Source organism: Macaca mulatta, chromosome 2 (assembly GCF_049350105.2).
Source record: "Macaca mulatta isolate MMU2019108-1 chromosome 2, T2T-MMU8v2.0, whole genome shotgun sequence".
NCBI lineage: Eukaryota > Metazoa > Chordata > Mammalia > Primates > Cercopithecidae > Macaca > Macaca mulatta.
The window spans coordinates 96647330-96789578 of NC_133407.1; the positions used below are offsets into that span (position 1 = coordinate 96647330).

Here is a 142249-nt window from a genome sequence, read left to right on the forward strand (position 1 = left end):
TCGTGATCCACCCGCCTCGGCCTTCCAAAATGCTGGAATTACAAGCGTGAGCCAGCGTGTCTGGCCTTAAATTCCTTTAAAGTGAAGTTATTGGCTGGGCACGGTGGCTCACACCTGTAATCCCAGCACTTTGGGAGGCCGAGGTGGGTGGATCATCTGAGGTCAGGAGTTTGAGACCAGCCTGGCCAACATGGTGAAACCCCGTCTCTATTAAAACTACAAAAATTAGCCGGGTATGGTGGTGGGTGCCTGTAATCCCAGCTACTCGGGAGGCTGAGGCTGGAGAATCGCTTGAACCTGGGAGGCAGAGGTTGTGGTGAACCCAGATCTCACCACTGCACTCCAGCCTGGGTGATGCAGCAAGACTCCATCTCAAAAATAAATAAATACATAAAAATGAATTATTATTATTATTTTGGAAGGGCTCCAAAAATCATAACAAATACAATTGATGGAAATCATGCTGGAGTGGTCATACTCCCATATGCAGGGTATGAAGGTTAATTTTATGTGTCAACTTGTATAGGCTCTGGCACCCAATTGTTTGGTGAAACATCAGTCTAGATGTTGCTGTAAAGGTATTTTTGGGGTACAATTAACATTTAAATCAGTAGATTTTGAGTAAGCCTATTATCTTCTATAATGTGTCTGGGTCTCGTGCAGTCAGTTGAAGGCCTTAGAGAATAGATTAGGTCTCCTAAGGAAGAAGGGATTCTGCCTCCAGACTGCCTTCAGACTCAAGACTGCAACATCACCCTTCACTGTTCTCCCACCCACTGGCCTGCCCTGCAGATTTTAGACTTGCCAGCCCCAACAATCGCATGAGATGGTTCCTTAAAATCCCTATTAACTCCCAACAATTGCATGAGCCTGCCCCTTAAAATCCCTATTATCTCTCTACTCATCCATTCATCTATCTACACATCCTATTGGTTTTGTTTCTCTGAAAAACCCTAATACATTGGGCAAGGTCCAGATGTGCAGACAAAAATTCTCCCCCCAACAAGCACAAGTGAATATGTGCAGGACTAACCTCTGTACCTGACTCCCAACTTTTCCTCTAGTCTTCTGCAACTCTAATTCCTCTTTATCAGTTCAGACCTAGAATCAGATAACACGCATTTACATTTGTTGTCCGAGGGATTACACTATAGCAGGTGATTTTCAGCCAGTGTATGATGTCATTAACATTATAAGCATCTTGTTTCCAAGTTGAAGAAGGAAGGATTCTCTAAGAAAGAATGTTCCACGAACAGGTAGAGGGATGTGTTTATCATAAAGCATCCTGAAGTACATCTGTGGTAAGCCTCCAGGGTGAGGGCAGAGCCAGGCTTTGTGGGGCCTAATGCTTATACAATTTAGAGGACTCTCTTTAGGAAAAAATAATACACAAAAATAGTACATTTGCAAATTTTCAGTGATAGGTGACCATGCGAACACCTTGCTAAAGCCTCTTCCAGGGCCTTGGGCAGGACGAGTAAGGTGAAGGGCCTTGAAGCTTAAACTTAATTAGTTCCGGTATATCTGACTCTGCTTCGGGGCTTTTTGGGGTGGGGACAGAAAGACAGATGCTGGCCTCTCCCTGGGTTGGTTCTTCCACCTCTGGGGAGGAAAGTTGGGGCTGGCCTGGTTCCAGCTGCTTGAGAGACACATTTCTCTTCCTGTAAGATGCAGTCTTCCCTCCCATCCAAGCCCTGCCGGTGTGAGTTGCCAGATTCCTGGCTCCTTCTTTATCCCTTTCCTTTCTCCCCTTCTCTAATATTAACCCCTTGTCCCAGAATCTCAAAGGCCTGTTTTCTGTGCTCTTGTACACTGCTTCTTTAGAATGCATCCAATTGTCTTGTCTCTCTTTTCTTTTTTTCTCTTCTCTTCTATCTTCTCTCCTCTCCTCTCCTCTTCTTTCCCTTCCCATCCCTTCCCTTCTTCCTTCCTTCCTTCCTTCCTTCCTTCCTTCCTTCCTTCCTCTCTCTCTCTCTCTCTTTCTTTTTTTTTTTTTTTGAGTCAGGGTCTCACTCTGTCACCCAGGCTGGAGTGTAGTGGCATGATTATGGCTCACTGCAGCCTCTACCTCCCAAGCTCAAGCGATCCTCTCACCTCAGCCTTCTGAGTAGCTGGGACCACAGGTCTGTGCCACCGCACTTGGCTATTTTGTGTGTGTGTGTGTGTTTTTAGAGACAGGGTTTTGCCATATTGTGCAGGCTGGTCTCAAACTCCTGACCCCAAGTGATCTGCCCACCTCTGCCTCCCAAAGTGCTGGGATTATAGGCCTGAGCCACTGCACCTGGTCCACACTGCTTCTTTAGAGTGCATCCAATGATATTTTCAAATAACAGTGTGCAGCCTGTCTTGTCTGCCATCCCGCAAACCTCTCTGTGCTTCTTGAAGCTTCTCATGGTCTGAGGAGAGCATTCCTGGCTGCACACAGGATGTCGTAATTGCAGCAGCTTCATCATGGGGACTTTTCTCTATGGTCCTTTCTCCACATCTGTGACCAGCCATCTCTTTTCTTTTTGCCTCTTCAGATTTCTAAATGCTGGGTGTGTCCATCTCACTTAAGCTGACTCATACTATTAGAAGCAATGGCTTTCTAACTGTACCCAGAGATATGTAATTTTATATAATTTGCTTTCATATATTTCACCGAATATGTGAATTTATTAGCACCTCATCCTGAGAGAAGACCAATGATTGGTTGAAAATATTCCTGCACATTCCAGGGTACTGACACCCTCAGATTCTCTCTCAGCTCTGAGTTCCTGTGTCTTCAGAACCACTGAGATCACTTGCACCCCATTTCATGGCAGTTCTTTCACCCCGTTCTTTTCCTACCAATTGAGATCTGGGCTCTTTCTCTGGCTTCCCCTCTGAATCACTCACATGAAACGTGTACACATGTAATAGACTTTACTGAATGAGTTGGAACAACAGAGTTGTTTTGTATCACAGAAAAACACAAACAATTTAACATTATATTTAAATCACCTTCATTTTTGACAAGCATCTTTGGAATTCCTCCCTGGCCTCCTTTCTCCCTAGTCTTGACCCCCTGCTAAATTGATTGCCAACCACACACCCCCAAATGCCCAACCTTCTCATTCCTTCCTCTCTCATAAGGCAGAAGTGGCCTCATTTAGTTTAGGTTTAAAAAACAAAAAATGGCCAGGTGCGGTGGCTCATGCCTGTAATCCCAGCACTTTGGGAGGCCGAGGTGGGCGGATCGCCTGAGGTCAGGAGTTTGAGACCAGCCTGGCCAAGGTGTTGAAACCCTGTCTCTACTAAAAATGCAAAAATTAGCCGGGCGTGGTGGCAGGCGCCTGTAGTCCCAGCTACTCGGGAGGCTGAGGCAGGAGAATTGCTTGAACCCAGGAGATGGAGGTTGCAGTGAGCGGAGACTGAGCCATTGCACTCCAGCCTGGGGGACGGAGTGAGACTCCATCTCAAAAACAAATAAACAAACACAACAAAAAACACAAAAGTTCCTCATACTGCCATACTGAGAGTGAATAAAAAACAGAGAAATTAAGAAAACAGAAGACTTCTCCATTATGGAAAAACGGAGCTCCTCTCTTTCACACATTGAGACTTCATTTGCAGGCATCCCCGTGCATACAGTAGTCCTGCACCACCTAAGATATACAGTGTCCACGAGCCCTCTTTCCTCTCCGTCTACTTCCTCAATTCATTTCCTCCTCTTGGATCCTGAAAACTGTCAGAAAAAAGCACTACTGTTCTCATTTCATGTAGTGCTTGGCCAGAATAATGATACAGAAAAGAAACAGACCTGGAGAGAAGAGAGTGATGGATGAGAAGTTGCCTCAGGAACTAGCAGGTTTATTTGGGAATAAGGAAGATGGCTACTGAGATGGAAACCAGCCTGTGAATTCCAGGACATTTCCATGCTATGCATGCCATGGGTGCCCTTGAAACTCTCCTTACAAAAGGCATAGAACAAGGACAGTTTCTGTAGCTAGACGCTTCCATCCAGCAGCACGGCCTCTGCCCTGAGCTTCTCAAACTCTTCGCTACTGGAATTGGTGAGGCACGGCTGGTACCTGGGCCCTGGGAACGCTGTCCAGGAGGAGCAGTGACGGTGCTAGAGGCTGCAGAGGCCATAAACAGCAACCAGCACGGCAGCCCCCAAGCCCAGGTGTCAGGAGAAGAGAGTGAGGAAGGCAAGGTCCGTGGGGTTCTCCACTTGCAGGGCTGTCCGGAGGGAGGCACAAACATCAGCACACACAGCTGCAGCATCCAGTTGCTGAGCACCAGCCCCGTCCAGGTCTTGAGCACCCAGAGTTGGGGCTGGACAGGGACCTAGACCTTGAAGGTGAGCACCAGGGAGACCAGGAAGGTGGGCACGCTGAAGAGCTCGTACACATGGATCTCCAGGGTGCCCTTGTTCTCAATGTGGGCTGCCATCAGTAGTGCCAGCACATAGGAGCCCAGGGCCTCGGCTGCTTGCTCCAGCTTCATATTCTGCCACACCTGACATGACTGGCTTACGAAGTCCACCACGCCACTGAGCATAAAGAACCCATACATGGTGATGTGCTGCTGGCTGTCCTTGAACACAAATGCCCACCGCGGATCCTCCCAGTCTACCATCATCAGCTGATTTACTCCAGACGGGTAGAATAACATGGGTAAGATGCCAGCCAGGGTGATGACCACCTTCACCACACCTTCTAGTGGCACCAGTTGCCACCATCTGTGTCCTAACTTCTCCCTGGGGGGCAGAGGGAGTTTGAGGAGCCTCTGTTTCCATAGCAGGGCCAGAGACACCAGCACCAAATAGTAGAATGAGTAGAGGAGGAAGAACATTGCTGGCAGCAGGTGTCCCTCGAGAGTGCCCATGGCTTTAGTGTGTGTGTCGGGGCCAACAGGGCGAAGGCTGGCAGATAAGCAGCAACCTCACACGCACACGACCAGCATCCTCACAGGCGGGAGTGGCCGCCTCTGAACCACAGAGAGATCATGCTGTTGAGCCCTACCCCTGCCTACCACACACAGAAAGGGATAGGTCTCGTTGCAGACACCTGAGCCATGCCCCAGGGTGGGACCGCTTTAAGAGGGCCCCCCAGGGTGGGACCGCTGCAGCCACCTTGCTCTGCTCCTTACTTAAATTGGCTAGGCCCAGCATTTCAATCTCTGCACCTCACTGCGGACATCAGTTTCACAGATGCTGATTCAGCGTTTCTTTCACCAGCCCCTCTGCCGCAGCACCCTACCCTTACAGAGAGGAGGCGAAGAGAGTGAAGGAGCTCCAGCAAAGAGGAATGGGGCTGACTCTGTCAGGCTGACTTTTCTCTCGGTGCTTGACACAGTACTACTTTTCTCTCATTTGAATTCCTCAACAACTCTATGAGGAGGTGTTATTAGGTGAAATTTTACAGGTGAAATGAAGGTTCAGAGCAGTGTGGGGACATGCACAAAGTGGTGCATCTGCCAGCTGGCACTGCAGAGCCAGGACGTGGACCCGGGTCTGCTCATCCGACAAAGCCTGAAGTTTATGCAAAACTACTGACATTCACCTCCAACCCCATAATCATGACTGTGGGGAATTTACTTCATCTTCTTGAGTCTCGGCTTCCTGATCTGTAGAATGGGAATAACAATTACTTCATAGATTTGTTACGAGAATTAAATGGAATAATAAATATAAAGTGTCTGATACATAGTGAACAATGATGGTGATTATGAATAATTTTCCTATTGTTATTACTAGCAGTCCTTGCTAAATGTCTATGATCCTGAAGTTGTTTAAGTATTTCTTTGAATGACACCAAAGCAAGAGTCATAAAGAAAAACAGTAACATATTTAATTACATTAAAAATTTTAAGTGGTTTTTTAATAAAAATTAAACATGTATTTATTAAAATTACAGTTTAAAAATTTCAAAAGAAAAACAAACTAAAAGTGCGCCCCATATGTAAGAAAGTGTCAGTCTCCTTACAACATAGAAAGCACTTACAAAGAAAAAAAGTAAAAAATATGGCCAGATGCCATGGCTCACACCTGTAACCCCAGCACTTTGGGAGGCCGAGGTGGGCACATTAAGAGATCAGGCGTTCGAGACCAGCATGGCCAAAACAGGGAAACCCCATCTTTACTAAAAATACAAAAATTAGCCAAGCATGGTGGTGCATGCCTGTAATCCCAGCTACTTGGGAGGCTGAGGCAGGAGAATTGCTTGAACCCAGGAGGCAGAGGTTGCAATGAGCAGAGATTGCACTCCTGCACTCCAGCCTGGGTGACAGAGCAAGACTCTGTCTCAGAAAAAAATAATAAATAAATAAACACCTCAAGAGAAAAATGGACAAAGGACAGAAAGTGGCTATTCACACCAAGGGAACTATAGATGGCTCATAAACATAAAAGTCAAACAATTTTGTGGGCCGTAGGATTCTTGGTTGACAAGTTTTCTTTTTTCTTTTAGAACTTTGAATATATCAGCCCCCTGCCTTCTGGTCTCCAAAGTTTCTGATGATAAATCTGCTAGTAATCTTATTGAGGATCCCTTGTATATGACAAAGTGCTTTTCTCTTGCTGCTTTCAAGAGTCTCACTTTGACTTTGGCTTTTGATGGTTTGATTATAATGTACTTTAACATGGATCTCTGAGTTCATCCTACTTGTTGAACTTCTTGGATATTTATATTCATGTCTATTATCAAATTTGGGATGTTTTCAGCTATTTCTTTAAACACTCTCTCTGCCCTTCTCTCTCTCTTCACTGGCTGCGGCAAGTGGTTTTCATTGACACAGGGACATAGAATTGCTGCTACAGAGGTGGTAAAGAGGTGTGGCCGAAATCCAGAGGAGACAGAGAGGTGTGACTGAAATCCAGAGGCGGTAGAGAGGTGTGACTGAAATCCAGAGGAGGCAGAGAGGTGTGGCTGAAATCCAGAGGAGGTAGAGAGGTGTGGCTGAAATCCAGAGGAGGTGGAGAGGTGTGGCTGAAATCCAGAGGAGGTAGAGAGGTGTGGCTGAAATCCAGAGGAGGTAGAGAGGTGTGGCTGTAATCCAGAGGAGGTAGAGAGGTGTGGCTGAAATCCAGAGGAGGTAGAGAGGTGTGGCTGAAATCCAGAGGAGGCAGAGAGGTGTGTAGGTACAGAGGTGGCAGAGAGGTGTGGCTGAAATCCAGAGGAGGCAGAGAGGTGTGTAGGTACAGAGGTGGTAGAGAGGTGTGGCTGAAATCCAGAGGAGGCAGAGAGGTGTGGCTGAAATCCAGAGGAGACAGAGAGGTGTGTAGGTACAGAGGTGGTAGAGAGGTGTGGCTGAAATCCAGAGGAGGTAGAGAGGTGTGGCTGAAATCCAGAGGAGGCAGAGAGGTGTGACTGAAATCCAGAGGAGACAGAGAGGTGTGGCTGAAATCCAGAGGAGACAGAGAGGTGTGTAGGTACAGAGGTGGTAGAGAGGTGTGGCTGAAATCCAGAGGAGGTAGAGAGGTGTGGCTGAAATCCAGAGGAGGCAGAGAGGTGTGTAAGTATAGAGGTGGTAGAGAGGTGTGGCTGAAATCCAGAGGAGGCAGAGAGGTGTGGCTGAAATCCAGAGGAGACAGAGAGGTGTGTAGGTACAGAGGTGGTAGAGAGGTGTGGCTGAAATCCAGAGGAGGTAGAGAGGTGTGGCTGAAATCCAGAGGAGGTAGAGAGGTGTGGCTGAAATCCAGAGGAGGCAGAGAGGTGTGGCTGAAATCCAGAGGAGGCAGAGAGGTGTGGCTGAAATCCAGAGGAGGCAGAGAGGTGTGGCTGAAATCCAGAGGAGGTAGAGAGGTGTGGCTGAAATCCAGAGGAGGTGGAGAGGTGTGGCTGAAATCCAGAGGAGGTGGAGAGGTGTGGCTGAAATCCAGAGGAGGTAGAGAGGTGTGGCTGAAATCCAGAGGAGGTAGAGAGGTGTGGCTGAAATCCAGAGGAGGTAGAGAGGTGTGGCTGAAATCCAGAGGAGGCAGAGAGGTGTGTAGGTACAGAGGTGGCAGAGAGGTGTGGCTGAAATCCAGAGGAGGCAGAGAGGTGTGTAGGTACAGAGGTGGTAGAGAGGTGTGGCTGAAATCCAGAGGAGGCAGAGAGGTGTGGCTGAAATCCAGAGGAGACAGAGAGGTGTGTAGGTACAGAGGTGGTAGAGAGGTGTGGCTGAAATCCAGAGGAGGTAGAGAGGTGTGGCTGAAATCCAGAGGAGGCAGAGAGGTGTGACTGAAATCCAGAGGAGGCAGAGAGGTGTGGCTGAAATCCAGAGGAGACAGAGAGGTGTGTAGGTACAGAGGTGGTAGAGAGGTGTGGCTGAAATCCAGAGGAGGTAGAGAGGTGTGGCTGAAATCCAGAGGAGGCAGAGAGGTGTGTAAGTATAGAGGTGGTAGAGAGGTGTGGCTGAAATCCAGAGGAGGCAGAGAGGTGTGGCTGAAATCCAGAGGAGACAGAGAGGTGTGTAGGTACAGAGGTGGTAGAGAGGTGTGGCTGAAATCCAGAGGAGGTAGAGAGGTGTGGCTGAAATCCAGAGGAGGTAGAGAGGTGTGGCTGAAATCCAGAGGAGGCAGAGAGGTGTGACTGAAATCCAGAGGAGGCAGAGAGGTGTGACTGAAATCCAGAGGCAGTAGAGAGGTCTGACTGAAATCCAGAGGAGGTAGAGAGGTGTGGCTGAAATCCAGAGGAGGCAGAGAGGTGTGGCTGAAATCCAGAGGAGGTAGAGAGGTGTGGCTGAAATCCAGAGGAGGTAGAGAGGTGTGGCTGAAATCCAGAGGAGGTGGAGAGGTGTGGCTGAAATCCAGAGGAGGTAGAGAGGTGTGGCTGAAATCCAGAGGAGGTAGAGAGGTGTGGCTGAAATCCAGAGGAGGCAGAGAGGTGTGTAGGTACAGAGGGGGTAGAGAGGTGTGGCTGAAATCCAGAGGAGGCAGAGAGGTGTGGCTGAAATCCAGAGGAGACAGAGAGGTGTGACTGAAATCCAGAGGAGACAGAGAGGTGTGTAGGTACAGAGGTGGTAGAGAGGTGTGGCTGAAATCCAGAGGAGGCAGAGAGGTGTGGCTGAAATCCAGAGGAGACAGAGAGGTGTGTAGGTACAGAGGTGGTAGAGAGGTGTGGCTGAAATCCAGAGGAGGCAGAGAGGTGTGGCTGAAATCCAGAGGAGGCAGAGAGGTGTGGCTGAAATCCAGAGGAGACAGAGAGGTGTGACTGAAATCCAGAGGAGACAGAGAGGTGTGGCTGAAATCCAGAGGAGGCAGAGAGGTGTGGCTGAAATCCAGAGGAGGTAGAGAGGTGTGGCTGAAATCCAGAGGAGGCAGAGAGGTGTGTAAGTATAGAGGTGGTAGAGAGGTGTGGCTGAAATCCAGAGGAGGCAGAGAGGTGTGGCTGAAATCCAGAGGAGACAGAGAGGTGTGTAGGTACAGAGGTGGTAGAGAGGTGTGGCTGAAATCCAGAGGAGGTAGAGAGGTGTGGCTGAAATCCAGAGGAGGTAGAGAGGTGTGACTGAAATCCAGAGGAGGTGGAGAGGTGTGACTGAAATCCAGAGGAGGTAGAGAGGTGTGTAGGTACAGAGGAGGTAGAGAGGTGTGACTGAAATCCAGAGGCGGTAGAGAGGTGTGACTGAAATCCAGAGGAGACAGAGAGGTGTGTAGGTACAGAGGAGGTAAAGAGGTGTGACTGAAATCCAGAGGCGGTAGAGAGGTGTGTCTGAAATTCAGAGGAGGTAGAGATGTGTGGCGGAAATCCAGGGGAGGTAGAGAGGTGTGACTGAAATCCAGAGGCGATAGAGAGGTGTGGCTGAAATCCAGAGGAGGCAGAGAGGTGTGGCTGAAATCCAGAGGAGGTAGAGAGGTGTGACTGAAATCCGGAGGAGGTAGAGAGGTGTGTAGGTACAGAGGAGGTAGAGAGGTGTGACTGAAATCCAGAGGAGGTAGAGAGGTGTGACTGAAATCCAGAGGAGGTAAAGAGGTGTGACTGAAATCCAGAGGAGGTAGAGAGGTGTGGCTGAAATCCAGAGGAGGTAGAGAGGTGTGGCTGAAATCCAGAGGAGGCAGAGAGGTGTGTAGGTACAGAGGTGGCAGAGAGGTGTGGCTGAAATCCAGAGGAGGCAGAGAGGTGTGTAGGTACAGAGGTGGTAGAGAGGTGTGGCTGAAATCCAGAGGAGGCAGAGAGGTGTGGCTGAAATCCAGAGGAGACAGAGAGGTGTGTAGGTACAGAGGTGGTAGAGAGGTGTGGCTGAAATCCAGAGGAGGTAGAGAGGTGTGGCTGAAATCCAGAGGAGGCAGAGAGGTGTGACTGAAATCCAGAGGAGACAGAGAGGTGTGGCTGAAATCCAGAGGAGACAGAGAGGTGTGTAGGTACAGAGGTGGTAGAGAGGTGTGGCTGAAATCCAGAGGAGGTAGAGAGGTGTGGCTGAAATCCAGAGGAGGCAGAGAGGTGTGTAAGTATAGAGGTGGTAGAGAGGTGTGGCTGAAATCCAGAGGAGGCAGAGAGGTGTGGCTGAAATCCAGAGGAGACAGAGAGGTGTGTAGGTACAGAGGTGGTAGAGAGGTGTGGCTGAAATCCAGAGGAGGTAGAGAGGTGTGGCTGAAATCCAGAGGAGGTAGAGAGGTGTGGCTGAAATCCAGAGGAGGCAGAGAGGTGTGGCTGAAATCCAGAGGAGGCAGAGAGGTGTGGCTGAAATCCAGAGGAGGCAGAGAGGTGTGGCTGAAATCCAGAGGAGGTAGAGAGGTGTGGCTGAAATCCAGAGGAGGTGGAGAGGTGTGGCTGAAATCCAGAGGAGGTGGAGAGGTGTGGCTGAAATCCAGAGGAGGTAGAGAGGTGTGGCTGTAATCCAGAGGAGGTAGAGAGGTGTGGCTGAAATCCAGAGGAGGTAGAGAGGTATGGCTGAAATCCAGAGGAGGCAGAGAGGTGTGTAGGTACAGAGGTGGCAGAGAGGTGTGGCTGAAATCCAGAGGAGGCAGAGAGGTGTGTAGGTACAGAGGTGGTAGAGAGGTGTGGCTGAAATCCAGAGGAGGCAGAGAGGTGTGGCTGAAATCCAGAGGAGACAGAGAGGTGTGTAGGTACAGAGGTGGTAGAGAGGTGTGGCTGAAATCCAGAGGAGGTAGAGAGGTGTGGCTGAAATCCAGAGGAGGCAGAGAGGTGTGACTGAAATCCAGAGGAGGCAGAGAGGTGTGGCTGAAATCCAGAGGAGACAGAGAGGTGTGTAGGTACAGAGGTGGTAGAGAGGTGTGGCTGAAATCCAGAGGAGGTAGAGAGGTGTGGCTGAAATCCAGAGGAGGCAGAGAGGTGTGTAAGTATAGAGGTGGTAGAGAGGTGTGGCTGAAATCCAGAGGAGGCAGAGAGGTGTGGCTGAAATCCAGAGGAGACAGAGAGGTGTGTAGGTACAGAGGTGGTAGAGAGGTGTGGCTGAAATCCAGAGGAGGTAGAGAGGTGTGGCTGAAATCCAGAGGAGGTAGAGAGGTGTGGCTGAAATCCAGAGGAGGCAGAGAGGTGTGACTGAAATCCAGAGGAGGCAGAGAGGTGTGACTGAAATCCAGAGGCAGTAGAGAGGTCTGACTGAAATCCAGAGGAGGTAGAGAGGTGTGGCTGAAATCCAGAGGAGGCAGAGAGGTGTGGCTGAAATCCAGAGGAGGTAGAGAGGTGTGGCTGAAATCCAGAGGAGGTAGAGAGGTGTGGCTGAAATCCAGAGGAGGTGGAGAGGTGTGGCTGAAATCCAGAGGAGGTAGAGAGGTGTGGCTGAAATCCAGAGGAGGTAGAGAGGTGTGGCTGAAATCCAGAGGAGGCAGAGAGGTGTGTAGGTACAGAGGGGGTAGAGAGGTGTGGCTGAAATCCAGAGGAGGCAGAGAGGTGTGGCTGAAATCCAGAGGAGACAGAGAGGTGTGACTGAAATCCAGAGGAGACAGAGAGGTGTGTAGGTACAGAGGTGGTAGAGAGGTGTGGCTGAAATCCAGAGGAGGCAGAGAGGTGTGGCTGAAATCCAGAGGAGACAGAGAGGTGTGTAGGTACAGAGGTGGTAGAGAGGTGTGGCTGAAATCCAGAGGAGGTAGAGAGGTGTGGCTGAAATCCAGAGGAGGCAGAGAGGTGTGGCTGAAATCCAGAGGAGACAGAGAGGTGTGACTGAAATCCAGAGGAGACAGAGAGGTGTGGCTGAAATCCAGAGGAGGCAGAGAGGTGTGGCTGAAATCCAGAGGAGGTAGAGAGGTGTGGCTGAAATCCAGAGGAGGCAGAGAGGTGTGTAAGTATAGAGGTGGTAGAGAGGTGTGGCTGAAATCCAGAGGAGGCAGAGAGGTGTGGCTGAAATCCAGAGGAGACAGAGAGGTGTGTAGGTACAGAGGTGGTAGAGAGGTGTGGCTGAAATCCAGAGGAGGTAGAGAGGTGTGGCTGAAATCCAGAGGAGGTAGAGAGGTGTGACTGAAATCCAGAGGAGGTGGAGAGGTGTGACTGAAATCCAGAGGAGGTAGAGAGGTGTGTAGGTACAGAGGAGGTAGAGAGGTGTGACTGAAATCCAGAGGCGGTAGAGAGGTGTGACTGAAATCCAGAGGAGACAGAGAGGTGTGTAGGTACAGAGGAGGTAAAGAGGTGTGACTGAAATCCAGAGGCGGTAGAGAGGTGTGTCTGAAATTCAGAGGAGGTAGAGATGTGTGGCGGAAATCCAGGGGAGGTAGAGAGGTGTGACTGAAATCCAGAGGCGATAGAGAGGTGTGGCTGAAATCCAGAGGAGGCAGAGAGGTGTGGCTGAAATCCAGAGGAGGTAGAGAGGTGTGACTGAAATCCGGAGGAGGTAGAGAGGTGTGTAGGTACAGAGGAGGTAGAGAGGTGTGACTGAAATCCAGAGGAGGTAGAGAGGTGTGACTGAAATCCAGAGGAGGTAGAGAGGTGTGACTGAAATCCAGAGGAGGTAGAGAGGTGTGGCTGAAATCCAGAGGAGGTAGAGAGGTGTGACTGAAATCCAGAGGAGGTAGAGAGGTGTGGCTGAAATCCAGAGGAGGTAGAGAGGTGTGTAGGTACAGAGGAGGTAGAGAGGTGTGGCTGAAATCCAGAGGAGGTAGAGAGGTGTGACTGAAATCCAGAGGAGGTAGAGAGGTGTGACTGAAATCCAGAGGAGGCAGAGAGGTGTGGCTGAAATCCAGAGGAGGTAGAGAGGTGTGGCTGAAATCCAGAGGAGGTAGAGAGGTGTGGCTGAAATCCAGAGGAGGCAGAGAGGTGTGACTGAAATCCAGAGGAGGCAGAGAGGTGTGACTGAAATCCAGAGGAGGCAGAGAGGTGTGGCTGAAATCCAGAGGAGGTAGAGAGGTGTGGCTGAAATCCAGAGGAGGCAGAGAGGTGTGACTGAAATCCAGAGGAGGCAGAGAGCTGTGGCTGAAATCCAGAGGAGGTAGAGAGGTGTGTAGGTACAGAGGTGGTAGAGAGGTGTGGCTGAAATCCAGAGGAGGCAGAGAGGTGTGTAGGTACAGAGGGGGTAGAGAGGTGTGGCTGATATCCAGAGGAGGCAGAGAGGTGTGTAGGTACAGAGGTGGTAGAGAGGTGTGGCTGAAATCCAGAGGAGGCAGAGAGGTGTGTAGGTACAGAGGGGGTAGAGAGGTGTGGCTGATATCCAGAGGAGGCAGAGAGGTGTGGCTGAAATCCACAGGAGACAGAGAGGTGTGACTGAAATCCAGAGGCGATAGAGAGGTGTGGCTGAAATCCAGAGGAGGCAGAGAGGTGTGACTGAAATCCAGAGGAAGCAGAGAGGTGTGGCTGAAATCCAGAGGCGGTAGAGAGGTGTGTCTGAAATTCAGAGGAGGTAGAGATGTGAGGCGGAAATCCAGAGGCGGTAGAGAGGTGTGTCTGAAATTCAGAGGAGGTAGAGATGTGTGGCGGAAATCCAGGGGAGGTAGAGCGGTGTGACTGAAATCCAGAGGCGATAGAGAGGTGTGGCTGAAATCCAGAGGAGGCAGAGAGGTGTGACTGAAATCCAGAGGAAGCGGAGAGGTGTGGCTGAAATCCAGAGGAGGCGGAGAGGTGTGGCTGAAATCCGCCTGTTTCACCAGGTTGTTTTCTTAGGCTCGTGTCCGGTGGTAGTTAAAGAAAGACACTTCCATAATCCTAAGTAATCATGATTACTAAAGGATATTTGATTTATTTATTCATTCAATAAAAAAACTTCCAAATTCCAGACATTTTTCTAGGCCACAAGGATACAATAATGAAAAGGACAGGGAAGAAACAAATAAATACACAATTAAAAAAGAAAAATAATAGAGAATGATAAATAATAATGGCAAACTCCCTCCTCCCTGCCAAAAAAACACTTAAATTAAGGTTATTGAAATAGTGAGTAGCTCTTTCAGATTGAATTATCAGAGAAGATGTCTAAGAAAGTGACATTTAATCCAAGATTAAATTCGCATTAGGGATCAGTCATGCAATATCTGACTGAATGTGTGAGTCACTCCATTGCATAAAAAACAAAGGAGGAGCTCAATAAAAGCAAAGACCCTGATAACCTCCATTGATGGCATGTGTTATTTTTTAATATTTTCAGTGTTTTGTTCTGTTTTGTGCTGCTATAACAGAATGCCTGAGACTGGGTAATTTATAAAGAACGGGAATTTATTTCTTACAGTTCTTTGGGCTGGGAAGTCCAAGATCAAGGCACTGCCATGTGATGCAGGCAGAAGGTGGAGGGACAAAAGGGAAGAAACCTCATGTCCCCACATGGTGGAAAAGCAGAAGTGCAAGAGATAACCAGGTTCGTCTGTCAAGCACCTTTATAAGGATTCTTAATCCCATTCACAAGGAGTGTCATGGTCTAGTCACCTCTTAAAGGCCTCATCTCTTAATACTATCACATTGGCAACAGCTGAATTTTGGAGGGGACACATTCAAATCATAACATTCGGTAATTGTCTTCCTAGCCAGAATCTGATTTTGTTTTTTGCCATGATGAACTGTAGTGGGGCATTCCAGGTAGTAAGGCAATGGGGTCACGTATCTTTCCTTATCCATCTTTTTCTGCATTTTGCAATGAATAAGTATTACTTTTGTAATTGTCAGAGACTATGTGAAAACTTGAAATCAATGACATGATTATTTAATGCATGGAGAAAAAACTGGGGTATGAAGACAACAAAATGTGGTGATTTCTGTCTCCACTTTTTTTTTTTTTTTTTTTGCTTTTCTGGTCATTATTTTTTATTGCCATTTTACTACTATTTAATATAATTTTTTGTATGTACAAAACTTTCATAATAGAAAAATTTTAAAGATATCTGTCTCCACTTTTTTGTATTTTTCAAATGTTCTAAAACTTTATTAATTTTATTTTATGGTAAAATTATTAACATGAAACTCTTTGTAAGAGCCCTTCTCAGTCATCGAAGTATTTCTTTACTTTTGCTTTTTTTTTTTTTTTTTGAGACAGGATCTTACTTTGTCACCCAGGCTGGAATGCAGTGGCCCAATCATGGCTCACTGCAGCCTCGACCTCCTGGGCTCAAGCGATCCTCCCACTTCAGCCTCTGGAGTAGCTGGGACCACAGGCATGTGCCATCACACACTACAGACTTTTGTATATTTTGTAGAGATGGGGCTTTACCATGTTGCTCAAGCTGGTCTCAAACTCCTGGGCTAAAACAATCTGCCTGCCTCAGCCTTCCAAAGTGCTGAGATTACAGGCATGAGCCACAGTACCTGGCCAAAGTATTTATTTATACATGTATATTTGTGTGTATAATTATTTATATACCTATATATATAATACTGACAACTTTTAAATATACCAAAAAGCACAAAGACAAGTAAAAAGAGTAAATATAACACAACAAATGCCAACTCAGAGTGAACAAGTGTTAATATTTTGTCCTGCTTGTTTCCAGGGTTTTAAAAAACTAAGTAAATAAAACATTCAAATTCTTCTGATCCCATTCCCATACCTCCCTTCCTCCACTGGGAGAACCAATTATCCTGATTTGGTGTAGATCTTTCTTATCATTTTGTCATTTTGTATACATTTGTCTGTCTCTTTATCTGTTTATCTACCTACCTATCTACCTACCTATCTATCTACCTATCATCTATCTATCTGATCATTCTCTATATATTTCTAATTCTGCAGAAACAAGGAACAGAAGGAGCTCTTGCTTGAGTAAGGCACTGGTCATGCCTCAATTAGAACCCATGTAAGTGAAGTTCCTTTGTAATGAAGTCAGTGCAGTTAAATGAAAAAAGTGGGGGGGGTGGGCGGAATTCAAGAATCATGCAAAAATACAGTTGATGGGAACCATATGTCTGAGTGGCCACATTCCAATGAACAAGGCAAATCCACAGATGTCTTGGTCGTAAATTCCTCCCAACTCCTATTTTGTCCACAAGGTTACTAAAGGTAAACAGGACTAACCTTTATCACCACTCCCAAAAAAGCGGCCATGGGTCCCAGTGTGTCTGTCTCTCCCCATCTCCCAAATCAGCAGTCATTTACCATCTGCTATTCTGAGCCCTCCCAGTTTCCAGAAGGAGACAGTGTCTGATAATAATCACTTACCCTTGTTGACTGGTAGATTAATCTTTAGCAGATGAGTTTCAGTCGCTGTGATACCCGAATAAGTCATTTTAAGCCTCTCGTCTCCAGTTGAAGAAGGAGAACCCTTAGCTTTACCCACAGCTAAAGGAATCTGGGGAATCAGCCAGCAGGTGCTTAGGTGTGTTTGTCATAGGGGAGGGGTTCTTGAATGCAAATCTGATTTAGATCTTCCAACCCACGGGTGCCCATTAGAATCACCGAGGAGCTTTTAAAAATAACAACAATTATTTGGGCTCCTCCCCCAGAAATTCTGATTTAATTAGCTTGGGGTTGGGCTTGGGCATTCATGCTTTTAAAACTTCCCCTGCAGACACTAAAGGACAAATACTGTATTATCCCATTTATATAGGGTACCCAGAGTAGTCAAATTCATAGAGAAATAAAACAGAATGGTGGTTGCCAGGGGGCTGAGTAGAAGGGAATGAATTGTGGCCTAATGTACAGAGTTTCAGTCTGGGAAGATGGAAGAGCTCCAAAGACGGACAGTGGTGATGATTGCACAGCAATGGCGATGTATTTAATGCCAATGAACTGTATACCTAACAGTGGTAAAAGTGGTCAATTTTATGTCATGTATATTTCACCACACTAAACAAAGTGAAATATGAAATCTCCTGTGGTGATTCTACTGGGCAATCTTGTCCGGAACCGCCTTATACTTACCTGCCGTGACTGTTGAAAGGGTGGGTCCTCTTGACAAGTTGGCGTCCTGCTTCCCCCGGGAGGCTCAGCTGGGTGCCCTTCTGATTTCAGCTATTGCTGCTACTGGAGGGCAAAGGAGTTCACTTTTCTTTTAAGATTTGGTCTGTCACCTGCCCAGGACTGGTCCTGGAAACCCTCTCGATGCCCCCTGTAGCACCTCTGCATCTAGTAGCAACTTTTCAGAATAAAGAGTAGCATGGCAATCTCTTACCAGAAGGGATTTTTTTTTTATTTTCTGGTCTCTTCTGATATCTCTGGCTGGAGCCTCCTCCCTTTCCTCTCTTTTTCCAGACTTACGCATGCTTCGTTTGATTCAGTCACATAATCTGACTCATGCAGGTATAAATCATGCAGGAATAACCAGCCAGTTAATGTCAAATAGGGACGACCATATGTCCATGGGGATGACTAGTTCTTTGTATATTTTCCAGTGAAATGTGCTTATCTAGTTTGTAATTCCGATATTACTGGAAGTCACCCTATCTTTTGAAAGTACATGGAGTTGACTCAGCCCCTGTCCTACATTCTGAGGGGAAGTTCAATGCTCTGCCCAAGGTTTCCCCTCCCATCTGGCCTGGAGTGTCTGAATCTGCTCAAGCGGTGCCTTACTTGCAAACACATTCTGCAGAAGCTCCCTTTGCTCGGTTTCTGCCCTGACCCAGAGGGGACACTTGGCTCCTTTCTGCGGATTGTCACCTCTAACGTCTGGAAAACAAAACAAAACAAACACATGCAAAAGACATTTGCTTGCTCAACAGGCTTTACTATGTGTGTGAGGATGATGATCAGTTATTATATCATCCCAAAGCAAAGTTGTCAATATTGAGCATTTGATATTTCTGTTCTTAAAAGTCCTTCAGTCGTATCAGATGATTCTATTTCCATAAAGTTCCAAACTGGCAGAAGAAACCTAAGGTATTAGAAGTCAGGTGAGTGGTTAGCATAATGGGGGAGAGACTGGGTGGGAGCATTAGGGGGCTTCTGGTGTTCTAGCAAAGTTCGATTTCTTGATTAGATGCCAGTTACACTTGTGATTTTGGAAAAGCCACTGAACTCATGATTTGTGCACTTCTCTATATTTATGTTATGCTTCCATAAAAAAGTTTATATTAAAAACTCAAGAAAAGATAAGAAGCCTTCAGCCACCTCATGTGCAGGCGGGTCACTCAACTCCACAGAGAGGAGCAGAAGGGTCTTCTACCCACCCAGCATCTGTACCCAGAAGTCAGACGTGGCTGTGGTGGCTTTTGGGTTTTGCCCTGTTAGCAATGTTTTCAAAAAGAACCAAAAGAATGCAGGCATACAAGCACGTTATGGATGGTGGGCCCTGTGCAGACTTGGCCCATCACAAACCCTGCTTCATACACATCCTTGTAGCAATCACAGCAGTGAGAACTGGGAAGACTCGCCCAGGTGCCCGCTCCCCCTGGCCTGCCCTTACTCCCTCCACCTCTCCACAGCAGCTCATCCTTTGGACCACCCAAACCTGTCAAAAGAGTGTCTCTGTCTCCATTTTTGACTTTCCAGAGAGGTCTGAAGCCACCTCCACACAGTGAGGTGACAGACTCGTGGACAGGTCCTGAAGTCATACCAGGAGCTGACCAGTCCCAGAAAACAAGGACATGGTTGCAGGGACAGAAAGTCAAAGTGTGGGTCAAGGGCACTTCAGCCTGTCCATCTGGAGGCATGCTCAAAGGTCTATGGTGGGGCCAAAAAGAAAGGTGCAGGCTAAGGACAGAAGGACAACTCGGCCTGAACAGCCACATCCTGCAGCCCACCCCAGCCCTGAGCCTCTGGAACTCTCCATCACTGCATCCTGGGGCACCTACTCCCCAAGCCCCCTACTCCAGGAAGACTATCTGTGCTGCCAGAGGCTGCAGACGGTGCCAGCAGAAGGTGGTGAGGAAGCTTGGGGCCTTTGGTGGGTGGAACGCATCATCACACACACCCACTGCAGCTGGGAGTGGATGAACAGGCCAACCGTGCCTCGAACACCTATATCAACGGCCAAGGCCTTGACTGCCCTGCCCAGCTCCATGCACTGCTAGTCACCTTGGTGAATCACAGCCACTCCACACTCCACAGGAAGAATCCCAGACTCAGTGACCGGCTGCTCCAGCATGCCGAGTAAGATCAGTTCCTTAGGGTCCTCCCTGTTCTTCCTCACCATCTGTTTTGTGAGGATGAGAGAACTTAGCAAGGATCATATTAAAGAGACAACTGCTTTCTCTGTCTCTTCCACAGGTACCTGCTGCTGGTACCTCTGCCCTTGGTAAGACACAATTCCAGCAGGGCAGGACCACTTGCCCTGAGGAGAAGAGCCCAGGGACCCATCACAGGCAGGGAACCACTGCCCTTCTATTCTGCCCGGGGCATAATGGCGATCCAATGGGTAGACAGGTGGACTCACCAGTCAGGTAAGTGCTTCCAGGGGCAGGAGGAGGTGCCTCAATAATGGCATTTTGCCCTTGTGCCTTCAGTCACACCCCTCTGCTCTGCTCAGGCATAAAGCTGACACTTGGGAGCAGTGTGTACCATGGTGCCGGCACACCAGGACTCCGCGGCCTGAAACTACAAGTCCAGTCTGATTCACAGGAGCATGCACATTTTAATGCCTCTTAGCCCCCACCTGATCACAGAGGCTCTTAGGGTCTTGCAGAGTCTCCCTTCAGCACCTACACTGAGGGAGACTCTGGAATCTCACTGGCCCAAGAATCAGTCCTCGCGGCTGCTCTGGCAGTGGGTTGCTGGTCAGGTGCAAAGGTATTGCTCATGCTGACAGCTTGGCACTTATCCCATGCCTGCTGCCCTCCACAGCTCCCAGAGAAGCTGCAGCTGGCTGGGTGGAGCCCTCTTGCCCTCAGGTGGCCTGGAGCATCGCCATCGCCATGGGGGCCCCTCCTACTGCTGGCTGAGCTGGGTCTCTGAGCCTGGGTCTCTACAGACAGCGGCCTCCACGGCTGTTCCTGCACAGTTTCAGATCTCTGCCAGTCTCCACAGGGAAAGATGCTTATGCTAAGAGGGAGGGAAGCAGCTCTTTTACCCCTGGAGGGTGGTGGGGGGTACACAGGAAGTTTCTTTGAGCTCTGCAGGTTTCTACCTTTCTCCTATGCCCTCCACCCAGACGATCGTCTTCCCAAAGCACATTCCTGCTGCTGTGGTAGGCCGGGTTGAGGATCAGCCTCCCAGAGTTTCTGAAATCCCGAAGTCACTTAGGCCCTAAGAGTGGGAAGATGAATGTGGATTGTAGCAGGAGATACCTTTGTCCAGTAAAGTAAGTGTTCTCTTTGGTGCCACATTATTTCTTCTTACAATGGCTTTTATCAGAGACGCCTGGGGTATCAGTTATCTCTGAACTGTGACTATTAACCAAGTTCAAGTTCTTGTTTATCCAAACAGTCCCCACATAGTTCAGCGGGTACAGACATGTATGGGAGAGGAGGGGCGTAGGGGACATAGTTATTCTGTTTGGCTGCTCAGCATCTGAGCCTTGTTCCTCCATCTAAGGAATTCCCCATCTCATGAGCAGGTAGGAGACAGAGCTCAGTTCTGCATAATACTCCATCATGGGCACCTTGCTACATTTTACCACTCCATTCTCCCCGCAGTGGGCACTCAGGTGACCTTGAACTCCCTGCCACCATAAAAAACAAGCAGTGGTAACATCTTTATATGTGCTCCCTGTGGGTCTGCATGAGAACTTCCCTGGGGTATTATGCAGAGACTAGACGCCTTGAGTTAGATGTCACACCGCAACGTAGCTGGATGATAAAAATATAAAAAGGAGGAAACAGAATAAGACCTATCACACGGTACCTTTCAAACAGATTTTTTTTAATGTATGCACATAAATCAACAGTACACATTTGCAAGAATACATTCAAATAAAGTTGCCCATTAACATGGTAAAATAGCTACCTGTGGAGGAAGGGGAATGAGAATAGGGACTAGAGATAAAAGAGAAGTCAGTCAATACAATAATGAAATGGCTTTGTGCAACCCAAGAATAATTATATGCCGTGGGTACAGAAATTGGAATAATTCAAACCCCTTCCACCCAGGCAAACAAATGAAACAAACCTCTTCAACCCAGGCAAACAAAACGAAACAAAAAACAACTACCATCTCAAAAGGAAAGACATGATATGTACATAACATCTCGATTCTATATGGTGGAGTGGGAAAAATGGCCACGTGAGACAAGGCAGGGAGAGACCCTGTCTGTCACAGGAGAATCAGATTAGGCTTAACAAAGAGGCATCATGTTTGAGTTAATGTAATGACCTAAGAACAGGCCTTTTCCAGGTGGCTCACATCAGAGAGGTCTACTCAAAGAGGAATCTGTCCACCCACTTATAGAGACCTTGGGACCAAATCCATATCTGATTACCACTGGGAAGCCCAGCGCTCACCAGAGATGCCTGCGTACATGAGTGGATGGTCATGGACGCAGGAAGATGGCCTCGAAGCTGGGCCCAGTGGCATGGGCTAGGTCATAGGCCATACGTAGTTGCTGGTTATAAATTGCTCTCTGTATTATAATGCATTATTTAGTCCCCTTATAAAACCCAACTGTGGGTGAATAAAAGGAAGGATCTAAGTTCAGCCAGGAAAGAATGGTACCAAGGGGCATTAGAGATTCCCTGCCAACTGTTTCCAGTAATGGTAGACTAAGGGATAAATCACCATTACTTCTAAAGGCAGCTACAAAAGTTAGAGGAGAATCAAACTATCTTCTTAATAACATTGAAGGTCTCATTAATAGAGCAGAACAGGGAGGGGTAAGAGCCTAAACTGGTTACCTGGGATGTGTTCACTTCCTGGGAGAAGGCAGCTGACACACCAAGGTCCTTGGGTGAGTGTGAGGGGTCATATTGCATTACATAGTGTCCTGGAGATGTGCAAGTCACTTGTACCCCACTGATATGATTACCCTGGGCTGTCTGCCAATCCTCAGAACCATATGAGGTGAACAAGGTGAGCAGTACTTTTGGGGGACTCCCTAGAGCTGGAGGAACAGTTGGTGTCTACTGTTAGTAAAGGAGGAAACTTAGTATAAGCCCACTATGTGCTCTGAGCAGTGGCCCCAAAGGGCTGCATCTGGAAATAGGGGTGGGTACTGGCCCTGTGGACATATAGAACAGCCTCAAGCTTTGTTCCTGGACTGCTAGTTCCCTCAGGTGTTGGAAAAAAGGAAAAAAAAAAGATCCTCTTTGGAAGAAGATCCTAGATTTCAAATTAACTCTCAAAAGAGCCATTTCAAATAAATTGTCCAGAAAGCACAGAGGCACACGACCTACATGAGACAAAACAATGCAAGTCAGAATCAATAGAAACTGTGGACCATAGAAACAGACCTGCCAGATCCCAGATATTAGAATAACTAGATACAACCCGTAATGAAACCATGCTTACTGTGTTCATGGAGATAAACATTGAATTTAAAATTTTATGTAAGGATATAAAAATTTTGAAAGCAACGTTGAAGATTTTAAAAAGAACCATTTGGGCTGGGCACGGTGGTTCAAGCCTGTAATCCCAGCACTTTGGGAGGCCGAGACGGGCGGATCACGAGGTCAGGAGATCGAGACCATCCTGGTGAACACGATGAAACCCCGTCTCTACTAAAAAAATACAAAAAAACTAGCCGGGCGAGGTGGCGGGCGCCTGTAATCCCAGCTACTCGGGAGGCTGAGGCAGGAGAAGGGCGTAAACCCGGAAGGCGGAGCTTGTAGTGAGCTGAGATCCGGCCACTGCACTCCAGCCTGGGCAACAGAGCGAGACTCCGTCTCAAAAAAAAAAAAAAAAAAAGAACCATTTGATATTATAGAACTGAAAAGTAGGGTAACTCAATAAAAACTCTGTAGAAGAGTTAATAGCAAATAATTGGTGGAAAGGAAGATAAGTCAGAAGAAACTATCCAGAATGAAGTCCGGAGAGGCATAAAGATGGAAAATACAGGTGAGAAGATAAATAAAATAGAAGACACAGGGAGAGAATCCAATATACGTTTAATTGGAGTTCCAGAAGAGAGGAGAGAGAGAATGGAGCAGAGGTAATATTTGAAGAGATAATGCTGAGAATTTTCCAAAATTGATGAAATAACACAATCCACTAATTCAAGAAACTAGAAGAGAGATTCCTACAGGAATTAGGAAGCTTCAGGAACCAGGCATTGGTTAGAGCATAAATGTCTCCTGTGGAGGTTCTCTTTTCATGACAAGGGAAGAATGCACTTGAGGGAGCCGGTGGGTTTCTTTGCAGAAGAGTTTTTGGTTTTGTTGTTTGCTTGTTTTTGAAGATAGGAGAGATTTGATCTTGTTGAAAAGCTGAGAGAATAAACCAATTGAGAGTGAGAGGCTGAAGCCACAGGAGAGAGGAGGGGTAATGCATGAAGCATGAAGAAGTTTTTAGAGGGCACAGGGACCGAAACTATGAAAATAATAACAGCTATCGCTTACTGAGCATTGCATGTCAGAGCTCTCTCAGGAATCTGGTCACACATTGATACTAATTCTTATAATCCTTAACAATGAGTATTTCTATTCAAATATCCTTATGTTAATTGATCTAAAGAGAGAGAGAGAGAAAATCTTGCCTTATAGCTAATAAGTGGTGGCATTGGGATCAAAATCAGCTGCTTCCAGAACTCCAGCTGGCCTCCTCTTTGTCTGAGACAGGATGGAAGGAAGAGAGGATGAGTGTGGAATTGGAGATGTTTGGAGATATTGTAGAATACAGGAAGTTGAAGTAATTCAGGCTGGAGGCTTGGTCATTCCCGGGAAAATGAAAGGGATTCTACCTGCAGAGTTCGAAGGATGTGGGAATTCAACAGAAAAGAAACTACCAAGGAAGAGCCCACGAGGGGAGAGGGAGAGGAAGGTAGCCGAGGTTGAGGTGAGCCAAGTGCCCAAACCATCAATGCCAGCATGTAGCGGTGCTCCAGAGGCAGAGAGAGGAGATCGAGAAATGTGAGGATGAGGGGGAGGGGAAAGGGGAGGAGGGAGGGGAGGAGTTTGAGAAGAAACAGAAGATGTCACCGTCTCAGAGCATCTCCCCCAAATATTTAATTACAAAGGGGAAACTAGTCATTTTATAGTGGGGAAATCAGCAGACATCACTATAACAAAGTGATCTCAAATATTGTTTTATTAAAAGAGAATGACACGAAGCTCCTGGCAAGGAATAAGTGACTAAACCATGGCTGTTCCTGTGGTCTTTGCAGTAATAACAATATCCTCAATGACCTGAAGCCAAAAGATCTCCCCACCTCATCCCACCGCAGTGCCAGGTCCATCTGTGCTAACGTGTCGCGGAGTCCTAAAGGATGACTGAGTAGTCCTTGGGTAACACGTGGTTAACGCGTGTGCATTTGACAGGAGTCTTCTGTAATAACGGAGTGATTCTCATGGGTAGGCGGGATTCAGGCATGGCGGCAGCAATGGGAGAAGTGCTTTGAGCTGGGGTAAGAGGAGTCTGGGGTCTCCATGAGTATCAGGTGCCTCCGCTGTCCTCCATGGTAGGGCTCTTGCGTGAGGCTGCAGATCCCGGACGGCGCTTCGGCGGGGCTGGCCTCCCACAGGCACTCGGGTCTCCAGAGGCGGGTGTGCGCGTTGGGGACGCTTCGTCCTGCAGTTGAGCGCCCTGAAGTGGGAGAATCGGCGGCCTCCCCTATCCTGGCTGCGCTGTAGGGTCTGTGAGCTCCTGGAGGGCAGCGCCCAGCCTCCTTCGCCAGCAGCCCCCGCCCCCTGCGCAGAACCAGTCTACGCGGACGCCGGAGTCCCCCGGGGAGGCTGGAGAGCCCGAAAGCAACCGGGGCCGTGTCTTCTGGGAAAGGCGCCAATGCCCTCTAGTGGGCAAACTTTGAACTTCCCTGAGACCCTACGCTGACCTGAGCGGGGGAATTAAATCCCGGGAGCCTCACCCGTGTCTTGCCGAGAGTTGGGCGCAGTGTAGCCCTGGAAGTACGGAGAGAGTGAGGATGGTACACACCCGAACCAGCTGGATCGAGTCAGCCCCCGCCCAGGAGGGCGGCGTGGTCTTCTCCTGCCTCATCGCCCCTCTCCCTGTCCTTCACTCCTTCCAGCTAGAATTGGCACCATCCACTCTTCATTCTCCTTGAGCGAAAAGAAGGGAGATTTGAACACATCTATGCGCCAGGCAGCTTCGCTTCTTCATCTGGAAGCTATTTCTAAAAAGGATTTGAAGTGATCACAAAGGCTTACAAGGGGACTAAAAAAAGATGGGGAAGGAAAGACGCACAGGCTAGCACTGAAAATGTCTTAAGACCCTGAACACTAGACCTGGAGTAGAGATAGGACGTTAAGCTTCCAAACCCTTAGAGCGCTACGAAAGAAGAGACCGGGGAAACTCCAACAGTCCTTCAGGAATCAGGAACAAAAGACCAAGGCAAGGGGAAGCAAAAGAGGAAGGGGCAGGGAAGGTATGGTAACTAAAAAATAGGAAAGGAAGAAAAAAAAGAGAAACCACGGATCAGAGCAAAATTACTGCAGATGGATTAAACTCCCCTATTAAAAAACAAAAACAAAAACAAAAAACAAAACAAAACAAAAAACAGTAAAAAGCCTACAACAACCTATCTACCTAGTTTCTAAGATACGTAGCTGTAACAAAGTGACATTTAGAGTTTCAAAATAAAGAGGTCGGTGAAGATATACCAGGAAAGGGCTAACATTTGTGCATCCCTCCCGCTGGGGGTCTAGCTCCAAAACACAGCTCACTTCCACCCATGTGTCTTCTTCGCCCCGCTGCCACTTCCTAAGGCACACCACGGTGAGTTCCCCCCTGTCCCATAGCTATCGCTTTATAATTGGCGTCCTTAGCCCCCCTTGCCTTCCTCCCTACAAAGCACATATAATATTCTTTTAAAAACATAAATATGAAGTTGAGCGTGGTGGCTCACGCCTGTACTTTGGGAGGCCAAGGTGGGTGGATCACCTGAGGTCAGGAGTTCGAGACCAGCCTGGTCAACATGGTGAAACCCCATCTCTACCAAAAAATACAAAAATTAGCCAGGTGTGGTGGCAGGCATCTGTAATCCCAGCAACTCAGGAGGCTGATGCAGGAGAATCGCTTGAACCTGGGACGTAGAGGTTGCAGTGAGCCGAGATCGCGCCACTGCACTCCAGCCTCGGTGACAGAGCGAGACTCCATCTCAAAAAAAAAAAAAAAAAAAAAAAGAAAGAAAGAAAGAAAAGAAAAGAAAAGAAAGAAAAGCATAAATCCGACTATGTCTTATGGCATTTAGAGTCAAGTTCAACCTTTTTACTCTGTCCTACAGCCCCCACCCCACCTTCTGTCACACCACCCCCTTCCCTTCTAGTTGCTGTCCCAGTGGCCTTCTTGGTGTTTTTCAGACGCACCCTGGCACACACTGTTCCCTCTGGCTGGAATGCCGTTTTTGGAGCTCTTCCTCTCCTTGCCTGGGTCCTAGCTTCAGGATCTCCCCTGGGGTAAACCCTCTCCTGGCCACTCTGTCTGGAGTGAGGCCCTTTGCCTAGCTACTCTTGATCACTGCTCTGTTTATTTCTTGCAGAGTACTTTTTACAGTCTGTGAATATCTTGTTTATTTATTTGCTTATTTATGTCTTCTCTAGTAGAATTTTTACTACAGTCTTTTGGGTTCTTCTACATGTATAATCATATTATCTGCAGGTAAAGATAATTTTTTCTGCTGTTAGAATTCGTTCTTATACTTTCTTTTTTCCCCAATAATGCAATTGAGCCTTTAAAACATGTTGAATAATAGTGATCATGGTAGGCATCCTTTCTTTGTACTTTCCTAATTTAATGGAAATAGTTTGAGGGTTTAATGGTTTTAGTAATAACGATATTAGCCATTGACTTCCGGTAAATATTTTTCATCATATTTCAGAAATGTCTTTCTATTTCTACATTACTTTCACTTTTCCAGTTTCTTCCTGGGTAACTGATCTATTTAAATTTTCAATCTTTTTTTGATATCAGTTTATGTTTTTCTAGGAATTCAACAATTTCTCTAGATTTTCAAGTTGGTTGCCATAGGGTTCTATGTAATATTGTCTTATAATTATTTTTCTCTCTTTTTGTATCTGGCGTTATATCATCCTCTTAATTTCTAATATTGTTGCATTTGATTTCTCTCATTTGCTCCTAATGGTCGGCATGGGATATCTATTTTTCTTACAAAATTTAGATTTGTCGTAAAACTACTGTATGATCCAGAAATTCTGCTCCTATGTATATATGCAAGAGAATTGAAAACAGGAACTTCAACAGATATTTGTACACTCATGTTCACAGCAGCATTATTCACAGTAGTCAAAAGGCAAAAGTAACCTATGAGTTCATCAGCAGATGAATAGATAAATCAAAAGTGGTATATACGGAGATAGAACATTACTCAGCTATAAAAAGAAATGAAATTTTGATATACGCTGTAACATGAATATATCTTTTTTTTTTTTTTTTTTTGAGACAGAGTCTCACTCTGTCGCCAGGCTGGAGTGCAGTGGCACAGGCTGGAGTGCAGTGGTGCGATCTCAGCTCACTGCAACCTCCACCTCCCAGGTTCAAGCGATTCTCCTGCCTCAGCCTTTTGAGTAGCTGGGACTACAGGCGTGCACCACCATGCCCAGCTAATTTTTGAATTTTTAGTAGAGATGGGGTTTCACCATGTTGGCGAAGATGGTGTAACATTAATATGTCTTAAACATTATGCTACACACAATTAACCAGACACAGAAGAACAAATATTGTATCACTGTAGAAAGTAAAATAGAGGTTACCATGAGTGGGCAGAGGGAGGAAGGGTGAGTTATTGTTTTAATGCATACAGAGTTTTTATTGAGAATCATAAAAAAGTTTTGGGTATAGATAGTGGTGATGGTTATAAAACATTCTGAATGTATTTAATGCCACTTAACTGTACATCTATGAATGGTTAAAATGACAAATGTTATATTATATATATTTTACCACCATAAAAAGTTAGATTTGGGATTTAAAATTCATTCTTTCCATTTATTTTTGACTCTTTTATTAATTTTGGCATTTACTTTTACTAATTACCATGACTGAATTATTTGTTCCATTTTTAATTTTCTAAAATGAGTTCCATATTCCTCTAATTTCAGTTTTCTTTAAGAATGAAGGCATTTAAGACTGTGATTTTTCCTTTGAATATGAGTTTAACATACCAAAAAATAGAATTCATTGCTTTCTAGATAGTTTTTATTCCAATTTTGATTTATGTATTGATCCAGGGTTTTTTTTATTCTAAGCAGTTAATAGTTTAGTGATCATCTTTTTATTATTATTCTCTTGTATTCTGAAATATTGATCAGAAAATACCCTGCAAAATCTTCACTTTTTTAAATTTTTCAAGCTTTGTTTGTGGCCAAGTGCATGACTGATGTCTATCTGTCCATCCGTCTATCATATCTATCCATCTATATCTATCATCTATCAGTGTTACTTACATAAGAAAAAAGCATCTTCTATATTTGTAGGTTTCAAAGTTCTATACACACCTATTAAATTGAGCTGGTTGATTGTAATACTCAGAACTTCTATATCCTGGCTACTTTTTATCTTCTAGATATGTCAGATTTTGAAAGATGTAGATTAGAATCTTCCACCACAGTTTATGTGTGCATTTTTTAAAATCACATTCTCCATGTTTCTGATAGTTTTTGCCTTATAGATTTGACTGCCATGATGTTTAGTGTTTAGAGATTTATGTTTAACATCTTCTTAAAGTGTGCCTTTTATCATTACATATTATCTCTGTCTCATTTAATACTTTTAACCTTCAGTTTCATGTTGTCATTTTAGCTTTTTCTTTGTATTTGCCTGGTATTTCTTTTTTTCTTTCAGAAAATATTTGCTTTATTCATTTGTTAAATTCTTATGGATTGTCATTCATAAGGCACATAGATCTAGGTATTGTGGACACCAACATATGTTGACTTTACAATATTCTGGGGAAACAAAGAAATAAATCAATAATTACAATGTCCTGAGACGTGGATGTGACAATTTAGTAAAAATGCTAGACCACATAGAAAGGGCATCTTAACCAGGCAGAGGGGCTCAAAGAAAGCTTCCCAGAGGAGGGCAACTTTGAGCTAAGACAAGATTAATGTGGAAAAGGACTTTCTTCCTAAATGGTTCTGTTTTATGATGGAAAACTTTCTTTAAAAAATTTTATGAAGATTCATAAATGACCGCAGAGCATTTTCTTATGGAACTACTATAGATAAGATAGATATTGTAGCATATTATCTATATTAATCTATATTATCTATGGTGGTTCCACAGGCAAATGCCGAGGTCATTCATCAGACATGCCAATATATGTATGCCTGGTATTTCTTTAACCATCGCTTTATTTTAGATGTGCTTCCTGCAAAAATTATACATTTGAATTTGGTTTTTCAGTCCAACCTGAGAGTCTCTATCTTTTCTATGAATATTCAGCTCATTCACACTTAGTGCAACAGTCGATATATTTGATTTTATTCTTTCCATCTTGTTTTATTTTTACTATTTGTCTTAATTTTTATCTTTTCCCTCTTTTCTAACGTATTCTCATTACTATTCATTTCTTTCTCCTCCTTTGTTAAATTAGAAGCACTCCTGGGCTTTCCTAATCAAAACTAGATTTATTTACAGTTGTATCAAAACACGGCAACAACCTGCTCTCACACCACGGGGTGTTCACTGCTTGGGCGCCCTCCTCCCAGTGAGATAAAACCTCTAAAACACTTTTGCTTCCTCACTCTTCCCACATATTCTCAACTCCTTGTTTTATTTTTTCTAAGACGGTTCAGTGTTCCTGACTTATAACTAATATTAAGTTTTTCCCTTATGATAAAACAGTTCTTACTTAACACTCATATTACAAATTTTCGCACTATTCTCATCCATTTAAATCTAACAATATATAATGCAAACATCATTTCTCAGTAACTGTCTCCCTTTCTTTCCATATTTCCTTTTGTTGAAGTCTCTAGATTCATTCCTTATTTGGTTATTCTTGGCATCTTTCTTTTACTTGACAGGTAAGTGGTCTTTTACCTGTGTGTAAGATTCATAGGTCACTGTCCTTTCTCTTAATATCTGTAGTTATTATTCCATCATCCCTTAGATCCTAGGGTTGTGGCAAAACAAAACAAAACAAAACAAAAACAAACAAAAACCTCCCAGCAAGCTAGTAATATAAGGAAACTTCCTTAACATAGTGAAGTTACCTGCAAAAAAACTTATCGCAAAAGTCATAATTAATGGTACAATACTGAAACTGTTCACCTTTAGGTCAGGAATGAGGCAAGGATGCTCAATTTCACCACTTCCACTTAACATATTATTGTATGTCGAAGCCAGTGAAAGAAGGCAAGACAAAGACATAAAAAATTATATTATTTAGGCCGGGCGCGGTGGCTCATGCCTGTAATCCCAGCACTTTGGGAGGCTGAGGAGGGCGGATCACGAGGTCAGGAGATCGAGACCATTCTGGCTAACACGGTGAAACCCCGTCTCCACTAAAAATACAAAAAATTAGCTGGGTGTGGTGGCGGGCGCCTGTAGTGCCAGCTACTCCGGAGGCTGAGGAAGGAGAATGACGTGAACCCAGGAGGCGGAGCTTGCTGTGAGCTGAGATCACACCACTGCACTCCAGCCTGGGGAACAGAGTGGGACTCCATCTTAAAAATATATATATATAAAATAAAATAAAAATTGTATTTTTTAAAAGAAGGAAATAAAACTATCATTAGCTGTAGGCAGTGTGACTGTGTATGTAAACTTTAGAGTATTCTAGAATACTCTAAAGATAAGATGTTTAATTTAATAAGTGGATTTAACAAGAATGCTGGATCCAAGGTTGATATATCAAATATAGCTCTGATTTGTAGCTCACTATTATTGCCACATGTAACAACAGGAAATAATCCCACAAACATAATACAGAGTGAAAGGAGCAAAGGATTAAAATAAATACAGCACCATCTCATTTTTTTTTTTTTTTTTTTTTTTTGAGACGGATCTCACTCTGTTGCCCAGGCTGGAGTGCAGTGGTGCAATCTTAGCTCACTGAAGTCTCTGCCTCCCGGGTTCAAGTGATTCTCATGCCTCAGCCTCCCAAGTAGCTGGGACTACAAGTGTGCACCACCATGCCTGGCTAATTTTTGTATTTTTAGTAGACACAGGGTTTCACCATGTTGGCCAGGCTGGTCTCGAACTCCTGACCTCAGGTGATCTGCTCGCCTTGGCCTCCCAAAGTGTGGGATTACAGATGTGAGCCACCGCGCCTGGCCTCATTCTATTTGAATAATTTAAAAAAAAAAACAACTATGCTATATTGTTTAGGGATATACATACGCTGTTTATCACAGAAATCAGATATTTCAGAAATTAGAAATCCCTCCCTGGTGGGGAGGGAGAAGATTATGATTTATAAGGGGCACAATGGGGGCAGGAGGAGCAATTCTAAGGTGTTAATATTCTATTTCTCTACCTGGGTTGTAGTTACACAGGTGTTCACTTTATATTTATCATAAGCCGTGTGTGTGTGTGTGTGTATATATATGTGTATGTATAAAATCCCCATTTTCTATATGGAGATACATACCATGTTTATCAATAGGAAGACTCAACATAAAGTTGTCTACTTTCCCAAATTAGTCTATGAAGTTACTGGTTTTTTGGTTTGTTTGTTTTTGAGATAGCATCTCACCCTATCTCCCAGACTGGAGTACAGTGGTGTGATCATGGCTCACTGCAGCCTTAAACTCCTGGGCTCAAGTCATCCTCCCACCTCAGCCTCTGGAGCAGCTGGGACTACAGGTGAACGCCACCCAGCCAGGCTAAGTTTTTTAAAATTTTTGTAGAGATGGGGCCTCGCTATGTTGCACAGACTGGCCTTGAACTCCTGGCCTCCCAAAGTGCTGGGATTATAGGTGTGAGCCACTGTGCCTGGCCCTGAAGTTACTGGGTTTTTTTTTTTTTCTTTTTTATAATTGTTTTTAACCACTTATCCTCAAGTTCTACAAAGTTACTGTTTTAATCAAAATTCCCATCAAAGATTTTTATAGAGCTGGTATGCTAGCTTTAAAAAAATGTACATTTCACCATAAAAATGCATGTAAAGTACTACAATAAAAGATTAAACAATTTTAAAAATAGAACTCTTGGAGTGGGGAAAGCCTTTCTAAGTAAAGGACAAAACTCAGAAGCCAAAAGAGGAAAAATAGAACATGTGCAAATACATTAAAGCAAAATTCTGTAAGGAAAACAAACAAACAAACAAAAAACACGTAAAAAATAAATGAAAAGTTAGAAAAAATATGGCAACTTATACGTTATATAAATAGCTAATTTCCTCAATATATAGTGAGTTCTTACTATCAACATAGGAATAAATCCAGCCCAAAAGAAAATCAGCATAGAGCAAGAAAAGATGTATAAATGACTTAAAGACATATAAAAAGATGGGTTCTATTTCATCCATAATTAAGAAAATGCATATTAAAGCAAAAATAAATTTTTCATTTTAAAATTTGATAATATAAAGTGTTAGCGTGAATGAGGGCAATGCAGATAGGCAATTCTCATGCGTTTGTTGGAACTGTAAATTGTTGCAATCTTTTTAGAGAGCAATTTGGCAGTCTATAAAAATTACACATGCATTTATTCTCTGCCCATTCCTATAGCGATGCTCCCATTGTTGTAAAGCTGTATGTGTAAGAATGATGATTGCAGTGTTGTTTGTTATTGCAAAAGACTGGACACAAGTTAACAGGGAATTGGAAAATGAACTGTGTAGTTATTTTTTAAATGAGCTAGACTTTATGCACTAACAAGGAAAGATTACAATGGGAAAAGCAAAGTGCCGAGCTGTATGTATTTTATACTTTCATTGGTGTCAAAAAAAATGGATGGGATAGATTTGGAGAGAATATAATCATATGCATAATTGTAGGAGACCAATATTTCTGGAAGGCTACACAAGAACCTGTAAGCAGCAGAAGCCTGCTAGTGGGGAAGCCGAGAACCTGAGGTGGGCAGGTGGGCAGCTGAGTTCCATTTGTACGCTTTGTACTTTTTCTTTTTTTTTTTTTAAGAGACGGGGTCTTGCTGTGTTACCCAGGCTGGAGTGCAGTAGCTATTCACAGGTGCCATGATGGTGCAATACAGCCTCAAAGTCCTGGGCTTAAGTGATCCTCCTACCGCAGCCTCCCTACTAATGGGACTACAGATGTACACCACTGTGCTCATGTCATTGTCCATTTTTTAAATAAATCTATTGCCCTATATTCTCTGTCTCTCTACCTCCATTTCTATTTGTCTCTCTATTACACACACATAAACTTTGTAAATTCTTAAGTGCATAAAAATTCGGCCGGGCGCGGTGGCTCAAGCCTGTAATCCCAGCACTTTGGGAGGCCGAGACGGGCAGATCACAAGGTCAGGAGATTGAGACCATCCTGGCTAACCCGGTGAAACCCCGTCTCTACTAAAAAAATACAAAAAACTAGCCGGGCGAGGTGGCGAGCGCCTGTAGTCCCAGCTACTTGGGAGGCTGAGGCCGGAGAATGGCGTGAACCCGGGAGGCGGAGCTTGCAGTGAGCAGAGATCCGGCCACTGCACTCCAGCCTGGGCGACAGAGCGAGACTCCGTCTCAAAAAAAAAAAAAAAAAAAAAAAAAAAAAAAATTCTCCTGCCTTCTTCCTTTCTCCAAAGGTTCTAACACTTTTTGTCTATAGAGGAAGCCATCTTCCCATGACCCCAATCTGCGTGTTGACATGAATCATTAAATACTTTTAAGGATTGTAACTGAAAAGGTTTACAATTAAAACCATACGTAAAGGTGTGTTTTTCCAATTATGAAAGTCAATCCTGGAGACTGCTGAAGTTTTACAGAAATAAAGTATCTAGAAATAAATGTAACAAAAGATATTAGATATATATATATATGAAAAACTTTATTGAAGGATTTTGAAGAAGACCTAAATAAATGAGACATATTCCATGATTATCAATAGGAAGACTCAATATTCATAGGTTTCCCTAAATTAACCTATGAAGTCATTGTTTAAATCAAAATCCCAACAAAATTTTTGTAGAACTGACAAGCTAATTCTAAAATGTATATGAAAATCAGAGAACTCCAAATAGTTGAGATAGTCTTGAAAAAAAATGTATGAATACATGCTCATCCAGAAATCAAAACTTATTATCAAGTTGTAAGTGAGAGTGCAGTATTGCTAGAGGACAGAACGATGTAACAAAATAAGGAAACCAGAAATAGATCACCACGTACTGGGAAAATTGATTTATGGCAAAGCCAGCATCGCAGATGACTGGAAAAGGATGAGCTGTCCAATAAATGCTTTGACAATTATTATCCAATGAGAAAGATGATCTCTCCACTACACCTTCACAAAGAATCAAATCCAGGTAGATGTAAGACCAAATATAAAACAACAAAATTTAAAAACTTTTAGAAGAAAGTGTGGGGAAACTTATGATCTTGGAACAGGAAAAGGTACTTTCACCATGTCAACCAAAGTACAAACTTTAAAGAAAGAGGTAAACTAGAAAATGTGCAGATGTAAATTTTCTGTGTCTTGAAAGACACCACAAAAAGTTACAAGACAAGCCATGGAGTGAATGACAATATTTGCAGCTCATCCATCTGATGAAAGATTAAGATACAAAATATATAAAGAATTCTTAAAAAGCAACAAGAAAATGACAACAACCAATAGAAAAATAGGAAAAGGTTATGATCAAGACTTTACAGTATAAAAAATACCAATAAATATATGAACACATGCCTGACCTCTAACCCCATAGTAATGAGGGAAATGCAAATTTAAACCATGAGAAGTAACCCTCCACACGCATTACACTGGAAAAGAACTGACCTGATGAGAGGCAGTGTTGAGGGCTGGGAGTATTACTACAATGACTCATCTGCTGCTGGCAAGATCACTTTGGAGAACGACTGGGCAGTAATTTGTAGCACTGAAATTAGGCATCCCTTGCAACGCCTGTGGCCAATGCTAGGTGCACTCCATAGAAACTCACACGTGTGCACAAGAAGACACAGACCAGAATGTTCATCGTGGCACTGTTTGTAATAAGAACAAAATGGCAGGAGAATGGATCAGTACATTTAGTATGATATTAGCAACAGTCTACTATATTGCAGTGAAAATGATTTTTTTTTATTTCTTAAAAAACAACAAACCTATGTAGTGCCATGTGCCAGGCTCTGCTCTATGTTTTTGATAAATATTAAGTCATATTTACTCAATGAACCAGAGCCAGATTCATCAACACGAGTTGGCATGGATGAATCCCCAGAGCACCAAGTTGGCTTAAAAAAGCAAGTCAAAGGAGTGTGCATAGTACTTTACCATATATGTCAAGTTTGAAATACTTATGTAATGTTTAGGAATCCACTCATATGTAATAAAGATAGTGAGAGGTCACCGTGAGGAGGGGGGTGAAGAGGGTCCCTAAGAGGCTTCAGCAGTGAGGGTGCTCCATTTCCCGTGATTATTGATGGGTAAGTTCTTCTTTATACCTTGATATATATCTGAAATAGTTCATAAAAAAGTTTTTTCAAAAGAAAAAAAAGAGCACCCATTCCTATTTAAAATGTATTTCTTCCAGTCTTTCCACTATGCTTAGTTTATATGCTTGTGATGATCTTGGTATACAAACTCACCTTGTGCCTTTTACATAATAAAAAAATTTCCTTATATACTTAAAAACTTTTCAGAAATGTTATCAATGACAGAATGATATCACAACTGTGGATACACCATAATATATTTATCAGTGCCCAACTAGTGATTTCAATTTTAGACAATTTTTCCCTCATTTTTCAGTGCAAAGAATGTCTGTGTCCAAAAAAGCTTTGGGGGAATATTTGGGATTATTTATTTTGATGCATGTCCACCACTAGAATCACACTATCAAACAGTGTGAGCACTCAAAGACTCTAACTCTGTATTATTACATTTTGCAAAAGAGCTAGACCAGTTCGCCCCCTGTCCCTGACGGTGCCCGGGTGACTCCATTTCCTCTGCAGCTCTGTCGGCACTAAACAGTCTCCTTTTAAAAAGCCTTTACTATTTTGATCGGTGACAATGGAAGCTTATTTGTATCGTTTTGAGAACACTCCCCACAAATGCACATAAAACCTCTATAAAGGGAGAACCACCTTGCTGCTGAGGGCGCGGTGGGGCCCGTCGCACGGCCAGCTACTGCGGCAGGTGACCCCAGAGGGTCCCGCCGGTGATCCTCAGGGACTGAGCGCCCACCGCCCTTCCCACGCGCTCAGATCCGCCGAGCCCAGCGCCCGCGGGAGCCCAGCGGGCCCTCGGGGTCAGAGTGGTCACGTCACCTTCATTCTTTGCTGCCCGACTAGTCGCTCCGGGCTCCCGGGGACCCGGGGCCGAGCCGCCGCCCCGATTCCCGCTTCACCCGCCCTCAGCGTGGCGCCCCGCGCTCCATTCGCGCTCCCCTGCAGCGGGCAGATGGCCCCACCCCACCGCGGGCCACACACAGCCAGGGTGGGACCCCTGCCGCTTTCTCTTTCCCAGGGAGAGGACTGGAATTTGGGGCGGAGGTGGGAATTGAGGAAGTCGGGAAGGGAGGAGTAGAGAGGTGGGTGAGAAGGGGGAGAATGCTTCTAGAAGGCGGGTGGGGGAGCGGGGGAGGCCAGGAAGGGGAGGAAGGGGTAGGAGGTGCAGGCGGGCCTAACCGGGAGACTCCGGGGGCAATCAGGGGATATTCGCAGGGAGCTGGGCGCGAGCATCAACGGGATGAAAGGCAGGTCAGGGCTTGCGCGTCAGGTCTGGACTGCGCCCTGGAGGGGCTCCCAGTGGAGCCTGCACAGGAGTGCCGGGAGCGCGCAGCCCAGGCCTCCCGCCAGGTGGAGCAAGAGGAGGGCGGAGGTGGACAACGCATCTCGCCCGTGGAGGACCGGCAAGGACGCCGCCTGCCCAACTGTTGGAGTCTCCTGGGCACAGAGCGGGAGGGTCTGAAGAGCCCAGAGATCCCAGAGGCACCAGCTTCTTGTTACAGGGAAAATCCTTACCACCGAGAGATGCAATGAGTGAATCATGGTGTAGCCCTATTATGGGAAACTCTGTGGCCATTAAAAACGATGTTGTGAAGCCATGCTCCGCAAAGTGTGTGGGGCATAGGAATCCTCTAGGGGCCTTACTAAAATGCAGATTCTGATTCGGGCCTGAGATTCTGCTCTTCTCACAAGCCCCCTGGCGCCTTCTATTGATGTAGAGCTAGCTTTAGATTATATGGTAAAGGGAAAAACAGTAGGTGTGGGATGAGCCCATTTGGTTCTTTGAAAAATGTGTGTTTTACACAGACATGCATACACATATACAGAAAATAAGATGCAAAAAAACAAGAAAACACCAACTATGTTTTTCCCTAAGAGATGGGATTCTAGTCAATCTTAATTTTCTACTTTTTGCTTATCTCTATTTTCTGAATTTTCTTCAATAAACATATATTCCTACTGTAAGAAAAAAGATTCTCACAAAACCATAGAAGTTACTTATTTCAAGGAGAGTGTAGGAGTCCAGGGAAAGCCCCCTCTGAAAGTCTGCTAAAAATCACTGACAAAAGACAGATTAACGGGAAAAAAAAGGCATACAAATTTATTTGATCATAGTTTATATGACATGGGAGCCTTCAGAATGACAACCAAAGATACAAGGGAAGTTGGTTTTTTTGTGTTTGTGTGTTTTCTTTTTTTGGTTTGTTGTTGTTGTTGTTCTGTTTTGTCTTGTTTTTTTTTGTTTTGTTTTGTTTTGTTTTGTTTTTGTTTTGTTTTGTTTTGTTTTTTTTGAGACGGAGTCTCTCTCTGTCACCCAGGCTGGAGTACAGTGGCGCCATCTTGGCTCACTGCAACCTCTGCATCCCAGGTACAAGCGATTCTCCTGCCTCAGCCTCCTGAGTAGCAGGGACTACAGGTGCCCACCACAAAGCCCAGCTGATTTATTTTTGTATTTTTTAGTAGAGATGGGGTTTCACCATATTGGTCAGGCTGGTCTCAAACTCCTGACCTTGTTATCCGCCTGCCTCAGCTTCCCAAAGTGCTGGGATTACAGGTGTGAGCCACCACGCCCAGCCTAAGCTGTTCATTTTTATGCTTAGGTTTGACATAGAATGGGCAGCCATGTTGAAATATGACTGGACAAAAGGGATATGTTCTAATGCTATTATAATAGATTGAATGGGGAAACACAGCAAGGCCTGTTTGGGTTCTTCTTGGCCTTTCTATGCAGCTTTCCTTTCTTCTGGGGATGGGGCACAACACCTCTTTGGAATGGGGTCCTATGAACTACAATCAAACAAAGTAGGCTGGGCATGGTGGCTCACACCTGTAATCCCACCCCAGCACTTTGGAAGGCTGAGGAGGGTGGATCACTTGAGGTCGGGAGTTCAAGACCAGTCTGACCAATATAGTGAAACTCTGTCTCTACTAAAAATACAAAATTAGCCAGGTGTGGTGGCACATGCCTGTAATCCCAGCTGCTCAGGAGGCTGAGGCAAGATAATTACTTGAACCCAGGAGGCGGAGGTTGCAGTGAGCTAAGATCGCGCCATTGCACTCCAGCCCGGGCAACAAGAGCAAAACTCATGTCTCAACAAAACAAAACAAACAAACAAGAAAAAAAAAGTAGGTTAGATAATTTCTTTTTGTTTTATCTTTTGAGGTGGAGTCTCGCTCCGTTGCCCAGCCTGGAGTGCAGTGTTGCCATCTCGGCTCATTGCAACCTCCGCCTCCCAGGTTCAAGCAATCCTCCTGCCTCAGCCTCCCGAGTAGCTGGGATTACAGGCACCCAACACCACGCCTGGCTCATTTTTTGTTTCTTTAGTACAGATGGGGTTTCACCATGTTAGCCAGGCTGGTCTCGAACTCCTGACCTCAGGTGATCCACCTGCCTCGGCCTCCCAAAGTGCTGGGATGACAGGCGTGAGCCACCGCACCTGGCCATATCTCTGATTTCTATGATCTGTCTTGGGGAAGAAGGATTCTAGTTTCTAGGACTAGCTGCAAGGGAGAATGAGGGGCCAGAGACAGGAGGATGGGAGAAGGTCAGGGAAAAACTTTTGCATCTGAGGCCTTCATTTAGGCTCATATTGTTTTCTGAGCCTCAGTGAGAGAAATCAGGCAGACGTTTCCAGATTTCCCTCAGTTGGAATTAATTGCTCCTCCTGTGCCCTATACTCCTAGAGCATCAGTTACACATGGCATGGGGAGAGGCCATGGCATGGGGTTTTGCTATGTTGGCCAGGCTGGTCTCAAACTCCTAACCTCAGGTGATCCACCTGCTTCGGCCTCCCAAAGTGCTAGGATTACAGGCATGAGCCACTGCGCCAGGCCTCTAGCACCTAATTTCTTAACTTAGAAACTTAACTTTCTTATTCTCAATAAAAGGCTAGCTTCAAATTCAGAAGCCCACTCTTCCATTTCCACATCGCTGAAACTGTTTTCTCATGTGTGAGCCTGGGGTGGTGGAATCTCTCTTGTACAGCTCAGGCTCCAGTGACGGGAGAGATGGCTTCTCTGTGAGTGAAGCCAGGCGCATGGGGCGGGTGATGGTGAGGATGGTGATGGGGATGTAATGATGCTGATGATGACCATTTTTGTTTCAAAGAAGGGCTGATAATGTGGATAAGAAATCTAGAACCTGATTCCTGGGAATTAACTGGTTATCCCTGAAATGGCCTTTTTCTTCTCTGGACATCTCTATACAGTACAAAATACTTTTGGCCGGGTGTGGAGGCTCATGCCTGTAATCCCAGCACTTTGGTAGATTGAGGTGGATAGATTGCTTGAGCCCAGGAACTTGAGACCAGCCTGGGAAAAATGGCAAAACCCTGTCTCTACAACAGATACAAAAATTGGCCGGGCATGGTGGCACGTGCCTGTAGTCCCAGCTATTCAGGAGGCTGAGGCGGAAGGATGGCTTGAGTCTGGGAGGTGAAGACTGCAGTGAGGTGTGATCACACCAGCGCACTCCAGCCTGGGTGACAGAGCAAGACCCTGTCTGGAAAAAAGAAAGAAAGAAAGAAAGAAAGAAAGAAAGAAAGAAAGAAAGAAAGAAAGAAAGAAAGGAAGGAAGGAAGGAAGAAAGAAAGAAAGAAAACACTTTTATTAAGGTCTCCCTCTGTCTTTGAAAAGTTTTAGTCTATCAGGCAAGCAGCATTTTTTAACTCATGATTTTTCATATTTTTATTAATCAAGGTCATTTGTAACTACCAGAGCTTTTAATCAACCTGAAATGCAAATATAACCACACTGAACAGGTGCAATTCTATGCAAAAGAAAATTGGCATTTTAGTTGACCTGTGCAGCTTTATAAGAGGTAATTCTTTCATTGTTGTAAAGGCTTTTAAAATGGTGGAAAAGGCCCATGGATTCCCTAAGAATCTATCCTTAAAGAAACTATGTGCTTTGCAGAAGATAAAATGTATTTACAAAGATGTTTGCTGCATTATTTATTATGACTTAAACAGTAGACACACACTAAATATTCATCTGTAAATAAATTAGGGCTTATTTGCATATTTGCACAATGGCGTGCTTTGCAGCCATTAAAAGTTATGTTCAGTCTTAGGGTGGAGAAAGATTTCCTATGTGGGGCACCAACCCCAGAAGCCATTAAGGAAAAGCTGACAGATTTGATACCATAAATATTAAAAAGGCTTGTCCTTGAAAGACATCATAAACAAAGTAAAAATACAAGTGCCAAACTGAGATAAAATATGCAAGAGGAACAATATTAAATCCACGTATTTTTATTTTCCCTGTAAATCACACTCTTTCAGCTTCTCCTCCCCAAGGCTGAGCCATGAAGCTCATTGCCCAGGGAAAGAAGGGCAGGTACTGCCTGGGACAGAGGCACCCTTGAGAGACTTTCCTTAACTTTCCTTAACCCATTTAGCAAGACAAGAGGCTCAAATGAAAGCCTTTGTGGAAAAACAAAAGGAATGATTTTGACTTTATTCTGAAGCTCATCCTCTAATAGATCAAGGCTCAACCTTGTGGCCTTTTTTTTTTTTTTTTTTTTTTTTGAGATGGAGTCTCACTCTGTCGCCCAGCCTGGAGTGCAATGGAATGATCTCGGCTCACTGCAACTTCTGCCACCTGTGTTCAAGCAATTCTCATGCCTCAGCCTCCAGAGTAGCTGGGATTACAGGCATGCACCATCACGCCCGGCTAATTTTTATTTTAGTAGAGATGGGGTTTTGCTATGTTGGCCAGGCTGGTCTCGAACTCCTGACCTCAGGTGATCCACCCGCCTCAGTCTCCCAAAGTGCTGGGATTACAGGCGTGAGCCCCTACACCTGGCCAACCTCGGTAGATTTAATCATGAAAGTCCACATGGGAGATGCGCTATCAAGAGGAAGTGGAAAAATGCCACCCTTCCCTGGGAGGGTTGTTGGGGGAGGAGGAAGATGGAGGTAGGAGAAGCAGTTGTTAGAGATGTGTCCTGACAGCCCCAATTATAGACAGGCAAATTGAAGGAAACACCGAAAGCAGAAGAGAGGCCTCTGACTCTGTTTCAATTTGGGCTTCTGGGAAGAGAAGCCTCACCAGGTACCTTCCCTGTATCAATCTGTCTGCCTATTAGGCAGACACAAGACTTAGATGCCCATTCATTGGCATGAAAAATGTCCAGAATTTCCTGGATACTCTTACAGAGGAAGAGCTTATGTGAGGAGAGGTGACCCTATAGTTGAGAGCTGGGTGGTCACTCAGGCTGGGAGCCTAATGGAAGTTCCCTGAGGGGGATCTAGCACAGTAGGACCGAAGTGGAGAAAAATCAATGGAAAGGACCCCCGGACTTGGAGGAGCTAGGAAAGAGTTTCTCAGCTATTAATGTAAGCAACAGATGCCAGCGAGATTCATGTCCTCTGATGGGGTCAACAAGAAATTGGCTACAGAAATCGGAGGTGGTATAGAGCAGCACATGTATCTGTTCCAGGAACTGAGGTCCCTTCTTCACCTTCACCACCAGACCAGTTAAGACCCACCTCCCACACCCCAAATGCCATCTCAGAGAATAAGCAGCAGGAGGAGGATGAGCTGAGATCATGGGTAGCATAGCTGCAACAAAAAGATCTTGAAGATGGTGGCTTAAAAAATAGAAGGTTTCTCTCTCAGATAAAAGTGCGGGTGGGCTGGGCACAGTAGCTCACGATTGTAATCCCAGAACTTTGGGAGGCCAAGGCAGGCAGATCACTTGAGGTCAGGGGTTCAAGACCAGCCTGGCCAACAGGGCAAAACCCCCTCTCTACTAAACATACAAAGATTAGCCAGGTGTGGTGGCGCATGCCTGTAATCCTGGCTACTTGGGAGGCTGAGGCATGAGAATCACTTGAACCCGGGAGGTGGAGTTTGCAGTGAGCTGAGATCACAGCACTGCACTCCAGCCTGGATGACAGAGTGAGACTCTGTCTCAAAAAACAAACAAACAAACAAACAAACAAACAAAAAAACAGGCCAGGTGGTGGGCAATGCAGACTGGGCATCTGGGGATGGCAGCTGGATGGGGTGAGGGACTGAAGCTCTATGTGCTTTTTGCAATGTAGGACTTCTAGCTAGTGGGAAGAAGGAAAACAATAAATCAAGACAAATTCCTCCTTATTCCCTTTAAGAGCATGACCTGGAAGTCACACACATCACATATGCTCCCATTCCATTGTCTAGAACTAGGTAACTTTGCTACCAGCTGGAAGGGAGGTGTCCATCTGTCCGACCTACAGAACACACTTGCTCCTCCCCGAGGAACAGGTCTACAGTGATGGCATCAGTGCAAAGGGCAGACTCTCTGGGTCCTCTCCCAAAGGTCCACATGTGACTCTATCTCTGCCGACCTATAAACCAAAAGAAAAGTCACTTCTCTTGCTTCTCATGACACATAAACACAGTATGCACTGGGGTAGAAGGAACAGGATAACTAATAAAAACTTTCAGAAAAGGGAAGAACAGAAAACACGCATTAGTCACTGGTCCGTAGCGATAACGAGATCCTACAAAGACTCCCTTCCCTTGCATGGAGTCACCATTGGCGTCGCTGTCTGGGAGCAAACCCCTTGTCCACTGGCCCCAGAGAGGACAGGCTTGTTTTCTGGGAGGTTATTCTCTGTCAGTTGTTTTTTCTGGCCACATCCCAAGTGGGCACTGGAGACTACATCCTTCGTGGGAGGGGGAGCTCATAGGTCTCATAAGCTCTTTCTGCCCGTGCTATCTGGGGACCCTAGAGTTACTTTAGGAGTCAAAACCAACCCAGGCTGTTGTAGACCATATCTGTGGTTTCTTTTTTTCTTTTTTCTTTTCTTTTTTTTTTTTTTTAATGTAGTTTTGCTTTTGTTGCCCAGGCTGCAGTGCAATGGCGTGATCTCGGCTCACTGAAAACTCTGCCTCCCAGGTTCAAGTCATTCTCCTGCCTCAGCCTCCCAAGTAGCTGGGATTACAGAGGATGGGACAGAATAAAAGGCATACGAAGGAATAATGACCAAATTTTCCCAACATTTAGTGAAAACATCAACCTACTGATGCAAGAAGTTCAGTGAACTCCCAGGATTAAAAAAAAGAAAAAGAAAAAAAAACTATAGTTAGGCTCATTACAGTCAAACTGCTGAAAATCAAATATAAAGAAAAATTCTTGATCTGGCGCAGTGGCTCACAGCTATAATCCCAGCACTTTGGGAGGCCGAGGCTGGAGGATCACAAGGTCAGGAGTTTGAGACCAGCCTGGCCAACATGAGGAAACCCCATCTCTACTAAAAACATAAAAATTAGCCAGATGTGGTGGCGGGCACCTGTAGTCCCAGCTACTCGGGAGGCTGATGCAGGAGAATGTGGCGTGAACCCAGGAGGCAGAGCTTGCAGTGAGGCTGAGCTTGCAGTGAGCCGAGATGTCACCACTGCACTCCAGCCTGGGCAAGAGTGCGAGACTCCATCTCAAAAAAAAAAAAAAAAAAAAAAAGCAAGGGAGGCCACAAGACAATAGGAGAATAGCTTCAAATTGCTGACAGGAAAAACTAAAAACCCATGGTTTTATATTCTGTGAAAAGATCCCTCAAACATGAGGTTAAAAGAAAGACATTTTGGCTAAGTGCAGTGGCTCCTGCCTATAACTCCAGCACTTTGGGAGGCCGAGGTGGGAAGATGGCTTGAGTCAGGAGTTTGAGACCAGTCCGGGCAACATAGGAAGACAAAACTGAAGGGAGAAATAGACAAATCCACAATTATAGTTGGAAATTTTAACATCTCTCTGTCAATAATTGATAAAATAACTAGACCAAAAAAATCATTAAGAATATAGATTTGAACAATACTACCAACACGACCTAACTGGCATTTATAGGACAATAAACCCAACAACTGCATATTCTTCTCAAGTGCATATAGATTGTTCTCAGGACAGGCCATATGCTGGAGGATAATATGTCTCAATGTATTTCAGAAGACTGAAATTTCACAGTGCATGTTTTCTGACTACAATAAAATTAAATTAGAAATCAGGCCAGGAGCGGTGGCTCATGCCTGCAATCCCAGCACTTTGGGAGGCTGAGGCAGGTGGATCACCTGAGGTCAGAAGTTTGAGACCAGCCTGGCCAACATGGTGAAACCCCATCTCTACTAAAAATACAAAAATTAGCCAGGTGTGGTGGCACGTACCTGTAATCCCAGGTACTCAGGAGGCTGAGGGGCAGGAGAATCACTTCAGCCCAGGAGGCAGAGGTTGCCATGAGCCAAGATCACGCCACTGCACTCCAGCCTGGGTGACAGAGTGAGACTCTGTCTCAAAAAAAAAAAAAAAAGAATAGTTGTACATGAATATTTGTGATACCTTCCTCACAACAGTTAAAACCAGAAATAACCTAAATATCTATCAACAGGAGAATGGACGAATTGTGGCATATTTATGCAATGAAATACAATTTAGCCATTAAAATGAATAAACGACTGATAGGTGTGACATGTGTGAATCTCAAAGATACTATGCTGAGTGACACAAATGAGTACATAATGTATTATCGCATTCATATGATGTTCAAGAAGGGGCGAAACTAATTTGTGGTGATAGAAATTGGAATGATGGTTACCTGTAAGCATTGGGCATAAGGGAAATTTCTAGGGTAATGAAAATACTCCACATTTTGACTTGTGTGTTGGTTTCACAGGTGTAATTCATCAAAACTTTTTGTGTCATACACAAAGATCTTTGTGTTTCGCTCACGGCACATAAGTGTTCCTCAATGAAAAAGAAGGGAAGAACAAATATTGAGGGGCTAACTCACAGTTTCTGGTATATCATTAAACATTCTTTAGTTTTCACTTAATATTAACAAATTCCTTTGTGCAGTACTCAGTGTTTGTTGCTGTAATTGATGAATCCCTAAACCCACTGCCTTAGCACAAAAACGTTTCTCATTCACATGAGGCCCCAATGGGTGCTCGTGATCCATAGGGAGTTCTCCTCCAAGTGTTGATTTAAGAATCTATAGTGGGCTGGGTGCAGTAACTCAGGCCTGTAATCCCAGCGCTTTGGGAGGCCGAGGCACGTGGATCACCTGAGGCCAGGAGTTCAAGACCAGCCTGGTCAACATGGGGAGACCCTGTCTTTACTAAACATACAAAAATTAGCTAAGCGTGGTGGCAGGTGCCTATAATCCCAGCTATTTGGGAGGCTGAGATAGGAGAATCGCTTGAATCTGGAAGGCGGAGGTTGCAGTGAGCCAAGATCGCACCATTGCACTCCAGCCTGGGTGACAAGAGTGAAACCCCATCTCAAAAAAGAAAAAAAAAAAAAAGAATCTATCATGGCCTCCACCATCTCCACAACATGGCTTCCAAAGTCATTGCGTTTGTCTACATTAAACAAGAAGGGAGGTTGAAGCTTAGAGCTTGTGCATGGAAGGTTTTTATGGGCCAGGCCTGATGGGCTCACATCACTTCCACTCTCATCCTGTGGCCTTGAGTTTAGTCACGTGGTTACACCTAACTGAAAGAGAGGCTGGGAACCGTAGTCTAACTAGGAGCTCTAGAAGAAAACATGATTTGATAATGTTAGCAGCCTCTGCCACATTGTTATTAAAATATCACAAAAGCTAACTTGTATTAAATACTCCTTACCTGCAACTGTTCTAAGAACTTTACATTTCATCTTCAACAACTCTTTGAGGTACGTACTAGTTTAATCTCTGTTTTACAAGTGAGGAAACTGAGGCATAGAGAAATCAAGGGAGGTGACCAAGGCACAGTGTTGGTAAGACGAAGCCTGGCTTTGAACTCAGACAGGCTAACGCGAGAGCAGGTGTTTGTAGCCACTACTCCACGCTGCAGCCATTTAAGGATTGTACAATTTTTCAAATTTTTGGGTGAGCCAAATTTTATTTAACCCTTTTCATATCATTAGAGATGTAGATTACGTCTTGATTGGGGCTCTGCAAATAATACATTGCTAATATCTTTTTTTTTTTTTTTTTGAGACAGAGTCTTACTTTCTCCCCAAGCTGGAGTACAGTGGCACAATCTCGGCTTACTTGCAACCTCCACCTCCTGGGTTCAAGCAATTCTCCTGCCTCAGCCTCCTAAGTAGCTGGGATTACAGGGGTGCACCACTATGCCCAGCTAATTTTTGTATTTTTAATAGAGGTGGGGCTTCACCATGTTGTCCAGGCTGGTCTCAAACTCCTGACCTCGAGTGATCTGCCTGCCTTGGCCTCCCAAAGTGCTGGGATTACGGGTGTGAGCCACCGCACCCAGGCCATAGCTAACATCTTAAAGTTTATTTTTCCCTATGTCATGAATTGATTCCTTAGAATTAATTTTTTGGTTTTTAAAGTTCACAAAATTAGGCTGAAAAAGTCTATTTCCTCTCTGAATTATGTACTGCATACAAATGACCTCATTATTGACAAGACATTCATCACTAGATATTAAATATTTTGGTTCATCTATCTCAGTTTGCAAACGATTTTGTATAAAATATTAATCTGCTTTTGTTGATGTTTGAACTCTAATGATATTTGAGTAGACAGACATGAGTTCCTCATCTTAGGCAAGAGAGAAACAGAATTTTTCACTGGAAAAAGATCTCACGGCTTATCTGGTCCAATTCCTTAGCCACTGGAGAAAGATAGTCCTAAAAACAGCTGAACGAAAATAGAAATTTTATAAATTGAATCACATTTATTTTTACTTATGTAGCGCGCTTGCTCTCAAAGAGAGCCTATGATAAATGCTTCAGTAAGTGAAAATTTAGCTTGTGAACAATTAGCAGCCATTAAAGCTGAGATGCAGAAAAGAATGAAAACTGCAAGCTGACAAATTGGGCCTCAGCTTCTGAAGTGATTTGGCTGTTTCTAAATCATAGTTAACATTTACTGAGTGCTTAACTGCGCATCAGACACCGTGCTCAGCACTTTACAGACTTCCTGTCATTGAGTCCTTGCAGCCCATCTAGGGGGTGCGTATTGCTAATATCTCTATTGTACAAAGGAGGAAATGAGCTTAGGGAGGTTAAATGAGGATGTATGACTTTTAAAAGCAGAAAACTCCCTGATGAAATAGTTCATGCAATCCATTAACATCATTTATAGCTTAGATTCTTTGACAAGGTTGGAGATAGCGTGGGGGATTCCACTCAGGTAAATAATTCCCAAATTCTAAAATTATTAGTTTCTCAGGTTAAAAAAAAGGATAATGTAGAAAGTTAACAGGTATGGTGAAAACCTAGATTTTCCTGAAATCTGAGGACGGAAGGGACATTTGATGGACTGATTGATTGATTGATTGATTGATGAGCCTTCGAGAAGAGGCCCCCCAGCGAGTCTATTGTAGAGTTTCATTCTCTGCCACTTGTCTGTTCTCTATTTCAAAGCCCTCCCACCAAGTGTCGGGATCCCACCCTCCTTCCTTTTCTTTCTCCCCTCTTCCCACACGCTCTCCCAGAGCCTCTTCCCAGGCCCAGCCTTCCCAGCCTACCTCAGTCCTTCCCTGCCACTCAAGCCACAACCCTGTGGAACCTCCTTGAACTCAGAAAGGAGAGGCTGACTTCCGATGAGTTCCACCTAATTAATGAGCAGTTCCTCCCCAGAACCCAACCCTTATCCCAGGAGCACAGCACTCGTGCCTCTCGTGGAGCAGAAGTGTGCCCCATGAGTGGTTGATTCGCCTGATGACTGTCCTTCAGGCACCACCGGAGGCTGAATTCTCACTGGGAGGTGGTCACAGGTGCAGGCAGGCTCCAGGGATTAGGAGCTGTGGTGTCTTTCCAATGCTCCTGTGTATACTTGGTGGAGCTGAGAACAGCCAGACACTGGGTGAGAGCTTGGCTTTAGGATAACATCCTACATTTGGGGCCCCATGGCCTCTGGTGTCCCCACCTGGATTGTGGTAGCCTACTCTGGGACAGGGGAGGAGATTCCAGGGAAAACAGGGCCAAAGACTGTGCAGTGAGGTGGAGGTGGTGTGGAAGGGGGCCTTGGTTCCATCCACATGAGCCTCTCTCCACTTGTCACTGAGGAGTCATTGGAACCTTAGCTCTTGTCTCTGGGAGGTTGGCAGCAGGCATCACAGACTACCTCCCTCAGGGAGCTCACAGTCCCCATAGAAAGGAAAGACGTGCAGGTGCATGCCGGCTCACACACACACACACACAGCACATCCACACACGCAGCGCATAATGAGAACTGACAACTGGCCCGCAAACTTGAGAGCTGTGGTGGCTCCAGCAGTGCCACTGCTGCTTGTAGGTGGGGGATGTGGGGGCATGCATGCGCTGATTTCGCAGGTGGCTTTGGAGCAGTGGTTCAGGCAAAGGAGTTACAGCCCAGGTGGAATCATTGTCTTGTTGGGTGACGTTAGCCAAACTAGGAGTCTTAATGCTACCTTACAGGTTTTGTGTTTTGTTTAGAGTTAAAAGAGGCAGGGCCTGGCACGGTGGCTCACGCCTGTAATCCTAGCACTTTGGGAGGCCGAGGCGGGAGGATCACCTGAGGTCGGGAGTTTGAGATGAGCCTGATCAACATGGAGAAATCCTGTCTCTACTAAAAATACAAAATTAGCTGGGTGTGGTGGAGCATGCCTGTAATCCCAGCTACTCAGGAGGCTGAGGCAGGAGAATCGCTTGAACCTGAGAGGTGAAGGTTGCTGTGAGCCGATACTGTGCCATTGCACTCCAGCCTGGGCAACAAGAGTGAAACTCTGTCTCAGAAAAGAAAAGAAAAAGTGGCAATATCTGTGTAAGAGCCTACCATAGAGAAGTGTTCATGGCATCACTTGAACCTGAACCTGGCACATCCTGGGAGGCCTGTGGTCGCAGGGGAACCGCCTGGCCCAGCAGAGCTCGCTGTTTGATATGAACACAGATCACACATGACAACTGGTAACAGCAGTGGCCTCCTGGAAGGGGAAAGGATTACCAGGGGCAAGACAAGGAGGGACATTTATTTTTTAAAATTTTGTACACAATACATCTACTTCTTGTTTCAAAAGTATGTCAACCATTTTCCACCTTGGCCTGCACGCAGTGGTGTGCTGTGAACATTCAACAAGGGGCTCTGGGGCAGCCTGGTACCAGCAGGCTCCAGTGCTCCCACTGATTGCACAGGTGTGTTAAGGCCAAAGCTTAAGGACTGATGACTAAGCTTTGCTGTTCTCCCTCACTGGGATGGAAACCAAGGCACAGAGAAAGCCGAGGCTCTCTCTTAGGACCAAAAATCCAGTGGTGGTGAAATTGAGTCTGAATCCAAGTCATTTGACTGGGAAGGGCCTGGATTCAGGTCCAGCCTCTCTGTCCAACTGTGACCCGAAACAAGTTGGCTAACGTGTCTGAGCCTGTATTTTCTTGAAAAAGAAAATTTCTCAAAGACTGTTTTGCAGCTTCACTACCAAAAAAAAAAAAAGTCTACCTGAGGGTGCTTTGAAAACCTTAAAACCCTGGCCAGGCATGGTAACTCACACCTGTAATCCCAGCACTTTGGGAGGCTGAGACAGGCCAATCACCTGAGGTCAGGAGTTCGAGCCCAGCCTGGCCAACATGGTGAAACCCTGTCTCACTAAAACTACAAAATTAGCCGGGCGTGGTGGCAGGCGCCTGTAATCCCAGCTACTTGAGAGGCTGAGGCAGGAAAATCGCTTGAACCCAGGAGGCAGAGGTTGCAGTGAGCCGAGATTGCGCCATTGCACTCTAGCCTGGGCAAAAAGAGTGAAAGTCCATCTCCAAAAAAAAAGAAAAAAAAAGAAAGAAAGGAAGGAAGAAAACCTTAAAACCCTAATACAATATAATGTGTTTTTAAACAAAAAAGAAAATAGAAATCACCTTTTCCTCTAGCCCCTCAGTTCAGCATTAGTCAAGCTCTTTAACCTACTCTTGAATGTACCAAGAGCCTTCTTCACTTGGCCCACCCTGGGTAGAAGTGGATTCTCTCTTCCTCTCTCCCCAGTTCCTGAAGTTTCCATGGCTCTATACTCTCTGTAACAAGCAAAGGGGAAACAGGCCATCCTCCCTCCGCTGGAGCTTCTCCACAGGTGAGTCCTTTGCTGCCAAAGGCTGTACCTGTTCCGCCATCTCCCCCTGGTGGTGACTCTCATGAGGCGCTCTGGCTTCGCTGGCATCTGGGCAGGTTGGAATTTAAGAGAAGTATCTAGATGCACCTAGATGGGGCTTGGTGAGGAGGAATCAAGCTGCTGGGCCTCGAGTAACATCCATCTCTGCACCGTGGCCACTGTGCCCATCATGCCGGCAGTGGGCTGTGCAATAACAAAGGAGGGCTGTTGGAGGTTGACCAAGTCATTTTGTCTAGTTGGTTGTTCAGTGCCTATCTGCATTGGATGCTCTCTGGCAGCTGTTAATATGTGCTACAAAAACCTTCACGCTTGGGCCCACTCCCTAATGTCCAGACACGTCCTCCAGCTCAGACCTGCTGCTCCTCAGCTTCCAGCCTTTTTCCTTCAGGTCCCAGCCTCTGACCAGCCAAGCCATCAGCCCTGCCCATGAGTTGTACATGTACTTCTCTTTCCACACAAAGGGGACAATTAGATGCACCATCTGAAACTTGCCTATTTATTGGAGGATTTTCTCCAATAATTTTGGAGAAATAATTTCCAAAATTATTGGGAAATTATTCCAAAATAATTTCAAAATTATTGGAAATTCCAAAATAACTTCCAATATTTTTTTTCAAGGCCACCCCTGAGTGAGGCTGCCATCATTTTTAGTTTGCACATACATATGGAGTTGTACCCCAAGTTCAGGCTTTTCCTCCCACTTTGGCTGGTTGGACAGGAACCCATAGAATCATGGGCTCGAGCTGGGGTGGGGGCCCTGCGGCTTGCGGTCTACTCACTTCAATCCTGGAGGATGCATCTCCATCTTACAATGGGCTGCTGCTGGACCTGCTTGGCCTTATGGCTTGGGAGGACTGACAAGACCCAGCTCACAATGGGCAGTTCTGGCTGCACGGTCACTTGGTGCCCCATGGCAGTTTCTTATTTTATTTTTTTTGTTTTTTGGCATGTAGTTCTCACTGCAGATGGCATGGCCTTGCTAGAGAATCTCAGAGGGCTCACTGTGAGTCTCCCACTGGAGCCTGCACAAACACCATAGGCGTCCTTCCCCACCATTGATCTTTCAGCACCATAATGTCTGCTGGGCCAGAGGCTTCAGGCAACAGGCTGCATCTGTAGGTGACACAAGGCTACTTGGAGTCATTAGGGTAGGGCAGTCTGAGCAGGGGATGCTGTTTCCTTCTCAGGGGAAGCTCTTGTGAATGCAAACAGAGCATATTAAGTCCTGGAAGGAGAGACAGAGAGAGAGAGGGAGAGAGACAGAGGTGTGTGTGTGTGTGTGTGTGTGTGTGTGTGTGTGTGTGTGAGAGAGAGAGAGAGAGAGAGAGAGAGAGCAGGGGAGAGAGAGAGAGAGATGGGGGAGTGGGGAGAGAAAGAGAGAAGGAGATGGGGGAGAGAGAGAGACAGAGAGAGAGAGGTGGGAGAGAGAGAAGGGAAGGAAGGAAGGACGGAAGGAAGGAAGGAAGGAAGGAAGGAAGGAAGGAAGGAAGGAAGGAAGGAAAGAAGGGAGGGAGGGAGGGAGAAAAAGAAAGGGAGAAGAGAAAGAAAGGGGAGGAAGAAAGAAAATGAAGTTGCTCTTTGCTGTATGCTCTGTGTCATTTAGGGTCTTTTTCTATATACAACACCCCAACTAACTGTGAGTTCCTTAGGGGCAGAGTTAGAACCCCAGCTCCTCCGCCTACTGGCTATGTGATCCTGGGCAAGCCACTTCACTTCTCTGAGCCTTGGTGTCCTCCTCTGTAAAATGGGGATTTTTTTTTTAAGATGGAGTCTCGCTCTGTCACCCAGTCTGGAGTGCAGTGGTATGATCTCAGCTCACTGTAACCTCCGACTCCGGGGTTCAAGCGATTCTCCTGCCTCAGCCTCCCAAGAAGCTGGGATTACAGACATGCACCACCACACCTGGCTAATTTTTGTATTTTTAGTAGAAACGGGTTTTTGCCACGTTGGTCAGGCTGGTCTTGAACTCCTGACCTCGTGATCTGCCCGCCTTGGCCTCCCAAAGTGCTGGAATTACTAAGCCACGGTGCCCAGCCCCGAATGGGAATAATATTTTAATATTTTAGCTCACAGCACAGTGTCTGCACCCAATCAGCACTCCTTAAAGCCTGGCTAGCATTCTCCTCCCCTGTGGCCCTCTGACAGAAGATTCCCCACCCCAACCTCAGCGCTCAGCAAATCTGTGCTAATGTGTGAGTGGGTATCGATGAGTTCATATAACCCTTGGGTAGCATGTGGTTAACATGTGTGCATTTTAATAGGGCTATTTTACAGCGACTCTAATGATGTGTGGATTGTCTGGGGGCCGTGGGGGTTGTTCTCTCAAGCTATAAACTCACCAATGCTCTACTCCACATTCTCCTCAGAGTCTCTAACCTACCTCCTCTTTGGCCCTGGGTCTGCCCAAGCTGGCCCCTCGCAGGTGCCCAGGGCTGCAGGGTGTGTGTATGTGACTTGTGTGGTGTGTGCGTGTGTGTGTGTGTTGTTTGTGTGGTGTGAGTGTGGGTGTTGCTCATATGATGTGTGTTGTCTACTTGGTGTATGTATGTGTTGTGTGGTTGTACGTATGCGTGTGTCCTATAATTAAAGTCCCCAGAAACAGGAAAAAGCCACACCCTGCCTGGTTACCACCTTCTCACCCCTCTCCACGGGCTCTGAGCCCTCCCCCGACGTGGCAGTGGGCAGCACCTGTGCCCTGATCTTTGCATCTCAGCATCTCGCCCAGGGCTTTGTGCTAAACGGGTGCTCAATACGGTAGTACTTTGCTAATTGGAAAAAAGCCGTCGCGGGATGTTCTTTCCAGGGCAGTGCTGCAGTGCCCTCTGGTGGATTTTCTCTGAACTTCTCTAGGTTTGCGGTTCCGCTCGTCCTTGACAGGTGAGTCGGTCCTGGGAACCCAACCGCCTGGCCTTCTTCGCTCTGGGTCACCCCTCCACCTTGCAGAGAGTGGGGCTCAGTGGGAGCTGAGGCTGTGTGAGGGTGAGGCTGGGGTCAGGCTGGGGAGGAGACTGATGTTGGGAGTCCGGAGGTACAGTTATTCTTGTACCTCTAGGAATAAGAACTGTGAGGTGGAAATGCCCATTTCAGTGATGGTGGAGAGAAACCAATGGAACCTGAACATAGGCAGCGATCCCTTAGGAAGCATCTCCTCCTCCTCCCCCTCGTCCCCCTCCTCCTCCCCCTCATCCCCCTCCTCCTCCTTTCCTCCTCCTCCGCTTTCTCTTCTTTTCAGACAGAAGTGCCTCCACAGATTCCCTTATTATCCACGTAGAAAAGGAAGGAAGACATGAAAGCTTGTATGTCAGATATGTTATCAGTAATCTGTTTAAAAGGGGAAAAGAAAATAGGGGAAGAGATAAGAAACAAGACAATAAATCTAGAAAATCAGGAATGTGAATAAAGATAACAACCAGAAAAGCAACAACACAGAGGTAGAAATCAAAACTAAAGTCATCTCAGTAATCATGAATAGATTAAATTATCCATCCTCTGAATATGAAAATATGAATAGTTTAAATTTAGCTATATCTTGTTAATAAAGATGACACATAAAGGCCAAGATTCTCTTACACTAGGCAAATACTCACACATGCACATCCAATCCATCAGCAAGTCTTGCTGGCTCTGCACCCAAAACACATCCCAAATCCATCTTCCCTGCTGGCGCCACTGCCCAAGCCACCATCATCTCTTGTTTGAATGATGCCAGGAGCTTCCCAACCCATCTGCTGGGTTCTTTCTGCTACTCCCCTGTAATCCAGATTCCACACAGTAACACAGTGTTGTTGTTGTTGTTGTTGTTGTTGTTGTTGTTGTTTCCTTTCCTTTTTTCTTTTTTGAGACAGAGTTTTGCTCTTGTTGCCCAGGCTGAAGTGCAATGGTGCAATCTCAGCTCACTGCAACCTCAGCCTCCTGGGTTCAAGCGATTCTCCTGCCTCAGTCTCCCAAGTAGCTGGGATTACAGGTGCCCACCACCACGCCCAGCTAATTTTTGTGTTTTTAGTCGAGATGGGGTTAGACCATGTTGGCCAGGCTGGTCTCGAACACCAGACCTCAGGTGATCTGCCTGCCTCAGCCTCCCAAAGTGCTGGGATTACAGGCATGAGCCACCGCACCTGGCCCACAGCGTTCTTTTGAAATCAGAAATCAAATCACGTTGCCACCCCTGCCCCCTGGTTTAACAATACATCATTTGCCCCCCATTTCACTTGACATAAAATCCAAAGTCATTTCTGCAGCCTATGCAACCCTGTGAGTGGGATGAAGAAATGATGCCACTCCAGAGGGCAGAATCAGGGCCAAATGACAGGAGTTGCAGAGCACGAACCTTGACCCAAGGAAGGGGGAATTTTCTAATCATCAGAGCTGTCCAAGCTGACTGTGCGGTGCGGAATAAGGTCCCCACTACAGAGAGTACGGAGCTGCAGCTGAGAGGATTTCCGTACAGGGTTGGCTGGTGGCCGAAGTAGATTTCCCTGTTGCCTTCTTGCAAGAGACTCTGTGCCTCTAGGAATAAGAACTATGAGGTGGAAATGCTCACTTTGGTGATGGTGGAGAGAAACAAATAGAATCTGAACATAGGCAGTAGTCCCTTAGGAAGCATCAGCTTCTGCTTCTTCTTGATTACTTCCTCCAGTGGGGAGCTCAATACGTGGCGGGCAGCCCTTCCTTTCAGTCAACACTTCACGTATTGGGCAGGCCAAGTCTGTCTGCCTCCCCGAAACTTCCTCATCTCAGTCTCAGCTTCTCTCTCTTGCAGAGTTCTAAGCACTCTTCCAAAAGTGTGCCAGAAATTGTGCTGCATGTTGGAGACATAAAGATGAAAGATGTGAACTCTGCTGTCAAGAAGTGCACAGACTAGAGGCAGCTGGCTCATTCACAGCAGGAGTGCCACAAGGATGATGGGGTATTGCAAAGGGCAGGGCATGCAGGAACTGCAGTGCAGGAGAGCTCAACCCTGGCTGGGCATCACCATTATCCAGGGAGCTCTGAAAACTCCCACACTCACAGGGTCAGAGCATCCAGAGATTGTGAGGCCTGGAGTGCAGTGGCACAATCTTGGCTCACTGCAAGCTCCACCTCCCAGGTTCACACCATTCTCCTGCCTCAGCCTCTTGAGTAGCTGAGACCACAGGCGCCCGCCACCACACCCAGCTAATTTTTTGCATTTTTAGTAGAGATGGGTTTCACCGTGTTAGCCAGCATGGTCTCGATCTCCTGACCTCGTGATCCACCTGCCGTGGCCTCCCAAAGTGCTGGGATTACAGGCGTGAGCCACCACACCCAGTGGCTTTGGTGTTTCTTAAAGATCCCCAGGTAGTTGTAAGGTGACTAAAGTCATGGGCCCCTGGCTTAGTTGGGAAGTGCTTCATCTCTGAGACACCTGGATTCGAATCCCAGTTTTGCCACTTAACAGCTTAGTGGCCATGGATCTGCCTCTCTAGTCCTGTGAATGAGCAGGAGAAAAAAACAAGAAGGAGGGAGGGAGAGAGAGGGAAACAAGGAGAAATAGCTTGAGCAGTGCACCTGGCCATAGAACACCAGGGCGGGGCTGGGGGTGTCTTTGCAAATGGTCACATCACACCAGGCCTAGCTGCACCCCAGTACACCAGGCCGCCAGTACAGCTGTGGCACCCGCTCAGTCGTCTTCCTTTGTGGAACACCTGCTGTCAGGGTTTATTGCAGAAGGAGCCAAGATCACAACTTTATGTAGGCAACAAAATAAACCCTTACAAAACATGAAAGGATTTTTACAGCCACCCTATGACATGAGAACTGAGTACCCCCATTACAGAGAAGGAAACGGTTACATAGTCTGTCTAAGGCCATGTGAAGTGAAGGGCTGGACTGGAACTAGAATGTAGACCTATCTCATACAACACCCTGGAATGAGTCATGCCCAAGTGAAAAAGGAAACTACTGGCCGGGTGCGATGGCTCACGCCTGTAATCCCAGCACTCTGGGAGGCCGAGGCGGGCAGATCACCTGAGGTCAGGAGTTCAAGACCAGCCTGGCCATGGTGAAACTCTGTCTCTACTAAAAATACAAAAAATTATCCGGGTGTGGTGGTGCATACCTGTAATCCCAGCTACTCGGAAGGCTGAGGCAGGAGAATCGCTTGAACCTGGGAGGCAGAGATTGCAGTGAACTGAGATCGCGCTATTGCAATCCAGCCTGGGCAACAAGAGTGAAACCCCGTCTCAAAAAAAAAAAAAAAAAAAAAAAGGAAAAAGGAAGAGGAAACTATTAGAGTGTAGCTGTCTGTATTCCCTCCTGATCCTCTCACCTCTCTCCCCTCCAACCACTGTCCTGAATTTGTGTTGATCATTTTCACCCGTCTATATGCCTTTGCCATATGTGAAAGATTCCATACCCAGTACATTGCATCCGATTGCATGTTTTTCTGCCTTGTATAGACAGCATCATAGGAAAGAAATCCTCCTCTTGCATCTTGCTTTTGTCTACTAAAATTGTCTGTGACATTTATCCATTTGAATACATATATCTCTAATTTGTGTATTGTTACTGCTTTTCAAAATCCATGACTCTGCTGATGAAGTTTCAGGTTGCTTCCCGTTTTTTACTGTTACAGATAATGCTGCTACAACCATTTTTGTTCTGGTATACTGCACGTGCGTGAGACTTTCCCAAGCATGTACACCTGGGGAGGTTACTGGGCTTGGAGTACGGTGCTTTTCCCGTCTGTCGTGCAGGTTACCTTCATGCCAGCGTGAGCCAGTTTCTGTTGCTCTGTGCCCTCACTCACACTTGGTATCACCACATTTCACACATACAAGCCTACATTCTTCTTTTCTTCTTTTTTTTTTTTTTTAGACAGAGTCTCCCTCTGTCTCCCAGGCTGGAGTGCAGCGGCACAGTCTCAGCTCACTGCAACCTCTGTCTCCCAGGTTCAAATGATTCTCCTGCCTCAGCCTCCTGAGTAGCTGGGACTACAGGTGCTCGCCACCATGCCCTGCTAATTTTTGTATATATATTTTTTATTTTAGTAAAAACAGGGTTTCACCATGTTGGCCAGGCTAGTCTTGAACTCCTGACCTTAGGTGATTCACCCGCCTTGGCTTCCCAAAGTGCTGGGACCACAGGCGTGAGCCACCGCTCTCGGCCACAAGCCTATATTCTTTATACCGTCCCTAACAACCTTTTGGGAGAATAGTTGCACAGAGAACTGCAGCTAGACCATGTTCTTGGCTATGACATCCTTGGCAAAGCCCGGACGGAGGTCACTGAGGCAAGCTGTGCCAACATTGATTCAGAACATCCTGTTGCAAAACATGGAGTGAAAGACATGAAGCAAAAGAGGGCTTTGGAAACGTTTCTTGGCCATCTCCACCAACAATTTGCTTCAAGGTATCATTCTTTCGTCTTGACCTTTTTTTTTGAGGGACTAAGTAGGGAGCCCAAACTCCTATATTTACCCAGGGTAGTCCCAATTCAGGCCAGTTGTCCCAGTGTAATTATTAATAGTACCACCTTTGACTCTTCAAGGTGTTCAGACTTGAAAGATAATTTATATGGTCACCTTCTGTAGGAGGGTGGCAATTCACAGCAATTTCCTATCCACAGGTACTCTGCTGTGGCCAATGTGGGGATGACTGAATGATGGAGAGCCTGTGTTATACAAACCACAGGGGAACATTTGCCATTGTTTCTGCTATCGTCCCGCAATTGTTTAAGATGGAAGCACGAGCCCTTGGAAGCTTTCAGAGAAGAAGCTAGCCAGAAACTCACAAGCCCTTTCCTTGTGAAGATCTGGCCCGTGGAGTGCTGGCCATGCTCCCTGGTCACTGCCCATGGGATGGTCAGCTCCCGGGGCAGGTGGTGCTGAGCAGGTTGGCGGGTGTTACCCCTCCCAGTCTCCTCAAGATTAGAATCTGTTCCAGGCCACCAGACAGAGCTCTCTGCCAGCGCTCTCACTAGAACAGTTCCTGGACGTGCTTCGAGAGCTGTGGCCAAGCTCTTGTGACAACACCTCCTGGAATAACAAAGGGATCCTTTGTGGGCAATCGGCTCCAGCTAACAGCTTGTGGATGGCTGGACTCCCTCTGGCATTTTCTTTTCAAGACAGCCGCCCCCCCATTCCCATCCATTCAGCTCAAGACAATCTGGGATCGTACATAGATAATTGGATCATTTGTTCAACCTGAAGAGGTAGGTCAGGGCGGCCTTCCAACATCGAAACTTCCGGAGGAAATGATGGACACAATGGGAGGTCTGTGGGGGTGACAGCTCAGGGCATCCGCATTCGATGGTTCCCTTCCAGTAAGTATTGTGCCACCTCTGAGAGAAGCCCTTCAGCTGGCAGTGTGCTCGTGTGACAAGGGCTTATTCTTAGCAATAGGTCCACAAAGGATTTCCCACTGAGCAGCTTTGGAAACCTAGGCTGTTACTTGGAAGGGCAGGCCCATTGAGGATTGCTCTTGCCAATGGAGCTTCAAGACTCCTCTGGGGCCACCAACTCCATGAAGTCTTTGTGGAGCCACCGCCTCCTAGATGTTCGCCCAGATGAGAGTTGCACACTCTTGCTTTTGTGCCCCCTGTGTTATCCCTGTGAGTGTGTGCATATGTGTATCTGCCTCCATGCACATGTCCATATGTCTGTCACAGCACAATCACTCCCCCAGGGACAGCGACACTACCTTACTCTTCTGTGTTCTCCTTCCTGCACTGGGAACTCAGTAAAAGCTTGTGAAATGAAGAACAGAGTCAGTCTTTCACCTGGAGGTGGTTGGGCCCAGAAGCAGACTGCATGGAGTTATTCAGATGATATCGTCTCATCTCCTTTTGCCTCCTGAATTCTTCTCTGTTTCTTTTCTTTTCTGTTACTGTAGATGAATGTTCTCCATGTTGGGGGAGATGGCCACCAGCACCCCCAACTGGCAACATTGCAGCTCTGGAAATGAGGGCAGCTCCATGGTCTCTCCCCCGTCCCTTGATCACCCCTGTGGCCACAGGGTGGGGTGCAGTGACTAGCGGGTCCACTAGAATGCCATGATTGGATTGGGGTATAGCAGTTCCCCAAAGTGGGGCGATTGAGGTGGCCCTGAGAGACAAAAACAACAGACATCCAGGAGAAAAGCACTGAGCTTGAGGGACCTCTAGGAGGACAGATTCTGACCTGGAGACCTGGAGGGCTCCTGTGAGAGGAAAGACTGAAATCTCCAACCACCACAGGCTGAGGAGCTTGGGCTGGGCAGGTTTACAAAGACCACCCCCTCAGAAAGGACCGCGAGTGGTTGATCTGCAGGCTTTGAGCATGAGGCAGCAGCAAATGGACCCTCACCGGGACACCCAGCGGCCAGGTCCTGTGCAGGACCGGAAGTCAGCGGCCAACCCCTGCTCATCTGCTGGGGGACCGTGGTCCGCTAAGTGGCCCCACAGAGGCCCTCCTCCCATCAGGCTGGCTCCGGGATGACCGGGTGGTGGCCCTCACAGCAGTAGTTAACATTCTGGGAACCAGGCTCCCCGGGCACTGCCCCATTGCCTCCTGCCACATGTGCTATCTTGTAGATGTTAGGATTTAGAATCAGAAACAGGCCCTAAATTAAGCAGAGAAAGAGAGAGAGGGTGGGAGGGAAAGAGAAGAAGAGAGACTGAGGAGAGAAAGGGAGGCAGAGAGAGAAAATGTTGGAAGGACACGGGATAGTTGAAGGAAAAGATGAACAGCCGCTTTCGGGATAAACGGGCGCAGGACCGAGGCCTGCTGCTCTGCCGACCCAGGGCCAACTCCCTTCAGTCCCTGTGACTGCCCCGGGAGTCCAGTTCCCAGGACTAACACGGGCCGGTTCCTGCCCCTGGAATCAGGGATCAGGTTCTGTGATTGACCACCCCACCATGCGGACTTGAGGGGCCGCTCACTCAAAGGAAGGGTGAGAAGGAGGGAAGTTTATTGTGGACAGACAAAACCAGCAGCTCTCAGGCCCCACTAGCTCCATTTTCCAGGTAAGGAGACAGGCTTGGGCAGGGGGCAGGACTTGTCAACATCACGGTGACAGTGAGTGACAGTACTTAACCCAACTAGCTTGACTGCAGCACTACATTCTTAATCACGGTGTTTGCTCCCCATCCAACCAGGGATGGCTGCCTGGTGAGGACACCTCATTTGATCACAAATTGTAATTTAACAGAATAATATAGTGGTTAAGAGTTTGGGGACCTGTTAGAAAGTCACTACAGTTAAACAGGCAAGAGAGGAAAGGACTAGCCTGTCCCAAGGAAGTAGCTAGGATGACAGGAGGACATGAATCAGTAGATGCCAGAGAGTGTGAGAAGAAATCTGTCACGACTGAGAACTCATAGGACTGGGAAGGGAGGAAGGAGTGGGGTCTACATTGGCCTCAGGCTTCTGGTTTGGGCACTGGGTAGATGGAACTGCCCTTCACTGAGGTGCAAAGCCCAGGAGGAGGAAGCGGTGGCAGTGGAGGTGGGAGAGAGAGGAGTTTCATTTTGGAAATGTTGGGTTTGAGGTGCCTGCAGGACACCCAAGTGGAAATGCCTAGGGTTCAGTGGGTCCATGGGGTGTGGAGCATGAGAAAGAGCCATAGGTGGAGCTGGTATCCCCCAACGGCATGGTATAGTGTGAGGCTGGCAAAGGCCTGAGGACAGAGCCTGGGCATCATGGCATTTAGGGGCAGGGAAGCCTTCTCAGGTGAGAAAGCATCAGTAGCTCATTCTTTCCTTGCATGAGTGTGATTCTGTCAGCCTCTTCCTTCCCTGTCCACTCCCCCAACTTTGCCTTGCCCAGGTAAGCCTTTTTTTTGGACAGAGTTTCGCTCTTGTCACCCAGGCTGGAGTACAATGGCTCAATCTCGGCTCACTGCAAACTTTGCCTGCCTAGTTCAAGCGATTCTTCTGTCTCAGCCTCTCAAGTAGCAGAGATTACAGGTGCCCAGCACCATGCCCAGCTAATTTCTGTATTTTTAGTAGAGATGGGGTTTCACCATGTTGGCCAGGCTGGTCTCCAACTCCTGACCTCAGGTGATCCATCCACCTTGGCCTCCCAAAATGCTGGGATTACAGGCGTGAGCCACTGTGCCCGGCCAGGGTAAGTCATTCTTAACATTTCAGCCTCCACAGTCGTTCCTCGGCACAGCCTTGCCTGGCCTCCCAAGCATGCTTTCATAGGCTCCCATGCTTTTCCAGCATAGGACTTCTTACCTTGCAATAACCAAATCATGTCCGTGACGATCGCCCCTGCTGGACTGTAAGCTCCCTGAAAACAGGGGCCATGCCTACCATGCTCACTGTTGTATCCCTGACGGAGGTGGAGAAACTCCCCCTCTCACTCTCTTCCCGTGCCCCACCTTTTCCAGGGATGCGGATTGACTGGGTGAGTTTCCAAGACGCAGACGGGGACAGAATCACAATCAGTGTATGAAACTGACCCACATTTCTGTGGTCCTTCTTCAGCTTCCTTCATCAGGCCCACTGGGTCAGGAAGACAGCCTGGACTCTCTTGCAAGCTGGCATCTTCTCTCTCTTGTCTTCCCACAGAGTGCCTGGGTACTTGGCAGTGCTCCTCGTTTGGGCTGCAGCCCTTGGTAAGGCCCAATCTGGGCTGTGAGGCTGAAGCACATGGCCCACCCCATGCCAAAAGCAGCCTGTCTTGGGGAATCACACAGTCACCCAAACTTGTAACAAAGGGGCACTTTGGTCTCTCGTTTATTTTCATCCTCACAGCCTTGGGAACCTTATGGAAAGAGGGATCACTGGAGGCCAAGATTTGGCCATTCCCAGGTCCTCTGGTGAAATCCCATTGAATAGACCCTTTCCCTTGTTTAACCCCTGTTCAGTGAATGAAGGAAAGAAGGATGAAAGGGATGCACAGAGCAGAGCTTCAACTCTAGAGTCATGATCATTTATGAGTGTCTGTCTCTGGGGAGATCTGGTCCTAGACCATTCAGATACCATATGGATCCAGGGCTTTGCTCCCATGGTACTGCGTGGCAGACAATGGGCCCTGTTACAGCAGTTCCCACAAGCATTTGGAAGGCTCCTCTGTCAATCTGCCAGCCAGACAGTGGTATAAACCTCTGCAACCTAAGCACAGGTTGGGCTGGGCGCAGTGGCTCACACCTGTAATCCTAGCACTTTGCAAGGCTGAGGCGGGGGGACCACTTGAGGTCAGGAGTTCGAGACCAGCCTGGCCAACATGGTGAAATCCCGTCTCTACTAAAAATACAAAAATGATCCGGGTGTGGTGCCGGGTGCCTGTAACCCCAGCTACTTGGGAGGCTGAGGCACAAGAATCGCTTGAAACTGGGAGGCTGAGGTTGCAGTGATCCAAGATCATGCCACTATACTCCAGCCTGGGTGACAGAGTGAGACTCAGTCTCAAAAAATAAAAATAAAAACCAAGCGCAGGTTGGAACGTCTGCCGGGTCTGTTAGATATTCAGCATTTTCTTGGCCCATGAGTAGCCTCCAGATCTAATAAAATGTCTTTAAAACTATCTGAAACTGGCCAGGTGCGGTGGCTCACATCTGTAGTCCCAGCACTTTGGGAGGCCGAGGCGGGCGGATCATGAGATCAGGAGATCGAGACCATCCTGGCTGACGGGGTGAAACCCCATCTCTACTAAAAATACAAAAAATTGGCCAGGAGTGATGGCAGGCACCTGTAGTGCCAGCTACTTGGGAGGCCGAGGCAGGAGAATGACATGAACCTGGGAGGCAGAGCTTGCAGTGAGCCAAGATCGTGCCACTGCACTCCAGCCTGGGTGACAGGGCGAGACTCCGTCTCAACAAAAAAAAAGTCTCTGAAACTGCCTGCATGCTGGAATTCACATCAGTCCTATAAGCTAGGTGGCACATCTTGTTTTACAAAAGGGGATACAAGCTCAAAGAAATCCTATCATTGGCAGAATACCCAGCACGAGTAACAATAATTAACAGTAATGAATGATAGTAAATGGTGCTACCATTGACTGAAGACCTACTATGTGCTAGGTACTCCATTCAGGCTTCTACATGTTTCTGTCACTCATTCTTCGCAGTTGTCCAAAGAGGTTGATGCCATTATTTTACAAATGAGGAAACCGAGAATGGGAGAGATAGGTGACTTGCTAGAGTTCACAAAGTTAATGGGAAATGGGGTCAAGGACTCGAACCCAAGTCCGTCTCTAAGGCCTTCTTCCTTTTACTGTGCTGTTCTCCTTCCAGCTGGTGGCAGGAGGTGCAGCGAGGATTCTGTGGGTAGCAGGAGGGACCCAGACAGGCCCGACAAAACAGATTCTGAAGGAAAAGGCTGTTAGGCCTGGTCCAGGAGTGGCAGCTTCAGAAACCAGGGTAAAGGAATTGCCTCATTTGTATTGCATGCTGGGCCAGGTCATGTGCCAGCCACTTCCCAGGGGGTGGCTGGGCATAGTGGTTCATGCCTGGAATCCCAGCACTTTGGGAGGCCAAGGCAGGGGGATCACCTGAGGTCAGGAGTTTGAGATCAGCCTGGCCAACATAGTGAAGCCCCGTCTCTACTAAAAATACAAAAATTAGCAGGGTGTGGTGACGGGCGCCTGTAGTCCCAGTTTCTCGGGAGGCAGAAGCGGGAGAATCACTTGAATCTGGGAGGCAGAGGTTGCAGTGAGCCGAGATTGCACCACTGCATTCCAGCCTGGGCGACAAGAGCAAAACTCTGTCTCAAAAAACAAAACAAAAAAAGAAAAAACCCAAGAAAATAGAAACCCAGGGGGAAACTGGCCAGACCTGGGACCTGGGCAGAGTGGGGACAAAAGGCGAGAAAAGACCTGACATTCAGATGGCCATTCCCCACCGGAAGCAGATGCAAAGGACTCGTGCTGCCCAGAGACACAGGGCAGGGCCTGGCAAAGGCCTTAGCTCTGCAGAGGAAAGGAGAAGCCCTGAGAAGGCCTCCTTTGGGAAGGAGATGGGCCAGGAGACCTTGAAGGTCCAGTTGGCCCTGGTGGCCCCGAGTGAACCTCTCTCCAGGGATCCTTCTACATCAGCAGTGGGAGAGGGAGGGAGAAGAAAGAGGTAACTGAGATTCTTCTAAAAGCTTTTGTTTTATAAAGCATTGTGACTGACTGAGGCTTCTGCTTGAAACATTAAAACCCATCTAGGAGTTCGTGTCTCTCTCAGGCTGAACTGGAAACTCCTAACACAGCTAACAAAGCCCTGTGTGCTGTGGCCGCTGCTGACCCCACCTGACTGTCCGTGTCTCCAACACATATCTCATGATGCAGTGGTTCTCAAAACTTCCCTTCCCCTTCTCCCTAGCATGAGAACCCCCTGGGGGCTTTAGAAACGCACCCATGCCCAGGCCCTAAGGCAGACCAGTATCTCTGGGGGTGGCATCCTTCTTCCTAAAAGCCTTCCCAGGTGATTCCGTGTGTGTCTAGGGCTGAGAACCCTGCCACTCAGCCTTCTCCGTCATCCTCTCCTGCCCAAATCCTCCTATTCTCCAGGCCTCAGCCAAGTCTCTGTGCGGGGTCTGTTCCAGAGGAAGCCCTCCCCGACCCCTCTCCCAGAGTTGTATTTGGCACAACGGGTTGGGTGGCCCATCTGCGCCTGTGTTCCCATGGCACCTTGTGATTGTCCGGAACTGCTTGACACTCACCTTTCTCCCTGTGACTGTGATCTCCCTGAGGACAGGGGCCTTGTCTGGTGGTTCACAGTTGCATTCCTGCACCTGACATATGATGACTGTTCAATAAATGGGCTGAAATATTAAATATCAAGTTAAAAATCTGTCTTCCTAAAAATTTCCCTTAGTCCCTGATGTTCCCACCTTCCTAATTAAACGTGAAAACCCACTTCTTTTCCATTTTTTAACTTTCCCCAAATGTCTATGGATATTGGCCCTTAATTAGCGCTTTTGAATCCCGCTGGGTCCTCCCTGTCCTCCTGAGCAGGGAGCTGGCTTTCTGTTCCTGCAAACATTAGTGTTTCCCCAAATAGCTCCTAGAAAAGGAAGCACAGCTTCTCCACAAGAAAAGACAGTTTGCAAACAAGAGCTCCGCACAGGCAGGCTCAAAGGCAACTGAAGCGGTTCCCTCTCTGGGAGATGTTTAAAGCACCTTCATTTAGGATCACAGAGAAGTTTAGTCAATACTCACCCATTTCCTCCTCCACCCTTCCTAAGAGGAAGCCAGAACGGAGCTCTTGTCAGAGAGGGTACCGGCCGCAGAACAGCTTCAGGAGAGTAGAGGGGATGACACATGTTGGAGCGGAAGAAGATGAAGGTGAGAAGCTGCCAACAGGGCATTAATTGGCTTTGGAACAGCTAAGAGCCTCACCCTGGCCCAAAAACCCCGAGGCAATTTCCGAAAGCAACTGTGGAGGAAGAGGCTGCCCCTTTCTCACCTCCTCTGAATGGGCAGCTTGGAAGTGGGAAAGAGGGCCAGGAATCCATGGGGCATCCTTCTCCCGCCAACTGCCTGGGGCCTGGAGGGAGGCCAGGCGCTCACCTCCTGGGGTTTGGGATTGTGCCTGGATATAAGGAGCTGCAGCCCCCATCTCCCCATTACTGAGAGGAGGTGTTGAGAGCTGCCCCGGCAGAGCTGGGGCACAGGGATGGCTGCTGCTAAAGTGTTGGGTGTGGACAAGTGGTCTTTGCTGAGTTTCTGGCTCCACTGACGTTTCTTCTTAGCTCAGTTTCCTTATCTGAAAATGAAGGGATTTTTGGACCAGATATCAAAGGTCTCTTCAGCATTGCTTCCTGGGGCTGGTGAGAAAACAGGGAAGCAGGAGGGGAAAGCCCAGGAGTGGTTGTAACTCAAAGACCGGCACTGAGCCCCTGTCTGGGGGATTGGGCATGTCCTCACAGTGGTATCCAGGCTCTAGACTGGGGGCTCAGATATAAAAGGGGTGGCAGGTCTACCCCTACATCTTGTATGAGTCATTACATGAAGGAATCGGGCCCAAAGAGCTTTAAAAGACTCACACAAGGTCACACAAGTAGTGAGCATGGAAGCTTTCTCTACTACATGGATGGCAGGTAGATTTACCTTCATGCCCAACTCTGATAGATTGGCAAGGGCTGTTGGGAGCATCATGTGGAGGAAAGAGTCTGTGTTCTATTAGCAATGTCTGCCACACGCTTGGAAAGAGGAAATGGCAACAAGACCACCACATGTTTACCGTAATTACTAATTATTTACTAAATTGTTATTGAGAGGCTGCTTCATGTAGGGCACTGGTCCTTATACTGGAGATTCAGTGATAAACAAGAGCAGCTCCTGCCCGTAGGAAGTTTCCATTCTAGAAGGGGAGACAAACAATATATATGTGAACAAATGACTAAATAATATCATCTCAGCTAGTGCTAAGAAGTATAAGGAAGATAAAATAGTGCAATGGGATAGGCAGTGGTGGTGTGGGAGAGGAGGGAGGAGATCAAGGCAGCCAGCAGGCAACATTTAGGCTGAGACCTAGATACTGAGAAGGAGGCCTCCTTGTGAGGAGCTGGAGGAAGAGCATCCCGGCAGAGGGAACAGCCAATGCAAAGACTCTCCAAGAGACAGAAAGACCAGAGTTGAGGCTGCTTAGAGGGCAAGCAAGGGGGCCAGTGGAGGGGATGGGAGCAGCGAGAAAGCCAGCTGCCTGCTCAGTGTGACCATTCGGATGTCTGACAGGCCCCCCCAATTTAGCCAGTCCAGCACGACACTCTCAGTCTGCTTCCCCATCACCCCTGCTTCACACACAACAAAACCTGCTCCTCCCCAGGTCTTTCCCTTCCCTTCCCAGCAAATGACATCTTTGCCCACCCTGTTGCTTGGTCCACTGTGCTACAACCCTGGCCATGCCACCATCAACTCTCTCCTGCAGCCTCCCCGTAATCCTCTACAAAAGCCCCCAAAGCACTCATCAAACCAATCCCCTCATTGCTTACTGCCCAAGGCTCTCTTCCTCCCAGTTTTGTCTTTTTTGCAGCTATCCCTAACCCATGAACCCACGAACCCAGGAACAGATACTTTATCATCTTTTTAAAAAGAGAATCTGAAGTTGGTTATAGCCATAAGAGCACTAAGCACCAATTCAATCCACACATATTCCTCTAGTTGCCCCCAAACAAACAGTGTTTCCAGAGTGGATATGAGGACTGGGTATTAATGATCACAGGACCATTTATCAGGCCCCTGCAGTGCTCCTGGCTCCCTGGCCAGAGCATCACAATAGCCCTGCAGGGACGGCATGATTTTCATCCCACTTTCATTCATGCAGAGATTTAGACTCAGAAAGGTTCAGCTTCTTATCAGAAGTCCCAGAGCTGGTAAATGGCTGAGCCAGGATTTGGACTTAGGTCTCTCTGATGCCAAAGCCCAAGCTCTTACTTCTGCATCAAGTTTCCTCCTAGACTCAGATGGGCAAAGAATGATGGGCTCAGAAAGAGACACCTCAACCTCAGTCCAGATGTTTCCCTTTTATACCAAAATCAAAGGTCAGAACCTGCTCCCTGGGTTCCTTGGGACCGCCTCAGCCTGGAAACAGGAGGGGTAGGACCTTCTGCCCACCTAACCCCAACAAAATGAGGCATCCCAGCTCTCCTTATCTTCCTAGCTTTCAGTCTTCATCCTTCCATCTGCACCTTCCCAAGTCCTTCTTTTGCCAGGTGGTCACCTTCTTGCCCTGGGCTGTTATAGCCAGTACCCCAGTTTTCTCCAGGAAGCATTCCCGTGGGAACCACAGTGCCAACATCCGGTGAGGACAGGCCCTCCGTTACCTGCTGGCCCTGCTGCCTCTGCTATCAGAACCAAGAACAAAGGAGCTTGGTGCCTGCCGCCTGGCTGGCTGTGTTTGTCCAGGGTGAGGCCTTGCCTGGCACAGATGCTGAGCAAACAGAAGTGCGGCTTCACAGATCCGCCTTACAATGAGTGAGACTTTAGGGGATGTGTTGCTGCCAGGCCACCTGCCGAAATATCACTGTGCCCAACCCCAGCCAGCACTCCAGGGCATGGAGGACTGCAGGGCAAGGGGACCCATCTCTGAGCCTTAGGCTTTTCGGCTCTACAATGGGAGAGTCGTACCAGATGATCTCCAAGAGCCCTTCTGTGGTCTGGAGCCCTGAGAGATGTTTCTGAAAGCCCCTAGGGCTTGAGAACAGATCTTGGTGGCAAAATGCTGAGGGTGGTGTGGGGTTGGAAGCCAGGCTTCTGACTCATGGCAGTCCAGGCCCCAGCCCCATGTACCCACACATGCCTCTGTCTCTGACCAGCAGGACTGACCTCTTTCAGAGAAATGTCCTTCAGCACTGGATTTATGACCTCATTCACTCTCATGGAACTTCCAGGACTAGAGCTAGGGCACTTCACAGTCAGAGGACTAAGTGTGCCTGTGTTGCTTCTGAGGTCATTCAGAATCTAACTTCTCACTCTCTGCCTGCAGAAATCAGGGTAGCTGGGGAAGGCTCTGAGGGACTGTGGAGGGAGGTTTCTCCAGTTAGGACAGGAGAGCTGCATGATGATGGTGATTCTCAGAATGTAGGTGCATCAGAACCACCTGCTTGTTAAAAATACAGAATCTTGGACCCCAAACTCCAGAGGTTCTGAGTCCCAAGATTTGAGGTAGGAAAGGATAGCTTAGAATTCTGAGTTTTAAACAAGCACCTAGGTCCTCTGTAGGTTTATGATGAAATGTATTTAAAAGCTATAAAGTCCTGGGTTCAAATCCCACCTCTGCCACTTTTTAGCTATGTGACTTGAGAAAGTCACTGAGCCTTTCTGGATGTCCGTTTTGTCTGTAAAATGAGGCTGTATAAAATAACTTGCAATAAGTTCGAGTTATTGTTTCAGAGTGTTGATTGCACTTTGTAAATGTTTGTGGAGTGAATGGGACAGAAGTCTATTTGCCCAAACCAGAAACCTACTGTTCTCCTTGACTTCCTCACCTACCACATCTCTCCACCAACCAATCACAAATTCCTGTGAACTCTATCTGCTACATACACTTCACACCTGCCAGCTTCTCTCCATCCTCAGGGCCATGACGCTAGCCAAAGCCACCATCTTCCCCTGCCTGCGCACCGCACAGCACCCTCACTGGTCTCCCTGCTGCCACCATGGCCTCTGCCCATTCATGCTCCCCAGAGCAGCCATGCTCATCCAAGATCATGCCCCTACTTCAAACCTTAACTCTCAGGAAGGCCTTATCATGAGTCCAGAACAATTCCTCCTTCTCCCAACACCTACTTCTAAGAACTCCTTTCAGTCCCTCTTACACTCAAGCTATTCTGAACTTCTTTCGGATTCCTCCAGTGAATCACAGTTTCTCTTGCCCCTAGGTCTTCATACAAAGAGTATTTGCTCCCCTCCCCAATCCTCCGGAACACACATCTGTCACTCACTACTCATCCTTCCTATTTCAGCTTGAATGCCAGTTCTTCAGGGCCGGACACTGGCCGTCGCCCTCACGTACGCTCGGGAACTCTTCCTCCTCGGCAATAAAGCTCCTTACACTCTACAGCGATGACTTAATCTCACATCCTCCACTGTCTTGTCCATTGCAGTAGCACCCGCAGGTACTAGAGTCTGACACATTGTGGGCGCTTACAAAGATGTGCTGAATGAATGACTAAATACTCAGCCCAATGAAAGAATGAAGAAACGATAAAGTAGTCCCTGGTCACAGGATACATCGCGGTGGGGGTCCCCCCAGGTAGGGCTAAGCTACAGCCACATGAGGGCGTTGCAGGGCAGGCGCGGGCCACATGGGGGCGCCCCCGGTCCATCTTAGCTGGTTGGCACCTCCTCGGACTGAGGTTCAGTTACCAATCGCCAATGGGCGCCAGGGAGCGGGGTTTTCTCTCTGATGGACAGCATCGCTCCGCCCAATCTAATTCATCTTTTCCTTAGTCCCGCCCACTCCGAGCCCCTGAGACCCCGAGGGTGGGCCTGGCGGAGACACCGCCAACTGAACTCCAGCTGAGTGCTCTCGAGGCCGAACCAGCGGGCCTGGCGGTCTGTGAGTGGGTGGCCAGCCGCTAGGGGCGGGGCCTTAGCGTTGACGGGCAGGCAGGCCGTCCCGCCCCTCTCACCCAGAGCGGCCGCGCCAGCGCTGGGGACAGCAGAAGTGAGTACGTGAGCGGCGCAGCAAGATCCCAGCTCGGACCCCGGACGGCGCGCGCCCCCGAAGCCCGGGATCCCAGTCGGGCCCGCAGCGGACCGCCAGATTACTGTGCACCCCGAATCACGACCACCTGCACCCTCCCGCCCCGGCCCGCCCCCCGAGTCCTCCTGCACCGAGCTCCCCGGCGCCCCGGATCCTCCTGGACCGGTCCGTCCAGATTCCCGCGGGACCGACCTGTCCGCATCCCCAGGATCGCCGAGCTCGGTGCGCCGCCTCGGTCCCGGAGCCGCCCGCTTGGATTTCATTCCCTTCTCGCCCGGATCTCCTGGGACCGGACGCGAGCCTGCCCCGGAGCCCGCCAAGCGCACCCTCTCTCGGGTGCCTGCAGCCCCGCCGGCGCGGCCCGGCCAGGCGCGGCCCGGCTCGGCTCCTAGAGCCGCCCCGGCCATGGCCAGAGCCCGCACGCCGCCGCCGCCGCCGCTGTCGCCGCCGCCGGGGCTCCTGCCGCTGCTCCCTCCGCTGCTGCTGCTGCCGCTGCTGCTGCCCGCTGGCTGCCGGGCGCTAGAAGGTGAGCGGCGTCGGGGGGGCGCGCCCGAGAGCAAGGTGCACGGGATCGCGGGGCTGCAGGCTGGTAGCGCGGGTCCGACTGGGGTTGAGCGCACGTCGGAGGAGGCCCCGCCACCGGCGCCCGCTCCGGGACCCAGGGATGGGGTGGGGAGGCCGCCCCCGGAGCCGCCTCGGAGGCTGGAACTGGCTCGGAGGCAAGCAGCCCGCGGGTTGGGGGATCCAGGGGAGCTAGACTTGGCACGAACGTCCCCGAAAGTCCTGGCCCTGCCTTGAGCTTTCGCGGGAGTCCCCCACACTCACGGCAGAGAAGCGGGGCTCCCGGCACCCCCCGAAGTCGGGGATGTGTAGGCGACCCCCCAGGCAAGGCGAGGGCCGCGGGGCTGTGGCGGGTGGGGGCGAAGCGGGACTCTCCGGGTTGGGGGGCGCTAATTAGGAGCCCGTTGGAGTTAACTGTGAGAGTGTGAGTGCGAGCACCCCGCTTTGCCAGGGGGCCGCTGCGGGGGCGGACAGGCGGTGGCCTGTTATTGTTTATGGTTTACCGGGCGCCAATTACACCCGAGGTGCTGTGTGCGCGGGCCCCGCACCCTTTTCAGAGGCTCCCTCTCGCCTTCTAGCAGGGCTTGGGTCTCCATTGAACCCCTGAAGTTGTGGGGTTTGCCCCAGGTAGCACCAGAGCCCTGCGCCTTCCTCAGTAGCCGGTGGGAAAAGGCCCGGCTTCTCTGGGTTCTGTGAAACCTGCCAAGACTGCTGTGGGGGGCAGCTCCAACTTCCAAATGATTGTACTTGGATGAACAGCCCCGCGTTGTTGGCCCTGGCAGGAGAGCTCACACGCATGCCACTTGACACAAGCTTGCCGCGGACAGAGGCCCCAACACCAGCCACAAACAATAGGGAGGCCCACACACACTCACGCCCCGTTTCCAAGAATTTCGGAGCCATTAAATGAGAGGGGGTCAAAACCTTCCCTAAAGTGGAGGGAGGGAAGCCCCAAAAATTCGAGGGCAATTGGAATAAAGGCAGTACTTATTTGGGGCATCTTTAACAGATCTAGTCACTTTCTTAGTTTAGGAACGAAAAGAGAATTCTGTGGAACTTGGCTTGTTCTTATGTTCACAATCGGTAAACTTAAAGGTTGGAAGGAAAAAAGAACACAGTTCAGAGAAAAAGGCATCCTCTGGTGCGTTCTAATGTTCTCCAGGGGAAAGATCTCCTATGATCCCCCACCCCCTTCGTCTCTGAGCCCACTGTGCTGACAGATCCAGTCCCACGGGTGGACACATGCAAATTCAGACCGGCACACCGAGGTCTCGCCCACACTCACACACATTCTCCCACATGTGTGTGATAGGATCGCAGGCGTGAGAACCCAGTGTGGGGCTTTGTCGTTGATTGCCTTGAGGGTGTGAGCCAGGGAGCCTGTTCAAGTTGCCAGATCTGTGTTGGGTCTCTGTGTCGTAGCCCAGGAGAGACGACATTGGTACACACACCCTCATACACTTACGGGGCTGTGTGTCACCTGTGTGTGTCGTGCCGCAAGGCCCTTGTTGTGGGTGTGGTGGGTGCTGGTGCTGAGAGTGGAGTGGGGGTGTGGTTTGGGTCAGGTGCACAGGTGCTACCTGAGGAGGCTCTCTTCTCCCTCCCTCCTTCCCTTCCTTTCTCTTTTTCAACCCTCATCACCTACTGGACCCTCAGGAGTCCAGGCCCTAGCAGGAGCCCAAGCTTCCAAGCCTCCAGGCCAAGCAGCTGGAGGGCTGTCCAGAAGGCGGAGTCCTTATGTGCTGGGGCAGCCTGGGAAGAGGGGGCAGCAGGGCCCTTCATTCCCCGTTCCCGGCCTGCCCACCTCCCCTCGGCTGTGAAGTGGGAGCTAGGGCTACTCTCTGGCTGTGAGGCCAGGCCAGCACGGGATGCCTCTGGGAAGCAGCGGTGCCTACAAGGGTGGTTTCACCAATTCCTTCACTTTTGCAATACCTCAGACCCTCTGGTCTCCAGTTTGTGCACAGGAGAATGTGAGAGAACAAATGCAAGGTGCTGACCCCAGGGCAGACCTTGCACCTACCCACCCTCTGGCTCTCCCTCACTGGGAGACAGGATAGAACGGCATCGACCTCATGGGGTTCTTCTGAGAACTGCATTGTTAATGTGTGCAAAGTGCTTAGCACATAGGCATTGTTATTCAAGGAGTAGCTGTTATTATTATTACCCTAGGGTCTGCTCCTTGGGGAGCCTCAGGAGTGTGTGCCCTTATCCTGCCCGAGGGAAGTTAGAGGGAGGAAAGAGGAAAGGGAAGGTTGGTGCAGGGGGCCGAGGGTGGGGTTGTCTCCCCCACATCTCTGCAACTCCAGGGAGGGAAGGAATGGGGAGAGAGCGGGCCCAGTGGGTAGCTGTTTTCTGCCTGTCCTCCCTCCCGTATTCTGGGGCTTGGCGTGTGGATGGGTGGACTTCAAGGTCCTGGGGTGTGACCGGGATAACGTGGGTTTCATAGCACTGAAGAGCTTTTCAGCCCCTCCAGCCTGACAGGTGGGGGGTCCAGCTTTCTCCATCCAGCCTTCCATTTGGCTTCGTCAGGATTTTGGTCTGCCCTTGGCCTTGTGGCTCTCTGTGTCTGGGGCATGACATTTATTTAGGCTCAGGGTCCCTGAGCCCTGGTTGCTACCTCTCGTGTACCCACTAGTTAGATGCTGTCTAGTGCCTGGTTCCTCTTCCCTCCCTGCACACTTGGGAGTCAACAAGACTCTGCATCCAAGGCTGCCGTCAGTTTTCTGTGTGGCTGGAGCCTGGGTCCTTGCTTGTCCGCGTGGATGAAAACATGCCCTCACCTTGCCCTCTGATTGACTGCCCCCTTTCCCCGTGCAAATTGCCCTGGGCTTTACCCACAGACACAGGGAAACAGGGCCACCTAGTCGCCCACTGGCCTTTTGAGTAATGTTCCCCAGTTCCCCAAAGCCAAGATTATTCTCCCCTCAGGGCCATCAACGGGTCGGGGAGTGGGGTCCAATGGGGAGCAGACTAGGAATGGGGCCTGGGATAAGGAATGGTGCCTGAACCCCAGCGCCCCTATACCTGGGATAGGATGGAGAGGTCCCTGCTGGGAAGAGACCCTTTTGAGAAAAGAGAAACAGTTACCAGATCTCAGGAGGTGGGGCCAGCACGTTCCCCTCCAGCCAAGCCATGGTAACGGAGCTGTCACTGCAGTGGAACCTGTCCCTGAGGGAACAAGACAGCATGGAGCCCACCTCCTCCACAGGGACAGCAGGAGTGACCCCTGAGAACATGGAAACTGAGAGGGGACAGCGGGCTGGGATTTGGGGGGCTTGCTCACTTGTTTGAGTTGCCTCTGGCACCCCCAAACCCCATCCGTGTCTGTCAGGAGCTGGCCTTCTGAGCGGCTGCTGAGGGCCGGCAGGTATTTGGAAGAACCAGTTTGCTCGGCACTGCCCTGTCTTTAGCCACAGCTGCTGCTGCCGCCACTGCAGCCTCAGCGGCTGTGAGCTGAAGCCGAAGCTGCCGTGGGCAAGGCCTCTGCCGCACAGCCTTCCACTAATTAAACAGCATGAAGAGGCTGAATCACCAGGCCTGCATAGTTTGAAAATTGTAGCCCTGCCTGTTGTGCTGAGTCAAACTGGTTTGTCGGGATTGGGCAGCTGGGGGGGTGAGGGGTGGAGGGAGACTGGATACAGCTGGGCACCTGATGGGCTGGGAGAGGCCCCCTGCCCAAGGGCTAGCCCTGGTGCCAGGTCTCCTATTCCCTTCTGCCCCCAGCCTCCTGGCCAGACCCAGTGTGGCCAGCATCACAAGGAAGGGCTGAAGGGCTCAGGTTAAGGGCTAGCTGTCCACCCGTTCTTCTGGCTGCTGGCAGGGCCACGAGTGGGGTGGGGGCATGGATGAGCGCCCAGGCGTTTGGGCTCCCCGCCCTGGGCTTCTTCCCCCTTCTCCTCCCTCTCAGGTTTATTTAATTATAAACCCCCATGATCTGAGGAGAAGAATGAAAAACAAAATGTGTTCTCTGTTCTGAGATGTTCCCCTCCCCTCCATCCCAGACATGGGGGCCAAGGGGCTGTGGCAGGAAAGGAGGAAGTGGTCCTGGGTGAGTTAGGCTCCCCCACAACATGTATCTTCTCCAGGCCCCACGGCAGGTTCCCCTCAAGACCCCTTGATCCTCACGCTGACCACCCTGTGTGTACAGGCTGGCACAGGTGTGTACACATCCTGACCCATGGGAGGGGAGCCAGATCCTTCAGCTTGGTAGCTGAGGAAGGGACTCCATGAAGAGGAGGAGGGTGTCCGACTCAGGTGGCATAGCACTGCTCTAGGGTGCTCCTCCTTGGGCAGATCCTGGCCCTCTGTCCTCCTGCCCCCCTGCACACTCTGCAGGCCCAGCCCTGGTGCTGACCTTTCCTTCCACCTCTAAGTCCCTAGTCTGGAATTTGGGCTGAAGGCTTGCTGCTTCTGTCCTTAGTTGTTTTGTGTTTCTGTTTTTGGTTTTGGCTTGGTTTTCTTTTTGTTGTTTGTTTCCTGGGTCTCAATGACACTCTTGCTCCCAGGGTGCTATGGGGCCTGGCCCTTCACCAGGGCAGGTGGCAGGCCCTCAGCTGGTGCCCCTCCCGCAGGCCAGGGTGGCCATGATGTCCTCCTCATGCCCTGCTCAAGGTCCTCAATCTGCAAGTGGAAGAGCCTTGCCCAGAGCTTCTGAAGCCAAATCTCTTCAGGGTGCTACCCTCTACCAAGGGCTCAGGGGCCCTTGAGACGGTGCCATTGTGCTGGCAGGGAAGAGGCTTGTTACTTGGGCAGGGGCTATACCTGGGGAGGCCGCACCCAGCCACACCCAGAATCATCTTCATACCCCTGCCCCACCCCAGCCTCGTGACCTGACTGACAGCTCCTGCCCAAGCCAGGACAACAGGAAGCAGGGCTGGGGCTCTTTCCCTACACCTCTGGCTAAGGCTGCCTCAGCACCTCTGCTTCCCTTGCAAGAGTGGCCCATGTGGCTGCCCTGCCTGAGCGAGAGGCACCAGAGTGTTGGGGCAGGATGAGAGGGGTACTGCCCTCTCCCAGTAACTCTTCCTCTACCCCACTGGAAGACATCCCGTAAAGAGAACCATGCTTACAGGGTGTGTGTGTTGCGGGTGCATGGAGGATGCACCTCTGAGGCTTTACACAAATCTAGGTATTGATACTTACACCATGTCAGGATGCTCTTTTGCAGGGACTGTGGCATGTTCCAGTGTCATTGGGCATCTGTGACTTTGCAGCTGATTGTAGTTTGTGTGACTGAGTAAGAGCATGTCACCAAGTCTATACAGGGAAACTGGTGTTTGTGTTTGCACTTTACACTGAAGACTGTATGACTTGCAGCTGGTGATAGCATGTGCAATTGGGTGTGTAAGGAGAACATACTGTAGGGTTGGGTGTGCATGCCCTCGGTGTGTGCATATGTTTCAGGAAATCTGCACATAGGCAGGCTGGAAGCGTGGGTCTGCCTGAGGCAAGCCAGATCTCTGTGTAAGAAAGATTCCTGTATATGAATGTCTAAGGAAGACTAATCTGTTTGTACCATATGCATCCGTGTGTCTGAGAAAGACAGACCGTGGCTCTGTGTGAAGCTGGGTGTGTGTTTGTGGGCGGCTGTGGCTTTGTGTGTTTTTGTCCACCATATGTGTTGACTTGTCGCTCTTTAGCCCCAGTGGTGGGGAGTGAGCCCAGCCCCCGACGACTGGATGCTGTGAGTGCATCTGTGTGTTTGTGCATGGGCCGGGGCCACACAGCTGCTGCCACGTGGCTGCTCTCCATGGCCCTGTGGAAACCTGAAAGAGGTGTTGCTTCGCTCCTGAGCATCAAAGCTCCAGTCCTGGAAAGACCCTGGGCCTGGTGCCTACCTCCCTGGTGACTTTGCGGGGCAGTTGTTGTTTCCTGCCCCCCGACAGAGCCCAGTGTCTAGGGTGGCCAGCCTCTTCTCCCCTCTGCCTCCTGCAGATACATGGTGGGGGCAGCGAGGGATGGGGTGCAGCAGGCACCTGGGGGAGCTGGGAGCTTGCTCACTCACTCCTCTTTTGTCTTTACCCGCTGCCCCTCATACCCCCGTCCCAACGTGTGTATGTACAACACACGTACACACACGTGCACACACATGCACACACAGCACAGAAAAGGTGGGTTGGGTCTCTTCCTCCCAATACCACGGACGGATGGGTTCTATGACCCCCCACACACCCCCCTCACCTACTGCCGAAGGCGGGGACGGGCACCCCAGGGCTGAGGAGGGCCTTGCCCTGTCTCCTGTGCCCGCGCAGGCTGAAGGGAGCAGGCTCCTCCTCTCCCCCTCCGAGAAGCGGGGAAACCGAGAGCACGCGGCCCCCTCCCCACCGGAGTGACCGGAGCCCTTCTTCAGGCACACATGACTCGAAACTCAAGTCCTCTCTTCATTAATGGGAAAAATGTGGCGAGATTGAGCGATGGCCAAGGCTGAGCGATGGCCAGGGGCCGATCCCCTCCCTCCCTCTCTCGCTCCCCCAAAATTAAACAGAAATGAAGAGCCTCCTTGCCTCCCTCGCTCCTTCTCTCCCTCCCTCCTTCCCGCCGCCGCCTCTCCGCCGTCCCCTCCCTCCGCTCCCTCCTCCCGGAGCCAGCGCAGGGCTTGTTTTAAACTGTGGAGGAATCTGGCTGGAGGGGGAGGGGGCTGAATATTTGGGTTTAAACAGTTCCAGATGGGTTTGGCACAGGCTGAGCAGAAGGAAGTGAGGGAGCGGGAGGAGGGAGGCGGCGCGAGGGAGCGGCGGGAGCCCCGGCCTGCTCGGACGGGCAGCGGCGGGCGGACCGGCGGGAGGACTAGCTGCTGGTGCAGGGCGCTCTCGCTGGGAGGGCTCCCAGGACGGACACTCGGGCCGCCGGCTGGAAACAAGGCCGCCTGGCAACCTCCCTCTGTCTCTGTCTCTGTCTCCTCGGGCCTCCGCGTCTCTCCATCTCCCTGTCTTTGTAGTCAGCCACCGGCCATCCCGGCTGTCTGATCCCCGCCAGCCGGCTCCGCACATCCCTCCGGCTCCGTGCCGCCCACCGCCCGCCTGCCGGAGTCGCTACCCCTCCCGCCTCCCTCCCCGCCGGTCTCTGGGCCCCGGCTTTTGAGTATCTCGGCTTCCCTCGAGTACCCCCCGGCCAAATGTCTGTGTCTGTCTGTCTGTCCGCCAGAGGCCAGGATCACTCCCCTTGCACCCGGGCCCTCAGGGGACCAGCGGCTGCGGCAGCAGGAGGAGCCTCCCTCCCTGCAATGAATGGCTGCTACCTGCTGCCCCTTTGCCTGACATCGGGGGTCACAGCTGCCTTGTCCACCCTCGGGGTCCTCCGCCGTCCTCGACTCAGACCCAGCCTCAGGAAACCACTGAAGACTGCAAGCCTATGGCCGTGGGGTTTGGGTCTTTCCCCACCTGGGCACACAGAGGGGGTGATGTAGAGGCCTCCAGAGGTCCTGGGGCAACCCTGCCCCATTCCAGCTTCAGAGCTGGCTGCACTGTCTTCCAGGCCACGGGAAAGGGGTTGGCACCTCTTTCCTTCCTTTCCTGCCCCTGGTCTAATCTGGGGGTCACACTGTCTTTCAGAGAGTAGTGACATCCAGCCAGAGCCCAGAACCAGGTTCCTAAGAGAGCAAGAAACTTTAATGGGCCCCTGCTATGACCAAACAAAGTGAAACAGGCAAGAAACCAGCTCAGAACACAGGCCGGGTACTGTGACAAAGCCGCTGGCCCTTGATGCACAAAGGAAGGCATCTTACCCTGACTTGGAGGTTCACAGAAGGCTTCCTGGAGGAGGCAACAGCTCTGTTGGGACTTAAATAATAGGCAGTTTTCTCGACTTTCTTTCATCCCTCCCTTACAGAGGGGCATATTGCAGTCAGAGTGCAAGGGATTAATTATAGAGTCAGATACACCTGAATCTGAGCCACTCTTGTCCCCTCACCCCAAGTCCTAGCAACTTTACCTTAGGCAGTATATTTTCTTTGTCTGGGCATCAGTGTTCTCTTCTGTAAAAAGGATACACCAACAGTACCTTCGTGCAAGGATTGCAAGAAAAATTGAACTAAGAGCTGGTTTGGGGCTTTGGTTGTCCCCTCTCCACCCTCAAAGCGTCCCCTCTCCACCCTCAAAGCGCATCCCTGCCCCATCACCTGTAGGTGCTGGGTGGGAGCTGGCTCTGGCCTTTCACTGCCCTCCCCTTCCCCTGGGCCTTAGTGTGGGGCTGGGCCTTTGTGCTGGGAACGGAGTCAGGGGAGGCCAGGACCAGGGTCTGAAGCACACAGCCCTTTGTTCCAGGATAAAGGCCCTGCCGGCCCCTTTGTGTGGAGATTAGCAGAGCCTGTAGGTGTGTGGACGGGCCTCTGCTCCCGCCTCATTAACCCAGGCCTGGGGTCAGGGCACCCACCCCTAGCCTGCCCAAGGGGACATCTCTGGGGCTGTGACATCTCTGGGGATGGCTGCAGGGTCTCCTCTAGGATAGGGAAACTGGGAGCTTTCAGGACTTGTGGAAAGTGGAGCCTGGTGGGAATCCTTTCCTGAGCCATCTCTTCTTTCTTTCCTTTTCTTTTTTTTTTTTGTTTTTTTTTTTCTAGACAAAGTTTCACTTTTGTTGCCCAGGTTGGAGTGCAGCAGTGCAATCTCTGCTCACTGCAACCTCCGCCCCTCGGGTTCAAGCGATTCTCCTGCCTCAGCCTCCCGAGTAGCTGGGATTACAGGTGTGTGCCACCACACCCGGCTAATTTTGTATTTTTAGTAGAGACGGGGTTTCACCATGTTGGTCAGGCTGATCTCGAACTCCTGATCTCAAGTGATCCACCTGCCTCGGTCTCCCAAAGTGCTGGGATTACAGGCGTGAGCCATGTCGCCCAGCTGTGATCTCTTCTTTCTCCTCACCCTGAGATTAGTCCCTGACCTTTTACTCCGTTGTTCCTCCAGAGACCCTCATGGACACAAAATGGGTGACATCTGAGTTGGCGTGGACATCTCATCCAGAAAGTGGGGTGAGACTTTCCCATCATTCTCTGAGTGTTGTTTGCCATTAGGCCTCCCCCCACTTCCAGCCTGCGTGCCCCCTCACCTCACCAGGGCCTGGAGGAGGGCTGCCTCTGCCCTCTGCTGTCACCCTCACTTCCTGTGCTATCCCCATCGTCCTCACTTGTCACTCTCTGAAGCACCTCATGATCCTTCTCTGTGGGTGTTTCTATCTCTTCCTACTCTGCCTGCCTGTGACCCCCAGCTCCCACTCCCTCTCCCTCTGCTCCAGACAGCCCTCTGCATGTCCATCCCTACCATCTCCCTCCTCCCTGGGTCCCTGGAGAGAGCACTGGCTTGGAAACCTTAGTTCCAGATCTTTAACTTGCTGTGTGACCTTGGGCAAGGCCGTTTACCCCTCTGGGTGGCCACTTCTTGACTGTTGAATTCCTGCAGTCCGGACCTCTCTCAAATATTCTAATTAATCTCCCTAGATGGCCTTCATGGCTGCTCGAAGCCCTAGAACCCTGGAGTACGATGGCACCACAGGCCCTGCAGTCATCATGCCTGACTATGTGACCTTGGGCAAAACTCCCTTCTGTGGGCCTTGGCCTCCTCATCTCTAAACATCGGGACAACAGATGCGGCTCCTCATGGAGTTGCTGTGAAGATTAAATGCGATGTTAATAGTGACAGCCAGTATCCCAGAAGTGCTTGCACTGTTACAAGCCCATTACATTTATTAGCCTGATTTAATTCCTCACAGCCTTGTTTAGTTCTAATCAGCCCCATTTTACAGATGATGAAACTGAGGTATAAAGATAGCAGATATAGCTGATGTTCCCACAGTACTTAACAAGTTGCTAGTCCTGTCCTAAATGCTTTATTCAGTTAAAGTCATTATTCCTTACACATCATTATGATCCCCATGTTACAGATGGGAAAACTGAGGCACATGGAGATTAAGTGACTTATCCATAATCACACAGCAAGCAGAGAGCTGGAATTTGAACCCATATAGCCTGTATCCTCAGCCGCTACACCATAGAAGCATCCCCGTGAAGTACATAGAGCAGATCTGGGCATGAGGGAAGCACTTGGCAAATGCAGGCGTTCACTCTGTTTTTTTCATTGGTCCATGCACAGTGGGAAGAGGTGAGTGGCTACGATGAGGCCATGAATCCCATCCGCACATACCAGGTGTGTAATGTACACGAGTCAAGCCAGAACAACTGGCTTCGCACAGGGTTCATCTGGCGGCGGGACGTGCAGCGGGTCTACGTGGAGCTCAAGTTCACTGTGCGTGACTGCAACAGCATCCCCAACATCCCTGGCTCCTGCAAGGAGACCTTCAACCTCTTCTACTACGAGGCTGACAGCGATGTGGCCTCAGCCTCCTCCCCCTTCTGGATGGAGAACCCCTACGTGAAAGTGGACACCATCGCACCAGATGAGAGCTTCTCACGGCTGGACGCCGGCCGCGTCAACACCAAGGTGCGCAGCTTTGGGCCACTTTCCAAGGCTGGCTTCTACCTGGCCTTCCAGGACCAGGGCGCCTGCATGTCGCTCATCTCCGTGCGTGCCTTCTACAAGAAGTGTGCATCCACCACCGCAGGCTTCGCACTCTTCCCCGAGACCCTCACTGGGGCGGAGCCCACCTCGCTGGTCATTGCTCCTGGCACCTGCATCCCCAACGCCGTGGAGGTGTCGGTGCCACTCAAGCTCTACTGCAACGGCGATGGGGAGTGGATGGTGCCTGTGGGTGCCTGCACCTGTGCCACCGGCCATGAGCCAGCTGCCAAGGAGTCCCAGTGCCGCCGTGAGTGGGGACTGTCCTGGGGAAAGGGTTGTGGGGAGGGCCTGGGCCACAGCTACCTACTGCCCTGCACCCCCGTCCCTGCTTGCTATCTGACTAGGAGGTCTGGGAGCAGGTCCACAGTGGAGGCAGGAAAGGGAAGAGTGGGGATCAGATGCAGAGAATGTGGTGCAAGGAGGGAGAAGAGAGAGAAAATCAGGAGAGACACAAGGATAGTAAGAGAAAAAATGAAACTGAAGAGAGAGGAAGAGAAGCGTGCAGAATCCTTGGCAATCAGGCACCTGGAGAACCCAGTCAGAGGCTTAGGAGGCCAGCAGAGATGCTCACTTTGTCCTGGCCTGAGTGTATACTTCACTCTGAAAGTGGTAGGTTGGCCCCAGGACTGAGGGCATGGGGGCTGTGGGTACCTTGTGCATGGCCTTTTACCCTGGGCTCCCTTCTGCCCCTTGGGTGGCAGTATATAAATGGCACAGTGGTTAGGGACCCAGTCTCTGAAGTTGAGTCCGGACTCTGTCACTTACCACTGACGTGACCTTGGGCAAGTTACGTTTTTTTTTGAGATGGAGTTTTGCAATTATTGCCCAGGCTGGAGTGCAGTGGCACGATCTCAGCTTGCTGCAACCTCCACCTCCCAGGTTCAAGCAATTCTCCTGCCTCAGTCTCCTGAGTAGCTGGGATTACAGCTGTGTGCCACCATGCCCGGCTAATTTTGTATTTTTAGTAGACGGGGTTTCACCATGTTGGTCAGGCTGATCTCGAACTCCTGACCTCAAGTGATCCACCCGCCTCAGCCTCCCAAAGTGCTGGGATTACAGGCGTGAGCCACCACGCCTGGCCCTGAGCAAGTTACTTAACTGTTTGAACCTCAGTTTCCTCATGTGCAAGATGAGGACAATAATCAAGTTTCCTTCATAGAGCTGTAGTGAGGCTTACGTGAGCAGTGCTTTGCCCGTAGAACAGTGTCTGGCACATGGGAGCACAGCCACCAGCTAAGTGTTGGCCATGAGTCTCCAGAGCCCTGGGATCCATGAGAGCTGGGCTGTTCTGCCCTCATTTTGTACATGAGGAGTTCAGGAGGCCTGCCTCCGATGGCTTGCCAAGACTTATGTACGAGGCTTCTCAGTTATCAAAACTGTCCACCTAGGGGGTCTCTCACTGAGCCTCACCAGTCCTTGTGAGGTAGATTCCTGCCATCTCCCCATTTCGCCAATAAGGAAACTGAGTCTTGGAGAGGCTCTGTGCACAGGCCTTGTAGCTAGGGAATGTGGAAGCTGACATGGAAGCCTCCTCCTGTGCTCTGCCATGCAGGACAGCGCGCTGAGGGCCCTGTCTTTCGCTCCCTCTGCCCGATTCTCTTCCTTGGGGCTTGCAGCCTACATACAGCTCTGAGGCGTAGGTGATGGCTCTTACCGCAGCCCTAGGTGTGAGGGGCTTGGCAGCATGAACCTGGCTGCGAGGCCCAGTGTTGTTATGTGAAGGTGAACAGTGCTTTTCCCGGGCCCTCTCCACTTCTCGATGGGAATCTGTCCTGAGATTTCCTCTTCCTAAGTGGAGAAAGGGGGTGGGGTGATGAGCCTGACAGACTGAAGAGGGGCTAACACTCTGCAGGTCCCCGGCAGGAAATGCATGCTGGTTCCCATAGCAACCAGGCTGGCCTGGCCTCTGCCCCCTCCCCCACTGGCTCAAAAGAGCTAGGGTGGAATATCACCTTCGTGAGGGGAGATGAAACCCCAGAAAAGGGCAATCCCTAGCGCTGGGCATTCTCCCCTGTGGGTGTCCCCCTCCAGAGGCAGTCATATGGAGAGGCGTTGACCCACTTTAGTGTCTAGAAGGGTCTTGGTGTGTGCCCATTTTCCTAACACAGTTATTACTAGTGCCTCCTTTGACTTGCAAATTCCAGTGTGAAGAATACACGATATGGCTACCATAAATCCACAGAGCCTGTGTCCAGGGGGCCAAGGGTAGATGGCAGGAGGGGAGACCCGGGAGAAGGGATGCTCAGGCCCTGGGCTTGCTCTGGGGTGAGTCCCCTTGTGAACACTTGAGGCCTCTGAACTCCAGGTGACCCCAGCCTTCCTGCCTGCTTTCTTTCTCTCCTCCTCTTACCCGTCCTCAGCCCCCATCCCTGCCCAAGGGCAGACAGGAGCTGCTGCCTGTGCCTGGTGGGTGGGACGAGAGCTTCCCTGTGAAGGCCCCACCTCCTGGCTGTTCTAGGGTGTCCTTCAGGGTCCTCAGGAATGATTTTTCTGGAGCCTGGGGAGAGGTGGGGCATCTCCACAGTGCCGGGTGCTGCTAGCCCACCGGGGGTCTCTTCCCCATCCCCGCCTCTTCCTCTGCCTTTCACTGTCTTCCCTGCCTCAACAAGCCCAGGCTGTCCAGGTGATGGGGCTGACGTCTTCGTCCATGAGGCCCCGGGGTAGGGGTGAGGGGGGCAGGGGCGGGGAGGAATCCGCTGACATGGGGTTTCCATGGGGCAATAGGGCCTTTTGTAGCTGCAGCTGGAGTTAGGCAATCCTAGCATTGCCCCCACAGTCTAGGAGGTGGAGGGGCCAGACCTAGGCTGGGGAGAAGCCAGGTTCTCACGGAGGTGTGGAGGTCTGGTGTCTGCAGTGAAGGGAGATAAGCCCCATCCATCCTCTTCTCCCCCACAGCCTGTCCCCCTGGGAGCTACAAGGCGAAGCAGGGAGAGGGGCCCTGCCTCCCCTGTCCCCCCAACAGCCGTACCACCTCCCCAGCTGCCAGCATCTGCACCTGCCACAATAACTTCTACCGCGCAGACTCGGACTCTGCGGACAGTGCCTGCACCAGTGAGTGAATGCGCATCCTCTCTCCCCCTCTGCAGGCCTTCCCTCTGGGGGGCCAACCTGGGAAGCCTAAGCAGTCACTATGAATAGCCCCATTTTCCAGAGGAGGAGCTGAGGCTCAGGGAAGTTAGATGTTGTGCTTAAGATGGCACAACTGGGAGGTGACTGCCCCTGAGCCAGAATCCAGGTCAGCCAGCTCATCCCTTCCACCAACACTTGCTAAGCACCTACCACTTCCTAGCCACGAGTAGGGACTGGCTAGGAGCTTAGCAGTTGGCCTTCTAGTCCATCGCCCCTCCCTCTGTATAGAAGTGCCTCTCCCCAGCCCCACTCTAACCATGGAGGGAGCCTCACATCCTGAGGGTGGCCTGGTGCCCCACTTCCTCTCTGCCCTGGCCTTTGGTGTGCCAGGCATTGTGCTGGGTATTGACGGTGAATAAAATATAGTCATTGTCCTAAAGGAGCTCGCAACCTGGTGGGAGAAATAGGTGTAAAAGCAGATAATTAGCATAATGTACTGAGAGCTGGGCTAGAAGGCTGTCTAGGAATTGTTTTATGTACATGCAGAGTATAGGGCAAGGACGAATCAAAGAAGACTTCCAAGAGGAAGTGACATCACAAGTTGGGTATTGAAGGATAGATAGGAGTCTGCCTAGTGAAGAAATGTAGGAAAGTTATTCTGCTTATCAAAGTAGAGGCAAGGCAAGGAGGTAGAAAGCAGGTTGGAGTGTGCAGGAACTCTGGGCAGAAGGATGGTCCTAGAGACCCCAGCTCACTGCCTTCTCCCTCCATGTTCCTCACAGCCGTGCCATCTCCACCGCGAGGTGTGATCTCCAACGTGAATGAAACCTCACTGATCCTCGAGTGGAGTGAGCCCCGGGACCTCGGTGGCCGGGATGACCTCCTGTACAATGTCATCTGCAAGAAGTGCCATGGGGTTGGAGGGGCCTCAGTCTGCTCACGCTGTGACGACAACGTGGAGTTTGTGCCTCGGCAGCTGGGCCTGACGGAGCGCCGGGTCCACATCAGCCATCTGCTGGCCCACACGCGCTACACGTTTGAGGTGCAGGCGGTCAACGGTGTCTCGGGCAAGAGCCCTCTGCCGCCCCGCTATGCCGCTGTGAATATCACCACAAACCAGGCTGGTGAGGAGGGGGCACTGGAGGGCAGGGCCTGGGTCACCTTCCCCTGGATCGAGCTGAGGTGTCCTCGGGCCTGCTAAGGGACCACTGGGGGTCCCATGGGAAGTGGGTCTTTGGGAAGGATGCCAGGGTCCAGGGAGCCCCTGGTGAGCCCTCTGCTCTTCCCAGCCCCGTCTGAAGTGCCTACACTACGCCTGCACAGCAGCTCAGGCAGCAGCCTGACCCTATCCTGGGCACCCCCAGAACGGCCCAACGGAGTTATCCTGGACTACGAGATGAAGTACTTTGAGAAGGTCAGAACCTCAAGGGGCAGGAGGAGGCCTTGGGCTGAGATGGGCTGAGATGGGCTGAGAAAATTACCCCCAGATCGCGATGGGGCCCTTGGGAGCAAGGCCTTGGGTATGGAGGGGACATGTGGCAGGCCTGGGTGTGAATAGGGGCCAGTCGGCCTCAGGACCCACCTGAGGATGCCCCCTCCCTCCTGGCATTGCAGAGTGAGGGCATCGCCTCCACAGTGACCAGCCAGATGAACTCTGTGCAGCTGGATGGGCTTCGGCCTGACGCCCGCTATGTGGTCCAGGTCCGTGCCCGCACAGTAGCTGGCTATGGGCAGTACAGCCGCCCCGCCGAGTTTGAAACCACAAGTGAGAGAGGTTAGTAGCCCCCTGCGCCTGTTGCCATCATGGCCCTCACTGTCTGTCCTTCCACTCAGCAGCCCCTTTTCCATCTCCAGGCTCCGGGGCCCAGCAGCTCCAGGAGCAGCTTCCCCTCATCGTGGGCTCCGCTACAGCTGGGCTTGTCTTCGTGGTGGCTGTCGTGGTCATCGCTATCGTCTGCCTCAGGTACTCCCAGGCCCATTGTTGCTTCATGGGTTGACTAGAACTGCCTTTTAGCATCCTAGAGCCCTCCTGCCACAGAGATGAGCTGCCACCACCTCCCTCAGACCCAGGGCCTTAGCCCTCCTGGGGCCAGTCGTTGCTGGAGAAGCCCTCTCCCGTCCCTGCCTGTGTCTTCATCCTGCCCTTTCTCCACACCCCATTCCCTGAACCTCCGGGCAAGTTCCCTAGGGACTGAGTCCACTGAGCCCCTTGCTCAGAGACCCAGAGATTGCTGTGACCACCAACTGTGGGACTAGGCCCCGGGCCATCCGCTGTGTCCTCTCTGCCCCTTCTGTGAGCCCAAGGGTCCCCTGAACAAAGGGAGCCAGATGACTTGTCTCAGGCCTGCCCTCCACCCTGCCACCCTACAGGAAGCAGCGACACGGCTCTGATTCGGAGTACACGGAGAAGCTGCAGCAGTACAGTGAGTTTGCTCCCGCCGCCCTCCCCAAGCTCTCCCAGCTCTCCCAGGCCCCTGCAGGGCTCGCAGACACCCTTCTCCCCTCCTGGGACTTCATTCCTTAGAGATAAACCCTGAGGCCCCCTCCCACTTCCAGTCAAGTGCCATTTCCTGACCCCTATCTCACTCCAGGTACCCTGGGCCCCTACTCACTCCTGCTAGCCCCAGAAATGACTGAGATGTGACCCCTCCCCGTAAAGGCAGTTAGTCTTGTGGGAAAGACAAGATGCATACACACAGGAAACAATTCAAGAACAATTAAGCTCGAGCAGGTGCTCCTATTGTAAAGGGCCCTCAGAGTTTAGAGAGTAGGAAGGCTTCCTGGAGGGGGTGGACTTGAGCCGAGCTGGGCGGGATGAGCAGGGTTTTGGGAGGTGAGGGAGAGCATTCCTGGCCAGAGGAGCCTCTGGAAGGTAGTGGGTGGGGTGGGGAGGGAGCCCAACTGTGGGGGCAGCGGGAAGACTGGTTTGACAGCCGCTGGGAAGCCAGGCTGGGTAGTTGTGGCCAGCCCTCGGAGGGTCGTGAAAGGCAGGCAGAGGAGTTTGGACTTGACTCCACCATAGGTAATTGGAAAGGCTCTCAAGTTGGGGAGTAATACAATGAGAGGATTGTTTTAGGAAGACAGCGGTATGCAGGATAGCTCAGTGGGAAAAGGCCAGAGGCAGAGAGCCCAGCTGGGAGGCTATTGGAATAGTGCGAGTGTTGAAGGCCTGGACAAGGTCAGGGCAGTGGGAACCAGGGGAGGGATGAATCTGAGAGAGGTCTGGATGTGATGAGAGATGAGAGAGAAAAACTAGGAGTAGAATCCTAGGTGTCTAGCCTTTATGGTCACCAGGAGTTCTCACGGGGGCTGGAGGGTTAGGGCAGCAACATAGAGGAATATGGGGCTGGCCTCAGCCGGGAGCCTGCTGGAGCTGTGCCCGTCGTAGGGAAAAGCTGGCTTGACTGTTACCCTCTCACGCCCACCTCTTCTCCTTCCAGTTGCTCCTGGAATGAAGGTTTATATTGACCCTTTTACCTACGAGGACCCTAATGAGGCTGTTCGAGAGTTTGCCAAGGAGATCGACGTGTCCTGCGTCAAGATAGAGGAGGTGATCGGAGCTGGTGAGTCTCCTGGGGCACAGTAGAGATGAGAAGCTGAGGCAGGCTGGGTACAGGGGTGAGTCATAGCTTGTTCCCTGTGCCTTGCAGGGGAGTTTGGGGAAGTGTGCCGTGGTCGACTGAAACAGCCTGGCCGCCGGGAGGTGTTTGTGGCCATCAAGACACTGAAGGTGGGCTACACCGAGAGGCAGCGGCGGGACTTCCTAAGCGAGGCCTCCATCATGGGTCAGTTTGATCATCCCAATATAATCCGGCTCGAGGGCGTGGTCACCAAAAGTCGGCCGGTTATGATCCTCACTGAGTTCATGGAAAACTGCGCCCTGGACTCCTTCCTCCGGGTAAGAGCCAGCCCCCAGGCCCTCTCCCTCCCCCAGAAAGTTGGGTTGGGCTAACCATCCCCTCCCACAAGTCAGACAGCCCCTATTCAAGTCCATAAGCATTTACTGAGGTGGCTTGGTGCAGGGAAATGGCAGGGCCTTCAGAGCCAGAAGTATGGGAGGTCGCATCTTGACTGTTCCTTACTGCCTGTGTGACCTCAGGCAAGTGACTTAACCTCTCTGAGTCTCAGCTGCCTGGTCGTAGAATGGGAGTGGTAAGAGCTAGTGGGTTCTCATGGGATTAATTGGGATGTTATCTACAAGATACTTGACACCTAGTAGGGCAGCTCACTTACCCTGAGGGCACTCTGGACATGGTTGCAGGAGAGATGAAGCAGAGTCTGAGTACTTGGAGAGGGCAGGCAGGTGGGCAGGCCACGGGTTGGGATGGGGGCAATAGGCCCATCTGAGCCTGCTTGTTGCCTGCAGCTCAACGATGGGCAGTTCACGGTCATCCAGCTGGTGGGCATGTTGCGGGGCATTGCTGCTGGCATGAAGTACCTGTCCGAGATGAACTATGTGCACCGCGACCTGGCTGCTCGCAACATCCTTGTCAACAGCAACCTGGTCTGCAAAGTCTCAGACTTTGGCCTCTCCCGCTTCCTGGAGGATGACCCCTCCGATCCTACCTACACCAGTTCCCTGGTACAGGAAGCCGCTGGGAGGGAGACTGGGGGCGGGGCCTATCAGCCAGGGGCTCGGGCCTTGGGGGCAGCCTGGAGTCACAGGGTGAAGGGCCTGTGCCCCCCTCACCAGGGCGGGAAGATCCCCATCCGCTGGACAGCCCCAGAGGCCATAGCCTATCGGAAGTTCACTTCTGCTAGTGATGTCTGGAGCTACGGAATTGTCATGTGGGAGGTCATGAGCTATGGAGAGCGACCCTACTGGGACATGAGCAACCAGGATGTGAGTGAGGCTAAGCCAGAGTGGTTAGGTGGGTGGGTGCTGGCTGGGGATCATAGCAGCAGCTCACTCTGCGTTTCCCTGCTGTCGGCCCAGGTCATCAATGCTGTGGAGCAGGATTACCGGCTGCCACCACCCATGGACTGCCCCACAGCTCTGCACCAGCTCATGCTGGACTGCTGGGTGCGGGACCGGAACCTCAGGCCCAAATTCTCCCAGATTGTCAATACCCTGGACAAGCTCATCCGCAATGCTGCCAGCCTCAAGGTCATCGCCAGCGCTCAGTCTGGGTTGGTACCTCTGCCTCTGCTCCCACCAAGCCAGTAGCCCTGTCTCCTGCCCTCGAGACTCACCAGGTCCTTCTTTTCTTCCCACAGCATGTCACAGCCTCTCCTGGACCGCACAGTCCCAGATTATACAACCTTCACGACAGTTGGTGATTGGCTGGATGCCATCAAGATGGGGAGGTACAAGGAGAGCTTCGTCAGTGCGGGGTTTGCGTCCTTTGACCTGGTGGCCCAGATGACTGCAGAGTAAGTGTGCCTCAGATTTGGAGGAGCAGGGCAGGGGGCCCTAGACTTGGCCCAGAGTAGAGGGCACGAGGAGAGGGACTAATCCTGCTTTTGCTCCATCTGCAGAGACCTGCTCCGTATCGGGGTCACCCTGGCCGGCCACCAGAAGAAGATCCTGAGCAGTATCCAAGACATGCGGCTGCAGATGAACCAGACACTGCCTGTGCAGGTCTGACACCGGCTCCCACAGGGGATCCCGAGGACCGTGCAGGGATGCCAAGCAGCCGGCTGGACTTTCGGACTCTTGGACTTTTGGATGCCTGGCCTTAGGCTGTGGCCCAGAAGCTGGAAGTTTGGGAAAGGCCCAAGCTGGGACTTCTCCAGGCCTGTGCTCCCTCCCCAGGAAGAGTGCCCCAAACCTCTTCATATTGAAGATGGATTAGGAGAGGGGGTGATGACCCCTCCCCAAGCCCCTCAGGGCCCAGACCTTCCTGCTCTCCAGCGGGGGATCCCCACAACCTCACACTTGTCTATTCTTCAGTGCTGGAGGCCTGGCAGGGTCAGGTTGGGGTAAGCTGGGGTTCCACAGGGCCCAGCCCTGGCAGGGGTCTGGCCCCCCAGGTAGGTGGAGAGCAGTCCCTCCCTCAGGAACTGGAGGAGGGGACTCCAGGAATGGGCAAATGTGACACCCCCATCCTGAAGCCAGCTGGCACCTCCAGTTTGCACAGGGATTTGTTCTGGGGGCTGAGGGCCCTGTCCCTACCCCCGCCCTTGGTGCTGTCATAAAAGGGCAGGCAGGGGCAGGCTGAGGAGTTGCCCTTTGCCCCCCAGAGACTGACTCTCAGAGCCAGAGATGGGATGTGTGAGTGTGTGTGTGTGCGCGCGCGCGCGTGTGTGTGTGTGCACGCACTGGCCTGCACAGAGAGCATGGGTGAGCGTGTAAAAGCTTGGCCCTGTGCCCTGCAATGGGGCCAGCTGGGCCGACAGCAGAATAAAGGCAATAAGATGATTCTCTTGCCCCTTCTTATTCCTCCTCCCAAAGCAAGATTCCCTGATTCAGAGTTCACAGTCCCTGGCTGGCAATCCTTCACAACTCCCTGGAGGCATTGAGAAACCAGACGCGGGCCCATCCAGGCTCAGTTTCCCCTTTGTGCTTGGACCTCACTGCTTTGAACATCTAATACACTTCTTGGAAGTGGGTCAGTGGCAACAGAGAACAAACTACCCCAGAGCTCCTTCCTTCTAAGGCAGAGGGCTTCCTGGGGTGGGGGCAGGCTCTGGTGTCTGGATGGTGTTTTACTGAGTCGATTCCCAGCCTTTGTCTTTAAGGGAGCTGAGGGGAGAGGGGGTTGATCAGTTCCCAGGGTCACGTGACCATGGACAAAGGGAAGGAGAGCCACTGGTGTTCAGAGGCGGAGGCCCGGAAGTCCGGCTGCTCCTCACTGAGCGCTTCCTATGCCCAGGCGCTGGGCTAAATGCCCCATTTATACAGGGATCTTATTTAATCTCACAACAACCCAGCCAGGCAAGGAAGTATTTTTAACTCCTTTTTACAGAAGAGGAAAAGGAGAGGTTAAGTAACTTGCCCAAAGTCGCTGAGCCAGTAAGTGAGGCCCGCGGCTGGGATTCCCACCCAGAGACTGCCTGCATACTTGAAAGGTTCAGAGGATAAATAACAAGAACCAGGGAGAGGGTTAGGAAAACAGCTTCTGGAAATGCCAAAGGAGAAAGCGTGGTGGGGGGCCCTCAGAGGCCCGTCGGACGCAGGAACAGGCTGGGGGAGGGGGGCAGTGCAGTCATGTTCCCAGTGTCGGGAGGGATCCCTGGGCAGCAAACCTTTGTGCTTTCCGAGAGATCTGCACAGCCGAAATTAGAGGGTCCCTGGGTCTGCACAGAGGCATGAACAGACACCGCGCCACGTAGATGAGAGGTTCACGTGTCGCGGCCCCGCACCTCTCCCTGGACACGTCCAGGCAGCGCAGAGCTTCCCAGGGGAAATCTAAGCGAGAGGTTGCACCTAGGGGTCGGCGGAGCCGCAGGCCTGGAAGCATGCGACCGTGATTTCAGGCTCCGGGGTGGAGGCCCAGGGAGGCCGCGTGGAGGAGGCCGCCGGCGAAGGTTGCAGGGTCTGCTGCGTGGCGCACTCCCGGCCGCGGAAGCCGGCGGCGATCGGAAGAGCCTGGGAGAGGCCCCCGCACAGCTGGCGGCGGCGCGGGCTCCACAGGCCGCCCCTGTCCCTCACCGCGCGCTCCCGCGCTGGGGCTGCTCGGCGGCGCCCGCTCCTTAGTATTCTCCCCACGGAGCCCAGCCGCGCCGCCGCAGCCGGCCCGGGGGAGGGGCGCCCCGCACGGCTACGCTCTAGGCGTCCCCGGGAGAGGACGCGGGGAGGGGAGGGGAGAGGAGGGGACGCAGACTCTCGGCGTAGGCCTCCTTCCTCCCCCAGTAGGGGAGGGGCTCTGCGGGGCCGGGGCCGGGGCGGGGGCGGGCGATGCGGGGGCCCGAGGTGGCCCTTGGACTAGGCGCCGGAGCTGCCAACGGGGCGAGGTGTGGCGGGCGGCCGGGGGAGGGGACGCGGTGCCGAATGGCCTCCTGCACAGCCGCTCAGCATTCCCCGGCTGCAGGCGCAAATAAAGCGGAGGGGGCGCGCTGAACAACTGCTCAAGGGTCCACTTCCTACTCTGGAAGCTAGGGGCTGGGGAGGGATCCGTGGCCCCTGAGTCCTGCGAAGCCGCCCTCGCCATCCTATGCCCTCGCCTTGACTTTTATAGTTGGAGTCTCGGTTTAGGGCGCGGAGATGCTGGGGTGGGGGCTTCACCCGCAGAGGTATGACATCGCCCTCTACTGGGTCCGCAGGGAGGGCAAGATCTTGGTCGTTTAGCGCCAAGGCGAGAGGGGCCCTGGGAGCCAGACAATCAGGGAAACTCTTGGATTGTGCGCCCCAGGCCGAGGATCTCGAGGGACATCTTGAGCCCAGCGGTCGAGGGGAAGTAAGGTACTCTGTCGGCTGTGCCTTGTGCAGCCACCACGCATACCTCGCTCCTCCTGTATCCAGGTATCCTCGCCTGCATGCGCGCCCTCTCCTGCCGCTGGCCCACAGAAACAGCTGACGAGCACACTACACTGAGTGTAGCTTGTACACTACCAAGCTACACCACACCATAGTCCTTACTCCCTCACTCACAGTCATTCGTCCTCAGTTACTTGACCCTCTAGGCCCCACCTTCCAAGCCCCGACGCCCTCAGAGCCTAGGGGAAGGGATGCAGAGAGGGAAGAAAAGCCATCCCCTTCCTGGAAGGCGCCTCCCGCCCCCAGCGCACGTCCTATCCGAACCGCTTAACCTAACTAACCTGTGTCTCCCTGGAAAGGGCTGGGAGGAGTCCCCAGAGCCCCCAGCAGGGTTGCAAGGAGGGAGGGCTATGATTAAAGCAGAGGAAGAGACAGAAGAGAGAGGGCGCCTCAGGAGTTGTCTGGCTCTTCTGGGGACAGATAAGGAGTGAGAGGGAATGAGATTTTAGTAGGCCTAGCTTTGGTTACTTACACACTTCCTGGGGGCAGAAAATTCGATCTCCCAAGTTAGGGCTAAAAGGAAGCCGGTGGGGGTGAGGGGTTGTTGAGTCTTAGGAAGGGGCTGCTCCCCCTTGATTCCCTCATTCCACTTGCCCCATTGGGGCAGTTATAGCCCCAGAGGAACCACTTCTTGCCCTCTCTATGCCTGAGCTCAGAGAGTAGGAACAGCTAGGGAGCAAAGGTGCTTTAGTCTGTGCTCAGCCCCTGAGCACAGGGAGAGGTGCCCAGGACAGCAGGTGAGGGAGAGGGACCTGGACACGAGTCCTTAGATGTAAGCCTGAGTGGCCAGACCCTGGATTATAATCCAGAAAATGTGGGTAGTGCCCTGGGAAGGGCTGCCTATTTATGTACGGGCAGACCGGGGTTCAAAGCCCAGCTCTTTTGTTTCTATACCTCTCTGCCTCAATGCCCTCAGTGATAAAAAGGTATCGTTATCATTTCTATATCATGAGATTGTTACATCAGTTAATACATGTAAACTATGTGCCAGGAAGTGCTCAAAAATGTTAGCTATTTTTTATTTGTATGAGGTTTGAAGAAAATACAGAAGCAAATAGGAAAATGCTGAAGGGTGCTTGGCACATAGCAGGGGCAGAATAAACCAAGGCACTTGGAGAAATCAACCAACTCCATTCAGGTCTCTTTGGAAGGGAAGAGGGTGAGGAAACTAAAGGGGCAGAGAAAGAGGTCCCACTCACGGGGCTCCTGGAAGTTTTGCTGCAGGCCTACCCCAGGCCCTGGATCAGTTCCTGGGGTAGGGCTGCTGGGGCTTGGGTGGTTTGAAGGCCATGGGAATGTGGTGCATTGCTGAGAGGGCAAGTGTGGTTCATGGCTTCTGGCTTTTTCTCAGCACACTGATCCTGGGCCTGCTTGGAGAAATGGAACTGTTTCCCCCCAGTAGTCATTCTTCAAGCATATACTAGAGAACTCCTGTGTGCGAGGCACTGTGCTGGGCACTGGGGATACTGCGATGAGGGAGAACAGAGAAGATCGATGCTTCAAAGAGCTTCAAGTCTAGTAGGGAACAGGGATGTGATTCAAATATACACGCAGATAATTGTATCTAATTACAGGTGGAGGTAAATGTTACAGAAGCCAAGTTGAGTGTTGTGGAACTAAATCACAGTTCTAGGGATTTCAGCTAGTCTTGGGCAGGGCTGGGGGCTCTCTGACCAGTTATTTGATGCCCAGCAGAGGGAGCTGGGACCCCCCATTACCCTCCAGGTCCTTTTAATCTTTTCGTGTCTGACCCTGAGCATATCTTAATTCACTCCCCCACTCATTAATTTATTCAACATACTTTCACTGGGGGGGTTCTATAGACCAGATCCAGTGTAAGGAGCTGGGGATGTGGGGATAAACCAGCTTACAGCCCCCACTCCCTGGAGGTGTGCACAGCTGAGAGGGTCCCTGATATGTAAAGCAACGAATACAATGTGGTAAGTGCCACGGGGTAAGTTCTATACCTGGATAAGCACTTCCAAGTGCTGTAAGGAAGGGACCTAGGCCAAAATACTGTCAAAAAGGGCTGCCCAAGAAGGGGATTCTTTTTTTTCTCTCTCCCTGTCTTTGAGATGGAGTCTCACTCTGTCACACAGGCTGGAGTGCAATGGCGCAATCTAAGCTCACTGCAACCTCAATCTGCCACCACGCCTGGCTAAATTTTTTTTGTATTTTTAGTAGAGACAGGGTTTCACCATGTTGGCCAAGCCGGTCTCAAACTCCTGACCTCAAGTGATCTACCTGCCTTGGCCTCCCAAAGTGCTGGAATTACAGGCGTGAGCCACTGAGCCTAATTCTTGAATTCAATCTTGGTGGCTGTGTTGCAGTTAGCAAGAAGAGACGAGGGAGTGCTGTGTGTAAAAGTTCTAGGGCCGATGAGAGCAGAGCAGACTAGGGGCCCTCATTCCAACTCAGAGGATGAGGAAGGAACAGGGTCATGAACATATGATATTGCCCAAGTCTTCCCTTTTCCATAAGTCATTCCCAGCCGGGGGCCACCCGCTTCTCACAGCTCAGAGGAGCAGTCTTGGGCTTCTGGCCTCAGCAGTTCTTGGTTCCACAGAGTTCCTTGGGCACCCTCTATGTTGCTGCTTCCTTAGCCCTTTGCTCCACTTCTTCCCTGCTGCAAGGTACATCTGTCCACAAGGGTTTCTGAATACGTGATGCACTCTATGCCTGTTTCCAAGAAAAGGCTCCGAGAGGTTAAATGACTTGCTGAAGCTCACGGAGGCAGTTCCTGGCAAAGACAAAATCCAGATCCCACCTACCCTGTCCCCAGTTCTGTGTTCCTCCCCCTACATCAGGATACCTAGGAAGGGGGTCCAGGGGAATCCAGAAGTGCTCCACTTGGGTGACACACTCAGGCCTTTCCTGCCCACCTCAGAGTGACCCCTCCTGCCCCCCAGTTGCACACATTTTAAGGGCTGCCTCAGCTTTGTTTTTTTTTCAGAGAGAGAGGAGGAGAGAGATCAGAGGGAAGCTGGGCACCCAGGCGCTGAAGGCACTTTTCAGGAGCATAGCCCAGATTCTAGCTTGGGGTGTGGCAGATGGGCAAGGGGCTCTCTCCCTCCGCTGTCTCTCCCTGCGCCTCTCTGTTTCTCATTCATTATTCCCATCTCATAAAGCAGGAATGAAAACAGACTCAGGATGTGGCTGGAGGCCTGTGGTGACATCAGCCCAGAGGTGGCTGCCCTGACCCTGACTACTGGGGGCTGAAGAGACCTCCTTCCCTACTTCATCCTGGCTTGGCAGAGAGAAGGAGAAAGGGAAGAGTCAACTGTCCCTGAATCCCTCTCCCTTCTGGGGCACTGAACTTGGGACAGGTAAGAAAGGTGGCACTTGCCTGAAGGGACCAGAAAGGGTGTGTCCGCAGAAATGTGAGGGGTACTGGAGTTGGCTTTGGCCAGACACCACTGCCTCCCACACATCCTGCCACTCCTTCCCCACAGCCACCCCAGCACCACTCCTGGCCATTGTTCTCCAAACATCCCCTGCACTTCCTTTCGAAGCCCCCTCTGCTACAGAGGTCTTCCCTTAGATTCCCTGCTCCTGCCTTCTTCCCAGCATCACCTCCCATGGCCTTTCCAAGCCCAGGTCAGCTCACACTCCGGCTTCTGAAACTTGGTATCTGGCTGACCAGATTCTTCTTGGCTCCAACCTCGTGGCTTTCCTACACAGATGCTGACCTCTCACCTGCCGCGACTTCCTCCATTCCTAGTTGGCCTCCTGACAGCACACTGGGCTACCCTTTGAGCCTGGTCATCATGTAGCCATCTCCTCCAAGATTGCAAGTCAGATATTGCAGGCTCTTATCCATTCCTCCTTTCTGCCTAGTTTCAAAATCTGGTCCCCAAACCCCTTCTTCTCCCCAACTGTGGACCTTCTGAGATGCTCCTCTCTCCCAGCCCAACCTGGATTACACCCACTCCCAAACATCCCCACCACCATCTCACTGAATGATCCTTTTCTTGTTTTGCTAATTTCCAGGAACATTCCCCCACAGCAGCTGGTACAGACTTCTCTACACTACTCAAGCCCCCAGTTGTACCTTCTTCCATTCTCAGCAGAGTTTCTCACCTTCAAATGTACTAAAATAATGCAGCCTCTCAACAAATACTCACTGAGACTTCTTTGCCAGGCAATGGAGATAAGTGAGCCCCCTTGAGGAGCCCACAGGCCAATGAAGGAGAAGAAAATGTGATAGGGTGATGTAGGAATATTCCGGGTGTCACTGATGGATTTTGAGGATCGTGCCATCATGAGGACAGTGTTTAGGGAAGTGGAGTGAGACAGGTGTGGGAGGGACTGGAGGATGTAGAGATAGTGGCAGGAAGGCAGAGAAGGATGCCACAGTCTAGGTGAAGGGTAAGAAGGTCCTGGTTGGAGATGGGGTGAGGAGGAGGTGCTGCCAAGGTGGCAGGTGTGAATGATCTTGCAAAGGTAAGTAACAACATGCTTGGTGACTGATGGGGTGTGGTAGGGGAGAGATAATAGATGTCTGAGCTTGGGTGATTTTGGGGACTGGCAGTAGGGCATACTTTGGCACCATTTGCGGATCCAGAAAGTACAGGAGAAGGAATGGTAAGTGCGAAGGAGAGTAATGAGTTCAGTTTGAGGCTTGCAAGGAGAGATGCCTCGTAAGCCATTGAATATCTGAACTGGAGCCACTAGGCACAGCATGGAAGCCCGGGATGAAATACGGATAGTGGGCAGGATTGCCTGGGAGAGTTTTGGAGAGAAGGGGAGGCTGAGGTGGGTATGAGTGAATATGCCTCCTGGCTGCTCATGCAGGCATTGTTCACGCCTCTCCAAGAGCTCTCGCCACACCGCATTGTAAATGTTCCTGTTTGTCTACTCCCACACCATCAGCTTCTCAAATGAAATCTTAGAATAAGAAGTACTACAATTACCATTACTGAACGCTTACTGTGTCAGGCACTGTGCTAAGAACCTTATTAGGTTATTCCATTTAACATAAATGAATTAATAGGTGAATGAAATAATGGATGTTAGGATATAGTACCTGGATGGATGGATGAGTAAAATATGTGTATGTTGATGTACATATGGACAAGTAGGTAAATTGATGGGTAAATGAATGGGTAGATCAGAAGATAAATGGAAGGATGACTAGAGGAGTAAACCATGTATGAATGATGAATAGTTGGCTGAATGGATGATAGATAGATGAGTGGACAGAGAAATGGACATGTGAATGGATAGAGGGTTGAATGAATGGTGGATGGATGAAAGAATAGACAAACAGGTGTGTGGATGAGAGAATGCTTGGATGGATGGATGGATGGATGGATGGATGGATGGATGGATGGATGGGTAGGTAGATAAATACATGAATAGATAGAGGAATGGATGGGTAGAAAGAAGGATAAAAAAAGAAGAAATGAAAACTAAATCAATACACAAGCATAAATGACAAGATAAGTAGATGAATTGGTGAATGAATAGATGAGTAGATAAATATATGGGTGGATGGAAAGATGAATGAATGGTAGGATGGATGAATGGGTAGACAATGGGCATATGGATGAAAAGATGAATGAATGGATGGATAATTGAAGGACTAGATAGCAGGATGGCTAGATGAATGAATGGTTCGATCAATGAGTGGATGAGTAAAAGGATGGATGAATGGATGTGTGGATGGCTCCTCTCTCTCTCCCCTGTTATAATCTCTTTAACAGTCTTAATCCTGAAACCCCAGGACACAAGCAGATGCCAGGTTTGGAGGGTTGTGATTAGAGTGGGAAACTTACCGGCATCACAGAAAGGAGGAGGAGTGTTTTGTGGGGCTGCCAGGACAGCCATATCTATTCCCAGGTAGAAAAGTGCTTTTTAGGAAGTAGCATTCAGGCAGGGAGGAAGCAATGAAGCCTTGCTGAGGTAAAAGATAGGACCTATCCCCAAAGGCATCTGGAGAAGTGGTGGCAATCCCCAGTTCATAGTCTGATAGGCCCAGCTGCAGGCCTTCAGTTCAGTTCTACTACCTAGGAGCTGTGTGACCTTGGGCAATTTCACTTAACCTTTCTGACTTTCCTCCTTTGTAAAATGAACCAGTAACATCTACCTCACATGGTCACTGAGAGAATAAAACAAGATGTTGCAAAGAAAGCACAAATGCTTTCAAGAAATAATAAAATATGTAGATTTCATTTTTGGTAGGGGAAGATAAACTAAGGAAGTTTCACTTTGTGCCTGTTTAGGAAGAAGTGTGAGTTTGGTATGGGGATGATGGCATCATGGTCTAGGGTCCTCATGGCCTCTGGGCATTAGCACAGCCTCATAGCGTTCTCCTTGAGAAGCCCCCTCCTGCTTCCTGCTCCCACAGGCTCAGGTCCTTGGAGATTTCCGAAGGCCAGAGCTGGAGGAAGTAGCATCAGGGTGCAGGTGGGGGCAGGAGCTAGCCTTGGAGCCCCTCCCTCTAGCCCAACCCTCCATCTCTGGGCCAGGTGCCAGCAGGCAGGGCACTCAGCTCTGTATGAAACAAAGAAGAGTTGCTCGTTGTGGAGGATGAGTCATGGAGACCCCAGAATGGCCCTGGGAGGAAGTGGGGAGAGGGTTCCTCCCCCAGCCCATCCCCAGGAACAGGACTTCTCCCACAGCTGGACCTCGACGTGGAGCGTGTGAATTAAAGGGAGCCAGGAGGCCAGGCGCGGTGGCTCAAGCCTGTAATCCCAGCACTTTGGGAGGCTGAGACGGGCGGATCACGAGGTCAGGAGATCGAGACCATCCTGGCTAACACAGTGAAACCCCGTCTCTACTACAAATACAAAAAACTAGCCGGGCGAGGTGGCGGGCGCCTGTAGTCCCAGCTACTCGGGAGGCTGAGGCAGGAGAATGGCGTAAACCCGGGAGGCAGAGCTTGCAGTGAGCTGAGATCCGGCCACTGCACTCCAGCCCCAGTGGCAGAGCAAGACTCTGTCTCAAAAAAAAAAAAAAAAAAAAAAGGGAGCCAGGAACTGGGATTTGTACCTTTTTCCTCCCCGCTACTTTCTTTCACTTCCCTTCTTTCATTTTCTCTCCATCACATTGAAACGTTTTCAGATGGAAGAACAGAGGCTGGGAAGCTTGCCTTGGGTCTTGCAGATATTGACAATATTCAACACCTGGGCTTTTGGCTCTGCTGGAGGCATTTCCTCCTCCTAAACTGGCTTGTACTGACCTTGAACATAGGATAGGTGGAGAAAGACTGTCTTACACTAGACTTTTTATGTAATTTCATCTTCACAGCAATCCTGCAAGGATGACTTTATTACTCAATTTTACTTTTTTTTTCTTTTTTTTGTATTTTTAGTAGAGACGGTGTTTCACCATGTTGCCCAGGCTGGTCTCAAACTCCTGAGCTCAAGCGATCAACCTGCTTCGGCCTCCCAAAGTGCTGGGATTACAGGTGTGAACCACCACGCGTGGCCATTCCATTTTACAGACAAGAAAACGGAGGCTCAGGGAAGTAACTTACCTAAGGTCACGTGTCTGGTAAGGGTTAAAGCCTGGATAGAACCCAGGGTGTCTGACTCTTGACTAGAGTGGTACCTTAGAGAGAGGGCCTTGAGGACAGGGACCACACAGGGATCTGAGAGAGGCGGTGAGAGGCTCTAGAGGCATGAGGGCCTGGGTACTGTTCGGTTTGACTCAGCGGCAGGACTCCTGGCTCGGCATGCAGCTCTGCGCCAGGAGCCCCAGCTCTCTGTGCAAAATGAAGATGCTGAAGCAGTGCCAACAGAGCCATACCCAGCCCCAGCCCCCACCTGAGGGCTCGGGAAATGACACACCTGAATGTAGAACAGATTGTTGGACCCGTCTCCAGGATCACCTCCCAGGGGAGGGGTTTGCAGATGGTGGCTCAGCAGCCCCTAGCAGGGAGGAGGTCCAGGCCTCCTGGGTGGGAGTGCCCTCCATGGCCCAGACCCTGCGGTGTAGTGTGGTGGGCACATGGGCCTGTGGGTCAGGTCCTGCTATGTGACCTTAGACAATTTGCTAAATATCTCTGGGCCTCATACTCCTCTTTTGTAAACAAAAGGAGAAAATGTGTTCTGTCTACCTTCTGGGCAAAGGGCCTGGAGAAAGAGACCTCCTACTCCATGGGGATCTAACTGTGGATCACAACCCAGTCTCTGGAAAGAGGTCGGGGAACGGGAGCTCTGCATGATCTGCCCATTGGTAAGGAGTGTTAGGAAGCACGAAACAGCACCCTGGGGGCTGCCTGGAATTTTTTTTTCACAGCTCTGCCTGTGCATGAGGAGCAGCTTCCTCTTGATACCCTTGCTATGGGATCTGAAAGGGAGCCTTTTCTGCTCCTGCGGAATAGAGGATGTGTTAAGGGGCAGGCGGGGATGGCTCCTGGGATAGTGATTGGCTCTGCTGTGGCAGCTAAACTCTCCTGTGGTCAAGGCCGGACACTGGGCTCAGCTCTAGATCATCTGCTCCTGGCACAGGCAGGGTGACTGAGGTACTCAAAGGGGCAGCCAGCAGAGCCTGAGCTCCCACATTCTCAAGCCTGAGGCAGACAGTGCGAGTGGCCAGCCTGCAGGGGCCTCTCTTTGGGGACTGTAAGTTGCGTAGAGGCTGAAGTGCCCAGGAAGGGGTGGCGGGGACAGTGGTGTCATTTCAAGTGTGTGTGTGGGTCATCCCTTCTCCTTCCACACCAGCCTTGGCTGAGGTGGCAGCTCAGGCAGAAGGGAGGCTGGGGGGAGGGGAGGGCAGAGCTTTGCAAAGGAGGAGGCAGGAATTCTGGTTGGAAATCATTCAAATGAGGCTATGAAACCAGAACCCTGTCTCAGAACAAATTGGCCAGATTTGGCCTGGGGCCGAGAGTACAGTGGGAGTGGAGGAGGTTGGGCCCTGGCTGAGCAGGGGAGGGGTTGGACAGGGCTCTGATGTGTGGCCCCAAGAGGAGCCCAGTCTTGGACTGTGATGGGAAAAAGGGGGCAGTCGTCCCTGTTCTTCCTGCCACTCTGTGGGCTGCCTGCCACGACCTAGGAGGGAGCTGCCAGGAGCCCCAGCTACCCTCTGGCCTGTCCTGGAGCGAAGGGATCCAGTCCATCGCTGACACCTTCCAGGGCCACCCAGCTGTGACCCTGCCACAGTCCTGTCACTGCTCTTTTATGGAGCAGAAGAGGCCCTGTGGCTCCCCAGCTCAGCGAGTATTCATTCTCACTTTTCTCTTTCCCTTCTAAGTCCCATGCCAGCAGCTCCAGGGATGAACTGGGCTGGGGCCTAGGGAGGGAGGGGTGAATCTCTGAGGCTTTGGGGTATGCCTTAACAAGTGGGTTCTCACTCCTTGTCCTAACTAGGGGGGTCTCTGGGGGCCTCTCGCAGGGTTGCTGGGGAATGCCTCTCCTCTCTAGTCAGAGCTGAGGATAGGCCTGGGTCACACACTGAGGGGGGGAGGGGGGAGCACTAGGGGTTCACTGCAGGGCCAGGCAGGAGCATGCATGGAGGAAAACGAGGCCTTCAGAGACCCATCGAAGGAGCTGTTGTGTGAGACAGGCAACCTTGGAGGGTCACCCAGGTTCATGCCACTGAAGGGGTGGAGGCCTGGGCTGATGGAGGGGTGGTGGAGGCAGCTGGGGATGGACTGACTAAGCGGGGAGTGGCCAGGCGCAGGACACTTGGCTCCTCGGCCAGGACCAGATTCCTGTCCAGCTGGCCGGCCACAGGCAGAGCCCCAGGGAGAGCTTTCTAGGGAGAAGCTCTCTCTGTCTGTCTATAGTGATCTGAGTGTCTGCGCCCCTTCTCAGGGAGGAAAACAGGGTTCCTTGGCCACCCAGCCCCCACACCTCCTCTTCTAGACTGAAGAGCCAAAATCAAGCCTCAGAGCCAGAGAGAAGCCGAACTCAGACACAAGCCGTGACCTCTCGTTTCCTGTCCGACCCTTCCCTCTTGCCACCCCAGTCCTGGGGTCTGTCTGGCATCCCGTTCCTTAAACACTGCCCTCATCATGCAGGCTTCTGCCCTTGTTTCCATGACAGGCACTCCCACTTTCTGTCCCCATAGCCTTTCCTTTAACTCAAGTCTCACCCCATGGAGAGAGAACCAGAGATTGGATGGGAACCCCCTTCTTATTCTTCTCTGTGCCCACTAAGCATCCAGAGGGGACCTTACTTCCTACCCGCCTCCAGTGTGGGGTCTCAGAGGCCTCTGACCTTCCCACTCCCGCCCCAATGGAGGCTTCCAGAATCTTCTCTGCTCCCCACCACGTGGATTTCTAGGATCTTCTCCGACTTGCCCCTCCGAGTGTGGGTCTCAGTCTCGTTCTCTACTCTCAACACCCCCTACCCCACCTCAGCGAGCCCTCAGGATTCTCTCTGTTGTCTCCACACCCCAGCGTGGACTTCCCAGGGGAGCCCTGAAAGAAAGGCGCTTCTCAGGCCACAGAGGGGGTGGCCAGCCCTGGCGCCTGCTGGGAGGTGACTGCCTTCTGGCCCTTCCTTAAGGATCAGGCTGGACCTGGACCTCCACTCTCAACCCCTCCTCTCAACGAAGTGGGGACCTGCTGTGGCGGGGGAGTGAGCTGGAGGGGGATGGGAGGGGCAGGAGAGGTGGGGGAACCGGTCTTCTGTTGTTCTTGGCTTGGAGCCCCCAGCCCCAGGGAAATCCTGACTCTGTGGAAAACTGAGCAGGCAGTCAGGCGGAGGAGGAGGAGTGGGAAGAGGAAGAGGAGGAGAAGGGGGAGGAGGACCAAGGGCTCAGGGGGAGGAGGGGTAGGGGCTCCTTTCATAAATCAATCCCACCAACGTCTCAGGCCTGACGAAAACCAGAGACCCAGGGTCCCTTGGGGGCCAGTGTGGGGGCGCCGCGCAGACCATCAGATGGACTTCAGGAGAGGAAAGGCTGATTCAAGGGGCAGCGTCCTGCCCAGAGGGTTCTGCCTCTAGCCCCCCAAAACAACAGGTGTTTGTGTGGTGGGGGAGGGGTCTGAGAATTAGGCCTCACAACTACGGGAGCACAGCCCTCATGGCTGTGACAGATCGATGGGGAAGGGGGGCCCCACTTGTCTACAATTCAGAACTCTTTTATTGCCATGGATTGAGGCCTGGTTCAACTCCTGGGGAACCGTGCGACTTCACACAAGTTATTTCACCTCTTCAGGCCTCTGTCTCCATCCCCCAGGGTGCAGGATGCTGGGCCGTGAGGTTGAAGTGGATGTTTATAGAGGTCCCACCTCACTTTGGCACCCTCTGACACTCCACCACAGTCCCTCTCAATGCTTGGTAGAGGAAAGAATATTGTTCTGGAGCTGGTAGGACAACAGTGAGAAGTCTAGACTCCACCATTTAGTAACTGTGGCCGTGGGCAAGTCATAGAACTTCTCAGATCCTCAGTTTCTGCATCTGTGAAATAGGCATAATATTGGCTCTCTGGCAGGGCCATTATGCCAGTGAGTGAAGTGCCATTAAGCCAGTATGGAAAGTGCCTGGTCCTGCAGATTCTCAGTGGAAGGCCATGGTTTATTTTGTGTCTGCCTCTTGGGTGTTCGCAGCATCCAGAGATCCCCTCTGTCCTTTACTGATGCTAATTAAGTGGATGCAGCTCCCAAACTGGTGACATAGGAAACCCTTGCAAGCCACTCCCTCAGTATTTCCAAGCCTGCTTCTCCTGCACCCACTCATCCTTCCTGCCATGGCTGGTGTCTTCCTGCACTGAGTGTTGCCCCACTTGGCCACTGCCCCAGGGGACACGTGAGGCCTAGGATGTGCTTTGGCTGGCCATCACCAAGGTCTGCGCCATGGAGGAAGGATCCAGCCAGCCCAGCGCCGCCAACAACGAGCACTTGAACATTAACTGCCACTGCTGTTCCAACCCCCAAGTCTCACCAGCTGCTGGCTTTGCTCCCACAAATGTCCATCACGGGCTGTTTCCTGCGCCCTTCCCCTCTAGTCTCCCCTCCCAATCCCTGCCCCTCACTCCTTCCCCATCCAGGTTCCTTGGCTGTTGACTGAGCCACCCAGCACCCCTTTATACTGCGCTCCTCTCCCTGCTTCGGCCCAGACCTTACCTGGTTTCAGCCAGATCCCCATTCAGGTACACTGAGATATTTCAACCAGTAGAAGAGACTGATGCTTGTGGTATATTCTGTTCCTCCAAGGGGATGCCGAAGGGCAGTAGTGTGTTCATTTCCCGGGTAGTAATGTTTTCTCATACCTAGATTGTAAGACTTTGACCAACGCTTCCCCTGCCCTGAGCTTCCCCCATCTCTCCTGCCCCTCCCATCCCCAAAAGCTCACCTTCTTCTCTAGGCCTCAGGTTCTCTCTGGAAATCCCTAGGGAGGTATGTGGGGAGGCATTGGGTCGGGCCACTCCAGGTCCCCACTTTTTTGTGTGTGTGTGTGTGAGATAGAGTCTCGCTTTGTGGCCCAGGCTGGATGCAGTGGCACAATCTTGGCCCACTGCAACCTCTGCCTCCTGGGTTCAAGCAATTTTCCTGCCTCAGCCTTCTGAGTAGCTGGGCATGTGCCACCGTGCCTAGCTAATTTTTGTATTTTCAGTAGAGGTGTGTGGTTTCACCATGTTGGCCAGGCTGGATTCCAACTCTTGACCCCAGGTGATCCGCCTGCCTCTGTCTCCCAAAGTGCTGAGATTACATATGTGAGCCACCATACCTGGCCAGGTCCTTACTCTTGAGTTTGAACAAACCCATTGGGCTGGGCCAAACCTGGGGCACAGGCTGGGGAGAATTTGGCCAGGCTGGTCTGATCCCCCTTGAAACTTCTAGCTGTGGTCTCTTTTCCCAGGAAATCTTGTCTACCTCCAAGATTTCCATTCACTGATGGTGTCCCCAAGGATCCATGCTCCAAGATGCAAGGGACAATGGAATCAGAGGCCTATGAGGGCTGGGACCTTGCTGGGTGGCTCTTGTAGTGACCAGAACTGCCATTGTCTGAAGGTGTGGCTTTCAATGGTGAGAGGCGTGAGAAGCCCCTGGGGGAGAGTGGGCAGCGCACAGGTTCCCAGATAGAATCTTTCCAGATTTGTCTTGCCCACTGCATACCAGTCCCTCAAGGATGGAGTCCATACATTATGCAGTGGTGGCCCTTTGGGCCTCTGGGCCTGAAGCTTACTAGGTCTCACCTGTTGCCCCAGGGCTCTGAGCAGCCCAGTCAGGCCAGCTGGAAAGGTCCAGAGAGACCATTTCTCTGACAGTGGCATCCCCACTCCTCTCCCAGGGGCAGAAAGCCCCTCTCCAACCCCCATGACAGATGACACCCAAACTCTGCTTGGCCACTCCCAGGGACGGGGTACTCATGACCTCCCAAGGCAGCCCCCTCTTGGTGGGGTAGCTGGGATGATTGAAGAGTTCAAAGTGGAGACTCCAACAAGCATTTATTGCTGGTCCCTCTGTGGGAGCAAAAAGGGGGTCAGGGAGCACAGCTGTGGATGTCTCCATGAGGGAGGGTGTGGGGCAGGGCTGCCTGGTTAGGGTGAGGCCCAGGATCCTGGGGAAAAGGCTCACGCCTAGGAAGCCAGGGATGGGATTTGAGTCTCTGCTCTGCCATTAACTCATCGTGTGGCCTTGAGGGAGTCCCTCCTCTCCCTGGGCCTCAGTTTCCACAAATGTAAACTTTGGGGGCTGGGCTTGGGGACTTCTAAGGGCCCTGCCCCTGGCAACGGATGCTCTTCCGTGAGTCTATGAATAGCTGGCGCGAGGGATCAGGCCTTGGCCCACAGGGCTGGGCTGGCTTGACAGTGCTCAGAGAATGAGCCCTGTGTGGGACAGGACAAGGTTCCCTTTCATTTCAAGAGGTCTTGGCAGCAGCCCAGGGCCCACAGGCTCTCCCTCCTGCCAAGGTCAACCTGACCCTGACCTGGGGGGCACCACTGCCTGGGGTGGTTGAGGTCAGGCGCTGGCGACTTGGTTGAGAAGGAGCCCAGCACAGACGATGACTCCCATCCTCTGGGCTGGGGTCAGGGTCTGAGCAACAGCAGCTCTGTGTGCCTTGTGTTCCTGACAGTGACCCAGAGCTCTTTCCCCCACCCCACCTTGGTGGTTCCTGGAAAGACCCCCTCTGGCCTTGGCATCAGGCAGGTCTGGTATGGAATCCAGACCTGCCACTTACAGGCCATATGACCTTGGGCAAGTCATTGCTCCTCCTCATCTGGAAGTCAGTGACTGTAATTTCTACCTTGCATGGTTGCTGGGAAGATAAGGCCCACGAGCAAAAGCATCATGCACACAGCACGTACTCCATGAAAAGTGGCTGCAGTGATCATGACCAGAGGCCCAGCTAAGCAGGGAAGGTGACAAGGAACTAGCCTGGACTTGGACTCTTCCTGCTGCCTTAGCCCTCTGTTTCTTGGTCTGTTTGTCCATCAGGGCATTGGGGGGTTCCAATTCTCAGGCTCTAAAATCTGCACAATTTAAAGTAGTCAAAACAAACTCCACTGACTCTATTTATGCTGAGAGGGAACAAGCTCCTGGCCGGGTCTAATGGGTTCCAGGTGTGCTCTGTGCCCTGCAGCGCCTGAACTGGCAGCAGTGGTGGTGGCTGTGACTGTGCCCGGCTGGCTAAGAAGACCCAGCTAGGCCAATCCTCTCTAGCCCAGCCCTCCAGCCTGTGAAAACTGTAGAGCTGGATCAGGCCCTTCCCAGTATGGTGGAACAGATGTTAGCCTTGTGCGCAGAGGGCCTTGTGCTGAGGAGCGTTGTCTGCACCCCCAGCAGCACACACGGGGGCTCCCAGACTCTCCTGCCTTTATCGCAACAGGTTCTGGGGCTGCCCAGACATTTTTCACAGATCTGTAAAACTCCCTCTCACAGGAGGTCGGCTGTGGCAGTGACCTCCCAGAGAGGCTCGGGGAACCAGGTGGGAGCCCAGAGGGCATGAGTGAGGTTTCTTTTATTACCATTATATATTAATTATCCTGTTATATAATCAGAGTGACAGCTGTCATTTATTAATGGCCAGCCATGGGCCAGGTACTGTATTTGGTGCTTTCCATCTAGGATTCATCAAATGCTTACAGCCACACATGGCAATGATAGGCTAATGTCATCTCAAAGAACACAAAGGGAGGGAGGCTCAGGGATACCAGGAGCCTTGCCTGAGGTCACACGGTCAGGAACTGGCTGAAGTGGGACTTAGGCCCAAGGCTGTCTGATTCCCACGCTAAGTTCTACTCACCATACCAGGCAGGCCTGTCTCAAGGGCCAGAGGGAGTGCATGTGTGTCAGTGTGAGGGTGGATAGGAGGATCTGGAAGCAGAGCTGGGAGTAATTTCTCCTTGAGTGACAATGCCAAATACCCATGAGGTGAGTGCACAACACCTTCTCCCATTCTAGCTGCACTCCCTCCCTGCACCCAGTCTTCCTAATCCCAAGCCTGAGCCCTGTCCTGCTACCTGGGTGGACAACCTCTCCCTCAGCCTCCTGACCGCCTCTGGACCAGGCCAGCCCAAACCCTGCCCCAGGAAATGGAGGCGACTATTGGCATTGAGGCCACCATCAGATCATCCTACTTTCGCCCATATCAGCTGGACCCTCCAGGACAGACTGGGCAGTTCCCCGTTGGGGGAAGGCTGGAGATCCATCTTGGAATCACAGATGGTGTGTGGGCACCATTGCAAGTGGGGTGCCTTGGCTCCACTCTTTGGGTAATTACTAGTAGTAGTAATGTTTAGCCTCTGTAGTCCCAATAATCATCCCATACACACAGTGTCCTTACTGATGTGACTTCTCAAAGCACCAGGTACTTTCCTTCACACCGTTTACCAATTCGTTATTAGACACTTACACACATATTTTCTTGGTTCATTCTGCCCTCCCCCAGGCTGCAAGCTCGAAAAGGACAGTTGGCTTTCAGCTGTATCCTTGGTGCCTGGCACAGCGTTGACATATAGTACAGGTCCCTGATAAATTGTGTTGAACACACTTGTGGATGAATGAGTGTAATGGAGTCAGCAGGAAGCTACCAAGAGGTAGACAGGACTACGGGAGAAGGCTGGGAAGCGGGAGGAGTATGAGGAGGAAGCTTCAGGAGTCTGTGGATGGAGCTGGGCTGGGAGGGCATATCCAATAGGGACAGGGAGGAGGGACACTGCATTCTTGGTGGCCCCTGGGAAGCCAGGTATGGTTCTGGGATGAAGGAGCTAAGCTGTAAGGCCCCTTCACCTGCCTGGAGCTGAACTGTGGCCTCCTGTAGGTTGGGAATCAGAGGAAGCCTGTGGATGAAGCCCTCTCTTGTATCTCCAGACTTTTGCAACCCAGAAGAGCCACCCCAGGAGACTTTTGCAACGCAGAAGAGCACTTTCTCCCCTCCCACTGATACTCTCAAGAGGGGATTCGGGAAGGACCTCAGTATTTAGGCCCTTTCAGCGAGGCCGTGGAGAAGGGTCCTGATTACTCAAGTTGCAGAATGGGATGCTCCTCAGCCTGCATCCCCTTTCTCTCCTGTCTCTAGAGCTGTTCAGTGCATGACCCTCTCTCAACCAATCTCTACTCCTTAGCCCAGTGTTCTTGGGATGGCGGAAAGGGAAGTTGTTTTGGAGTCAGAAAGATCCGGGTTCAAAACCAGCTCTACCACTTTCTACCTGGGTGACCCTGGGTACACTTAGCTTCTCCAAGCCTCAGTTTCCACGTCTCTAGAATGGAGGGGATAGTGCCCACCTTGCAGTGTGGCAGTCATCCCAGTGCCTGGCACCACACAGGCACTCACTGATCGCCTGGCCTCTCATTCCTGCTCTCACCAACTGGCTCTGTGACTTTGGGCAGGACTCATTACCTCTCCTGGTCTCAGCTTCCTCATCTCAAAGACAGGGTTGCATCGGGCAGTCTTGAAGGCCCCTTCCAGCTCTGACTTGCTCCGTTCTATTCTGAGCAGGGAGCCCCACCTCTGGGGAGGGGGAACACGAACATTCTTTCAGCACAGATTCAACCCAGGCACATGCTTGCCCAGCCCCATCCTTCACATTTAGCCTGTAGCTGTTGCCACATGGGCCGCGCCCTTGGCACTGTGCTGCTCCCCCCACCCCTGCCTCACTCGCCAGGGCCACAGGTGGGTGGCTTGTTCTTGTGGGACTGAAGGAGCCTGGGAGGACAGAGGAAGAGGGTGGGAGAGAAGAGGGAAGAGTGGAGGGGCTGCAGGGATAGCCGGGTGGGAAGGGCGGGGCTTTGAGCCCCGTGGAATTCTAGCTCTGCCACTTTCTAGCGGTGTGTGTCCTTGGGCAAGAGGCTTTAACCTCTTAGAAACCTGTTTCCTCGTTTATGAGCTAATAATAACAATTTTTTAAAAACCCATTAGATCGCAGTGAGAATTAAATGAAAGAATATCTGTCAAGTGCCTGGCACTGCAGCGGTTCTGTTCTGGGGTCGGGGGAGGCAGGCACGTACACCCTTCCCTCGCCCCGGGTAGCAGGAAGTTCCACGAAGGCCCGTCGGGGCGCCTTGGCCACCTTCCCGCAGGCAGACCCGAGCCGGAGAGGCCCAAGGTCCTCCCCGCAGCCGGAGCCATCTCCCGAGGGCTGGCGGTCTGGGGTCCTTGGCCCGGGAGCCCCAGCCCGCAGAGCAAGGGGAAGGCTGCGGCCGAGCCAGCCCCCGACCCACCCGCCCCGCCTGGGCCTCGTACAAGCGCCTTTGATCTGCAACCTTCAGGGGGATTAAGAGCCTGAGAGTCCCGCTCCCCGGGGTCCCCCGCTCCCCAACGCCCTCCCTCCGGGCTGACCTCCCAGTCTGCGGCCCGGGCTGGGGGCCGGCTCCGCCGCCGGTGGTCCCCGCCGCTCCTGGCGGCCGCGCCTCCGGGCAGGCCACTTGGATTACAGGGGCAGCAGCCGCGGTTGGCGGCTTCGGGGAGCCCTGGGGCTGGGGCCCGCGGGCGGGGCGGGAGGGGAGGTTGGGGGCGGCGGCCCCGTCTCGGCCATTTTTGGCCGGGGAATCTGTATAAAGTGTTTAAAAAGAAAAACTCTCCGGAGGAGGACGTAACCTTTTCTTAACATCTGGGGCTCAATTAGCTAATGACAGCAAAGCCTTCTCCGGTGTCGCTGACCCCTGGGCGGCAGCCCAACTCCCCCACCCCCGGTATTTATACAGCTGCGGCCCCTCGCTGGGACTGGGGGCAGGGGGCTTGACTGGGTTATCTCGGCGGAGATCCGCCACCCACCCCAAAAAGGAGAAAGAAAAGGCTTAGCACAGGGTCCCACCCACCGCCCCTCGGTCCTCCTCGTCGCCCCTCACTCTTTCCCTCTCTCTAGCTCTTGGCGCTGCCTCTGCCTTCCTGCCCCTGGGCTTCCCTCCTCTGCCTCTCCTACATTTTCTACTCTTTCTTCTTTCTCCTCTCCTCTTCTCTTTTTTACCTCTCCCTCTCCCCTTTCTCCCGTTTCTTCTTCATCTCTGCTTTGTCTCTCCTTCCTGCCCAGCTTTCTCACTCCTCCCTCCCTCTCCCCCTTCTCTCCTCCCTTTCTTGCCCACCACCCCCTTGCCTGTCTGTCTCTCTTTTCGCCCCTCTTTCTCTGTCTTTTCTCTCTCCCTAGCGGCCTCCCCTCTCTTTCTCACTCTCTGAATAGCACTCTTGTTCCCTCTCTGTGTTCCTGTCTCTCCCTCTCATTCTAGCGCTTCCTCCCCACCTTTGTCTTTCCCTGTCTCAACCTCTGAATGCCTGTCTGTCCTCCCAGAGGTGTGTCCTACCCTGGCTGCCAGGCAGATGCCCCCAGGGGAGCAGACCTATTGCTGGGCCACCTCCAGACCAAGCATCCTTTCCCGCTGCGTTGGGCAGGCCTGTGGCTGGGCACTTGAGGGCTGACTCTGGATCCTGGGTGTGGGAGGTGTGTGGGAGAGCCGTGTTTAAGGCTCTCCATGGCTAGAGCCAGAGGGGATCCCCAGCGGCTTCCCCAGACACCCTGCCACTCCAGCTGGTGGAATCTCGCCTTCCCTGGAGGCTCCTTCCCTACCACTCCACCCATCCCCAACTCCCCCAACACCCTGCCTGGTATTTTGAAACCCGGCACAAGTGCAGATACACACTTTCCTCTTTATCCTCCCTGAGCGCAGTTAAAACAGGCTGGAGTCCCTTAAAAAAAATTCACCAATACTAAGAAAAAAACTGATCAGCTCAGAAACTATAAATAGCACAAAATAGTCATGTCCAAGGGCAGCGCAGAGCAGCAAAGAGCACACAGTTAGGAGTGAAAGGAGCTGGACTCAACTACTAACTCCATTATTTAAACAGTTCTGCCTTCTCCAGGGAGTCATTTGAGCCTCAGTTCCATCATCTATAAAATGGGCATAATAATAGTTATTAAACGATATTGAAACATTGTGTTCTTTCAATCAGGCATTTGCTTTTTGTTTTCCTGGAGAAAATCTTGGACTCTGATTTTTCCAGGATAGAACTATGTTCCAAAATTCTACCTCCTTCTCCTCCAAATACACTTGAAGCTCTGGCACCCATTGCTGACCCCTCTTATCTAAGGGTGAAGGCTTTTCGCAGGAAAACGCAAACATAGGCAACATTTACAAACAATGGGTTGAGGGGGTAGGGAGTCTCAGAGCTCCTGAAACCTTTGGTTGATGCTGGGTGGGACCCTGGGCTCACTGCGGCGGATGCTTTGTGAATCCTCACAACAACCAAATGAAAAGGGTCTTGACGTCCCGTTTTACACTTGGGGAAAAGCGGAAGCAATTGTCCAAGGACCACAAAGCGGTCTAGGAACCCAGGGTGTAGCCTCTAGAGCTTTGGGGAAGTGGGGTTTCTCCCAGGAGGCAAGGGGTAGAAGCGAGGTAGGTGGCTTGGAAAAGTTCGGTAGTCGGACCTGGGCCGCAGAGGGCACAGCGGCCACTCTTTCTGAGAGGCAGAGGTAGGTGGGCTCACCCTCCCACTCCGAGCCGGCCTGACCCTGGATGCAGGCGGAAGGGGGGCAGCGGGGAGCGGAGGACTGTGCGGAGGCCTCGCTGCAGCTGCTGCACCCCCACCCCGCGTCGCCTCCCAGCCCTGGCTCCCAGTGCTCCGGGTTTGCTGATGGTCCCGGATGGACAGCCCGGAGAAGGCTTCCTGTGCAGGAAGACATTCTCATCAGATCTGTGTCCCGAAGCCCAGCGCTGCTGCCGGGGGTCTGACCCGGCCGCTCCGAGCACCCCTCCCCCGAGCCCTGGCTGGGCGAGAAACCGAGATGGTGGCTGCAGAAACTGGAGCCCCGGCGCCGGGGCGACCGCGAGGGGCTGAGGCCTTTGAGAGCGCTACCGCCCCTTGCCAAGGTCAATCAAACCCTCCCACGCTCCGGAGGCTCGCGCTGCGTGCTCGGGGCAGCGGGGATTGGGGCCGGAGGGGGCGTCTCCGGCGGGGCCGGGAGAGGGTGGGCTGGGGGCTGGCCTTGGGGGCGCCTCCCGCCCCCTCTCGGGGAAGGTGCTCGGAGACTCCTGGGCCCTGGGCGGAGAGTGTGGGGAGACTGGGGCTAAAGGCAGAGACCCTGGCCGAGGGCTCTGACCCACCCAAGAGGAAATAGCTACTAATTAGGGACGGGACGTTTTTATGCTAATATGCACCTGGCTGGGCTTTTCTGGGGGCTGAGAAAGAGTGTAGAGTGGAAGGGAAGAAGTTCCGGAGAGCGGGAAACTTCCGGAGGCACTTGATTCCAGGATAAAAGACAACCCCTGCTCCTGCTCTCCTGCTCACCCGCTGTGTGGCCTTGGGGAAGTTACTTAGGGACGTGGAGGAGCTTCAGTTTCCTCCTCTGAAAAAGAGACAACACGGTCAAGTTTCTTCCCAAGCTCAGTCACTGTCAGTAAAAAGATGGAAAGCCAGCCCTCGGGTGGCTCTTGGAGAGGGGACAGAATTGCGGAGGTGTGCGTCGCGGGACAGAGTCCTAGTAGAGCCGGGTGCGCACTGCCAAGGGCCTGCGACTGTCTCCATTGTTGTCCAGAAGTGGGGGGTGGGCAGTAGAGGGAGGTCGAACAGAGGTCCTCCGATTGTTGGAGGGAGCGGTCAGGAGGTGCTCCGCTGTAAAAGAAAATGGGAGGTGGATGGGAAGTACTGTAGAGGAGTGGGTATTCTATGGTGGGACCGACTTGAGCTTAATCAAATAGTTGGGGTGGAGGGGCGGGATAGGTTGAAGATGCCAAGGAGAGAAAAGGGAGATGACTGATGGAGTCAAGTCCTGAAGAAGGCCTAGTGGGTGGGAACCAGGCAGGGTGCAGGTTGGAAGAAGTAGAAGGAGACAAGTTGGAAGTGGGGAGGAGGAAGGGGAGAGGAGGAAGTGGTGGAAGAGGAAAAGAGGAAGGAAAGGTGAAATTCAGGATATTTTGAAGGGAGGGAACGCTCTCCATTGGCCTTACTCAACTCAGCTCAGTATTGCAGGACGCCTCAGTGTTGTTTCACAGACTAAGGAATCAAGAGCGGATTTGGGCTGGCCACGGTAGCTCATGTCTGTAATTCCAGCACTTTGGGAGGCCGCGGTGGGTGGATCACCTGAGGTCAGGAGATCCAGACCAGCCTGGCCAACGCGGAGAAACCCCATTTCTACTGAAAATACAAAAATTAGCCAGGCATGGTGGCACATGCCTATAGTGCCAGCTACTTGGCAGGCTGAGACAGGAGAATCGCTTGAACCCAGGAAGCAGAGGTTGCAGTAAGCCGAGACCGTGCCACTGCACTCCAGCCTGGGTGACAGATTGAGACTCCATCTCAAAAAAAAAAAAAAAAAAAAGAGTGGGTCTGGAATAATCCACCATGGAGACCCAAGCAGGAGTAGGGAAGGTTGGACAGCAAGGGCTGATGAGCAGGGCTGCCACTGAGGGTGGGTTACAGGAATTTGAAAGCAAAGTAATAGAAACCTTTGAGCTCACGGGAAACAGAAAGCGTTTACTGAGATTGGCTTGGGATTCATGGTCTCATTGACTTCTCACCACCCAGTGTGGTCCGTGTTATTTCTATTTTACAGATAGAGAAACTGAGGGTCAGAGCAGTAAAGGACCTTGCCCAAGATCATTCAGCCGGTGATAATGAGATGAAGGAATGGTTTGAACCCAGGTCTGTCTGCTCCCAAAATGAGACTGCTTCCTTTGGGGTCCATTGGGCAGGAGTCCTGACCGTGGAGCCTTAGCAGTCCTTCCCTCCCTGGGCGTGGCCATCCTGGGAGCACCGACCCATTTGGCTGGGAGGAAGGGGCTGGGCATTTTTGACTGAGTACAGGCTGCCCTGAGCCAGCCTGAACTTAGCAGGAAGCCCCAAACCCAGCTGAGAGGAGAGGGGAAAGGGTAGGCTGCGCCTCTGCCAAATGAGATCAAACCATATATTTTATTCTGCAACATGCTATTTTTATCTTAATATTTCCATGCATATATATATATATATATATATATATATATATATATAGGCCTATTTTTTTAAGTTGTGTAGTGCTCCTTTGCATAAATATTTCATTTCTTATTTATCTATTCCTCTACTGCTGAACATTTATGTTGTCTCCAGTCTTGGAATTACAGGTAATGCTCACTGAACATCCTTGTGAGAATGTCTGTGTAATGACACAAGTACTTCTACAGGATAGATTCTTAAAAAATGACATCAGTGGGTTAATGGTATGCTTTTAAAAAATTCTTATAGATAGTACTAGACTTCTCTCCAAAGATGCTTTATCAATTTACACTGCCTCCATTAAACTATGAGTTTGCCTACCCACTGACACCCTTGCCACTGGGTATTCGCGCGCTCTCTCTCTCTCTTTCTCTCGCTCTTTCCATATAGATAAGTTTGGGTGGGGGGCAATCTACTGAGTGAAAAAGAGTTTTCCACTTATGTTTTCATTTGTATTACCCTGAGTCTCTACAGGTCTGCCAAAGGTCCATTAGCTGAAGAAAGCACTGTGAAGGGAAGAAGAGCTCAAGATGAGTAGCAGAGATTTAGGGCAGCTCTGAGGAAGAACTTACTCCCTAGATAACAGAGGCACCTGAATTCCTTTCTCTGTGCACATTCTTTTGCTGCAAGGAAGATCGCATGACCCCCGTAGCTCTGGGTGAGGGCTGGCTACCTAGGGTCTCATGGCAGTTAGCCAGACACTGAGAGATGCCCGCTCCCCACGGGCTGCAGGGACAAGCTAACAGGCTGCATGGGACAGAAGATGGCAGTTTTCAGGGAGGGCAGAGGAAGGGGTTCAGCTTCCTGAAAGAGCCAGGGAAGATGAGGGTCACCATGGCGGGGGAGGCTAGCCCTGGGTGCTAAATGAAAACAGGAAGGTCAGTAGTTTGAGGAGGTGGCAGATGGGAGGGAATGGGATGCCAATCTAAGCTTAGCAAAGGTGGGACTGGGCAGTGGTGGCTGCACTCCCCCCATCCCATAGGCACATCCACCCCAGCCTATTGATGATAATAACATGGCTGATATTTTTGAGCCTTTACTGTGTTAGACACTACTTTCTTTTTTTTTTTTTTTTTTTTTTGAGACAGAGTCTTACTCTGTCACCCAGGTTGGAGTGCAGTGGCATGATCTCCACTCACTGCAACCTCTGCCTGCTGGGTTCAAGCAATTCTCTTGCCTCAGCCTCCCGAGTAGCTGGGACTACAGGCGCCCACCACCTCGCCCAGCTACTTTTTGTATTTTAGTAGAGACGGGATTTCACCGTGTTGCCCAAGCTGGTGGTGAACTCCTGAGCTCAGGCAATTCACCCGCCTTGGCCTCCCAAAATGCTGGAATTACAAGTGTGAGCCACTGCGCCCAGCCTAGATACTGCTTTAAGTGTTTCAATGTTTTGACTGATTTTATCCTTTTAACAATTCTGTGAGGTAGCTGTAATTATGATCCCCATTTCATAGATGAAGACGTGGAGGCATAGGCCTAAGTTGCCTACCCAAGGTCACACAGCTAGAAAGTGGCCAAGCTGGGATTCAGACCCAGGCCAGGGGGCTTGGGAGGCTACACTTCCAACCACCTCACATGTGGCTTTTCATAGCCTTTCTTAGCCAATAGAATGACCGCTGCTATTAATTAAGAGTGGGCCAAGAACACTTAATTCTTTGTCTCTAATGCTTACAACAAGCCTTGAAATAGAAGGTGCTACCCTAAATTTATAGATAAGAAAAGTGAGATTCAGAGAGGCTGAGCACCTTGGTTGAGATCACCCACATAAAAAGAAGTTGAGCCAGACTTTGCACTCAGATCTGTATGAATCAAAAGCCCCTGCCCCTTCCATATCACTACAGGATATTTTGCAACATGAGAAGAGAAATCACACAACCACAGAATAGTCATCCCCCTAAAAATGCCTCTTTCCTGTAGAGATGAGTGTATGTGAGTGCAGCCTGGAGGCAGCATCTATGCACTCTATGGTGGGGGAAGGGGGGCCAAGGGGGCCAAGGGCTAAGAAAGGCTATGAAAAGCACTATGCAGTGCTGCGGAGAGACTATCTCCCCTCTATCAGCAGGGCTGCTTGGGAAGCAGAGTGGCAGTTTGGGAGGGGAGTCTGGGGAAGCCATCCCTTTTGTTACTGGAACCTAGAACCTCTCTCCACCCCCATCCACTCCATATCCACCTCCAGCTTAAGAAAAGCATGAGTTGGCCGGGCGTGGTGGCTCATGCCTGTAATCCCAGCACTTTGGGAGGCCGAGATGGGTGGATCATGAGGTCAGGAGATTGAGACCATCCTGGTTAACATGGTGAAACCCTGTCTCTACTAAAAATACAAAAAATTAGCCAGGTGTGGTGGCGGGCACCTGTAGTCCCAGCTACTTGGGAGGTTGAGGCAGGAGAATGGCGTGAACCCGGGAGGCGGAGCTTGCAGCAAAACGAGGTCGCGCCACTGCACTCCAGCCTGGGCAACAGAGCGAGACTCCGTCTCAAAAAAAAAGAAAAAAGAAAAGCAGAGTTGGTATTATGGACAGAGCTGCTTTTGAAGAGCCCCAAGTCACTGGCTGACCCGAGAAGGACTGCCATTTCACCTTATATGAGCGGCCTGTTAAATTAAGCATTGTCTAATTTTTTTCTGTCACCCAGGCTGAAGTGCAGTGGCACGATGTCGACTCATTGCAACCTCCGCCTCCCGCGTTCAAGCGATCTTCCTGCCTCAGCCTCCTGAGTAGCTGGGACTACAGGCACATGCCACTACGTCTGGCTACTTTTTTTGTGTTTTTAGTACAGACATGGTTTCACCATGTTGGCCAGGATGGTCTCGATCTCCCGACCTCATGATCCACCCATCTTGGCCTCCCAAAGTGCTGGGATTACAGGAGATGATTTCAATCTCCTGCCCTCGTGATCCACCTGCCTCAGCCTTCCAAAGTGCTGGGATTACAGGTGTGAGCCACCACACCTGGCTGTCTTTTTCTTTTTTTAATTTTTGAGACAGGGTCTCAGTCTGTCACCCAGGGTAGAATGCAGTGGTGCTATCATAGCTCAATGTAGCCTTGAACTCCTGGGCTTAAGCCTCAGCCACCTCAGCCTCTGGAGTAGCTGGGACTACAGGCATGCACTACCATACCTGGCTAATTTGTAAATTTTTTGTAGAAGGGTCTCGCCATGTTGCCCAGACTGGAAGCATTGCTCTTTCTAAGGGTATATGTAAGAGTGCAAATTGCCCTTGGACCTAGCAACTTGGTGAAAAGGATGTATCAGTCATTCACACCTTCCTGTGAATTAGTTTCTCAGCCGGGACAGTGTTTCTCAAACTAGGGTATCTACTTTCAGAGTTCCTAAGTGCTCTGAAGAGTTTTAAATTTTGGATGTAAATTTCAGTGATGTTAAAATATTTTAGCAGTTATAAAGACAGAACTCTTTGCAGTTAAACATTTTCATAGACTAGAACTTCAGTTCCTTACGTTGGCGTTGCTCCAGTATGGGTCTGTGAACTTCTGGGAATTCACAGATGGGATCTTTGAGAATTGCTTTTTCTTTCAAGAGGTTTGCTCATTACACAGGTTTGGGAGACACTACGCAAGAACTAGATGGGTGTGAGCCTTTTCCGCCCTGGTGCCATGGTTGCCAAGGTGCTGGGGACCCAGAGATCTGAGTTCTAGCCTTGGCCACTTGACCACTGGTGCCTCAGTTTCTCCACGTGAAAATTCACTCACTCTTCGCCACTTTGCAGCATCCTCTCTGTCAGGCCTGTGCTGGCTGCTGTGAGGGATAGGAGATGAACAAGATGAAGCTGGTGAAGGTGCCAAGCATGGCACCCTCCTGTCTGACAAGTCAAGGCAGAGGGGAGAGAAAGGCTATGGGGGGCCAGCAGAGGGAGAAGTCACTTCTGCCTGCTGGGTGCAGCAGAACTGGCTTTGAGCTGGGCCTTGAGATGGTGCCACGGCAGGGGAGGAGTCCAGCCCTCTAGGCAGAGAGGATGAGTGAAGTGGGCTGTCTGCGATGAGCTTGTGCGGAGAGTTCAGGGTGTGACGTACGTTTAGGGAACTGGACCTGTAGCCGAAGGACCTGAGAGATCATCTCGGCCAGCTCTTTAGGATACAGGGGAATGTCAGGAGGCTGAATTGGCTCAAGGGCCTCCTCAATATCACACAGCCAGCTGGGGGCCCTGCCGAGAACAAGGAGGTAGGCGAGATGTTTTTCCATCTGGAGCTGAGCTCCCAGCCTCAGGAATGTTTCGGGGGGTCCAGCCCATGTTGGCAACCCCCTCTTCCACCACACACTCCACGAAGCCTAACACAGGCTCTGCAACCCACCGTCTCTCCTGCCCCCAAGGCTACTGAGGCTCACAGGCCCACAGACCTAGGGGGCGTTTTCATCTGATTTTCACTCAAGGAAACAGCCACGTCCTGACGGAAGCCAAGTTGGAGGGAGGTCTTTAGCTCACCCTTCCCAGCCTCCTAGTTCTTTGGGGTTGGGGTGGGGCTCTAATAGCCTTCAGTTAACAGGGGCGGAAGCGTCCAGGCTTAGGCAGACAGCCTGCCTCCACCAAGCCCCAGGAGCCTTCTCTTTTTGGCTGTGGGGGACTCTCAGGTTGGGCCCACCCCTTTGGATCTAGAGAAAATTCTCCCCTCACATAAGTCTCTCAGGGCCCATATCTAGTCATCCTGTGTGGGCCGAGAGGGGCTCACTGTCCCAGGACTAACTGGATAGTGACCACCAGAATAAGGCTGGGCCCAAAATCTTGTGCCCGCTTCTCTCAGCCAAGACATAGAAAGAACAGGCTAGTGTGAGTGGCCATCACAGATGCCAGGCAGGAGGGCTGTGAAGCCCAGATTTACCATCACTAGTCTGAGTTGGCTTGCTGCTGCCATGACCACCACCGACCACCACCATTGTCACATTTCCATTTCTGCCACCATCACTGTTTCCATCTCTACCATCGCTGTCTTCATCTCAACCACCCTCTCCATCTCCACTGTTATCACCACCTCCATACCCACCATCGTCAACATCTCTATCACCATCATCTCCACCTCAGCCATCATCCCCAGCTTCTCGGTCATCACTATGCACCGTCACTGCCCCCTCCACCATAACCACTGTTTCCATCTTTACCACCATCACCAACTACCCCCACCAGTATCACTACCGGCATCCTCACCCAACAATTGCCATCTCTGCCATCATCACCACCTCCACCAGTATCACTACCTTCCTGACAATTATCACCACCATTTCTACCACCACTGCCCCTCTTACCTCCCCTGACACGTCTAACCACTGCCAGCCCAGTACCCCACCTACCCCAACCTCTGTCCATTCGAATCCATCCATGCTACCTAAAACATAAAGAACTGTCATTTGGGCTAACCCTTCAACCTCTTTTCATTTGCCCAACCCCAGAAAGGCCAACTATAGACCTCATTTCTCCAGTTTCTCTTTTGAGACTTCTCCTGGAAGATGAAATGAAATGCCTTGCTCTTGAAGTTGAGGAAGATTATGTGTCTCTTGCCGTTCTTGATTTACCAGGCCCATCGTTCTGTCCTAGAAGGAAATTGGATTACTCTGACAGAATGTGTTCTTTGGAAAGCAGTGCTGGTTATTACCTAATTCCTTATGACCTAGTGTTTGCAGATTGATTTTTTGACGACGTGTCCCAGTAGTTTTCTATTATAGCAGCTTGGTGGATGGGCCCAGCACTTGTAGAGGCATCTGCTTTCCCCCAGGTTTGGAAAGAGGCAGGGACCGGCTGCCTGGGTCTCTTGTCTCCAGGCCCCTCACCAGTTCTCCATAAATCCCCTCAGAGTGAGAGCTAGTGATTGGACTCCAATGTGGGCCAATTTCTTAAGTACCTAAGCATGTAAGTCATCAGGGCCTGTGGATGGGAATACACAAGTTCTTTCCTTATTCCCCTGGCTTCCTGCCTGCTCGTGATTCCACGTGGTGCCTCTTTCAGTTTTCAGATCACAGCTGACCTTTTTAGGCTAAGAAAAAATTAAAAGGCTCTGCTTTTTCAGTGTCGTTGCTTATAAGCTTTCTCTTCCCAGCGAAAAACGTGCCAGCAATCCCCTTATCCCCTTTCTTTGGCCCATTATAGTTAGCAAATGTTTTTCTCATTCTTTTGCCGCCTCATGCAAGTTATATCCCATTTCTTTTCTGAACAAGTTTTCTGATTTTATCTCCACAGCCTTTTTTTTTTTTTTAATTTCTTTGTGTGTACCCCTCCTTTGGAACCTGGCCTGATTTCTACTTTCTTTGGCTTGTCCGTTATCGTTTTAGTTCTCTGGGAAGCTTTCTGCATAACTAACACGTAATCACTGGGTTCTTTTTAGCTGCTTTGTGCATCAGGATAGTTTCATTCTCTTCTCCTAATTTTGTTGCCTTATGTGGAAATGTCCAATTCTCCTTAGAGAGTGCCCTTGGTTCTTAAACTCTGTCTTTGTGTTTTTCATCTTGAATCTCAAAGCCTGGTACAGAACGCTTTCAGGAAGGGCCAATATCTGGATCTCGTTTGAGTTCCTGCTTTTCTTCCTTTCTCTCAGGTGGTGCTAGCTTTTCTCGGTGCTCCCTTCCATTCCCCAGTGTCTTTTTTTTTTTTTTTTTGAGACAGAGTCTTGTTCTGTCACCCAGGCTGGAGTGCAGTGGCACGATATCTCGGTTCACTGCAAGCCCTGCCTCCCAGGTTTACGCCAGTCTCCTGCCTCGGCCTCCCAAGTAGCTGGGACTATAAGCGCCTGCCACCTCGCCCGGCTAATTTTTTTTTTTTTTTTTTGTAGTTTTAGTAGAGATGGGGTTTCACCGTGTTAGCCAGGATGGTCTTGATCTCCTGACCTCGTGATCCGCCCGCCTCGGCCTCCCGAAGTGTTGGGATTACAGGCGTCAGCCACTGTGCCTGGCCCCCCCAGTGTCTTTAGTTTGTGAGTAGCAAACTGAGTCAGGACTTGCTCCCCAAGGCCTCACAAAGCAGGCAACCAGAATGGGGAGGGGACCAGCAGCTGCATTTGGCTTCTGATGCCTGGAGTGTGGATGGGGTCACTTACCAGGAGTGTTTGGTTACCATAAGGGGCTCCTTCCATTCACAGACCCATTTGTTCATTCTCAGACTCCCTCATTCCCTCCAGAACCTCTGTGTTAGTCTGGGGTCCTGCCTGCGTGGGCTTACCGGGCACATGAGCCTTCTTGAATGTTAGATCAATAATGGTCTGGTGCAGTGCACCAGCGAGTAATACACACAGAAATCAGGTTAACGACATAGAAGGTGGCGAGTGTAAGGCATGTAGACAGTGGTGTGGGAGCGATGTGCTCTGCTGTTCCATTGCAGGAGGCTGCTCCCCGAAAGCCATATTCCAGCAGGGTCTTTACATTTAGGAATGTGTTTGCCAGGAAGGGTGATGTAGAGGAGCATTCCAGGCAGAACAGGATGTGCAGAGGCAGAGAGGGCCATCTGGGACTTGCCGTGTCGGGCAAACGGAGTCTCCAAACCCCATGAAAGCCTGTTGTCTTTCCAACCCTCCACTGGTCTGGATGGATCATGTCAAGATGGCTCTGGGAAGGGCCCTTTCAGTGCCTCCCCAGGGGTGTCCAGTGCTCCCAGAGCCACCTGCTGTCAGCTCCAAACTTGCCTGTTCAGTGAAGGCTTTCTCCATCCAGCCAGGCCAGTGCTGACTGGAGGCTCCGGACCTAGTCCGTTCCCTTCCCCCATGGCTATGACAATAGGAACTCTCTGAATCTTCCCTGGGCTCTGCCCTGTTCTCTTCGCCCCAAGCATCCAGCTAAGCATTCCTCTACATTCTAGATTCAATTTCTTACGTCTAGAAAAACTAGAAAATACAGAGTAGTAAAAGTGTTAAAATAGCTTCAAAAAGCATGCATATGCCGGGCGCGGTGGCTCATGCCAGTAATTCCAGCACTTTGGGAGGCCAAGGTGGGTGGGTCACCTGAGGTTGGGAGTTCGAGACCAGCCTGACCAACATGGAGAAACCTTGTCTCTATTAAAAATACAAAATTAGCTGCGTGTGGTGGCAGGCACCTATAGTCCCATCTGCTTGGGAGGTTGAGGCAGGAGAATCGCTTGAACCCAGGAGGCGGAGGTTGTGGTGAGCTGAGATGGTACCACTGCACTGCAGCCTGGGCAACAAGAGCGAAACTCCATCTCAAAAAAAAAAATTCATGCATAATCCCATCATTCAGAGTTAACCTTGTCTACATTTCGATGTATATCCTCCCAGATGTATCATTTCCTTTTACAAAACAGGCAGTTGGCACGGGCATTTTTTAGAAGTATATATACATCTAGCCCAAGATTCCAAACAGCTTCGTAGTACTCCACTGTGCAGCTGAACCATCACTTATTTAAACCTGGAAGCTTGATGAAGGGCACCGACTGAATGAACAAAAATGAGGAAGGGCCTCTGTAGATTCCTCTTCTACGTCTTCCATGTTCCTTTGGAGCCAGTGTTTGAATGTATAGAAAGTGCGCTGGTCAAGACATGAGTTTGAATGCAGGCTCTCGTCCGTGTGTGTGGGTCTCAGATCCATCCACACATCTTATTGAGCCTCATCCTGTTTCGCATTTTTGAGCATTAAACACAACTGACCACTCCCCCTTATTTACCTCCTTTCTTCCTCCGGCCTCGGACGACGTCCTCCAGCCCAGCACTTCTCCCATATTTCACCTTTCCTTCCTAGTTTCAGGAACTGGAAACTTTTCTCCGACCAGCACTCATGTCAGCACCCTCCAGGCCTCTGTTCCCAGCTTCCTCTCTGCCTCTTACCACCTTGTCATATTCAGTTTGTTTCCTTTGGATGACCCATCTAGTTCCATAGATTTGAGGGCCAAACTCTCCCTGGCCCATCTCTCCTGAAATCTGCATCCACATAGTCAAGGGCCTAAAGAACATCTCCATCAGAAACTCAATGATGTGACTGGGCGCGGTGGCTCACGTCTGTAATTCCAGGAGGCAGGAGGATCACCTGAGGTCAGGAGTTCGAGACCAGCCTGGCCAGCATAGTGAAACCCCATCTCTACTAAAAATACAAAAAATTAGCTGGGCGTGGTGGCGGGCACCTGTAATCCCAGCTACTAGGGAGGCTGAGGCAGGAGAATCGCTTGAATCCAGGAGGCAGAAGTTGCAATGAGCCGAGATTGCCCCACTGCACTCCAGCCTGGGTGACAGAGCAAGACTCTGTCTAGAAAAAACAAAAAGAAACTCAATGTTGCCACATCTGAGCTCACTTTTTCTTCCCCCAAACTACTTCCTCTTGGGGTCTCTGTCTCAGTGACTGTCTGTCACCTAAGCCAGCAGCCAGGAGCCGTCTTGAGTCTTGTTTTGACCCCCCGCCCCAACCTCCATATCCAGCCCCTTAAGCAGCCTTATTCCTGATGGTACCAGCACCTTCCTCCAGCCCTGCCCCACTCTGCTCCAACATCTGCTATAGCCAGGCCATGGTGTCCTCCTTCTGGGTGACGCCTGCAGCCTTCCCAATGGTTCCCCACCTTTAGATTCTCCTACCATCCATCTACCAGGATACCTTTTTAAAAATTGAGGCATTACTTGAAAACAATAAGATGTACATATTTTAAGTGTACAATTTGATGATATTTTGTTTTTTGTTTTTGAGATGGAGTCTCACTCTGTCGCCCAGGCTGGAGTGCAGTGGTGTAATCTTAGATCACTGCAACCTCCCCCTCCCAGATTCAAGTGATTCTCCTGCCTCAGCCTCCTGAGTAGCTGGGATTACAGATGCCCGCCACCACCTCTGGCTAATTTTTGTATTTTTAGTAGAGACAGGGTTTTACCATGTTGGCCAGGCTGGTCTTGAACTCCTAATCTCAGGTGATCTGCCCTCCTCAGTCTCCCAAAGTGCTGGGATTACAGGTGTGAGCCACCGCACTCGGCCTGATGAATTTTAATAAATATATTACATCCATGTAGCCACCCCAATAAAGATAGAGAAAATTTCCATTATCCATGAATGTTCCTTAGAATCCTTTTCAATCAATCCCCTTTCCCATGGGCAATCTCTCCTCTGATCTCTTCCCTAGATTAGTTTTGCCTCTTCTATAGAAATTCTCACAAATGGAATCATATAGTTTGCATTCTTTTGCTCAGCAAAATGCTTTTGAGATTCCTTCACGTTGTCATACAATCACTTAAAAGTGAGTATTTATTTAAATCAGTCTCCTATTAAAACTTTTCGTTGGCTCCTGTTATCCAAATTCCTGGCCCTGAATGATCTGGACTCATCTCACACATTGCCTACCCTTGAACTTTCACCTTTAGGAAGACTGAACCATTTGTTCACCTGCACAAACATAGCTTTTCATGGGTTGAGTCCTGTGGCTGGAATCCCTCAGCTCCTACGCAGTTTGCCTGGTGCACTCCTACTCATCTGGCAGCATTCTGCTCACATGTAGATTGTGTGAGGCTTTCTCTGACCTGTTCCCACCCCCGGACAAAGAGTCAGTCAGCTGCACTATAATGGACTGTGTCCACTATTCTTGACACCCCGGAACCCCTGCCCAGCATCGACTGAATGGATTCCTTTCTCGGTATGACTGCTGTGTCTTGCATGTCATTTATCATTGTGCCCACTGCACTGTATGTGTTTATGGACTTGTGTAACCCCTTAGCTATGCTCAGAGGGATAGAAAGATTCATTTTGTTTCCAGAAATTCTTCCTGTGGAAGACTGTCTTGCTGCCTACCGAAGAGCCTACCCAAGAAGTACTCCACTGTGCAACTGAACCATCAATCTTGTGCAACAAGAAGCAAGACAGGCCAGGCGTGGTGGCTCACACGTGTAATCCCAGCACTTTGGGAGGCCGAGGTGGGTGGATCACCTGAGGTCAGGAGTTTGAGACCACCCTGGCCAACATGACGGAACCCCATCTCTTCTACTAAAAATACAAAAATTAGCCAAGCGTGGTGGCGGGCTCTTGTAATTCCAGCTACTCAGGAGGCGGAGGCAGGAGAATCTTTTGAACCTGGGAGGCAGAGGTTGCAATGAGCCAAGATGGCGCCATTACACTCCAGAGTGAGACTCTGCCTCAGGAAAAAAAAAAAAAAGGCAGTAGCAGCAAGACAGTCTTGTTGCCTACCTAAGAAGACTGCTGGAAATCTCCAGTCTTCTTCGCTAACAGACCCTGATCTTGTTCAGGCAACCATGTGCCTAGAGATTTTGCCAATGATCAGTTGAGGAGTGGTGTAATTCCGACCAAGGAGATGTTAAGAGGACATCTTCTGGGAAAGCTTTTTCTTCCTGAAAAGAAGAAACGAGAAGCAAATGCTCCATGTTATGCCTTCCTCTTTCCTCTTGTTTGGGACACTATTGTGTGATGGTATGATGTTTGGAGTTGTAGCAGCCACCTGGTGACCATGAGGCAGCGACAAAGAGGAGTGCAGAAACATTGATCCAGAACCCTGGCATAAGTGAGGGTCTAAACATCCCTCCTTCCAACTTCCCGTTACGTGAGTAATTAAATGACTTTACTGCTTAAGACACAACTAGTTGGATTTTCTGACATTTGCAGCTGAAGGACTCTTACTTGATATATTTTGTGAGTAAAGTTTTTATTTTGGGATAATTGTAGAAACTCTAAATCTTCATGAGATTGTGAAGCACTTGATATCCAGATGATGGTACAGACCCGCCTGGAGCTGTCCTCTCGAGTGGCCGTATCATGTCCACTTAGAGTGCGCCTCAGGGAGCTTCTGCCTTCTCTCCTTGTTCTCAGTCTTCGGACCTCTCGACACTCCCTTAGGAAAAAGGAAAGGGCTTCCTCCTCTGGGCCTCTGAGTCAGGCTGTCAGTCAGTCCGTTCCATGCAGCTTTCCCCCACTGGAGCTAGGGGGAGAAGGCTTCAGGTCCCGGATTATCTTCTTAACAACCCATGAAAAAGGCATTGTTGCTCCATTTTGTAGAAAAACTCAGTCACGTTAGTAAAAAACCTGATCAAGATCACACGGTCAATAACAGAGGAGCCCCACAACCTGGTCTTCCCAAAGTCACAGTCCTTATACCTCAATACCTGACCTCCCTTGGGCTTAAATCATGTCAGTATCAAGCAGGTGATGTGAACATTGCTTTGGATGGCGGCCATGAAAATGCCCCACTCAGATTTCCTACTGCTGGGAGTGTCATCGACCAAGGCCTCAGCTCCCAAGGCCATGCTTCCTATGGGCTTCCTTTCACCCAAGGCTGAGCACAGCAGGGGTGCTAAGACAGGACCAACCTTGGGAGATGCAGGGCTCCTCTGAGGACATCTTTAGCTCAAGGACTCCCAGTTGGTTCGACCAGAACTTTGCTAGAGCTGTGCTGAGTCTGAGACTTTGCTCATCCAACCCTCCTTCCCTCTCTCTCTTCCTGGCAAGGGTCACACCTACAGCCTGGTCTCACAGTTCCCGCCTCTGCTGGCTCACTTCCCTTTTCCCTTCACAGATGTTTTCCCCAATAAATCTCTTGCATATCTAATCTTGTCTTGGGATCTGGCTTCTTAGAGGACCCGAATTAATGTGCTTTGATTTTTAACCCTCCAAACTCAACCTGGCAACCTGTCTGTAAAGCACCTGGCACATACTAAGTTCTCTTCTCTTTTCCTCTCAGAGTGTGGGTGTTATGAGTGGCCAAGATGTGAGGCTGTTTCTGTCTCCAGTGGGAGCAAGGTGGACTGCCCTGTGACCAGAAGAATATGCACATACCTGGAAACCTATGCATCCTGAGGTTCAGAGAGGCTGAGGGACTCACCCGAGGCCACACAGCTCATGCCTGAATGCCCACACAGATACACACACAGATGCATGGGATGGGGAGACAAAGTCGGGGTGGAGAGACAGGGTCAGGATGTAGTGTGGGGCAGGCAAAGGGCATGAGGAAAGCAGCCCCTTCCTGCCCCTCCCTGCTGACTTCCCAGGCTGGTCTGTATGTTTTGGTGTCATGGCAACTGGCTGTGGGGGCTGCATGTGGAAAGTGAAGCTTAACCTTAAGACACTGTGGGGAGCTAAATGGGCCTAAAAGATACCAGGTCTGTGATTTTCCAGCCTCCCAGCCTTGCTCCAGCCTGGAGATACTGCCAGCTCAGCCCAGCCCCCAATCATCAGGAAATGCCTTTCTCTACTTACTCTTACTGCCTATCCAGCCCATTGGGCTCACTTGCATGATTTTACTAACTGAATCTGGAATCCTCTCTTCTCTTCTTGTTTGTCTAAATCCTCTCTCTCTCTTAGAGTTAAGTTCCAGTCCCACATTCTCTTGGAAGCCTTCCCCGATTTCCCCAGCTCATGGAGCTCTTTTCTTCCTCTGGTCACAGCTAGCAGTCACTGCACTATCTGGAGCACTCACCTTATGGCATTTCAACTTTGTCCCCATGCAATTCAACAAGCTCCTAATATGTGCTGGACATCGTGCTAAGTGCTGTATGTTCCTGCGGGTATCTTGGGGGCTAAATCTACTCTAGGCTCATGGCCGGGTGAGGTGGCTCACACCTGTAATCCCAGCACTTTGGGAGGCTGAGGTGGGTGGATCATGAGGTCAGGGGATCGAGACCATCCTGGCTAACATGGTGAAACCCCATTTCTACTAAAAATACAAAAAATTAGCTGGGCGTGGTGGCGGGCACCTGTAGTCCCAGCTACTTGGGAGGCTGAGGCAGGAGAATGGTGTGAACCTGGGAGGTGGAGCTTGCAGTGAGCTGAGATCACACCACTGCACTCCAGCCTGGGCGACAGAGTGAGACTGTCTCAAAAAAAAAAAAAAAAAAAATCCACTCTAGGCTCGTTAGACTTCAGACAGGGAGCCCCTGACCGTCTAGCATTTATGGACCATTTATGACCAGGAGAGGCTCCCATCAGCTCCTAAACTAGGCAAGACAGAGGGTGCAGGTGGCAACTTGTTAGAACCTTGGTCTCAGAGTCCAGACAGGCCACTGTCTGCGTCTTGTTTTTCTAAGCTATAAAAGGGGGATGACAGTACCTACCTCACAGGCTTGTTCTAAGGACAAATGATATGATGAGATAATATATGTAAAGTAACAAACACAGTAATTGATGTGCTAGTTGTTTGCTTTATCCATGCCAGCGGCCCCTGCCGCCACCCCGTAGCCTCTGAGTCTACCTAAATACAAACACTGTGTTCCCTTTGGGGCCATTCAAAGCACTCCCTGTCTTGGATTGTAGAATTAAATAGGAAGAGGTTTACCCTCCAGAAGCTCACCATCGGGTACTTCTCATGCTTGCTCTCACTGAATCCTCTGCCAACTCTGGGACAGGAAATAGTATTCCTGTGTCATACATGACAGAGCTGGGGCTCAGGGAGGTCGAGTCAGACTCAGGCCTGAGACGGATGATAAGCCCTAAGCAAACAGGCATCCATTGGGAGAGAACACTCTTTTTTTTTTTTTTTTTTTTTTTGAGACGGAGTCTTGCTCTGTCACCCAGGCTGGAGTGCAGTGGCCGGATCTCAGCTCACTGCAAGCTCCGCCTCCCGGGTTTACGCCATTCTCCTGCCTCAGCCTCCCGAGTAGCTGGGACTACAGGTGCCCGCCACCTCGCCCGGCTATTTTTTTGTATTTTTTAGTAGAGACGGGGTTTCACCGTGTTAGCCGGGATCGTCTCTCGATCTCCTGACCTCGTGATCCGCCCATCTCGGCCTCCCAAAGTGCTGGGATTACAGGCTTGAGCCACCGCGCCCGGCCGAGAACACTCTTTTATACTGTGCAGGTGTCAGTTCTGCCCAAAGAATTCTTTTTTTTTTTTTGAGATGGAGTCTCGCTCTGTTGCCCAGGATGGAGTGCAGTGGCACAATCTCAGCTCGCTGCAAGCTCCGCCTCCTGGGCTCACGCCATTCTCCTGCCTCAGCCTCCCGAGTAGCCGGGACTACAGGCGCCCACCACCACGCGCGGCTAATCTTTTTTTGTATTTTTTAGTAGAGACTGGGTTTCACAGTGTTAGCCAGGATGGTCTTGATCTCCTGACCTTGTGATCTGCCCGCCTCAGCCTCCCAAAGTGCTGGGATTATAGGAGTGAGCCTATTTCCTGGCCCAGAAAATAGATCTTAAGTGTTCTCACCACACACACACACAAAGGTAACTATGGGAGGAATGTGTTAATTAGCTTGATTGTGGTAATCAATTAACAATGTAATGTATATCAAATATATCTTTTTAAATTCAAAAAGTAATGCCAGGCAAAATCACAACAGGGTTTTTGGGACAGGGCGGGGGAGAGATTTAACAAGACCATTCTAAAACGAATCTGGAAGAGTAACTGTATGGGAATAACCAAAAAATATTTGAAAAAGAAGTACAATGAGGGGAGACTTCCCCTATCAGATATCAAAACACTACCAAGCTGTACTCATTAAAATGGTGTGCCGGCCTGAGACAAGACAGATGGATCAATGTCACTGAACAGAGAGCTGAAAAAGGGGTTCTGTATTAAGAGGAATTCAGTATGTAATAAAGTAGCATGTAAAAGCAGCAGAAAAAACTTTCAGTTATAAGATGAATAAATTCTGGGGATCTAATGTATAGCATGGTGACTATAGTTAATAATACTATCTGGTATACTGGAAATTTGCTAGGAAAATAGATTTTTTTTTTTTTTTTAAGATGGAGTCTTTCTCTGTCACCCAAGCTGGAGTGCAGTGGCATGATCTCGGCTCACTGTAGCCTCCGCTTTCCGAGTTCAAGTGATTCTCCTGCCTTACCCTCCTGAGTAGCTGGGACTACAGGTGCGCGCCACCACACTTGGCTAATTTTTGTATTTTTAGTTGAGATAGGGTTTCACCATGTTGGCCAGGCTGGTCTCAAACTCCTGACCTCATGTGATCTGCCCGCCTCAGCCTCCCAAAGTGCTGGGATTATAGGAGTGAGCAACCATTCCTGGCCCAGAAAATAGATCTTAAGTGTTCTCACCACACACACACACAAAGGTAACTATGGGACGAATGTGTTAATTAGCTTGATTGTGGTAATCAATTCACAATGTAATGTATATCAAATCATCACACTGTAGACCTTGAATATATACAATTTTTATTTGTCAATTAGACCTCAATAAAGCTAGAAAAAAGCAATAGGGAAAAGAGGGATTCTTCAGCAAGTATTGTAGAGACAATTGGCTATCCTTGTGGAAAAAAACCATAAAGTTAGATTCCTGCTTCACACCATTCACTAAAATAAATTCCAGATGGATTAGAGAGCTCAATGTAAAAAAAAAAACAAAGCTATAAAACTATTAAAAGAAAATATGGGAGAATTTGTTTATAACCTTGGGGTAGGAAAGGCTTTCTTTAGCAAGACATAAAACACAGAAACCATAAAGGAAAAGATTGCTAAATTTGATTATGTCCAAATTCAAAACTGCTGTATAACAAAAGACGCTGTAAATACTGTTGTTAAAAGACAAGTGACAGACTGGAAGAAGGTATCTAGAACATATGCAACAGAAAAAGATTAATATTTAGGATCTGTAATGAATTCCTATAGTAACAAGCAAAGGATAAACAACCCCAGAGAAAAAAATGGGTGCTGGGAACAGACAGTTCACCTAAGAGGAACTGCAAATAGTCAATACACATATGAAAATGTGCCCAGCCTCACTAGTAATCAAAGAAATGCAAGTAAAAATAACGCCAAGTTAAGGGTTTTCACCTGTCGGATTTGCAAAATTTAAGAGATTTGTGCCGGGCACGGTGGCTCACACCTGAAATCCCAGCACTTTGGGAGGCAGAGGCAGAAGCAGAAGGATCACGAGGTCAGGAGATCGAGACCATCTTGGCTAACACATGGTGAAACTCTGTCTCTACTAAAAATACAAAAAAATTAGCCGGGCGTGGTGGCGGGCACCTGTAGTCCCAGATACTCGGGAGGCTGAGGCAGGAGAATGGGGTGAACCTGGGAGGCGGAGCTTGCATGAGCTGAGATTGTGCCACTGCACTCCAGCCTGGGCGACAAAGCGAGACTCCATCTCAATAAATAAATAAATAAATAAATAAATAAATAAATAAATAAAATAAATGAGATTTGCAATGGCCACTGTTGGGAAGAATCTAAGGGCAATTAATACCTTCATCACCATTGGTAAGAATGGAAATTGTCCTGGCATTTGCAGAGTGTGATTTGGCAGTATCCACTAAAATGGAAAACACCCAAACTCTTCATAAGAGCAATTCCAAGTCTCTGCTGGGAGAAATGCTCCAAGTGTACAACGGGCCACATTCACTTGGGGTCGTGGCGGTGGTGATGGAAATGTGAACAATCAGAAACAACTGAAATGTTCCTCAGTAGAGAAAGGGCTAAATACATCTTTTTTCTTGTTATTGTCTTTTGAGACAAAATCTCACTCTGGAGTGCAATGGCGCGATCTCGGCTCACGGCAATCTCTGCCTCCTGGGTTCAAGCGATTCTCCTGCCTCAACCTCCCGAGTAGTTGGGACTATAGGCACGTGCCACCACACCTGGCTAATTTTTGCATTTTTGGTAGAGACAGGGTTTCACCATGTTGGCCAGGCTGGTCTCAAACTCCTGACCTCAGGTGATCCTCCCGCCTCGGCCTCCCAGAGTGCTGGTATGAGCCACCACACCCAGCCCTAAATACATCTTTGAATGTGTACACTAGTAATGATTTTCTGGGGACCAAGCAAATGAGAGAGACTTTTACATCCTGAAATGAAAAGGTCTCATTACAGGAGGAAAACAGGTCACAAAACAATATGGCTCTGTTTGTATAAACATGGATGCACACTTCACAAGTGTACATGAGAAAAGATACTCTGGAAGGTACCAACCAAACTGACACTCCCTAGGGAGGTGAATGGGGTTGTGTGGGAGCCAAGGGGGGCTTTATCTGAACTATTCAACTTTTTTTTTGAACTATTTAATTTTTTTGACAGTGAGTATGTATATGTGTTTTACTCATGTAGTAATAGTAATGCATAATTCATTTAAAATAACTTGAAAGACCAGCTGTCACTCAATGCCTGGTAGCTTTATGCCTCTACTTCTCAAGCCCTGCTCACTGCCGGTGCCCTGGACTTGTTACCCAGACTTGTTATCCTGTGCCTGGTTCCTGATTGTCCACATCCCTGACCCCTTACCACTTCCACCATACTAGGCTCTTAGTCTGGGTTTTTGGCTTGTGCTATGTGACCTTCTTGATTCCTGGTGCCTATCACGGGTCAGAAATAAGGGAGAATTGGACATGGTCAGAGTCCCAGGAGAGTACATGGTCCAGCAAAAGAAGAACCTCAGAGGACTGGCACAGTGGCTTACGTCTGTAATCCCAGCACTTTGGGAGGCCAAGGCAAGTGGATCAGCTTGGGTCAGGAGTTCGAGACCAGCTTGGCCAACATGGTGAAACCCTGTCTCTACTAAAAATACAAAAATTAGCTGGGTGTGGTGGCACGCGCCTGTAGTCCCAGCTACTCGGAAGGCAGAGGCATGAGAATCGCTTGAACGCGGGAGGCAGAGGTTGCAGTGAGCTAAGATTGCACCATTGCACTCCAGCCTGAGCAACAGAGCAAGACTCCATCTCAATAAACAAACAAACAAACAAACAAACTTCAGAAAAGATGTGGTTGGAAAATGCAAGGAAGGCTTCCAAGAGGAGGTGACATTTGAGCTGGGACTTGAAAGCAGGATAATTTTAATCCTAAACCCCACCTCAATTATGTTAAAAACTACATAACACCATCACAGAAATTTTGAATAATGGAGAGAAAAAACTTCACCCAAAATTTCACTGCCCTAACCCAATAACTTTGGTAAATTCCCTTTAATTCTTTGTCCACAAGACACTTATCATTTAAGTATGCAATCCGAATAATACATTTGATTTATACACACACACACACACACACACACACACAAACACATATACGCACATACACACTTTTTTTTTTTTTTTTTTTTCTTCAAGAGACAGGGTTTTGCTATGTTGCCCAGGCTGGATTTGAACTTCTGAGCTCAAGTGATCCTCCTGCCTCAGGCTCCTCAGCTGGGATTACGGGTGTGCTCTGCTGTGCCTGGCTGGTTGTTGTTGTTTAGTATAACATCATATGACAGCTCCTTTTTACATTACTAAGTGATATTTATCATCATCAACTGTTAACGACTATGCAATTTGCCATACAGTGAGTGTGCTTCTCATTTAATTACCTATTCCCCTATTGTTGGCTGTTTAGGTTGTTTCTTATTACTAATGCTGCAATGAACATCCTTGAGCATGTAGTTTTTTTTTTTTTTCTTTTAGGTTATTTCCTTGGAACAAATAAATTCTCAGAAGTGGAAATACTGGGTCAAAATTTATGAACACTTTTATGGCCCTTGAAACATGTTGCCAAATTGCTTCTAAAAGTAGTTTCAGAATACACTGAGGGCTTTGTTAGGCAAATATGAGAGGTATAGAAATTGAATGGAGGTCCCAATTCCAGGAAACAGCATGTATAAAGGTGCATTGACCAGGACAGACTTCTGCAATTTATCCTTTGAATACCATGACATGGCCAAGATACAGAATTTTATGGCAGAGTCTTCTGGTTGGCAAACTAAGAAGCCATTCACAGTCTCCTTCTTTCATGTTATTTTCCCACCATAGAAGGTAAAAGCCAGATAATCTCTTGCCCAGCTTCTTTTGCAGCTAAAAGTGACCATGTGACTCCATTTTAGACTTGTGGAAGAATTCTTTCCTTCCTTTCAGGTTTTAAACCGTTTATTAAATCATTCAACTAGGAAGTTGAAGGTTTTTAATATCCCAATTAAAGGGGAAAATGTCATTGATGCCATCTCTCTTTCTTCCTCCTGCCCTGAATGCAGATGTGATGCCTGGAGCTGTGGCAGCCACATGAAGCCTATAAGGTTGGACAAGCATTAGCACAAAAAGCCAACGCAGGAGGGTGGCAGAAAGGAGACAGAAAGAACCTGGTTTCTTGATATCACCGTTTGAGTGGCTGAATCAATACCACCAACCTCTAACTTTGTCTTATGTGGGAGAAGTATTTAATTATTTGACAATCATTATTTGATAATTAGGGTAGGTAATTATCCTCTCTATTTGATTAAACCCTTGTGAGTCAGATTTTTTGTTACTTGCAGTCAAATGCTTCCTAACAGATGTAAGGCTCCACCACCCTGCCCTATCTCTCTCAAAAAGCACCTGGGATTCAGATTCCTGTCCTGATAGAATTTAAGTTGTCTCTCAGAACTGGTGACTTGGATCTCTGCGGCTCGGGACATTTACCACCTGCCCACATGTAGTGTGGGTGGAATCCTCTTTCTGATGCTGGATGCTCCCAACAGTCCTCAGAGTCTGAGAGCTGCTTCTATAGTCCCTGAGCCTTGTTGGTTTTTTCAAGAGCAGCCACCAGGCCAGGACCTTGTGTTCAAGATACACAGTTGCTGGCTCCCTGTGAGGTCTCAAGAGAATTTTGAGCAAAGAGTTTCTGGCTCTTTCCTTTACCAGTTGTACGTTGTATGGTCTTTTTTTTTTTTTTTTTTTTTGAGATGGAGTCTCACTCTGTCACCCAGGCTAGAGTATAGTGGCGCAATCTCTGCTCACTGCAACCTCTACCTCCTGGGTTTAAGCAATTCTCCTGCCTCAGCCTCCCAAGTAGCTGGGATTACAGGCGCGTGTCACCATGCCTGGCTAATTTTTGTATTTTTAGTAGAGACAGGGTTTCACCATGTTGGTCAGGCTGGTCTCGAACTCGTGACCTCAGGTGATCCACCTGCCTCGGCCTCCCAAAGTGCTGGGATTATAGGCATGAGCCACCACACCCGGCCCAGTTGTATGATCTTAGTCACTTAATCTGTCTGAGTATCGGTCTCCTCCTATAAATAGGGATGCCAGGGTTGCTGGAAGATTTAGAACTGCCAATCTGGTAACATGGTAAGGGCCTAATGTCTTCCATTTGAACTCTCAGAGAGGTGTGGCAAAGAGTCCATCATAGGCCAGGCGCGGTGGCTCATGCCTGTAATCTTAGCACTTTGGGAGGCCGAGGCGGGTGGATCACAAAGTCAGGAGTTTGAGACCAGCCTGGTCAATATGGTGAAACCCCGTCTCTACTAAAAATACAAAAAAATTAGCTGGACGTGGTGTCGCATGCCTCTAATCCCAGCTACTCAGGAGGCTGAGGCAGGAGAATTGCTTGAACCCGGAGGACGGAGGTTGCAGTGAGCTGAGATTGCACCACTGCACTCCAGCGTGGGCGACAGAGTGAGACTTCGTCTCAGAAATAAAATAGAGCCCATCATGTAGCAGAACTGGGGATAGACTAGTGTGTGGAACCTCTGTCGAGGTGCCTTCCAGTAGCATGTGGCCTCCTCTGTGGACACCTGATGCTGGGAGTGACGCAGGTTCTGCCCCGCTCAAAATAGAAATTGCAGCCGGGAGTGGTCCCTGGGCAGGCGACTGTAGGGTACACTGGGGCTGGGTTTAGCACATTCTGAAACAGGCTCCCAGGGGGAAAGAAGGAACTTCTTTTTCCAGGCTCTGGGGCCTGCAGGGCCTGCCGAGACCTTGTTACTGTTCTTAAGCCCCTGGAGGTAGAGCCAGACCTCCCCTGCATCCCTCCAAGTAGCCAGAGTCAAGGTCAACCTGCTCACTTCCCTCCCACAAAGTCTGCAGTGTGGGGGCAGAGGGTGGGGGTGGGAACCAGCCCTGGTCTCTGCTGCACATTTCCAGCTGACAACTTGAGTACATTACCCAAGCCAAAATTAGGACATGGTTCTGTCAAAGGATTCTTTCCATGGCTGAATATATTTATTTGAAAGTTCTTATCAAGGAATAAAAATGAAATCTGCCAGAGGTTTAATGAATCACCTTAAATCGAAGGAACACAAATATGGGCAAACAGGGTCATCTCAGACACGCCGAATGATGTCAGGAGAGGCCTCCTTCTCCACAGCTGAGAGGTAGAAGTCTTAGGCCCAGGGGCAGAAGGAGAGAGGTGGAAGAGGGTGGGCCCTGGGCAGATGTTACTTGCCTTGAACAAATTATCCAAAACTAGCCGCTTTTCAACAATTTTTGAAGGGATCGTAGAGGCGTGTTGATTAATGAAACCAGAATGAAAAGATGTAAATGGATACAGTGTGAAAGTAAGTCCGGGAGGCTGGGCGTGGTGGCTCAGGCCTGTAATCCCAGCACTTTGGGAGGCCAAGGCGAGTGGAACTCCTGAGGTCAGGAGTTGGAGACTAGCCTGGCCAACATGGTGAAACCAGGTCTCTACTAAAAATACAAAAATTAGCTGGGCATGGTGATGTGCGCCTGTAATCCCAGCTACTCAGGGAGGCTGAGGCAGGAGAATCGCTTGAACCTGGGAGGTGGAGGTTGCAGTGAGCCGAGATTGCCCCATTGCACTCCAGCCTGGGCAGCAAGAGGGAAACTGTCTCAAAATTAAAAAAAAAAAAAAAAAGAAAGAAAGAAAGAAAAGAAAGAAAGAAAGAAGAAAGAGAGAAAGAAAGAAAGAAAACAAAAAAGAAAGAAAAAGAAAGAAAGAAAGTTTAAGTCCGGGGGCCACAGAGAGCTGGTGGTGGGAGGGTCACACTGTTATTTTAGCCACTCACGCCTGCCCCCAGTTTACTGGCAGAGCAGGTCCTGCACCCACCCTGACCCCAGATTTACCTGTGTAATTATCCAGCTCTGCATTGGGGGGACGCCAGGTTCCTACCCTGAGCAATTTTCATTTCCCTTCCATAGCCACCTGCAGCCTAAGGCAGGGAAGGAAGGGAGAGAGCGGTGTGAGGCCTGGGAGGAGCCCTCTTCTCAGCAGCACAGCAAGCTTATTCTAAGAGTGTTTCCACCAGCCTAGGATAAGGTCGGAACTCCCTGTAAGCCTGCTCGTCATTGCACTGCTTTAGGGGACATGTACCCCCAGTCCCCTCACTCACCTGTGTTTGGATGCTTTCTGGTTCTGACTTGGCCCCTGCAGGCCTCCAGGGAAGAGCTCATTCAAGGACAGCTTGTCCCCTGAGACCAGGGGAAGACAGGGAGCCCTGGTTGCACATCCTTGTTCTGCATCTTCCTCTGATCTCAATCAAGGTATGTAGTCTCACTGAGCATCAGTGTCCTCTTCTGTAACAGGGACCTAGTGATTTCTACCCTTTAGGCCAGATCATACCTGCCGAGCCCCGATTTCTTTGTCTGGCACACAGTAGGCCATTGATAAGTAGTGACTATTAGTATGTAAAAACCATTAAGGCACATAAAAGTATAAGGGCTAAGCACAATAATAATAATAATTATGGCAATTATCCTGCCTTCCTCTTTCCCGTAGGCAGAAGGAAGCCAGAAGGGAGGACGCTGCCGTCCTTCCAGCCTGATGACTGCCTTCTCGTAGAGAGATTCTTGTTGTTCTTGGGCAGATGGGCTCTGACTAATTTCCACAGCCGCTTTCCTCTTGCATAGCACCATTCACACCTAGGAGAATTGACCTTCTTCTCAGCTGGGTAGGGTGCCGCTTCTGCCCCGCATAATAGTCAGGCCCCGGAGGCCACCACCTGGGGCTGCTGGGGATGACCCATCCCAGCTGCCCTAGTTCCAACAGCCCGGTGAGGTCTCAGCTGCCCTGGTCCAAACAGCCCCGTGAGGTCTTAGCTGCCTTAGTCCCAGCAGCCCCTTGAGTGATCCCTTCTTGTCCCTCCCCTGCCCTGCTCAGCTAAAGGAGGACTGAGCTGCTGTGAGCCCAAGAAAGATGCTCATTGGCATCGAACTTCAGCACTGACAGCAAGGCTGAGCACGCTCAGAGGGAAGGCAGAGAAGGCCCTTGCCTCTTGCTCATGGCCTGCTGTCTCCACAGGCCCAGGCTGCATGGGCAGGACTGCAGCTACATGTCTGCAGCCTGGCTTAGCCTCTCAGCCCACCCTCTCTCTCCTCCCCCACCTTCTCCAGCCTGTTGAGGGTAGGGAGTGAGGAGGGGATCTTAATTTCTCCTGCTTCTAATCAGCGCCGCTGGGAGCACCAGCCCACAGGGGCAGGAGGAGGTGAAAGGCCACGGGCCTAATCTACAAGCCACCCAGTCACCAGCGCCCAGCTTCCCTCCTCACAAGCCATGGAACAAACAAATTATTTTTGTTGTTCCTGGGAAATCTGCAAGTACTTACCCGTGTAATTAGCATCTGTGCCTCGTGCCGGCAGTTCAGGCGAAGAGGCCACGGCTACCTGGTGCCAGGCCGCCTGTAATCAAAACCAAAGCAGTGGCCAGGGTGCTCTCTGGCAAAGATGATGTCAAACTCAATCTGGCCTTCACCTGGGACAGCTTCCCTGGGAGCCCTATGCACGTTGAGGCCTCGGTAGCTCTGAAATAAATGCAGGATTGGGCTGGGAGGCAGGGGTAACCCAGCCTTCCGACAAGTAGCTCTGGCACTCCAAAGCTGGAACAGATGGAGGGCCTGAGGCCCTGATGTACTAATGCAAAAGCCTTGGGCCCAGGGATCTGCATTTTATGCTGCATCCCAAGTGGCTCTGATGCACATCCAACACTTGGGAAACACAGGATGCTGTCCAGGATCCCCTGAGTCAGTCTAGTAATAATAGCGATGAGCACTGTTTCCAAATGCCTACGAGGTGCAGGGGCTTTCTCTGTTAATACATTCTTACATCATCCCTTTGAGAAAGGTGTGAATATTCCTTCATATAGATGAGGAAGTTCAAGCTCAAGAGAATAAATACTTGCCTAAAGACACAGTGGCAGGATGGAGAGTCAAACTGAGGTGTACCTGCCCGCAAACCTTGTTCTGGACCCTTCTGCAGAGTTAGGTCCTGCTTAGAGCTGCTTGTTTCATGCAATGCAGAGGTGAAGCGGAGTCCCCCAACATTGCTCATGGACTGGCAGCTCCCTCAGTGAGAGAGCACAGGGAGGGAACGACACAGAAAACTCTGATGTGTCTTGTTCCCGCCTAAGGGGCAAGTTGTTCTCAGCCTCCTGCTCAAAGCAGGGAATAACAAGCATCTGCCTTTATTCCGTGGGCACAGAATGTGGCACCCCTACCAGGAGCAGGAAGAACAGGCCAGAAACTGGCAAATGGCACACAAGGTGCTAGGACTGGGACGGAGTGCAGGAGCTCAGCATGGAGCCCACGGGGGAGGTACTCCTCATGACAGCAGGCGGCTGGCACGTGCAGACAGAATGGCCGCTGGAGGCTCTCCGTAATATGCTGGGCAGAGGTTGTACTTAAGTGAACCCCCAGTGAGCCCCCTTGGAGACTAAGGGCCAAAGCTGAACTCAGGGGAAGCCAGCATGGAGCTGGAGTGGGGAAGCCGCGGGAAGAAGCAGTGGAGTTTAGACGGACAATGTAAGAAGTTGACTCTAGCTTGGAGAGCGCAGAGACTGGGTTTTCATCAGTTCCTCAGTGAAGAGGAAATTGGAAATTAATATCAAAATCCCACTGAGTAGCGTCCATAGTTTCCATATGTAATCATGCTTGGCTTAGCCAGGTAGTAAAATGTTTATGATTTTCTTTCCAAGGTAGAGTTTAGTCATTCTCAACGAACCATTTAGTTGGCTTCATAAGGTCCTGAATTAAAGAACCCCTCTAGGCGATGTTATAGATGGGCAGATACCTGGGCGAGGTGGACCCTCACTGGCTGTTGAAGTCAAGGCGGGGGGCCCAGATTGGGCAAATCCAGGGAAGAAGCCGTCCTCCCAGACAGCTGCTTGGACAAGGCCAGGGCGCCACATGCTACGTGAAGCACTGGTTCGAGGAGAAATGGTCTGCCTTAGGTCTAGGTCTGTTTTAAGGATCTCCCGTGACATTTGTGATTCACGTACAGAAATTCAAATGGTATGCCCCACCCCCAACACAAGCTGTCAGTAGACCGAGGCATCGCCACACGGCCAGCTAATGACTGCAGGCTGAGGTGGGTGGCTGGGTGCGTTCACCGCAAGCTCGGAACACTGGCACTGGTTCTTCCTGCTACATCCTGGAAAGGGGGAGAATGAGGCAGCCTCCTGCCCGGGGCCCTGATCTTTAGCTTGCTCTACACTGGAAACATGGAGATGGATTTAGAGACCCAGCTGCACAGGGCCTCACCAGCTGCTGGGAACCACAGGCAAGTGAGGGCGGCTGGGCAGGGTGAGGGCCTGGGGATCCCATCATGTGCCTATACACACATGCACACACACTCTTAAGCACACATATACACACACACTCTTTTTTGTTTTTTTTTTTTGACATGGAGTTTTGCCCTTTTGCCCAGGCTGGAGTGTGACGGCACGAACTCAGCTCACTGCAACCTCTGCTTCCCGGGTTCAAGCGATTCTACTGCCTCAGCCTCCCGAGTAGCTGGGATTACAGGCATGTGCCACCATGCCCAGCTAATTTTGTATTTTTAGTAGAGACGGGGTTTCTCTGTGTTGGCCAGGCTGGTCTCAAACTTCTGACCTCAAGTGATTCACCCGCCTCGGCTTCCGTAAGTGCTGGGATTACAGGCGTGAGCCACCATGCCCAGTCCCCACACACACTCTTAAGCAC

The 142249-nt window shown here is 50.1% G+C and overlaps 1 protein-coding gene and 1 long non-coding RNA gene across 3 annotated transcripts; one reads left to right on the plus strand and one right to left on the minus strand.

The window, feature by feature from the left end:
* Positions 1 to 54156: 54156 nt before the first annotated feature.
* On the minus strand, positions 54157 to 66896 carry LOC144339077 (uncharacterized). 2 transcript variants are annotated; one of them, XR_013413735.1, is made up of 4 exons: positions 66193 to 66896; positions 65946 to 66079; positions 65447 to 65548; positions 54157 to 56303 (listed from the first exon to the last, which is right to left on the minus strand). It is a non-coding gene; the product is annotated as an uncharacterized LOC144339077 (long non-coding RNA). The 2 variants fall into 2 exon arrangements; XR_013413736.1 differs by having other exon boundaries at positions 54157 to 55655; positions 65946 to 66896.
* A 3996-nt stretch (positions 66897 to 70892) lies between these two features.
* EPHB3 (EPH receptor B3) lies at positions 70893 to 91434 on the plus strand. The gene is made up of 16 exons (XM_015131429.3): positions 70893 to 71461; positions 80397 to 80461; positions 81579 to 82251; positions 84900 to 85055; positions 85856 to 86197; positions 86363 to 86487; positions 86688 to 86847; positions 86928 to 87036; positions 87444 to 87496; positions 88514 to 88636; positions 88724 to 88971; positions 89440 to 89655; positions 89767 to 89916; positions 90010 to 90203; positions 90291 to 90446; positions 90552 to 91434. The coding sequence occupies exons 1-16, from the start codon at positions 71341 to 71343 to the stop codon at positions 90658 to 90660; spliced, it is 3000 nt and encodes a 999-aa protein (XP_014986915.1). The 5' UTR covers positions 70893 to 71340; the 3' UTR covers positions 90661 to 91434.
* Positions 91435 to 142249: the final 50815 nt, after the last annotated feature.

Bases quoted from the DNA above. Each gene is read 5' to 3' on its own strand.
- EPHB3 (XM_015131429.3), top strand. From the start codon at position 71,341: ATGGCCAGAGCCCGCACGCCGCCGCCGCCGCCGCTGTCGCCGCCGCCG. The intron at 86,488-86,687 runs GTCAGAACCTCA...CTGGCATTGCAG, and splicing joins AGATGAAGTACTTTGAGAAG to AGTGAGGGCATCGCCTCCAC. The intron at 87,497-88,513 runs GTGAGTTTGCTC...TTCTCCTTCCAG, and splicing joins GGAGAAGCTGCAGCAGTACA to TTGCTCCTGGAATGAAGGTT.